The sequence below is a fragment of the Rhinolophus hipposideros genome (assembly GCF_964194185.1).
Source record: "Rhinolophus hipposideros genome assembly, chromosome: 10".
Lineage (NCBI taxonomy): Eukaryota > Metazoa > Chordata > Mammalia > Chiroptera > Rhinolophidae > Rhinolophus > Rhinolophus hipposideros.
This window is the reverse complement of record NC_138056.1, coordinates 64,717,790-64,861,968: the sequence shown is the minus strand read 5'-3', so window position 1 is coordinate 64,861,968 and position 144,179 is coordinate 64,717,790. Positions and strand designations below refer to the sequence as shown.

The window sequence follows — 144,179 nt, the reverse complement described above, 5'->3', positions numbered from 1 at the left end:
TACATCAGTCTCTTTTTTTTTGGAATTCCAGTGTCTAGCACAGGGCTTGGCACATAGTAGGTGTACGATTAGGAACAGTCTGTGAATCACTCATTCCGTTCCATTCAGCAGGTAGCCATCTATTTTGGGGTCAACAGGCAAAAGATGACGCAAATGCATGTACATTAGAAAAAGAATGGATGTCAGAGTTAGAGGCCCATGAATGTAGCCAAGAAGCCCGCACAACATGGAGGCCCTGGCAGACACAGCTGGTTTCCAGGGGTAGTTCCTTTCCCCTGGACTCTGCCACTCTTCTGTAACAGGAACAATTTCCTACCTAGCAGGAGTGTTGTGAAATCACACCTCAGCAGTACCTGGCAAGTTCTGGCATGCAGCTGGCACTCAGAAACATCCATTGGCCCCAGTTCCCTTGACCACATTTAATTTTCAAATGTTTCCAATCAAATAATGAGGGTCACATTAATAGTGCCAATTTGTATGAAGTATATTATCCTTCTAACTATCTGTTCTGCTGGATGCGTGTGTGGCAGGGGAGCTGGCATATTATTGCCAGCAGAAGCTTCTGCTATTATTTGCCTTTAATTAGCCTTCTACACAATCACCAGGTGGGAATCATCATACCTACTGTTTATTGAGAATTGACTATGTTTGAGGTCCAATGCAAACCATTTTATATATGTTATCTCATTTAATCTTCACAATAAACCTAACTACCATAAGCCAAATCTGGCCCTGGGTCTGTTTTTGTATAGCCCTCAAGCTAAGAATAATTTGTACATTTTAAAAGGTTTGTAAAAAATAAAAAAGAATATGCAAGAAAGACTGTGCTACAAAGCTGAAAGTATTTCCTACCTGGTCCTTTACAGAAAAAGTTTGTCCATCCCTGGTGTATTACATAGGTATTATTATGATGCCCACTTTATAGATGAGAAAACTAAGTTTTCAAAAGGTAATTACCCAAAGCCACATAGATAGTAGCAAGTGGCAAGTCTTGGCTCCAGGCCTAACTCCATACCCATGGTTTTAAAACCAGCTTTATTGTTTTGAATTATATTTAAAAGGATTCTTTCCCTTTAATTTAGACACAAATTTGGTCTACCCATAGCTTGTTCCTAAAGGTTCTGTGACATGCCTTCTCTGTTGTCTACATTCCTGTATATGCTCAATCTCACCTCCCCTTATGTTTAAAAAGGATGGGGGAGGGCAGGCAAACTCTCTATCAGGTTCCTCTCTCACACTCCCCACAGAGTTTTCAAAGCAGCAGAGGGTTAAGGGCTGTAAGGAGAGTTACAATCCACAGGAGAGCCTGCTGAGAAGGAAACAGTTCTTTGTCTTCAGGGAGTCTGGTTTCCAGCTGTGGGGGAAGGGAGAGAACTAGTGCTTTGCTTCCAAAGCAAAGCATGGCCAGAGGTTTCCGCATAAGCACACATCTGAGCAGCGTCATTATTGCTCTGTCTGGGTTTTGGGGGAAAAGACACCTGAAAACCACCCTGCTTCAAGCTCTAGCAGTTCACCAGCTGAGAAGAGCAGCTGCTCCCTTTTCATCTGTTCCATATTCAGCAGGGGGATTAGCTTAAGGTTCTGACCCCGAGAGAATAGTGCCTACAGTAAACGCTCTGTTATCCTGTCCAGCTGGGGAGTGAGGTGTCCTGCTTTGTCAAATATGCTGGTTCATGGATGGTTAGTTGCCATCTATACCATCAGCGGGTGACTGGTATTCAAAGACCCAGAATGCATAAAATACACTTTGCGCTACAACTATCCAGAACATAATTTCATCTTTCTTAGATGTTTCAGCAAGCATGGTGCCTCAGGAACACTGTCATAGAAGGAAGAATGTGAAGGAAATGAAATTCACATGTATTGAGTTCTATGCTGCTAACGGTGAGCTGGATGCCACAAATAAATATGCCATTTAATGCTGATCATTGTCCAATGTCTATGAGAATCTCCACTTTACAGAAGAAACAACTGAGGCTCAAGATGGGTTCATTCATTGACTATGTCTTGAATGCCTTCTATTACCCTCAGCATGGGGCCTACCTGTCCCTGCCCTATTCTTGTAGGCGAGTGTCAATGAAAGAACTATAAGTAATTAATCAATTATGATGGGGATAAGAGCCATGAAGGGCAAGTGAGGCTGTCATGAGAACATATTACAGAGAGAGCTGACTCAGTCCGTGGGTCCAAAACGACTTGCCGGAGGAAGCAAAATTGAAGCTGAGACCTGAATGGTTGCCTAAGAGAGGAGCATGCGAGCTTTCCCAGCACCATGGAGCCCCCAGTGGAAAGAAGCATGGCTCTTCCAAGAAATGCAAACACCCAGGGGTGTCTAGAGCAGAGAGCAGAGACTGAGAATGAGCAGAAGGGGAAGTTGGTTACATTAGTACAGCCTAGCCACCGGGGCCAGTCTCACAGACCAAGCAAGGACGTTGGACTTCATTCCAGGAAATCACAGAGGCATGCAAACGAAGGAGAGAGATGGCAGTGCTGTAGAAGATCAAACTCTTAGAAGTAGTAAGCAAGAGTTCAAGTGCAGGTTCACCTCTAAAGTTCATGCTTTTCCCACTATCCACAGCACTTAAAAAAAAAAAGTTGTTTTAAAGACTTCAAGTATGATCAAGTGATAGTATCTTCCAGCTGAGAGAAAGGAAGTCTGACGAAGGAAAGCCCTGGATTAGGAGTCAGAAGACATGGGTTCTGCTTCTGCCTCTGCCCATTCCTAGTCATGCAGCTGGACCAAGTCTTCTAAACCCACAAGCCTCAGTTTCTTCACCTCTAAGAGAGAGGGTGAGACTGGGTGCTCAATGGGTCACCCCGTGTAAAACACTTACAGCCATGCATAACCCATGGTAAATGTTCAGTAAGTCTTAGCTGTGGTTTTCATCAGCCTCTTTGAGCTCTAATATTTTACGACTCTTGAATAAATTCTGTGACAATGAATGCACTTTCTCAGAGCTCTCCCTGCCCAGGCACAATAACCAATCTTGGGTATTTCTAGAGAAAGTTTGTAAAATTATCCTTTTGACATAATCCTAGAATTCTCCAATAACACGTAGGAACTCTTGTCTTCCTGGGTTTTTACAGCTCACTTAAATGTTCGTATAATTGACTCTCCCCCTCACAGGATTTACCCACATAAGCCACAGGCAGAAATTTAATTACAGTTCTGAAGGGACTTACTGTTATAATACTGGCAGAGCTTTCATAGGTTAAGTGATAATTAAAGTTTAAATTCCACTGGGGTCAAGCAACTTTTAAATGGGTCCTGCCCCTCTCCCATCCCATATTGCAACAAAGGTAATTTGGCTTTTGAAATACAGGATGGTCCTAAGCAAGAAATTATTGTGTGCACCGTATATAAAGTTGTACCTGCTTTTATTCGGTTCCTTGATGTCGTGATAATAAATTTTCACATGCATGTTTTGTCCCAATAGCAAATTTATGACAGTTGGGAGGAGCCAGGTTGGAGGCTATTCTTCATTATTATAGAAAATATTGAGTCCTGGGCTACTTCCCTTACAACTGCCCCTGCTCCATCACTCAGCAAGATTTTGGTCCTCTGCTTTCTTTACCAGCTGGTGTGTGCTTTCTCTGTGAAACTCATTTTAATACTAGCTTATGTAAGGCATGATTAGGAACGCAAATCTGCCACAAGTAAACAATGCCATTCATTCAAAAGCCAAGATTCGATGACTTTTGAATTATTTGTTGTTAGACTTTTTTTTTAACATCCTCATTGCACTCCATTCCAATAATTGAATGCTGTCTGTATATTAAGTATGCAGCTGTAATTGGCCTGCTAATATACTCTCCCAGGCAAGCTCTGTTGTTTTGCAAGAACAAGAAATAGGATAGCTCAGTTCCCCTTTGCAAACTTAGTAGAGGAGGAGGAGGTTCTTTCTAGATTCCTCCTGCGACAGATGCAAGGGGAGAACTCACTCTACACTGGAATTGAGTGACACAGCAAGGTTATTTTTTACACTGGGTACTGTTTCTTCTTTTCCTCAATAATCTTTTCTTCAGCTTTGTCTTCGTGCTTAACCATCTGCCCTATCCTTCAATAGATTCATTTTGTCTTGAGACCAGGTTGCTTTACCCTTTGTCAGCATTGCAATGCTAAAACAAAAATAACCACCCACCCCTGAATTGTCAACTTTTTGTCATTGGAAGAGTGCATAACCTACACAACAGTAATCCTGTCAAGTGCTCTTTTATATAACTGAATGTGTGTTTGTGTGGGTGTGTGTAAATGTGTATGTTAGCAAAACCTAAAATCAAAAATGAGTTTGTGGCATATGACAGTCAGAGAGTCACAACATGACCAGGCATTGTTTCAGACCCACTCCTCATTGTATAACGGTATCATGGTAGGAAGGTTAACAAAATCCTGCGTGATTTAGCGCCTCTCTTTCCGGCCTCCCCTCACACCACTCCCCACTGCGTTCTCCATGCTCCCGCCGTACTAGTAGCATAAGTGCCTTGAAATTCATGCTCCTTGCCTCTTTCGACTTCTACATGTGTTTTCCCTCTTCCTGGCATTTTCTTCTTCCCCATCACTGAACTATTTATTCCTTATCCTTCAGGTCTCAAGTTTGTTGTCACTTCCTGTTAAATTTGGCTGTGGATCTGGATCAACATACAGTTGCCTAGATTTTCAACAACAGCAAACATGTTTTTAAAACTATTTCTTCCCGAATCTGTATATTAGGCACTAGGGGAAGAGGGAGAAGAGGAAGAGAGCTTTAAGGGATCATCCAAACACTCCAATGTCCCCATCTATGGCACTTCCAAACAAACTGATCCCTAAGACTCTGGACTACTAATATTCTTGTATTGTGAAATATCTAATTTGCTGACTCTATGCCATTTTATACAGGACTCTAATAATTTTAAATTCTAAATTCCTTACGGACAAAGTCTATCTTATTTTTAAACTACCTACAAAGCCTAATACTTGAGTGAATGCATAAGAAATACCCAACAAATACCATTAATTAATTACCTGTTGACATGCCCTTGGAGTGACTTCCATGAATCTTTTTGCAACATGGTTCTATGCCCAGGAGATTGTCAGCTGCATAAGGACAAGGATCCTGTGTATCCTATTCAGCATTTTCCCAAGTCCTTACACAATGTCTGACACACCACAGGCACTTAAAAATATTTATGGAGTAAATAGATGAATGAATGATGACACAAAGGCGTATGAACACAGTCTTGCCCTAAAGGAACTTCTAGACAATGGAAAGAGAATTGTACTTACATTCTTCTCTCCCCACCTCAACTCTTGTCTCCATCAAACATTATTTACATTCCCTTGCTCATTTGTGCTAAGAGTTCTCTTGAATTGGAGACTTTCTTCTTAAGTAGACCTTGTAAGGAAAAATAATAATCCTAGCAGAAACACATACACAGGCACCTTCTTCTAAATAGCTGTAAAAAACAACAAGAATGGTGATTGAGATGACTGGTCTACTCCATAAGGCTTCACAAAGCTAAGGTCAAAGACGATCCTCTCAGTTTACAACCTCCTTTTCATTACATACAGTCAATGACAATCATTACAAATCATCAGAGCAAATACAATTCAATATAAGTCCACAAGTACTCATTCTGTGTTGACTATTTGAGATAAAAAATAAAAAGATAGATAAGACTAAAGTTGAGTGAGAGGGAATGTAAACACCTACCATACAATGTGGTAATTCCTATGTTACAGGGATAGACAGAGTGCTCAGGAAATAATGAAGATGGAGCGATTAAGTCTTAAGCATAGAGAAATTTTTTTATTGAGTCTTTCAAGAAGGTAGGATTTTGCAGGTAGAAGAAGTGAGATGAGCATTCCAAGTAGAGAAAGCAATATGATAGCATCAAGCATGCATTAAGACAGCTTGACTGAGATAGAGGTTCCCAACAGTTTCATTACCAAAGAGCACAATTCACCCCATGTGAAATTGGTTGTAGCTTTAGCATCCACTGATTGAGAAAGCACATCACACAAAATCTACCATGCATTAAATAAAGCTCTTGAACAGTGTTTTATTAATCTCTACAACATCTGGATACAGTCCAAAAATACTAGCACATGATATCAAATTTCAAGTTCACATTTACCTTCCCTTTCTCCAAATGTCCCATTGAAACTAAAACAGATGATTGTTGTCTAAGGAAAACATGTGATCTTCCTAGAAACTGCCCCAGGTGAGGGTATCAGAGCTTGAGAGAGAAGATTAGGGCTTTAGGTAGTTCTTGAATCCCACACAGACATGCAATAATGTGTCTGGGGTGGAGGTAGGGGGGCAACATGAGAAGGAATGGCACCTCGGCCCAGGAGTGAAATGCTGTCTGCCCAAGTTCTCTATCACCAAAATAAAGCCATCCTCCTTTGCAAGTACAGGGGTCCCCAAGCTGCCTTCTGGAGGAAATCCTACTTACAAAGAGCTTACAGGCAGCTTTTTATCCAGGGATCTCTACAGCTACAGAAAAAATTATATCCAACACCTAACCCTCACTCACCAATATAAACCGGGAATTATCATCAGACAGTGGAAAAAAACCAACTGACCACAGAGGATAATCCAAGGAACAGAAAAGAGCTTTAAAAACCTTTTTAAAATTAGAATCCTCAGAGCTTCAAGATTTTGTGTCAATTAAACAAGAACAGGATGCTACATAAAAAGGGATAGTCAGCACAAAACAGGAAATAGTTCTTAGGAATTAAAAATGACAAGAAATTCAATAAGTGTACTGAATAATATCCTAAATACAGTAGATGACCAAATTAGATACTTAGAAAATGAAGTCAAGGAAAGCTCCCAAAATTTATATCAAAAAAGTAAACATATACAAAACATGAGAGAAAAAGTAGGAGACAATGAGAAAGGCGAGTATGAGTGGGCAGTAGTATAGTGTTCATTTCCTGATCTTTCATAACAAAAGGTCAACAATTCTCTCCAGCTGGTAATAACAAGAAATAGAAGCTTAAGTCTCTTACTTAATAAGGTCGTATGGTTACCAGAAGAATTAAATACCCAGACTCCAAGACGTGAAACTGGGTTGACGAAACTGCCTCTGGAATGAGAGGGTTCCTTTTATGGACTCCTGTTTTCTTTTTTGGGGAAAAAATTACTATATAGGGATAAGATTTCTTTTAATATTTTTCATAAAGTTATCCTTAAAATGTATGACCCATTGGCAGAACTGAGATACCATTCCCATTTCCTCCAAATCTATTCTCTACCTTTGTAATAAAAGGAAGCCCCAGAAAGAAAAGCATTTTCCATTTATTTATTAATTCAATCATTCATCAAACATGATGTGAATGCCTGCTATGTGTCAGGGACTGTTCCAGTGCTCCACATAAAGCAGTTAACAAACAACACTCTTGCTCTCACAGAGCTTACGTTCTTCTCTTGGCAGAATAATGCCAGGGTTATTACTTTACAATTAATAGGCTCAGTGTTATTCTCAACCAAGAATACATTCTTGGTTGAGAATTCACCATATTATCTTCAGAAGAGAAAAAAATTAAGTATTTCACAAGGATGAGGTGTGTTTTCTGTTAGATAAGTTTAGGTGGAACCCACTGTCCGTTCAACTCCACCCCAAGAAGAGATTTTCCCAAGGGAGAGTGAGGTGGGCCACCAGATGTGAAAGATTTAAAGAGGGGAGATTCAGGAAATGGACAAGATAAAGAAGACCAAGGCATAGAATAAGGGAGCTACCCTGCGGACTAGAAAGAGAGGCACCTTTGTGTTGTGCATGGGAACAAGTTAGCGAAAAAGTCCCAACTCCCAGTCATCAGACTCTGTGCTATTTGAGGATGCTTAATTGAACCCTTGAATAAAAGAAATGTTTGCTCTCCCTCAGATTTCACTGAGGATTTGTTCTGGGGAAGATTGACATGGGGATACTTAAAAGCAAGCATGTTCCCAGACCAGAGGCCACTTGGTAGGTTAACAGAAAGAACAATAGCCCAAGCTTGAGACTTGAGAGCATGTCAGTGACAGGACAACTTTCTGATCTTTCCCTCAGTGGGTCTCCCAGGACTGACCACCCTGAGCTCCCCCCAACCCCGAAACATGACAATGGAAGAAAGGGCACTTCCTACATGACCTAATAGTTATGCCTGCTACCATCAAGTGGGGGAGACAGTAGAGGGAATGATCATAAAATAAACTAGATTAGATCTAGACAAAATTAAGAAATTCCATTTTCTCTACAGATCCAAGGGGAAGTGTGAGTTAAGTTTTGCAAACCTACAACATATGTTTAAGTCACATTACTTATTCAAGCTACAGATTTCTTGATGAACATATGGTTTTTCTGATCTTTTGAAATAATTCCATAGGACACAAGTTGGAAACATCAGGGCCAGCGCGAAGGGTGCTTGTTTGGAGGAAGTGAGAAATGAGGCCAGAGAGGCAAATTCGGAACACTACTTCTTGTGCCATACCAAAAATTCAGGGGACAGCCAAGAAGTATACAAAGGAATGAAATGTGCATAAAAGAAAGGAGTAAAAGAAGAGAAGGTTTCTAAGGAAGAGAAGGGAGTGATATAATCAGATCTGGGTTTTGGAAAGATGATTCTGGCAGTATCTGAATAGTGAATTTGAAGAGAGACATTCGCAGACAGGGAGCTCAGTTAGGAAGCTACTGTAATTATTCAAGCAAGAGATGTTCTAAACTAGGCAGTGACAGTGGGGAAAAGTTATCTTTTGTGCACTACTTCACGTCTCTCTGACCTTCCCATTAGTCCAACCACTGCTGTGGTCACCATTTCTGCACACTTCGTCTAGCTCTGGGCAGGTATGAACTGAGAGTGTATTCCCCCAGCCACAGGTCATGTACTCCATGCTTCTCAACCAGAGTTTTCTCTGATGTTGCAGCATGGAATGCCCCAAGAACCCACGCTGCAGGCTTACGTGCACAACCCAAAAGCATGAGGGTGTTGACACCCACAGGGCCCTGCTTCAATGATGGTGGATGGAGTCTTCTATGTGCACAGTTCTGAGATGCATTTCATAAGGCTCCTCAAAAGATCCTGCAAGATCAAGGACTCGCAGCAGTGGTCAACTCAGTAACACAACCTGGATTTGGCTCCCGCTCCTTCCCTTTTCACTCCGCCACTCCTCTTGCTACTCCTTGCACCATCAGAGGCCTTGTCCCCCGTGCAGTATTGTATTGGGGTGGGGGCAGGGGCTGCGGCAGTGTGTGATTTGGTCAGTTAGTGAGTCATGTTGCAATGAAACTCTATTTCACATTATAAAGTCACAGTGACAAAACTGTGAGTATGGACACATGATCTTTCAACAAATATTTATGGAACAACACTTCCTTCCAATACCTAACTAGACTCATTGGAATAAAATCCTAGGCATTCTTGGTTATGTGGAGAACCTGTTTCTTTACGACTCATACCCCAGAGCTTGAAGTAAGACAATGAAAATAGAGGCCAGTGTCCTCTGTCTGTAAGCCGGCATGCTTTTACAAACGGCAACAAACCTCCACCACCCCTCCCTCCCAGCCTCCCTGCCACAAACCCACACCTTGTTCTGGTTACAGAAATCCAGTTCCTTTTTTATAATCTACAAACTACATACCCAAAGAAATGACTGTTAAGAATCATACTTAAAAAAAAAAGTGTTTGGTCTTTGTAGCAAACTCTTATTTTTCATTTACTTCTAAGTCAGACACGACCTCTGCAATGTGCCCCTTTTCGTTGATGTCAGCAGGAACTGACCTCTTGTGGAACTGTCGCAAATCCCTACTGTCAGTGTTCATCTTTGACTACGTGTATCTCTACAAGCAGAGAGGGAATGAGGGCGTTTATCACTTTTTAAAATTCCATGTTCTGTGTTCAAGGTCAGTTTCCCAAAGATCCGCTTGGGGAGTGGGAGTGGGGGTGTTAGGGCAACCTGCCAAATGGAGCTGGGGAGAAAGCAGCCAGATGAGATGCCATTTTTTCACATGAGAACAGTGGCAAAGAGATTTGTTTATGCCTTGTCATGACTAGACAGCCCAAATACCATTAAGCCTGCATCAGCAACTGGGCCTGGGTTTTGTCATTGTCAGTCCCTCTGGTATTCAGAAGAGATGCTGGCTCAGGAGGGCCAGCAGAATTTCATTGCTAAATGCATCTGAAACCCCTTAAGCCCTTTGTTGGAGCCATTGCAAAATCACAGTGGGCATAAGCCTTTCTTTTCTTCAGTGGTTGCATCGGTCACTAAGACAAGCACTACTGACTCCTTCTTCAGACTGACTTTGGCACCCGTGGTCCAAAGGTTAAGCATGGGCCTGGTTGGTGGAATTGCATTTCATCTGAGAGCCCACATGAGTGCAGGCTAAGCATAGTGCCCGCTGGGGAGTGGGAAGCAATTGCTGGCTGCTCTCTCCTCAGGGCAGGGCAGCGGCGTATGGTGTTCTGCCTGTGACACAAATGGTTAATTTCCACCAGCTTTTCTGTAGTGTCAGCAACTCTGGGATTAGAAGGGACAGGTTCTTTACAATTCCTTCCAGTATCTCTCCAACTTGCTTTCCAAGTCTCTGCTTTTGTTCTGCTGATTCTCTTTCAGCGGCTTGGTTTTGCTGAGGAGGTAAATCCTGGGCTTGGGACTGAGCGGGACTTAGTTGCTTTCATTCTGCTGTCTTTACCCAGGATCTCCGGAACCGTTATTTCAAATCTTGAGATACTCTTAAGTGTTTCTTCCCTATATGCAAATGAAAACTCTCTTTCTCTTTCTCTTTCTCTCATAACATTTATTAATTATTGTGGCTTTGGAACTATGTTGGTCCATACGGAATAATGATCAGGTGGAGCAAAGACAAAATATTTGCTATATTTGGTGGTGGTGGTGGTAGAGAACTGTGTGTGTGAGTGTGTGTATGTGTGTGTGTGTGTGTGTGTGTGTGTGTGTGTCTGAAAGAGAGAGAGAGAGAGAGAGAGAGAGAAATAATAAGAAGAAACTTCTACAATTATAGAACTTTCTACGCACTGGACACACTGCTGAGTACTGTACATCCATTCTTTCATTTAGTTCTCTCTAAACCTCACAGATTCAAGGGTTATTATTATCCCCATTTGACAGATGAGAAAATTGAGGCCTAACTTGCTTAGGACATGATTCTAAATCCAAGCCAGATTTTTCTGACACAAGAACTATGTAATCATGAGGTTATCACACATGTCGGTAGCACACTCCCACCTAATTTTCTCAGAATTCTGTTTTATAAGAAGATAATTATATCTTGCTTTTTCATGATAAAAAATCCTGAGAGCCACAATAATGAGAATAGCTATAATCATTGGTACTTTATGTATCAATGATTACAATGATTACAATAATATTTCACTTAATGTTCACACAAACTTGCATGTATGTAAGTAATAATATATATCATCCCCACTTTACCAATGACAGAACAGAAAGGGAGAATTTTTAAGTAAGTGACTTGCTCCAGGTCACACAACCAGTAAACGGTAAATTGGATGTCAAACCCAAATCAGTTGATTCCAAAGTCCTAAAACTTCCCAGAGTCTGTTCCCTTTTTCTTGTTGTTTTCTTAGGCAAAGAGCCCAAGAAGAGCATAGTTGTTTGATGATTTTCCAATTTATCAGTGTGTGAGTACTCATTACCTCATTTCTAATATGTGTGTGTGTGTGTGTGTGTGTGTGTGTGTGTGTGTATGTGTATATATATGTATTGGATGACAAATTCAATCATCCAACACACAGTACAAGTAAATTTGGAAACATAAATGCTTCAGAAAATGAGAAACAAGCATTTATTGAACTTCTATACTACTATATACCAGGCATGAGTTTGGGCTCTAGGAAAAGTAATATTCAAAGGAACCCAACGGTATCACAGAGAGAGAGAGAGAGAGACTCTTAGACAAACATATCCAGTAGAATACAGTGAGTAGAGTGAGGGGCTATAGAACACACTTCCAGAGGAGGGGCGTTTAATGCAATCAAGGCTCTGAGAGACCCTGGTACTGTACACTCATTGCTTTCAGAGGCTCAAGTTTATATAGTTAACACAATTTTAAAGAGTAACTGTGTTGTCAGCAGTTCATGAAACTGAGAAACAAAGCAACTGTAGTGAAAAAATAAGTGAACTATAACTTCCTACTCAGAAAGTTACCCTGACACCCCACTGCCTCCTGAAAAGCGGAGTTCCTCAGCCAGCTCTCACTCTGAGTCCCCAGCCCTGCCTGCCCTATCAGGATTCCTTCCAAGGACACCTGGCCTAGAGCGCACTGAGCAGGCAACCACCTTGTGGCTCCTCGCTCCCCATCCCAGGTGACCTGACTAGGATGGACAATTCCCTAAAGTCATCCATTAAGAGTCTCTCCCTCAAACTTTGTACCGGGAAACCTGAAGATGATTGTCTTTGCTCATCACCAGATTTGAGAGACGCATGGCTGGGCCATGAGAAAAATAAATAAAGGAAACCAGTGAGGGAAAGAGAAGGGTGAAGCAGACAAATAACGAGAAGTAGAGGCAAGACCTAACTGCCCCTGGAAGATGCCAGGACAGCCCTTGGAACTTCCTGATTTCTCACAACATGTTTCAGTGGGGCCCAGCTTCTTGAATTATGAGCAATGTCCCTATTTTATTTTAATATTTTTTAATGTGTTTCAGCTGGAGTGGGTTTCTGTTTCTTTCTAACAAAAGACCTTTAACAAGAATACCTTCAAATCCTTCTCTGATCAAGTCATAAATGTATCTTTTTAATCAACTATTTTGCCTTGGGGATCAGACCCCACCAGAGCTACTCACCATCCCACAAATGCATTTAGCTTTTTGCTGCCTTTATAGTTTAGCTTATCTGTTCTCTCTGCTTGGAACGCCCATTACCTCCATGTCCAAGGGTCCACATCCCACCAGCCTTTGAGCCCCAGCTGGAATCTTCCTCCATATAACTTCTTGAAACTTCCTACTTATAAGTAATCTCACACTCCTTCACAGGATCTTGTATGTAGGTTTCCTGCCTCTGGTGCTTTCTTCCTCATGATAGAGCTGTTAGTATACCCCGCTTATCTTTCCTAGTAGATTGTAAGCTCCTGGAGGCAGAAACTTTTGTATTGTTCTTTGCAAATTTCATCAGTGCTCAGCACACAGTAGACACTCAATGCCATTTATAGAATTGGTGAATAAATGAATGAATTCAAATTACCAGGAGGCATAATTAACTGAAAAGTATCAATAATTCAATGTTAGAGGGGAAAAAAGATAAATAGAGAACTTAAATTATATTAAACATATAGTCAAAATACAAACTACAGGATGTCCGAGACCAGTACAAATTCAAATTTTGATCTTAATCTCTATGGTTTCTTCCACTTAAAAATATCCATGCCTATGGGCTGCTATGCTATTTACATCTGCAGTACTCCAGGAAGAGAACTGGGTTAGGAATTGAGCCTTGTGATGCTGTACATTGTTGGTCACCAAAAGACAATCTTGTTAAGAAATATTGGAGGGGCCGGCCCGGTGGCTCAGGCGGTTAGAGCTCCATGCTCCTAACTCCAAAGGCTGCCGGTTTGATTCCCACATGGGCCAGTGGGCTCTCATCCACAAGGTTGCCAGTTCAACTCCTCAAGTCCCACAAGGGATGGTGGGCTGCGCCCCCTGCAACTAGAAAATGGCAACTGGACCTGGAGCTGAGCTGTGCCCTCCGCAACTAAGACTGAAAGGACAGCAACTTGAAGCTGAACGGCACCCTCCACAACTAAGATTGAAAGGACAACAACTTGATTTGGAAAAAAGGCCTGGAAGTACAGACTGTTCCCCAATAAAGTCCTGTTTCTCCTTCCCCAATAAAATCTTAACAAAAGAAAAAACAAAAAACAAATATTGGAACCAAAGAATTAAATTTTACCTGACCAAAAAGAAAAAAAAATCTTGTTATCCATGCACTATAATATTTGCCAGCATATAACATATTGTGTTTCCCCAAAAATAAGACCTAGCCAGGCAATCAGTTCTAATGCATCTTTTGGAGCAAAAATTAATATAATACCTGGTTTTATTTTACTATAATATAAACCCAGGTCTATAATATAATAATATATAATATTATATAATGTAATATAATATAATATAATATAATATAATGTATAAAGCTGGGTCTTATATTAATTTTTTGCTCCAAAAGACACATTAGAGTTGATTGTCTGCCTAGGTCTTATTTTTGGGGAAATACAGTACATAATTATTTTTTATATCTATTTGCTTATTATCTCTCTCCCAGTAGAACACAAGTGTCATGAGGCAATGATCTTCATTTCACTCACTGATGTTTCCTGTGTGCCTGTAGTAGTGCTTGGCAGAAAGATGGCACATAGTAAAAAAGTCCTGAATGGATGATTGAATTATGAATGAGTAGGAAATATAAAAACAGATAAAATGTAGCCTCTGCCCTCAATAAGCATGCAATTATCTTTAGTATAGAAGACACTTCTGGTGCCTTTCCCAGATCCTCTTCACCAACCAGTGCCCCTCATTCCCCAGCTGTTTTAAGTGGTTGCTAACAGCTGACAGCTGCCCCCTTCTCCTGAGAATTGGCCTTAGTGAAGGGAACATCTCTCTCAGAAAGGCCTGAGAGGTTGCACACTAACTCCAGAGGTGGCCTGTAGCCACTGACTGATAAAGAGATCCAAAAAGTATCTCCCCTTGCCTCAGTGTGGGAAAGTTCTGTGCTGTCATTCTCCATCTAGAGTTACCCATGGTATAAGCTAAAGCTAGCCTTAGCTGAATACAAATCTTATCTGGCTCCTCCTTATTCTGCTTCCCTCACTTACTCCCTTATAGGCCTTACCTGGGAGCACTCCCTCAATAAATCACTGCCATAAAAATCCTTGTCTCAGGCTCTGCATCTCGAGATCTAATGGGATTATTTATTATGTGCCATGCACTACTTTTGAGACTTTATATCCATTTGGAAATTTAATTTAATTTAATCTTAGCTTCACAACCAATTTTCAAGACAGTGATTTTCATATGTAAATAATTCAGCATGATATATGAATGCTTAATATATTCTATGTGGTTAAGGTAGCATTTGAACGCTGATCTACCTACCCCCAGAATCTCTGTGCCTCATATTATACTACATTAGTGCAGGAGTTTATTGATATATTCAGAAACATTTTTAAAGGCAAAAAGAGAAATAAAGGAGATTTTTATGGCTGATCTTAGTTAATCAGAATACGCAATTAATCACAACTGCTCAATCCCTAAAATTCAATGTAATCAAGTAGTCTTTCCTTCCCAAACTGGCTTTCCCTTCACATTCTGATGAGAGTCTAACTTAGGAGTTCACATATGAAGGAGTCGTTCAGTACTTTTCAATGCATCAGACCTTTAAGTAAATTCTCTGTACCATGGGAAAGCAGATATCTGTTGACCTATTCTGTTGATTAATGAAGACATCCAGGCGGTTGAGTGATATCCCCCAAGGCCAAATAACATATCTTCATCAGAGCCAAGCATTTAAAATTCCTTACCCATGCCTCAGACTTTCAAATTTTTATCTTGCACAAATCCACCATTTGTGCTTTCACCATTACTGAGAGAGATGAGTCCCTGATAGAAACCTGTTTTGATTTTTGTCTGCACGAATGGAGCAGAAATATGTGTACGTCAAGAGTGATCATCTTTCCAGAGCAGAGCTTGCAGCCTCATCGACCAAATTAAAAAGGAATTTGGGTGGATAATATGTGGAATTAAAATCTTTAAAGTATTTAAAATTAAGAGAAATGGACAATGTGGACATTTCTAATTGAGATACTTGTACTGCTTTTCTTCCAGAACCCATCTCTTTTCAAGGGATATTTTTATTTTTATAGAGGAGATTTTGAAGTTTTAAACATTTGAAAAAAAATGTTTGCTGGTCTGAGAAATGATAGATAATAGTAGGTGTGTTATAAGCTGACTATGGGTCAGAATGATAAAACACAAACATAATACCCATAGAATGGGAAATTAGATTGAAATTGTGGCTCGTAGATGCTTCTCGTGTTTTCAATAAAATTAATAAAAAGAAATATAAGTTAGATGATGGATTTATGTATTCTTTCCATCATTGATATTTCCTTTATTTCTATCAAAATAATCTAGACTTTCAGACCCCCCATTTAGATTTGACTTGTACTTGACAACAATAGACTTTGGTATCAAAGAAGAAAATACTTAAAGGAGATTTCAAATAGGTCCGTAGTATAAAAAAGGAGAACTGCAATGTGTTACAAACAGTGAGTACAAAAACAAAATTTGTAACTGTGTTCTACTGTGGGTATGACATTTTTTCTTATTTTGAATAACTCCATTCTATAAAGCTGAATCTCCCAAAACAAAGATTCTCAAACACATATTTTCATTGTAATAATGAACATTTGGATATCAACAATTCAAATAATGATTATAATCTGAACCTAAAGACAGTGTATTAGAGTGGAAAGGCTGGTGCCTTGGGTGTGGGAGGGTCTAGATTCCAGCCCACTGCAAACTAACTTTGTAATATTGAGCATTTTACTAATTCTTTCTTGGTTTCTGTTTCCTCAATTACATATTGAGAGTATTAAACTAGACAATCCTTAGGGTTTCTTCCAGTTTTATCTTTCTGTGAATTCACATGTATGAAATTAAGTACTTTGAGTTTAAGTACTTTGGAGAAAGATCTCAGAACCTCTATAATAACTTTTCCAAATCAAGTGAATTATATTTCTCAGAGCATTTCTCTTTAGGCTATGGTGATGTGAGAAAATATAGCTTTCTCCCCCAGAAACAAATGTCATGTTGAGACCTGCTCATGTGAAATATTGTGGTATTGTTATTGAAAGCATGTTGAGGCCAGATTCGTGAATAAGGAAAATATGATGGACATGATCAAAGGAAATTATATAAGAGCAAAGATCGGAGTAGTGACTCTGAAGAAGTAGTCAAGACTAACAAAGCTGGACAGACAACATAAATCTAGGTAAGTCGAGTCCAAACAAATCAGCCCATCAGAAAGGGTAGAACAAGTGCTGTAGGTCAGAGCAAACACAGTCTGGGGTCAGAGAAGGGATATTAATAGTACTGAAAAATAGAAAACATTGAGGAGAGATCAGATTTTAAGGCATAGCTTATTTCCTCTCTATGCAGTGTCCATAGGTGCTCACTGTAGTCAGAATAACGTGAGAAGTAATCCTGATGAAGCCAGATACTGACAAAGATTTGGGAGGATTGCTTTCCATCAAAGAACATCAGAAGTTTCCGATAATTTAGAGATACCAGTGGCAGGAGAAGAGATGAGATAAGAAAAGAAAATCTTTCTTAGACACTTATTTTGTTCTGGCCCTGTATGGAAGGAAAACAAGCCACTCCCTACTTCGCTGTCACTCTCATACCAAGCAGAACCAGTAGAACTAGCACCGGGAACATGATCTGGGCAATGAAGGCAGGGCCACAATCCCTACCCCTGTCAAGGCCTCCACACAATAGCATAAACTTCACCTCTTTCACAGCAGCCCCTCTTGAGCTGTCTATGAGAGAACAGTGTAGAAGGACTCTCTCTTATCCATCTCCATCTGGCTCTGTGTGAAAATGCTCTGACCCATTCCTCATTAAAAAAAGAAAAAAAGAAAAGATTTACCAGAACGGTTGTAGTAGAAATACATGGCAACACAGAAGATGCTGTGGACAAAATAGAAGTTCCTTTTCCAAAAAAGAATTCTTCTGCTGTACCAGCTGATCAGTTGGAGAGGGATATTCTGATTTATATTTTAAATAAAGCTTCGAGTTGCCTTCTAAAGAGTGTACCTCAGGGGGTGAGGATGGAAGCAGAGAAATTAGGATATTTTTTAGGAATCCAAGAGAGAGATGGGAGTGATTTAGAATTCTAATGTTCACCTGTATCTGTTTTCCTCACCTTCCATGCACACAGAAAAATTATACCTCCTTATCCCCTTTGTAGCTGGGTGATGTCCTGTGACTAGTTCTGGCCAATGGATTGGACTGGAGCACTTGATTGCAGGTTGAGACCTTCCGGTTATCCCCTGCCACTGTGGCTGGTAATATTCCAGATTGTACAGCCTTTTCAATGAGGGGATGGGAGTGAGGAAGAACTGGAGTAGATCTCTCTGCTGATATTAACAAACATATAGCCCAAGTGAGAAATAGGCATTTGTTGTTTAAACCACAGAGATTTGGGGATTATTTGTTACCACAAAATAACTAGCATATCCTAACCAATAAAGATAGTGATAACAGGAAATGGTGAAAAGTAATCAGATTTGGGATATAGTTTACAGGTGTGACTGATAGGACGTTCGGACAGATTGGAGATAAGTGGCACAAGAAAGAGGAATCAAGGGTGACCACAGCACTACCACGAGCCCGTAGCTGGCATTGCTCATCAATTATCACATTTGTCCCCACTAAGCTCCACATACCCTCACAATCCTTGTTAACACAATGTTGTAGAAAAGTACTAGAGTAAGCAGGAGAAATGAATGACGACTTGCAACCTCTGGCATTGTATGGTCTCTTGTATCTTCTACTTCTAACAGGCTTTAAATCTAAGAAGAACATGGAGACAGATGGTTAGAATTTTTTATCATTCGGTTGAGATGGAGCAAACACGACCAAATTCATTTCAACCTCCCCAAAAAGCAAAACTGTGGGCATTTCAAAATTATCACTATCTACAGAGAGAGTGAAGAAATAACTGAAGCATTAGAAGAAAACTACTTCAATAAATATTTTATGATAACCAGAAATCAGAAAGAAAGAACTACCTATTCTTGCATAATAGCCATTGGTAGATTTAGGTGTTCAAAATATTTTACCATAAAGCTACTATTTGATTGGACCAGATTTAAAGGGTATTTCAAAAGCCCTTTGTTGAAAAATCTTGTTTTCAAACAGGACTGTGGTTCTAACAGCAATTGTGTGACTTTGGACAAGTCACTCTAATCTCTCTAAGTTTTAACTTAGTCATTTATAAATCGAGAGTAATCATAAGGTTTGAGAATTAAATTAGATAATGTGTATAAAACTCTGTAAACTATGCAGTGCTAGTCTGATACGCAAAATTATCAATATTTTTAAAGACTGAACCACAGGGATTTCTCTTTCCCTTATTTTTAAGCCCACATTTAATCCTGATGAGGCTACAGAAGAGGAAATTTGATATCGAAAACTAGGACTCAATGAGCTTTTAATAAAAACTAATGACTTATAGAATAGACATCTTATCTAAGTTATTGAATAGCCTAAAGGGAAGGAAGTCAAGATGTGGTCAAATTTGTTTAGAATCTAATTACAGAAATGTTTTAAAACTGTACACACCCATTATTGGATTTAATCACATTCCTAAACTGTTGCCAGGACTAGCTTATTTTACTTTTCATGGCAACCGTGTAATAGAGCTACGGTATGTCTGTCTGTCTGATCTTATGATTAAATGCTATTGTGTACTTGCATTACATTGAAAGGTCACTCAAAAATTCTTTTTGGCTGGCTCTCCTTCTCCCTTCCTCTTTGCATCTATCTCCAGGTCTATACAGCAAAAAGCAATTAAAAAGCAGAACAGTAAACCTGGGAAAGCTAACGAATAGGGTACATCAGAATCTGGATCTGCCTAGAGTAGACTATTTCATTCAAAATTACCCATTTGTGGTATGAAAATTATCATGAATTCACATGATAGTTTCTGGTTCTCCACACTGAAAACAGTTTTAAGAAATATTTATTGAGCACTATTAGTGGTCCAGACACTTGTTTTAGACACTAGGATTTAAACTTGCCTGCCCTTAAGGTGCTTGGGTTCTAATGGGGAAGACAGACACACAAACCATATTGACACAATGTGGTAAATGTTTAGAGAGAGCTACAGGTCACGTGCAACTTTCAGTATCACCTTGGCTTCCTCACAAGGTGAGGAAATTCCTGAGCTGAATTTTAAAGCCATGTAAGAGTTAGCCAGGTTAATAAAGCAGGGTGGGGCATTTCAGACACTGGCAACAGCCCAATCAAATAAAAATGTAGGAACTACAGATTTGGAGGCAATGGTGAGCTCAGCTTTGGGTATATTGTGGGAGAATGAAGTAAACCTAGCAGGCATATTTATGTTAAGAAAGAAAATCCTCAGAGTTATGGACTGGGCATATAGATTTGGGAGTCATCAACTGATGGGGAAGAAAGGAAGACAGGAAAATATACAAAGGGAAAAGATCAGAAGGTGAATTGGACCCTGAGGAACACTCAGGCTTAAGGGCAGGAAAATGAGAAATAATTCTTTTTTTTTTTTTTTTTTAAGATTTTATTGGGGAAAGGGAACAAGACTTTATTGAGGAACAGTGTGTACTTCCAGGACTTTTTCCAAGTCAAGCTGTTGTTCTTTCAATCTTAGTTGTGGAGGGCGCAGCTGAGCTCCAGGTCCAGTTGCCGTTGTCAGCTGAAGGGGACAGAGCCCACCATCCCTTGCGGGAGTCGACTGGCAACCTTGTGGTTGAGAGCCCACTGGCCCATGTGGGAATTGAACTGGCAGCCTTCGGTGGTAGGAGCACAGAGCTCCAACCGCCTGAGCCACCGGGCCGGCCCGAGAAAGAATTCTTGAAGGGGCAGCAGAGAAGTGATCAGAATGGCAGAAAAAGAACCAGGGAAAAAATTTAGAATGTTGAAAGTTTCAAGCAGATGGTCAACAATGATAAATATTCAACTAATATCAACCTAAAACAATATGCATTTCATTAGCGACACGAAGAGCATTGGCTTAAAAAGACGTTTCAATGGTGTGAGTGTTGGAGGAGTAAGGAAGAAGAGCTAGAGTGTAGATTGTGCTTCTTGACTAAGAAGAAGGAAATCTAGGTCAAGGGAGGATACTTTTTAGTAGAAGAAATTAGAGGGCATTATAAGCTAAGGGAAAGAATCGCTAGAACGCAACAAAATGAGTATGTAAAGAAGATACAAGTGGAAGGAGTGGGGATGTTGTGGAAATGTGAAGGGCTGGGGGATTGGTCTTGAATCGAATGATGTTCTTAATATTTTTGATCACGACCTACTATAAGATACACATCTCACTCAAATCCCAGTACACACACAAAGATATTCACATAATCATAGATGTCAAACAGTTTATGAAACAATATTTGCCCTTATTATATATTATATACCCTGACATTTTCTTTCGTTTTTTGTTTTGTTTTTTAGTTCTTTTCTGTTCCATTTTATTTCATTTTTAAAAATGCTGGTCACAACCCACTGCATTGATCTCATGCCCTACTAACTGATTAGGACCTAAAGTTGAAAACAAACAAACAAGCAAACAAACAAAAAACAACACTGGAATGAGAGAAAGACTGTTCAGTCTCTCAAACTTCAAACTTCAATCTTTAAATCTTCCAAAATCAAAAGAAAATTAAGTTGGGTAGAGATGAGGCTGAATATATGGTGATACAGAGGAAATTAAGGCATTTCAGGCCTTCTGGCCTGACATATCTTCAAGTTAAAGTTGAAGTTATCTGTTGAGTAGAATGGAATCAGAGTAGAGGGTACAATGAAAATGGTAAAGATTTGGAAAAGTCACTGAGGAGAATGAAAGGGGAGGAAAAATCTGTCCAGCAGCACTGGGGGCCCATTTAAGCCAAAAACCAAGCATTTATTGTAGCATCAGCTTGAATGATTCTGTAGATCAGATTCTCAGTTCAACGAGGCTTGTCATTCTTATTTTCTATTCTTCACCAGAGAGTCTAGTAAATTCTCAATAAATAGTTACTAAATAGTTACTAAACGAATACTGAAGCAAAAATACTCTAGATGAGTTAATTCACTGTCTGAGTCAAAACTATCACATGGATCGCTCCAATTTTTGTCTCTCTTGTGCAGAAAAGATACAGGGCACTTTTCTTAGATTCTCCTCCCTACCACCACCCCTATTAAAGCTTTCTTTGGATGCTTTTGTGCTCAGAGAGTTGTTCAATTGTCAAGTTGACGGCCCTGAACGTGACCCTTGGCACCCTGTAGGTGCAAGTTGTTTATTGATTGGCATCTAGTTTGCAATATATTGTGGAAATATGCTATATAACCAGCCTTTGTGTTTATGCTATTTGTCCAACAGAATGACACTATGTGATAAAACTGTGAGTGTTTGAAATAATCTGGCTCATTCATTCATTCAACGAATATTTATTGAGCACATGCCAGACACTATTCTAGGCATGGGGACAGAGTATGAATGAGAACAACATGGTCCCTACAGTCAAGGAGCTACCATTCTCTTTTTGGGAGGAATGGAGATGACTTTGTGTCATTTTTTGGTGGGGTGGCAGGGAGCTGGGATGGACAGTAAGCATGATAAGAGAGAGAGCAGCTTAAGGTTAGATAGAACATGGAACATGGTGATGGCATGTTCCAGAAACTGAGATAAAGCCAGTGTGGCTACAGACTGGGGATGGAGAAGACAGGGCAAAGATTGGGCCTTGTGGGCAAGTTAAAGATTTTCTCTCTGTCCTGAGAGCAAAGGGAAACCATTGTAGACAAGAGAAAGATGAGCAGAGTGCCATTCCTGCATGTATCTCGGATTCTGAATACTTACCCAATTGTTTGTCCTAGTGAAGCATCTCTCAGCTGGCAAATTAATTCAAAGATCTAGTTTCTGTTTCACTTTCTGTTTCCCTTACCTCAAATGCAAGTATTGCTGAGCAGGGCCTGGATTTTGAGCCACTTCCCTTATACCCTCACATTTCACTTTAATGTCGGAGGCTGTTTCTGCTTCTAGCCACTCCAACTTTCAGGCCAACTGTCAACAGTTTTTTGAGGAAATTTACGTTACTAAGAGCCCAGGGTTTGCAGAGCAGACACCAATGAGCACTCGGGAAGTGCTCATTTTCTTTGTCAGGGTGGAGGGTTTAGCCTCCTCTCCACTCTGCATTACTGACAATTCCAAAGGGAAATCTTGGAACTGCTAACTCCCTTTTTCCTTCTCAGTTTCCCTCTGGATTTCCTGTTGCCTGGGAGCCTCAGAAAGGAGTTGTTCCCTTCCCTTTCCTCATCTCCAGTGGTGACTGCAGATCTGGGCTGGTCTGCAGCACTGACTCCGGAAATGGTACCAGGCCGAGTGTGGCAAAAGAAACACAAGCTCCTACGTCCTGCCCAGGGCTTATGTCTGGTAACTGTAAATCCCCAGGCTTCATGATTAATTAGAATGACAACAGAACCCTAGTCAAGGTGGGTGCCCAGGATTCAAGCACAGCTGCACCTCAGAGATGCCTGGCAGCCTTGCTGCTATGACCATGGACATGGAACTGATACACTATTTGGATTTTATTTAAAGTTTCTGTTCCTTGCCAGGGAGACCATGAAGCCAATCTGAAGCCACCATCTCCACCTGACTATGGGGGGAAAGAAGGTATTTTCACCTTAGGAGAAAATGCCAGAGATGTTAGTTTTGTAATTATCTCTACTCCATTTGCTGACCTTTGACTTCTGTCCTTTATGCCTTCTAAGACCTTCCCTCCCAATCCACTAAATTTTAGGAAGTTTTGCATTTTGCCTCAGTTTTTTGTACCATGAAATAAAATTTTCTATGATTGTAATGAAATGCAATTAACTTAACAGACCTGGCTTTGAGTTCAAGCTTTCTGTTTTACTAATTTAGCACTCTAACCTCACAGAACCTAATTTTCTCAATTATACAATAGTAGGGATAATAGAAGCCACTTCACTGGCTAAATAAACTAAATAAGATAATGTGGTGTCTGGCACACAGAATGTACTCAATAAAGGTTAACTGTTATTATTGTTCTCCATTAATCCAGGCAGAAGGGAACCTTTTGGGGGTTGATCTTTCATAGAAATCTCAGACATTTGAAGAAGATCCAGTTTGTCCACTGCAGCTCAATTCTGTGTATTCGTTGTGGCACAGACTTGAGACAGGATTTCTATCACCTCCAACCACCAAAGTTAGGAGATACAGATGGGACCGTATGCCCCTTGTTAGACACAGCGCTGTGCCATGCAGATGTTCTTCAGGATTGTGTGCTCTTCCAAACAAATAAATTCATGTAATGGAAGCACCAATATTCTTTATTTAGAGTCAAAATGCAGAAACGAGCTAGTTCCAAGCCAATAAACCCAGGGTTCCAAAGCTCTAATTTCCTAGAATTTAGTAAAATGCTCCCAGATACTGCTGGTGGGTGAGATTGGCAACCACACACTAATCAATTTCATGCTTCATTCCTTGTCTGTAGCTAATTCCACAGCTGAGTCCTATCTCCTTCCTGTGGCTAAGCATTCTTCTCACTGGGCCTTCTGGGTACTCATTTCATGGCCCTCCATTGCTGTAACTCATAGCTTGTTTACTGGACCTTGGATGGGCTTCGGGATTCTGTGCGGAGTGTTCTAGAAACACAGTCCTTATCCTTAAGTTCCCTTCAAGTCCTCTATTTGTTGGTATAATTGTACTGCTCCTTGTCCCCAAACATAACTGATTCTTTCCTGCCTCTAAAATTTGCTCATACTCTTTCACTTCCAGGAATACCATCCCCATTCCCTACTCTCCCTCCCTATTCCCACATTCTCTACTTGTCAATATTCTTTCTATGGATTTAAGCTCAATTTAAATACTACTCCTCCTTGAAGCTTTTCTCTTCTCCTCCCATACCCTTGTTTCTCCTCTGAATTCTCAACTTAGAGTCTTTATCATATTCAGAGGATTACGTGGAGTATCATTTTCTATGTATACATTTCTCTCCCCTAACTCAGTATAATATGCTAGGGAGAAAAGTCTATGTTGTTCATCATTGTATCTCTCACAGCACTTACAAAACAGTAGACACTAAAGGTTGAGTGATAAGTCAAGTGAATTTATTCACCCAACAAACATTTATTGACTGCCCTGTATGGACCAGGCCGTGTTCTAGGTGTAGGGCCTACAGAGGTGATTAGATAAAGTCCCTGTCCTTGGGGAGCTCACATTCTATGTGAATAACTTATGAATAAATGAATAAATTATTTATTTTTCTAAATCATACTGAAAATCATTGTAGATGAGATGATTAGAGTGGCCAAAAGAAAGAAAATAATTTTAGATGAGATGTACAGTGTGACCTTGTAGGTTTAAAAAAAATTTTTTTAAAGAGTTTGATTCCTGGCTCCACTAAAGACCTATGTTATGTGTGGCATCATACAAGTAAATAAACTGCTTTGTAGATGCTGTAAAATGGGGATACCATTATTTGGCTTAACTGTTGAAAAGAAAAAATAGGACAACAAGGTAGAGCACCCAACATATTGTTGGTGCATGGTATGAGGTCTCACAATTAAGTACGCAAATTTGTGGCAGTGATGTTGCTAACCTTTTTTTGATATCAGAGAGATTATTTATTATGAATTTGTACCAACTGGACAAACAGTTAACCAAGTTTACTATTTGGAAGTGCTGAAAAGGCTGCATGAAAAAGTTAGATGACCTGAACTTTTCACCAACAATTCATGTCTCTTGCATCAGGACAATGCACCAGCTCACAGGGCACTGTCTGTGAGGGAGTTTTTAGCCAGTAAACAAATCACTGTATTGGGACACCCTCCCTACTCACCTGATCTGGCCCTCAATGACTTCTTTCTTTACCCAAAGATAAAAGAAATATTGAACTGAAGACACTTTGATGACATTCAGGACATCAAGGGTAATATGATGACAGCTCTGATGGCCATTCCAGAAAAAGAGTTCCAAAATTGCTTTGAAGGATGGACTAGGTGCTGGTGTCGGTGCATAGCTTCCCAAGGGGAGTACTTCAAAGGTGACCGTAGTAATATTCAGCAATGAGGTATGTAGCACTCTTTCTAGGAGGAGTTCGCGAACTTAATTGTCTGACCTCGTAAAGCCTCACTAATGTTTCTTTCCTAAAAAACAACAGCAATAACAACAAAAAAACACTTGGTTAGGTTACACTTTTTGTAAAACATAAATCAAAGGAATTAGATTAGGTCTGGGGTGCACTCTTATTGTCCTTGCTTGAAAATTCTTGTCATTTGGAGGTAGGGGTTCTTTATAATTGTAAAAAGCCATTGAGGGGCCAGTGGTGAGTACTAGGTTATTCTACTTCCTGGGAAGTTTGCCTGTGGTACATTATCTCTTGCACTGGCCAGGTAATTGTGCTGCTTGAACTATCTGTAGGATTCACAGGAAGACTGTAAGTCAATTGGGCCTTTAGCTCTAAAAGCTTCATAATGGAGGGAGTTTCAAATAACCAGAAGTCCCAGTTATCCCACATAGGTGAATGTTACTCTCATTTCCCAGAGGTTTTCAGTCCCGTGATCTGATCTACTATCTCCAGATATCTTGGAGTCTGAATAAAGGGGAATAAAGTGAGCAAGATCTCAAGAAAACCCTCAAGAATGTTTGAAACATGAGAATGTAATGTTAGTTCATTTGATTTTTTTCCCATCCATTTCCATAGGTTTTCCCATCAACAGTAGCTTCAAAAGCTATAGGGAAAGTTGCAGGCACAGTTGCCAGGATTCTTAACAAATGTTACTTCCTCTTCTCACTCTTTCTCACTCTCTTCCTAGAAGAGAGTCTCATATCACACCCACAGTATTTGGGCAAAACCTAACAGCTGATCAAAGAAAGAGAAATGAGAGTACAATGCAGTAGCTTTAGCAGCTGCCAAACTATGTGGCCTTGAGCAATGATTTTCACTTTAGTCATTAAGTGACAACCACTTGTAAGGCAATTATCTCTTTCTATCCTCTTATCAGTTCTTCGAGATAGGTATTGTTATCCTCATGGTTACAAATAATAACAGGTTGGAAAGTTCCCCAAGATCACACAGCTTGTGAGTACTAAAGTCTAATTAAAACCTGAGATCTCTTTGACTGCAGATTATGGTTCTTCTCTCGATATCTCCAGATCTTCAGCTCTAAAAAAACAGCTGTAAATATCTACGGGATTTATTATTTAATTGTTTCAAGAAATTGTGATTCTATTTGGCAAGTTCTACTATGCTAGGTATAGTTAGTGGGATGCTATCAGGAAGAATAAAATGAAATTTAAGATTTTTGTTGACACACACAATAGTCATAATACAAGACAGAAGGAGAAAGGGTCACCAAGGAGCTCTAGCAAAAGGGCTCTGCGACTTTAGAAGAGAGAAGATCTGTGGAGCAGATCTGTGGAGCAGTTCGAGAGACTTCCTGGGGGAGAAAGAACATAATCTAGACTTCAAATAGCCACTCGGTGTTCAAAGCAGGCGACCCTTTTATTTCCCAAGGGCCAAAACTCCCAAGCCTTTTCTGCTTGTCCATTTAGGTGAGAGAAGCCCTCTGTGAGTTGAGAGCTTGATATTATTGTGGACAATTCAAAGGCAAGAGAACGCCAAGTGCCATAACAAAGAACATTTCAGTGTTTGCTTTAAAAGGCCATGAGATTTAAGGTTCAGTTCATCTTTCAATTTATCATCTTTGTCATTTCTTCTATAAATCACGCACACATGAAGATCCAAATAATACAGAAAGCTTACTGTCAAGCTTCTTTTAGTTCGTGGAGGCCAGGAAGACGGCTTGGATTTCAAACCTTTGACACTCAACAGAGCTCTACTTGGTTAGAAATCATACTATGGCAACAACAAACACAAGTACCACTCACCATGTGCCAGGCATGGCTCTCAGTGCTTTACACATATTATTCTCACTTAATACATACAATTATCCTATGAGACAGATATTATTAATAGTCACATTTTACAAACAAAGAAACTAAGACTCCAAGAAGTTAAACAATTTGCCAAAGGTGTCCCCCACTAGTAAGTGTCTGAGCCCAGTTGTAAACTAACAAATCCTGGTTCCAGATAATATGCTCATCACCACTATTCAATGTGGCCTCCTTCTATGCTTTACCTGGTTTAAAAACAATTAAAAAAGAAAAAGTAGCATGATTCTAATATTGATTTAGCTGGTTTAAATCAATATTGATTTAGCTGGCTTAAACTAAATTGATTTACCTGGTTTAAAAACAATTTTTTAAAAAAAAGTAGCATGATTCTAATACTTGGGGAAAGCCAAAAGTGTTTTTTGTTTGTTTGACTATAAACTTTTGGTTCAATACATAGTCATAGTTTATTGTTCTAAATTTCGTAGGCTCAGATTTGAAAACTTATTCTTAAAATAGTTGTATTGCTATTTTTCTAACTATAATTGTAAATGAAGGTCATTGTAGAAAACAATTAAAATACAGAATGAAAAAGGAAACAAGTCACTTAGGAGAAAACCACTATTTACATTTTGAAGTATTTCCTTATCAATATTTTTCTATGTATATCTATGTGTTTGCCTTCTAGATATGAATATTGGAGATCATGTGATACCTTGTTTAGTATGTTGATCTCTGTCCATGTTGTGCTTTATTAAAAATTCTTCTAAATTTTTCACCAAATGAATATTCTATAATTTATTTATGTTGTTTTTATTTTCCTTATTAAAATAAAGTTTTCAACAAACATTTTTGGACATTTTTGTAGATATTACTTTCTTAGGCTTTGCTAGGATTATCAGATTTAATTAATTAAGTAATTTAATGATTGATTGATTGATTGATTGATTGTACAAATGTTTACCAAATATCTATGATGTGCCAGCTACAGTTGAGGGGCTGACGATGCTGTGGTTTCACTGAGTCAAAAGGAAGGAATATAGTTAAGCATCTTGACACATTTGGCCAACTGCTTCACTTGAAAGGTTGTTCCACTCATTCATCCTACATGAGCTGTTTGAGACTTAGCATTTCAGTAAGTCTTATGTAGATTAAGAATCATGGTTTCCAATTTGAAAGGTGAAAATTTATATTTCATTGTTTCCTTTGCATTTCTTCGATATCTATCTAGTGATGGATACCTTTTTGTATATTTATAATTCATAAATGTTTAATTTTTAAACTCTTGTTCAGGCCTAGTCTAATTGAAGAAATTTCTCATTTCCTATTTCTTCATAGCTTGAGAAAACACAAAAATACTCCCTGAACACCTTAATGTTGCCTTTTAGTACCCATAAAAATCAAGGTCAGGCTTTTAATACACTCAGCTCTCAGAAATCTGGGTTATTGGAGAACATCAAAATGGGCCCATTGTATGAAATGAGGGCTTAGAATGACCAGGGCAGGGACATTAAACAAAATTGAGCAAAAGGTGTAAAATTTGTTGGTCTCCTGACTCAGGGAACTTAAACACGCTGTATCACAGTTGGAGTTTTACAAAATATTTTTTTAATCCCAGGTTTACCTCTAGGGTTTATTATTGGTTAATGTAACTTCATGTAAATGGATGTCATTACTCAATGTCACATGTTCATCTCATTGATTCCTAGATGCATAAAGTACTTTGAAAAGCATTTTTGCAGCCTATTCTCAGAAATGACATCCCTTCACTTTTGCTGTATTCTATTAGAAATGAGTCACAGTTCTCACTCAGGTGATCACACAAAGGCAGAAAGGCGGAGATTATTGGGATCTTCTCAGAGGCTGCTAATCATGCTATCTTTTCCCATATTTTCTTCATAGCACTTAGCATTAGCTACTCTTATTTTCCTATGTTTTCATTGTCTATCTCCCTTCTCTAGAACATAAGCTCCATGAGAGCAGGGACTTTATCTGTCTTATTTGCCACATTACCCCCAGAGTGTCATCTGTAACTGGCATATAGTTGGTTTTAAATCATTAAACCAACTATAGTTAATTCATTTATTTATTAGTCTGGTAGACTAAAATGGACTGGGAAAGCAGTATGTTTCATAGCCAAGAGCAAAGTCTGTTTAAGTCAAACGGATCTGAGTAAAATTCCTGTCTTTGCCACTAACTAGCTATGTGACCTTGGGCACATCACCTCATTGTCCACATCTGGATAAGGGGGATAATAATATCTACTTTGCAGAATTATTAGAATTCACTTTAATCATATACATATGATTGCACTGGGAGCCATTTACTATAAAGACCAGCTTGGAGAGGAATGTATGTGTGACCTCCCAGGAGGCTTCACTTCCTCTCCACCTATAGGGCTTTCTTTGGCCAAACTTAGCCATGGAGAAGGAGAAAAAGGGCAGACCAAAGAAGAGACTCACATTGTGTGGAGCTCATTTCTAGATATCTCCCAGCTCCTGACCACTGCCCTCAGGCCTAGCTGCTGACCCTTATGATGAGTATGTGCTGACGCCTTTGAACTTTTCCACTCTGTCTCCCTAGTAACCTAGGGGGAGGCTCTGCCCTACAGAGTTCCCCAGTGCTATCTGGAGTCTGACAGCTAGCTGTGCCTTGCCCCAAATAAAGGTAGGACTCGACAGGAAGCCAACCCTTGGCACACATTCTGACCAACTAAACTAAACTAAACTGCTATGGGCACAACCTGTTGAAACAAGAAAAGTCAGTCAAATCAGAGTTAAACTTTTCCACTTATTTCAGACAATTCAGTTTCACACTAAATGAACAAAAATGCACAGAAACACTTAAAATAATACTAATATGCCCATTATTTATCTGTCCACATACCCCACTAGCATTTATTTAGTACTTATGGGCAAAGCACCGTGCACGGAGCTAGAGGATACATGGATGGGAGAATTGATAAAATAAAATTGTAACAGTGGAATAGAAGCTGTGAGTGAACACCTAATTCAAGTATTCATCTGGGGGGGGGGGGAACCTTTGAAATAGCTTTTGAAGAATAAAAGACTCCTTTCTTCAATTCATACTAATCAAACTCTTACTCTATGTTAAGGAAAGTGCTAGGTGGTGGAGAAAAAAGTGAATAAGACACAGTTCCTGTCTTCAAATTGCTCATGGTCTTGTGGAGAATAAAAGAGTAGGCGGGAAGTCTCTGGGGAGTAGACTAGAGTAGGATTTTAGAAAAGGGAAGTAAGTCCATGGCTTGTTTAGGAGACAGTATTTTTAGTGTGGCTAGAATATATAAAATGTGGGGGTGAGGGGAAGTTGGAGGGGATTGGTGGGAGACAAACCTGAAGGAAGAGGTTTGGTCTGGACATGAAGAGCCTCATGCCAACTTAACAAGTTTTGACAATATTCTCTAGGCAATGTCAGGCTGCAGAAGGGCTGTATAGGGGAATGTTATCAGATCTGTGTCTACAGAAATTCCTCAGGCATTTGTGTTATATGTAGGTTGGAGGGGGAAAGACTTTTGCAATATTCCAGACAAGAAATAACTGGGCCCTGGACCTTATCAGCAAGTGCAGATGGAGAGATCGGGAAGGATTCAATAACTAGATCAGAGGGAGAAAGCTATAAAATACTGGGAGATAACTGCATTTACTCAAAGGGTTTTAAGAGTCTTTTTGAGTCACCTACTCCAGCTCTATTACACAGATAAGAAAAAGTTCTCCCAGAGAGGTCAAGTAATCTGCCCAAGATCACACAGCTGCCAGCTTTACCTAGTCTGGAGTGACATTAGTAATTTTGGTTGTTGCTATACATATTAGTTTCTTAGGGCTGCAAAGTATCACAATTGTGATGGCTTTAAACAACATAAATTTATTGTCTCACAATTCTGGAGGCTAAAGTCTGAAATCAAGGTGTCAGCAGGGCCATGCTCTCTCTGAAATCTTCAGGAGAATCCTTTCTTGCCTCCTCCTAGCTCCTTGCTGGCAATCTTAATGTTCCTTGGCTTATGGATGCATTACTCCAATTCTCTGTCTTCACATGGCATGTCTGTCTTCACACTGTCATCCTCTTATAAGGACATCAGTTATATTTGAAAAGGGACCCACATTACTCCAGTATAATCTCATTTTAACTTAATTAATTACAGTTGCAATGAACCTATTCCCAAATAAGGTCACATTCTGAGGTACAGGGGGTTAAGATTTCAACATATCTATCATCTATCTACCTATCTATCTATTTTTATTTATTTATAATGGTTGGGGGCAGGGGAAGGGAACCAGACACAATTCCACCCTTAACACCATGTCAAGTTGTTCTGACACAAAATGGCACTCTTGAAACAAATTGTCTTCCCCTTGTCCAAATACTGGTAAAGATCTGTTAGGATCTATATACAGAGGTCCTATTCAAAAATAGGTAGGTCTTGACTCTTTGTTAAAGCTGCAGTTACAAGTTTACCCATTTCTAACATCTCCTCTTGGACTTGAAGTGATTGAAATAATGGAGCTACTGTCGGGAGATCTCAACTTTCTGTTTCATTGTTTCCCTACTCAGACTCTCCATCCTGCTGTCCTAATGTGGCGTGATCTTTCACAAATCCCTGAGCTTGCCCACAGCTATCAGTTTATCTCTCTGTTAAGTGGAAAGTAAGTGGCTTGTCAATCCCTTCTTTGTGGCGCAGTGAGCTTTGAGTGAACACAGACTCTAAGACATTTCATCTTACACTACAAATGCATTTCTCAGGAGAAAGGAAATAACAGAATGTTACCATTTCTGTAATCTTCTTGACTGCAGACTAATGAGAAACCAGACTCTAAAATAGCTGATTGGGTCTCACCCAGGAAGTGCACCCCCAACCCGGACTTCCTCCAGTCCTCTCCTCTGAGCATCACAGCTGCTCTGACCTCTAACCTGCCCTGGGGCTTTCACATCTTCACAGACTTCTGCCACAGTCTGCACAAAGCTTTCTAAACCCCTTTGGGTACCAGGAGCACGCCACTTGAGGGGTGTTCAGATGACCGAAGGGAATGGTGATAACAGGATGGGTCAGATACATCACAGTTACATATCTTTCTTGTAAAAGCTGCTTTATAGAAGTAAAAGAAGGCCCACTGCATTTATCTCAAAGCTCCCAGAAAAGTGAAACTCAGATCACACTGAAGCCATCTTCATTTGGAGTTTGGGGTCATTCAAACAGAGCCTGAATTGAAATTTAATTTTGCCCTAACAGTGAGGATTTGCTGAGCAAATTAATGCTGAAGTGTAAACAAGGCTTCCTATGCCTACAAGCCTGAAAAGGACAATCTGCTTTCAAGGCTGGGATGCAATCCTTTTACATGCTAATTACAAACCCTTTGGTATTTGTGAAAACAGGTCCCTCTGGGATTTCTATTTGCCAACAAATTGTTTATCCCCAGTTTAAAAGGGTGGAGGGTCTATGAATTATTGAGTAGCTACAGGGTGTTTTGCCTGTGATGGGTGGGAGATTATTTATCTTCACAGCCATCATTGGAGCTACCTTGGCCCCACTCAGCACCTGTGGAACTGAGATTTGGCCTGAGGTGCAAAACTGGTAAATCGTGAAGCTGGAACTCAAACCCAGTTGAGTTTAAACTCCAGAACCTGTGCACACTCCTCTAGCACATTATCAACCTTTGAATGTATTAAGTCTGCTGTTCTCTAAAGTATATTACCAAATTCAGTCTTCTCAATTTTTCAAAATGACCTGTCCCTATATAAACCACCTAGCTTTTGTAAACTCTGTTTTCATTTCAGTAATGAGGAAAATGAGGCACTTGGCCAAGAAGCAAGCTGCTGAAGGAGAGAGAGGTTGCGGCAGGCATGAGCTAATAAATCGTAATCTATGGTGCTCCCTGACACCAGCCAACAACTTTGAAAGACGTCAGGATGGAAAATCACTTTCTTTCTGTTATATATATATATTTTTTGGGGGGGTGGGGTAGGGGGAGAGATTTGTTTTCACCACTCACAGGAGAGACTGCCTTTGGCCTTAGTGCAGAAATTGTCCTGTCATGGTCAGGCTGGATAGGTAAGGAACCTGCCTGGAAAGTGTAATAGACCGGGATGCTGGGTGGGTAGGTTTAACCCTTTGCACCTTTTCCCAATGCTGTTGTCACTATCTACTAATTAGGTCAGAAAAACTGACAATACGTCAAGGCAGAACTGCAGGTTCTCAGAAGTATTACAAAGCTCTACCCTCCCCCATTTTGACTTCATAACCTTCCCACTTAAACTTATTTTTAAAGCATACACAAAACACATTTTAGTGGAATTAGAGAATTGGAGCTTTTGACCCAGAAATGAAACAGCTGTTGGCGTCCAGACTGTTCATCTTTTAGAGAGAAGATGGGAAACATCAGAAGCAAGTTCAAATTCTATAAGGTACAGTATTGAACTTTATATACAGCTCATGTGCCAAGAGCTGCCCAGTCGCACATAATTCACGAAACAAAACAGGTTTCAAACAATTATAAGGCACAATATATAAATCAAAGCTTTAAAATATTTACTAATGCTAAATTCTTCATTGCAAAATAACACTTGCAGAAAATCACCAGATATGGCTCTTATTACCCACAGGACTGGCTGTTTGGATGCAAATAATCTTAACCGCTTGCATGCCCATTCGTACTGAAAGCCCAGCCATTCAGTCTCAGCTTTAAGAGCAGAGGAAGTGCAAATAGCTCGGGCACTTCAGAGCTAAGCTTGCTTTGCTAGGAGACCGTTGAGCAAAATCCCAGCACGCTCTGATTCATTCTGCCTGCTGATTGGTTGTTCTCCTGGTCGCTGACGTCATCCTGTTGCTGGGTGGAAAACTTCTGCACAGCCCTCGGTACTGACTTCAGATTCTTGTGAAGGGGACATTGTGCTCAACAGCGAAATCAGATTATAGCTCAAATGGAATGAAAAGGTCTCCTTTTTGTGTGATAGTTTCAGTCATCTTAAATCTCTTAAATTATAGAGTGCCTCCCCCCAACCCAGTAGTCTAGCCAAGGCATTGGTATGGTACGCTCTCCTCGCAGCCACCCAACCCCCAACAGCCTCTAGAATACCGTTTTCCTTTGAGTGTAGATTGGAAGATGTTTTCTACATCTTCCGGGTGAGGCTGGCTTTCTGCTTAGTTTATGTTTGCCTTTATCAACAGAATCAAAATGTGTCCTTATTTGCTATAGTGAATTGTGAATTTTCGCAATAAATGCTTTTCCAGCTCTCATTTATTCTCCCAGTATTGTGAAAAGCATAGATAAATGGAGGAAACGATGGCAAAACCCAACTCATCTATTGACCTTTACAGTTTGCAAAGCACTTTTTTATGTACATTGTCCTACTTATCCCTCATAACAATTCTATGAACTAAGTATATCACTTCCCCTGTTTTATAGATAAGGAAACAAGCCCCCAAATATTAACTCTTTGCCAGCCAGGTAGTTCATAGGTGATAAGGCTGGTACTCAAACCCAGGCTTTTTGACCCTTGTTTCTGAACTCTTCCCACTCAGACACAGCGTTTCTCAGCCCTGGGAGGTTAATTGGCTTGGAAAGTGCCAGTCCAAAATAAACAGCTAAACCTGTACCAGGACCCAGCAATCTTCAGTCTCCATACAGCACCTTTTCTAATAAATTTCTTGCTAGCTCTCAAGACACCATTCTTCAGGTTTTCTTTAGAAATGATCTTAGATACACTTTTTTTCTCCCAGAAACCTCTAGGCTTTCACAAGCTTTTATTCATTAAGTGCATCCTTGAGGGAAAAAAATAGAAGCCTAATAATTCAAATGCACATTTGCAAACATTACATAAGGCTTCTATAAGGGGTAAGATTCTTTAGTCGCAGGCTTATTTTAAGGTTTAGTGGAATGACTTTGACAAAGCAGAAACAGCAGACTTAGCACCCAGCTCAGTAACTTAGAATCAAAGACTTTTCTGTGGTGGAAAGTGGGGCTTCATCTCACCTCTGAGGAGACACTGGATTTCTCTTGTTGATCTCCCGCTGGTGTGATTAACGCCCTTTGTTTGACTTTCATCTTGCTTGGCACAGTTTTTTCTTTCATCTCATTCATTGCTCTCTTCAACTTCTAATACACATTTGAAATATTTCAGCTTCCCTAAGTTATTTTTACGCTAGTGAAGCAAAAACCCATGGAGTTACTTCAAGGAGCTCACCATATCTGGTTTGCTCAAGCAAAAACAATACTCCCTCACCCATCCTTATTTTTCAATGAGACAGACAATCCTTCAACAAAGGCTTAGGAGACTGAAATGGTGGAGGAGGGAATGAGGGCCACAGACGACTCAGACGTGAAAATGCAGGTTTTCATTTTCTAACTTGATCTTTGTGACTGCATTCCCCCAAACACATAGCACTGTGACTTATGTCTCACAGTCTACATAGCTGATTTCATGTATTTTCATGCTTCTATCATTTTCCAAGAAGTTGCTTTTTCTCCCTTTGGGGACATTGAGGGGTTGTGTGTCCCCCTTAGTCTTTGTGTCTTATGCTTCGTGTGTATGACTATGTACACACAGGTCACTCTCGATTTCAGCAATTTCTCTCTGAAACTGCCTTCATTTCACACTGCACAGCTGTTCATGTTTTCACTGCTTGTGGAGTTACAAACTTACCGATTCTGTCTTTCTGTGTTATTTTAAGGTAACAAATAATTTTTCATATTGAAAAATAAAATCTTGGTCTCATAGACTCTCCAGTGTGAACCTAGGCAGTTCCCACATCCAACTCCCCCTCTCTCTGTTCAGTGGACTCACCACACCTTGGCTCCTACTGTCCCGTCGCCTGGAATGTTTGTCTTTAAAAAGGCACAGAGTTAGCACTCAGTAAATGTTCAAGGAAAAATAGAAATCCTATGGACACATAGCTAGTTGATGGCAGTTAAAAGTAAAATTAGATCCCAACCTCATTTAATTGTTAAACAGGTATTTTATTGATGAATAAACACATTGGTGCAGGTTGAGAAATTTGTACAATATCCATCCAATTCCAAAGCTTCAAACATGGTAGTTCTCTCCTGGGATTACGATCACGCCCCACCCCCCCTTCTCCCACCCCACTCCTCTGCCTTTAGCTCTTCACTGGGAGACTCATTTTGCCCAGAAAGTGACAAGTATGCATCATAGTCTGAGCTAGATAATCTTGAAGGATACTTCCAGCATGGCATTCTAGGTCTTTAGGCCCTTTGCAAAATTGTGTGTGCTGGGTTAAGAGTTCAGGCTCTGGAATCAGGCTTCATTCAAATCCTCAACACACCAGCAGACTGGGAAAAGAGACAGAAATTGATATAAAGGTGTGGATAATTTAACCTCCCCCAACTATATCTTTTTTTTTAAAATAAATCAAGGCTAGTCATATATGCACTTCTTATAGATGAAGAATTAAATAAGATAATGCCTGTGAAATCCCTATCACAGATGTGGGATGTGTTGTAGAAAATTCCCAATAAGTGTTACCTAGTATTTTTGCCAAACTGATAGAAATTCAGATGCAATAAAGAAAAAAAAAAAACAAGGCAGTGGGAATTAATGAAAGCAAATTTCAAAAATGAGTGGTACCCATAGGAAAAGTGAAACATTCAGAGGTAGTATGAAAAACTACAAATATGTCTAGATGATTAACATCCAAAAGGAAGAATTTTGGCGGTTGTTAGTAATGAGCTTTGCCACCGTAAACTGTGGCATTTATTGCATGTGGTATACCTATTAACTAGAGTTCTATTGACAAAATCCAGCCCTTTTGACACATCCTGTCAATGAAACTAGGGATCCGTGATGTATAGAAAGATGTACAGATATCTTTTCTCCTGATTTCACTGCATCGTTTGCAGAATCGCGAGGATAAACCAAAGGGACTGAAAACTTCATAGAATATCAGAAACTGTTCCAGAGAGCAAAGCATATGATACAGTGCAGCCGACCCTGGGGGGTGAACATGAGCCCTGGTTACAAACTCAGGTAGAGCTAAACTGGCCGCAGACCCCAGAAACGCCTGAAGGGCTAAACTTATATTTCAGTCCTTGAAATATATCAAATAGCCTGGCTGTTTTGTACAATTTCTGCAAGTCCATTAAAAAAAATACGCAAGCTAGGATGCTGAACAAATGTCCACCATACGCAATACACCGTGCTTGGTATTGGGAATACCAAGTAAGACGAGTAAAATGGTGGCCCTGTACCGATGGTCAGATACATAACAAAATTAAAATACAAGATCACAAGTACTGTGACACGGGTATTCACAAGTGCTGTGGGTTCCCATTAATAGTGTACTTACCTCTAGCTACACGATAGGGAGGTATTTCCCAGGAAAAAAATACTATATGGTGCCAAACGTGTATTGATTAATCAATCAATAATCACCCAGAAGGAAATCTCTACTACTGCCAGATTACTACTGCCCAGAAGGGAAGGATTAATGGAAGTTCTTGGTTTGTCTATAAGCTTCTGTAATGAAGCAAAATGTCATTATTAAACTGTAATATCCTTCAGGGCAGGGATAACATCTTAAATATTTCAATATTCCTCCTTTGCCTAGCATGAAGCCTAAGACAGAGTACGAGTTCAACAAAACTTTCTTAAATGGAGTCAAAACTAAGAAAAGTCCAGAGTGATAAACTCCACTAATGAACGGGCTGTGGTCAGAACCACCAGGGAAGGCTGCCAGCTCTCCTCTTATATACAACCTTTCTGATACTACTCTGGGCTTTCTCCTGTCATTTTCTTCTTAAGATAAAAACCAGAATTGTCCTCACGATTTAGAAGGCTGACCTGACGCCCCACCTGACCTCCAGCCCCTCTTGATGGGGTTCTTTTGATCGCACTCAGTTCCAGCTCTTTCTTTCAGTTCCTTCAAGACCCTGGTTCCCTTTCAGCTGGGAACAAGTCGTGGTCGCTGTGCATGGATGACACACACACACACACACACACACACACACACACACACATTTGCCACCTGCTTCTCTCCTGGGTAACTCAGCATGTTGTTATAACTTACTCAGGGAACCCTCCCCTCAAACCACAGCCCAGTTCAGGTCCCTCTATTGCATATCCCCTTTCTAGCACTTAATACAATGACCCTTCAATGTTAGGCAGGAAATCATTGTTTTAAATCTGCCTCTCCTGCTAGAGTGTGAACTCCACGAGGGTAGGGACCTCAACTGTCCTGTGTCTTCACCACTGAACCCCAAGTGCCCGGGCCAGTGTTCCTCTAACTTGAATGTGCCTGTGAATGACCTGAGGGGTCTTGTTAACCTGCAGATTCTGATTCACTAGATCTGGGGTAGTGCCTGAGATCCTGCATTTTTCCAGGTGATGCTGCTGCTACTGGTTCTCTGACCCCCTTTGAGTAGTCAGATCCTGCAGCACAGCCCATCCATGTGTCCTCACTGCCTTGAAACCATCCCCTTCTTTCCAGCCTCACAGCTATCGCCTTAACGGAATCTCTGTGTACCTCTCACCCAGATGCCCTGTCTCCCAGCTCGTCTTCCTGCCCCAGCTTCCCAGAGGTCCAGTCCTTGGGCCACATACCTTTAAGGTGATTTTCTACAGTGTAAACCTAATGATGTTGTCTCCCTTCTTTAAAGACTTTAGAGACTCCCTGTTACCTTGTAGGAAGAAAATCCAAGCTTTTCAGAATGGCATTCAGGCTCTACCAGGCCTGCTTTTCTGGTCCTGCCTCTTCTGTACCTTCGTCTCACGTCCTACACGTCAGCCTTATCAAAGGCTTTGTAGTTCCTTGAGCTCACTAAGCTATTTCGTTCCCCACTACTTTTGCTCAGGCTGCTGACTCTCCCTGGAATATCCTCTACCAGCTCCATCTGCCTGTCAGAAGGCCACACTCTTATCCTGATTCACTTCCCTGTGTGGGAAGCATTTCTAGGATTCCCCTCTCCCAGGAGAACTGCTCACTCCCTCATTTGGCTTCCAGTATAGCTCCCTGTGCTGGACTAACTTATTTACAAGGCAGCTTCCTCCTTCTGGGCACTGAGTCCTCTGAGCACAAAACTGTGTCTCATTCATCCCTGTTACTTTCCTACCTGGCATGTGGTTGGCACTTAAGGAAAGTACAACACTAATGAATGGATGTTATAGTGCTCTGCTCCAGATGCCATATTTTAAGGGGGCTGCTTTGATACAGTGGAGACGTTCTAAAGAAGGAACACCAGCATGAGTCCAGAATACCCATGCTATGTGAAACTGTTCAAAAAATGGTCTAAACATGAAGCCTGGAGAAAAGATGTGCCTGCACACAGTAGGTACTCAATAAATATTTATTGAATGAATGAATAAATAAGTTCTATTAGCTCTCTTCATATGGAGCTGTCAGGTAGAAGAGAGATTACACGCATTCTGAGTTATCTGTAGCTACAGAAGGGCCAACATTATATGTGGGGCAGAGATCTCAGTTCAGTAAAATAATGAATGTCCTAACAAGACCAAGATGTACCACCAGACTTCACTTCCTCTAGGGGCCATCTAAATGATCTCTTTCTCTTACAAATACAAAAAATAAATAACACAACATAGTCTCTGGACCAGTTGGAGTTATTTCTGTGGCAAATGACAGAAAAAAAATTAAGTTGTGGGTGACTTATTATTTCCTCTAATGGTGTGATCAGGACCCTCTTTCTTTCACTTTCCCTTTTTCTCCCCAACCCTCACCTTCCCTTATTGGCACTTCCACAGCCTGAGTTCACTTCGTCTCGCTTCATTCCAAAGCACAAAAACAGGACGTCCTCCTTCCCTAGTGCTCCTCTGACAGGGAGTGTGGCTGAAGAAAGCCCCCTGGCCCCAGGAAGGCAGTTCTCTGCTGGAACAGAGAATCAAATACCAACAATGCACCTACTGCACGTGGCAGAGGAGGACAAGGACGGGATTAAGACTGAAGGAGAGGACAATTTCCAGACTAAAACTGGCTAAGAGTTCCCAAAGGAGAAATAAGAGCTGGAGGACAAAAATAGTCACTATGGCCTGAACCCTTGTTCTTATTTTCCATTCAATATTACATTTGCATATAATATAAATTCAATTGAAACTCCTGAGCAATTCAACCCACATTTTACTAACCTGATAAGAATTCACTCTTCCTATAACATGGACCAGAAGACTTTCCTGTATGGGCTTTCTTTATTAATTTCTTAAATACATATATATATATATATATATATATATATATATATATATATATATATATATATATATAGTATAGAGGATGGAACAGTGAGAAAAACTGTCCTCATGAAGCCTATCATCTCATGGAGATGGTAACCAAGTCAAAAAAACAAAACAAAACAAAACAAAAACAGTCACAAAGCAGGTGACAAGTACTGTAAGAAAATCACCTATCTTCACATTATTGTATCAAGACATAAAAAGATTCAGTGAAAGTTTAATGGAGCGCCTTCATGACTCTCAGTTTTCTTTGTTCACTTGACCAGCTGCCTCTCTGAGTTATGATACAGATTGGCAGAAAGATTATTTTTGCTGAAGTAATCTGCATGTTTCTTTGGCATACCAGAAGTAAAAAAGGTATCTACTTGCCTGAGCACTCAGTTTCAAGCCTAGCAAAGACTCATGGATCGCAGACACTGAAAGCAGCACTTCAGAGCACAGAAAACAACAGATTAATTCAGGTGAAATGAGTGGCTTCTATCAGGGGCCAGGTCTATAAACAATAACAAACGAGAAAGTGAAGAGACTGGCAGTGCCTTGATTCCCACACCATTTAATCCCTTTTGTCACCCATACTTCCGACTTTAGTCCTCAGTTTCACTTATTTTTCTCAGGTTCATGTTTTGAACTTCTGTCACAATCCCACAAAGCATATGATCTCTCAGATGCCATCTTTGCTGGGGACATTCTGTCCTCCATCTGCAGGGACATGGCATATTACTCACCCTTCCGAATCTGCAGTAGGTGAGAAGGTTTGGATGACACTCATCTCAGGCAGAGAACAACAATGCTTTATGTTACTTGTCTCTCCAGCCTTGATCATATATTTCAGGTTATTTAGGTCCTGAATGATGGCAGTGGTAGCTGAATTACAAAGCTTACCAGAATTCTGATCTCTCCTTTTCACCTGATTTTAAAAATTTTCCCTGTTGCTTATTAAAAGCTCAGTTGCTATTGTTCACAGCACATTGCATTTATGCTGAGTTAAGGAACGTGTAGAAAACTGGTCTGGATTATTTTATTATCTCTTTTGCAAGAAGCACAGATGTGCTGCACTCAGGTGATCTAAGAGGCAATGAGTTCCATTGTAATTGCTGGCCCACATTGTGGACCCAGCTGGGCTGACATTTTAATTTCTGTCTCTTTTGTGGTTTCTATTATCGAAGGGGCCAAGGTATAAACGTCTCTGGAATCACAATTTGTGGAAGGTTAGTAAAATTTTGGAACAGGGCCAGGACCATTCAGTGCTTGGGATGGATTTCTTGGAGTCTCTCCAAACGTATGGGTTGTCCATTTGTGCCATGTGGCCAAACTCGAGTCTAGAATAGACAGTTAAAACAAAATTCTGCTTACTGCAGTCTAGTTGTACAAAGGGATAAAACCGAGGTGAGTGGTCTGCCCTTTAGAAGGCTGGTTCCATAGAGGAATGCTGCTTGGGTGTGGTAAGGCTTGAGGATACTTAGGAAGCGGTTACTATATAAATATAAAAGATGATTTAATGGGAAAATGATTGCTGAGACTGAAATGGCTCTGGCTTTGGGCAAATGTTCTGTCTCCTGAAAATGAAGGTAGTTCTATACGATGAATGAAAGTTTGGCAATCCTGTTCATCCTAGGTTGGTATTGCAGCTCCACCACTTATCAGCTGTAAGAATCTGAAGAAGTTAACTTACTTTCCAGAAAAGCAGCAGCATTGTGAAGTTAGGGTTAAATGAGGTAATACATATAAAATGTTTAGCATAATGCCTGACACTAGAAAGTATTCTGTCAAGCCTTATAAGAAGACAATCACAAACGTTATCATCCAGTGGCTTATAAGGTTTTGGAGGTCTCAGACTCCCTTGGGAATTTGATGAAAGCTATGAGTCCTTGTTCCTCAGGGGAAAAATGCACATATGCAAAATTTTGCAAGCAGTTTTTTTCTTTTAATAGGTTTACTTTTTTAAAAAAATTTTTATTGGGGAATATTGGGGATATGTGTTTCTCCAGGGCCTATCAGCTCTAAGTCATTGTCTTTCAATCTAGTTGTGGAGGGCGCAGCTCAGCTCCAAGTCTAGTCACCGTTTTCTCAGTTGCAGGGGGCACAGCCCACCATCCCATGTGGGAATTGAACTGGCAACCTTGTTGTTGAGAGCTCACGCTTGCAATAATCAACAGAGCCATGCAGCAGCCGCCCCTCTGTCAGCTCAGTGGCAGCTGGTTGTCTTCCATCTAGTTGTGGAGGGTGCAGCTCACTGGCCCATGTGGGAATTGAACTGGCAACCCTAGTGTTAAGAGCTCACGCTCTAACCAACTGAGCCATCCGGCAGCTCCTGCACATAGTTTAAAGAAATTGAAAGATACAAGGCTGTACAGCCATAGACTAGAGCTTAATATCCTCTGTTCTAGGGCTAGACTCATTCCCAAAAGAAAGAATAAAGTCTTCCGTTTTATTAATTTTTTTTTACAGTTTTCGATCATTTATAATCAGTCTTATAACTTTTTAGATTTGGGAGGATTTTTTTTTTTAATCTAGTCTGAATCTCCCTCCCTCCCCTATCCCCGATCTCCTTTTCAGGAATAACATATAAAGAGCCTAAGAAAACACTTGGTGTTTCAGATAAACAGGAGACTATCAATTTAACATTTCTGTAATTAAAAAATAAATTTTCTCTTTATCAACCACCCTTCATGTTTGTGATAGTCCTTAAAATTTATTATATTTCTACTTTAATTAATCCTGTTCTTAAGATACACTTAAGGCCTCAGAAGCTCATGTTCACTCAAAGCCCCATGATGACTAGAGGAATCATCTTTTCTGTGTATTTTAATTAGCATAGCATATCAAAATCTACTCTACTGTACCTGTTTGATATTGTGCTATTTAATGGAGAAGAGCCCTGTCGAAATACTGTACTAGAGTAATAACTTCCTCAGGTCGGGATTGAAATTAATAGACTTATTGAGCACCTACAATAGGACAGGCTCCAGTCTAGGCACTAAACGAACAGATTCCAGAGATGTGCGCCCTGACAAAGCTTAGAATCAAACACTGAAAATGACCTTATTTTGGAAGACAATGACTAGGGTGGAGATTCTATTCATGGACAGGGGCCAGAGGTAACCTGCAAGTTTTCCACCAAGTGAATGCCTCTGTTACCATTTCTCAAGGACACTTGCCTTCATTTGCTTAAACAATAGCTGACTGGCATGGGCAGCACTAAACACAAAATAGCCAAAGTGCGTCTGGGCAAAATCCCCCCCATACCTTCCCCCTGACAGGAGCAAGAACTACACCAAGTACGTGGCAAACAGGCCATGTTATAGGTAAATCACCTCTGGGCTTTACCCTGCAAAAATATTAAACACTCCTACTTTGCTTCCAGGATATTTTGGGTGACTTTTGAGGATAATATGAACAGAAGAGCAAGGCACTAGCGGTTAGCTGTTTGCTATAGTTAGAAGGTAGCCGAGAGTAGGGCTGATAATGAGGAAAAGAAGATTAATAAAAGGGATGGGAACCTGGAACATGGAAAATTGGAAGTAGGTCAGATAAGTGACAGAGCCAAAGACAAGAGACAATAAAAGGCTTTGAAATCATGTAATCTGGTTGAATCTGCTTCTGGAGCCCCAGAAGCAGTGGAGGCACCAAGTCAGTGTAGCTAACATATCATTGGAATCCATGGGCTTTGAGAAATTCACATGCTCTGGTTCTGGAATAGGGATAGAATGATGTTGCTGAAGCCCTGAAGGCAAAGGGCAAAGAGAACAGAGGTGAGGTGGTGCTGAGCTGGCTCAGGAGGTGGCAGGGTGGGGTTACAGCCGCTATTCACCCTCAGTTGTTGTCCTATCTAGGGGAGCAGACTGCTGGCCTTTATTCGGAAGCTACTTTGAGCTGCATTGGGCTACAGAAACTGTGGCATCAACATATCCAAGCATCTACCTTACCTTCTTTGTTTTGTTTTGTTTGTCTACCTAGAAAAATCTTACCCCTTCTTGATGCCCTTCACATCTAGAACCTTATCCTTGTTTGGCTAAATATACTCTTTGTTTTTTGAAAAGGGCTCCCCCTTCTTGGTGTTCTCAGGAGGATCTAATTAAGACTTTGCTTTAGCCCCTTCTGCCTGAGATGTCACTGCACAATGGGCTAAGAACGATAGTGAAAAAGCAAAAATTATGTTCATGACATCTGAGGAAGGTGAAATCAACCTAAATGAGTTGTGTCATGTGCTCAGGATTATCATTTACTTATGACCTGTCGATGCAGTGATCTTTTTCATGCACCCTCATACTTTACAAGCCACAATATTTTTTAGAAGATGAATTGCTTCTCTTCTCTCCCAGTGAATGCTTTGATAGACAACAGTATAAATATCCTGTAGCCTAGTTCCTTGGTTTTGTAAACAACCAGGAAATAAATAAGGCATTTTGCCTGTGACCAGGGCAGATTCACAAATAACCTCCTATAAACACAGAGCAATTGGAATAGGCCAAGATGACAGAACCTGTGGCTTGCTCCATGCTTCATATATCCTGCCCATTACACCACCCAAAGGACCCTCTCAACCCACACCTATACTTTAAAAAAACCAGACCTATTTATAATGTGGTTAGGTTCTTGCCTGTGTCATACAGAATACAGTAAGTACCTCAGTTTTCGAACGTCTCCGTTGACGAACATTTCAGTTTATGAACGCCGTAAATTTTATGGATCTATGGTATCATTTGATAGCAAAAGTCATGCTAAATGTGCAGTTTTAGGGGTTGATTTTAAAGGTCTGGAATGGATTCATCCATTTTGCATTACTTTCTATGGGGAAACCACTCCTCAGTATTTGAATGTTTCAGAACTCGAATGGTCTTCCAGAACAACTTGAGATACCACTGTACTTCAGGTATATTATCTTTCATGATTTTGTTAGTATCAAAAAAGGCAGTCACCTTTAGCAGAGTAAAATTGGGAATCATCAGCTATTGGCTAGGAGGCAAAGCTCTGGAACAATTCCAAAGCTCTCTCAGAATTCCTGCTTTCAAATGGGAATGCTATTTCTTTTTCATTAACTGGAAAACTGTAATTCTTCAGTTAAAAGCTTAAAAAATGATCATGACATGCTATCTCTAACATAGAAAAAATAATTTGTTGAGAGCAGGACACATAAGCGTATATATCTGTGTGTGTGCGCGCGCATGCGTGGGCAAACACCTACATACAAGAGCAAGGTCAAGTTCTAGAGAAGATTGTCGGTTTTCATCTTGAGAGAGGTTAGAAGGAGGGATACACTGTTGTCATTTAATTTCTCCAACCACTTAGGTTCTTCATTATTCAATAGTATGTTTGACAGAGAGTTCTCTCTCTTGGGATGTGATTGAATAGATTAATAGAAGACAAAACTGCTTTGCAAAGACAAGTGCAAAAAAGATGCTTGATGGTAAACCTTTCACTTTGCATGTTATCAAGTACTTGCGGCCTTTTAAAATCAAACAAACAGCGGTAAATGGTATCAGGGAACCCAAAACATTATAACTGAAGTAAATTTTGATTGCTATTTACAAAGGTATATCACTGTTGTGTGAAAACTTTTAGAAATAATAGCCAACATTTACTGAGTTCTCATAATAGGAGAGACACTGTTGTAAGCACTTTACATCTAACTTTTTCATTTAATCCTCAAAAAACCCTATGAAATAAGTACTAAAAAATGAAATTTAAAGACTTTTTGAACACTGACTAGATTATACAATATTGAGATAGAAAAAAAGTTTTCCATTTCACCCTTACCTAGCTCTTAGGTAACACATTTCAGGTCACAACTAATATTACAACTTGTATAATATGTTTCCATTTGCTTCTATCCTTTACCATTCCAGTTCCCCATAGACATGTGAATTCTCTAGATGCTCATGTCTTCTCAGAGAAATAGAAAATGCAAGTGACAGAACTTGTATATACAGAAATAATAGTAGAATTATCTCATCAACAGCAAGTCCAACACAACCACAACCGTTATAGTATTGCCCAGGAAGAAGCACCATTTCCTTTTGTTCCCCAACCACTAAGTTTTCAAAAGCATGGCAAAGATGATCTTCATTGGTAAGGTGAAAGACCCCCTTTATTTTCCAAGTTCTTAGCAAATCCTAAGAACCATTTTATCTATGAGAGAGAGAGAGAGAGAGAGAGAGAGAGAGAGAGAGAGAGAGAGAGAGAGGCTACTTTAATAAGGGAAGAAATAACAGTGGCTCCTGCAGAGATGTGAGGCACAGGAATGGAACCCAAGAAAAGTCCAGATCTATTATGGTTAGCTGAGATGAGCTCCTCTAAGGCTAGTGATTGGTGCTTCAGAAACAGATCAGCTGTTCAGTCACATTCCACATCTGGCAAATTTGAGTCACATTAAAACATTTATACATGTTAATATATCTAAAACAAAATGTCCTCCTAGTAGATCCCTGGTCCTCTTTATACTCCATAATCACCACCACAGTGATCTTTAACTTGCAAACTGACACAGAATCACCCTTGTTGCCTTTATCTTTTGCTTGACTACTGAGTTCTTGGAAACTTTTGAGGAAGTTTAATTGTTTTATTTGTTTGTCTTTTTAAAAAAATATATTTTGGGTTCAAAAACTCTAGAAAATCATTAAACTGGGCCAGCAGGTATTAAGTTGGAGTGAAGGATAAAAAGTAGAAAGGGAGAGAGTTTTTGTCTCTCAGAGTTTTTCTCACAGGCAGTTGCTAGCATAGACACATTAGAATCACTCTGACACTAAACGTGGAGAGGAAGAAGCAGTTTGGGTAATAGATTACTGATCTCCATTCTCTAACTAGGAACACAAAAAAAATTCTAAAAAGTTTGAGCCTTTTGCAAGGGCAGAATTTCCTAATGAAACTTAGGCTTTACAATCTTTTTATGTACAAAAACTAAAATGGGGGTTTCTAGCTCAGTGAGTTCTAGTTCTTTCTTTTAGAATGTCTGTCTTTCATATCCATTTATTAATGAGAACTAAGAGTAATACTTCACATTTGTAAGTGCTTGCTATGGAAATGAAGATTGTGTCAGTCTGTCTCTTTTGCTTGAAAGACACAGAAGCACATTCAAGTTACTTCACAAAATTAGCAGAGAGAAGATTAAATGGAGGGGCAGGGAATTGTTACAAGAATATACAGCAGGGTCAGGAACTGGAAAAACACCAGGATTGAAGGCAGCTCTAAATACTACTGTCGTAGTGTCTTTGATTTCTTTCTGTGCATTGCCCCCAACTCCTTTCCCAACCAGCTTCCCCAACCTTTACTCTCTCTCTATCTGTTCTGTTCCATCATAGTTTTAGCTTGCATATGGTTCATGGCGTCCTCTCACAATCTGACTTTGCTGCCAACTGGCTTAGTGTCTTAGTTTCCCACTGCCAAGTTTCCAGGAAAGGCATCTGATTGGCCTACATTATCATTTTAAGTTAGTCCATACAGATGGCAGGCCAGGTCCCAGAATGGCTATCTTAGAAGTCAAGTGTCTACCCCTTGGTCCACTCATCTGAGACAAGGGGCAAACACATAGTATAGAGTCTGACTATTTAGAATGAGGCCACAAGTAGAAAGATTTCTTTAGAGGAGAATATGGATAGAACAGATTGAAATAAATACCTCTAATTTGCTGGCAGATTATGTGGAAATGGGTTTATTCATCTTCTTTCTTAAAGGAGAGTGCATCTCAGCCAATCACAATAGATCTGGACAATCCTGATACAGCATGTGAGATTAGCAACAGCACCTCTTTTCCTCTCCACTTTTCCTCAGTTTTATCAAGTTTATCTCCATTGCATCCATCACTTGATCTTTATGACTAACCAAGTGCCTAGGAATCTTCAGATTCATATATCAAAACAACAAGAATTTCAACTTAGAAGACCACCAAAAGTATTTTTGCCATCCCAGGATCACTCAATTGTTGTATTTTAGAGTAACATGCCAGTGAGCAATAAAATATTAGAATAGGGAATAATGGATACTTCTTCGCTTACTCCCATAGCATATATTTCAATGAAAATCAAATTAATAGAGGTGCCCAAACTGTATTAGGTGCATGTTTGGGAGGTCTAAGTCAGTGGACCTCAGTTTGGTAAACCTAATACAGAGAATGAGTTCAAACAATATTTGCAATAATGATTGATGATATAACACCAAGTCAAGATTGCAGAACATTATAAGCACTGGCATCAAGCAAATCTGGGTTCAAAACACAGCTCTGTTTTGAAATAACTGTAAGACTTTGACCAAACTTTTTAATAAATTATTTGTAAAATGGACATAATAATAAGCACTTAATAGGGTTTTGTAAATATTAGGCAAGATAATGTATGTAGATTATTGCAAACTGACTGGTACATAGCAAGCACTCAGTAAATGGTAGTATTATAGTTGCTTCTATTACTATATTATGATTATAATATCATTACCATGGGTGTTATGGAGAATATAGATTAGAGATATGAGGGTTATCTCCAAATACTTCACAGTCTTAAGAGAGATAATATAGATGTATGTACATATCAGAAATAGTACATACATGTATCTTGCACATACACAAGTGGAACTCAGCAGAATGGTGAACCAAGTGAGAAATGTTAAGGGTGAAATGATGTTAAGTGATATTCTTTAATCAGGAAATATTCTTTAAAAATTCTGGTGGATAGTACCTCTTAGAAAAGAAAGGACGGACTGCTCCCAGCACAATAGTGTCTATTGTAATATAAAACGCCAGGATTCCTAACAGTTTCTTAACTGGAGCATGAACTATATTAAAAGGGAGAATTGAAACATTGAGAGTTGCAAATGGAAAGGACCTACTGGACGGAATACATGGAAGTCACTGGTCAGAAACTAGGGGACAGCCTATTCTTGGGTTTACATTTCACTTCCTTAGAGAAGCCCAGACTAGATTAGATTTCCCTGCTGTACTTTCCCTGCTGTGTTGACCCTATGAGAATGCTCACTATATACTGGCATTACTTGTTTAAAGTTCATCTTATGTGCTAGGTTACAAGTTCTGTAAGACCCTGACTTTTCAATCCATCACTTTATCTCAATCCCTGGCACTGCAGTAGGTACTCCATAAAGACATGCTGAGTAGAAGGAATGTGTGAATGCAACAATGAATTAAGTATTGAACATGAGATTAGGAGGTGATTTCATCACATACTGTTCCGTATTGTTTTCTAACATTTACAGGCATTATTCCTATCTTCCTGTTGACTTGTAAATTGCATTGAGACAAAGCAAACATTCTGCATATGTCTTCATCACGACTACTAAAAGGCATCTGGGTACAGGCATAAATGCTCAAAAGATCCTTCTGAGTTCTTTGCAAATAATCCTTTTTGCCCTCTATTCCCCATTTTCTATTTATCTCCTATACCAGTGCAGAGATTATACCTCAGCTCACTATTAGATTATAAACCTGTCTTTCATTATTTTTATCAACAGGACTTACTACTTGGTAAGGATCCAATAAATAAATGAATAAATAAAGGAATATCTGGACAGCATATATTTCAAAGCATACTCTTCCAAACTTGCAGCCTTCTAGAATCTCACAAATTGCTGTTGTGATTCCAAACTTACAGTTCACATAGGAATGCATTATCTCAAGCCAATATTTTATCTTTGAAATTGCTGTATTTGTTGTTACCATTCATAGAAATGCTGAAAGTTTCTTCTTGCTAACCAGGTACATTTGCCTTTTGCATGAAAATATTTTTACAACTTTAAAATAATCTGGGAACTTTTGTTGGTAAAAATAGTAGGTTCACTTGATTTCTAGTTAAGAAACTCCAATACATCCTATCATTTCATCCAACAAGCTCTTTTAAGCACCTCTTAGGTTCCAAGTACTTGAAATACTCAGATAATAAAGACTCATCCCTGAAGATCCTCAACATCTACATGTACCATAGTCACATTCAGGGGTTTGAAAGTAGAGACTGTAAGGGCTCCTGCAATCTCACTTCAGTCCTACATGTTGATTCCCTGAAAATCCCTCCCAATAGAATACTATTGCATCTCATTTCGGAGTCTACACATTATAATCACTGTGTACTCCCATTAACTAGATCCTACTCCCAAACTCCCTTTCTCCCATGGGGATTTGTTAAATTTTATTTATCCATTTTCCTTTTTAACACCAAGAGAGCCAACATATTTCACAATGATCTTTCTTTAACATATGTAAAATATTTCTCTGTCTCAGTTTCCTAATCTCCAAAAGGAGGATATTGGAATTTGAGATAGTGAACTTTGAATATCAAGGAGACAAACAGACTAACAGGAAAAATGATTCCCGAGGGAAGAAAGGAAACCCAACACAAACTCCAGGGATTTTTGAGAAAAAGGGGCTTTTTCTTTCTCCCTGCCTACTTGAAAAAATTTTCCTACTTCTCTTACATCCTGCTTACACTAAATTCTCATGGAAATACTAAGATAAAACAAATTCACAAAATTTTAGAGCTTGAAAAGATCTTTGCAATTCTTTAGTTAGACATGGGTTAACCACAAATACAATGAAGTTTAAACTTTAGGGTCCATCACTAAAGAGAGAGGCCTAAGCAATGTGTTCACGTGGTCAGATTTTTAATTACATTTCGAAAGTAAGATAGGGGTATTTCAACTATTATTGATAAAGACCACAGTCTCTTTGCCCTCCAACTCACCTCCTCCAAATTCTTCCCTCATGCTGGAAAAATTGGGGAAGCCATGGTTATTTTGGTTGATCTGGCTAAGGGGAAGTTGAGGTGGAGATACTTTTAGCTTGGGTTTGTAAGCTATATAGATATACACCTGTATGTGAATCAGCCATTTCAGTGTGTGGTTTTTATTGAGTTGTCCCAATTTAAGGATGGGTTTTAGGAATGTTTCTGCTGCCCAACGGGCCAATTCACCAGCATCATGTGACAAAGATGTAGGGTTAGATGCTCTTTCATGATACATATGTGTCCTGGGGCACTCAGCACTGCAAAGTATACTACCGGAAAGATAGAATAATCTTTTTGTTCTCTCCATAGAAGATAATATGGCAAAAATCATTGTCATATGAAGAGGAAATCAGAATATACAACCCGAAAATTGTAGGGGAAAAAGTAATATAAGATCGTCTCAGATAATTAATAAACATTGATTTGGATTTTGTGATATTTATGATATTTTCTGCTTTTTAAAATTTATTGTGATTTTGTTGCTGAATTTAAATAAGTATTCACTGTCATAATTAACTTTGCATCTCTAGTTTTATAATCGTTTCTTAAAGAAGTTTCCAATATTATATAAGCTTTAGACCCCTAAAACCTGGATCTGGTCCTAACCCTTAACTTAATCACCTCTCCATATTTAACAGATGAGGAAACTGAGGCCCAATATCACATAATTCACAGCAGTACTGAACTAAACCCTAGGTCTCCTGACTCTCTGTCCATTGCTAATTCTACTACCACTCATTATCTTACTTTTGAGAAGAACCTCAAAAATGTAAGCTCTCCACTGAAAAAAAGGAAGCAAATAAAAAGAAATCTCCTGACCACAGTACATAATAATAATAGCAAACCTTATATAGCATTTTTTATATGCTCGGCATTGTTATAAAGTGCTTTACATATAACTACCATCACCTTCGAAGTACTCCCCTTGAGAGGCTACCGCCTAGTGCACTGATGCCAGTGCCTAGTCCACCCTTCAAAGCAATTTTGGAACTCTTTTTCTGGAATGGACATCAAAGCTGTTGTTATATTACCCTTTATGTCCTGAATGTCATCAAAATGTCTTCCTTTCAATATTTCCTTTATCTTCAGGTAAAGAAAGAAGTCATTGGGGGCCAGATCAGGTGAGCAGGGAGGGTGTTCCAATATAGTTATTTGTTTACTGGCTAAAAACTTCCTCACAGACAGTGCCATATGAGCTGGTGCATTGTCGTGATGCAAAAGCCATGAATTGTTGGTGAAAAGGTCATTTTCATCTAACCTTTTCAAGCAGCCTTTTCAGCACTTCCAAATAGTAAATTTGGTTAACTGTCCAGTTGGTACAAATTTGTAATGAATAATCCTTCTGATATAAAAAAAATTTGCAACATCATGGCAACAAGTTTGCAAACTTAATTGTTAGACCTGTAAAGAGCTACTATAAACAGCCTCAGTTTTCAGATGATGAAAATTGATACACAGAAAAGTTAAGTAAGTAGACCAAGGTCACACAGCATGTGGAGAGCATAACATCCTTTGTATTGTGGCAGCTAGCAGCAAACATTTTTTTGAGGACTTAGAATGTTCTAGTCACTTTGGTGAGAACTATAGTATATTATCTTATTCAATATTTACAATCACCCTTTAAGATAAGTAGCATCATTACTCCATTTTACAGATGAGGAAATTGAAGTGCAGAAAAATTAACTTGCCCAAGGTCATTTATCTAGTAAGTCATCACTCAAATCAATATCTGACTCCAGAGCCAGGGCTCTTAGTCTCCACATGATAATACCAATCAAGGAAAACACCCTTAATGTCCTTCCATGAATGCCACATTCCCTGTGGTACCTTTCTCCTAAAGACACAATTAGAATGAAGATATGGATGGAGTTAGAATAAGGAGTGAGGTTAGCAGCATAAATAACATAATAGTCCCTTCTTACACAACTGTCATATATATATATATACACATATATAGATATATAGATATATAGATATATACACACACACACACACATATATTCCTATTGTGTACATATACACAAACACAAACAAATATATATGTGTCAGGGTACCTCGCTACACATCATGATATTCCTTACATCTGACCCCTGTCCTCAACTTTTGCTATAGCCTAGAGATGGCAAGTTTATTTTTAATTCACATTCTATGATCAAGTTAAGTGACAATCAGCAGATCAGTAATTTAGATAATGGAGAAAATTTATAGAATTGGTAAATTCCCACAAATGTCAAGAAGATAATGTAAATAAAGTGGCAAAATGGAACCCCCAGAGAGAGAGAGACCTTGGTAAACTAGAAAGTACTTGTCCAAACCCGAATAGCAGGTACTGGGCTCCAATAGATGGTTGCCATGTGACAGAATGAACCCAATGTGACCAGATCTTACAAGTTTTCAAGAGAAACTAGAAATCTAGATTTTTGCTGTACAATCTCCTAAACTGTAAATATTTTAAATTCAATTTTTTAAAGTGCTTTGCTGGCTAACATTGTACAGGTCAAATAAACAACAAACCCCATGTCTGTAGTAATCTCATTCATAGTCTGCTTTATATGGGGTTAAATGAAGGGAGCTTTGAAATGGGAAGTTAGAAGAAAAGACTGACAGAAATTTGGATCTTGGAAATTTGTTCTTTGAAAAATAATCTTTGGTAAGAATAATTTTCTTGGTGGAAGTGGGTGATTGAGGGGGTGAGATGGGAATGGGCGTTCGAGCAGTGGCCTTTTTGTATCAGATGCTCTTACGTAACTTGTCCTTTGGAGTAGTATTGGTCTTGGGCCCTAGGAAAAAAATAGCAGGAATCTAATTAACAGCTCACAGGGAGCAATCAATTTACAATTGTGTGCAGCACAAATTCCTTTGTTCTGAAAACAAATTACAGTATTTGCAAATTTGTAAATAATGTAGCACTTTCCCTGTAGTCCAAATGCTCTGGGTGCCCTGGAAGACATAAAAAGAAGACCGAGGGAGTAAAATGTTAGAAAATGACTTAACAAATGGAATTTTAAAAATATCTTTAGTAATTGATTGTTTTCAATTGAATCCTTATTTAGGAACTATGAAGGAGCCCAGTTCTTAGGTTAGAAGAAAGCAGATATCTAGAGAAATAAACAATTTTGAGTCCAAAAGTCACAGCATGTTATTAACAGGTTAACTTAGAAAGTGCTGAACACAAAAACTTGCCTCCCACCCTCACTACATCCTGGGTTTGTGGCAAGAACTTGTATTTTACAAAGAAAGATAGCAAGCCACAGCCATAATAATTGTTATGTTCAACATCAGAGAAGGAACTGATGACAGAAAAGAAAATAAATCTAATCTCTCCATTCCACAACAATAGTTTTTCTATTTACTTTCTTTTTTTTTTTGAATCATTCCATTCACAAATATTGGGGCCCTTTTAGAAGCTCCTGTAGCTATTATTAGAGATTCAAAAGAGGGGCCCTAGAAGAATGTATGGTGTAGTTAGGAAAATAAGAGCAAAAACATTATTTTCTCCAAGATTTTTAAAGAACACTTCTCTGTGGGTTGAGCTAGGAGTTGAGAATATAAAGCGAATGTAACTCTATCTCTGCCCTCAAGAGGTTCAGTCTAATGAGAAAACTAGAATTTAAACCAATCATTTCAAAACTGAGCTTGCTAATAAAGAAGTGGCATGAGATAGGCACCGTGGACAGTTTGACAAGTGCCTGACCCTACCAGGAGATCCTTGAACAGAAGAAAATCACCAGGCAGAAGGCATTAGGAATAGAGGTAAGTGGACTACTGATGGGTCTTCTGTAGGAGAATGACTGATCAGATTTATGCTTTCAAATGCTCCCCTGTGCTCTAATTCACAGTGAGATGAGTGCAAATTGGCTAAACCTTTCCACAAAATATTTTAGCAAATTACCTCAAGAGCCTTAAAACAGACTCAGGTCCTTTTAGCTAGAAATACCATATCTAGGAATCAGAGATGCTGCCAGAAACTTATGTATGAGAAAACTTACCAAAGCATCATTTATAAAGATGAAAAACTGGAAAACAATCTACATGTGCAATAATGGATTAATGGTTAAACAAGTTATCGTATGCCCAATGTGATTTTATGCATGTCTATGTGATTTAATGGACTACTTGTAAAAACAAAACAAACAAAACATTTAAAAAGCACATTTCAAGATGAGCAAAACTGATTTCTAAAAATGATGTAAAATGTTTAATAAAATATTATGCTAACTTTGTAATAAAAAAATTAAAAAGTAGTTCTCAACATTGGTTGTAATTTATATCCATATTTATACCCATATCCTACATTTGTAAAGTTCTTTTTTGTTTTCGACATACCAGACAACAAAAGGGGTGAAGTTTGTCCTTGCTCTGTGTGAAATACAAAGAATTGGTTTTTTGTTTCCATCTCCCTTAACAATGTGAGGAATAACGTAAAGAAATAAAATGGAGTCACTAAAGCCAAGCTGTTAAATTACTGACATCAACTAGGTTGAGGTCTGAGGAAACAATTCTATTCTTGTTTAAGTAGCCTGGGAACGTAAACTTTTGAATTTTCCAGTCCGGGGTCAATGCCTGGATGTATATCAAATCTCCAGATAATCCTCTGATTACCAATGGAATGACTAAGGAAAGAATGTTTATGTATTCAGACTATCTGACATCCAGTATCCAGACCATTGGTCATCTAGAGAATTACCATCTTGCAGCAATCCAGAGGCTAGGATTGCAGGACTAATTCTCCTTAAAAATGTACATTTTACTATAAGAACCCTCAGCTTTTCTTTCTTCTTCAGAAAACTCTGATTATTGCCTAGTTGTGTTTCCAGTTTGCAAACCCTAAGATCCTTGAATAAATTTTTATCCTTTATTTCTAGCAAAGCTTCCAGACTCTTTTTGAGTTTGTTAGATAGATATGGTGTCAGCATCATGAGATCTGAAGAATGCTCCACTTCAATTTCAGTGCTGCCTTTGGATTGGTACAAGGTAACTGCTTGAGCCCTTTCTGCTCTGTTGTCTCCCCAATGGCTCCAGGATTTCAGTGGTGAGTTCTCTGGATTCCAAACGTCCATCCTAGAGTTGAGGTTTGGAGCTTTTATTCTTGGGTCCTCTGATACTAGTTTTCATAATGGGGTACCCTACTTCTAATACTGTTATGGAGGGATGACCCCATTCTGGATTGCCCCCTGGATTTATGGTCCACCCTTTGCTAAGTATTTGTCTAGAAGAACTTCTGATATGCAGGACAATTTGGAATTACAATGGTCACTCTGGGGATCTTTTGAAATTCCAAAATGTGCACAATTAGGGAATTTTAGAAATGTTAAACAAGCTGAATGAGAAGCATTTTTCAACTGGCATTTAGAGGCCTCAAAGAAATTCAAAAATAATGATTCAAAAATATCCTTAACATTTCTTTTGTCTAATTGTCTGGTCATGACAGCTTTCAGGGGAAATTTATCTTTAGCATGGGATCTTCACCCTTTAAAAGTTCCTTCCTTGGGAACTATGGCTAGTTATATATACAAACATTTTGGCCTCTTCTCTTGTGTCTTTTTAATTAAATGGACCAACTTAGCCAAAATAATTGAAAACTGCAATGGCCATTCAGGAAAACCTTTATTTTGAGTCCACCTCCAGGGCCCTCCCTTAAAAAGAAAATTCCAAACCTCTTGGGAACAATAGAATGCATTCTTTCATTGACACGAAGAGCTTCTAAAAGACAAATTTACTTTAAAAAACAATTCTATAAGGACCCTTTAAAAAACTTTGGTCATCCAAGCAGGTGCTTTAAAATTTCTTAGTGTTTCTCCCTCCTGAAAACCTGAAAAGATATTTCAAAGAATTTAATAACTATAATCAGAAATTTAGCAAAATTGGAAGATAAAATTCAAAGCCGAATAGGAATCATTTTAAAAGCCTCCTCCCTTAAGCTAAAATAAAGCTATGTACCCAGAGAGAAAGAAGCACATTAGGAAGATGTAGTTGAGTAGATAAATACAACAACTACATGGTTGTTAAGTTACAACCCAATTCTTTGGGTGAATTGAGAACAACTGGTGTTTGCAAAACCAGAAATGAACTCTAGAAACAGTGCAAAGCTCATCTACCTTCACCATCCTCAATTCCTCAGACTGAAGGGAAAAAACAAAAAGGAAACAAAGGTTTTTCACAGCACAAACTACTACTCTGGCTCCAAGACTCCTCGCCAAGGACAAATACAAATCTTAATTGTCTTCTTCAAAATATTAATAAGAAAAATCTTTAACCATCTGAATGAATTAACTTACCTGATATAAATTAGTAGGATTTCGCCTTATAGTGCCTGTCTCATGGTTGAAATTTTAAAAACAAAATTATAAGGTACCGGTTTGCAGCTGTCTGTATGTTCATGTGTGTTCGTGTATTATTTTCTACTTTCAGATAGTCTTGCTAATTTGTAAAACAGCTCTGTTAAATTGGTTTAAAGGAATTAAGTGCTTATATAAAAATTCTCAAAGATATAACAGAAACTAACCCACATGCTTTTCAGGATCAAGTGATCTAAGAAAATATTTGATATTAAAGCTGGTTTGAGTTTGGTTTGGTTTGATTAAATAAGCATGTCTTGGGGTTATCAGAATTAAGTATAATACTTTTATTTTACCTGGGATTAGGAAAAAAAATCATGTTATCTCTGTTACAAAATTTGTCAGCAGAAAAAATAGCTTGGGATAATAATTAGTCTATTACTATTATTGCCTGTTATCTCATGGAGTTTTCATGAATAATCTAAACATAACTATGAATAACAAATAAACTAAATAGATGTTAAGAATGATTAAAAAAAATTTTAGGTAAAACTTTTTAGCAATCATTATGTGGTATATGTACTTAAAAAGAGTTTCCCAAAACCTTTTGGTAACTTAAAACTTTAGCGTTTTGGCAAGTTAAATAAGTCAAATTCATTAAATATCAAGATCATTTCCAAATAAGCTAAAATACTGAAACTTTGTTATGTTAAATAAGTCTATCTACTTTTGACGTACTACAGAGAAGCAAAAAGATAGATTTGGATCTGTTCATGAAAATATTTTGTGTTTTGTTGAGGAAGCATGTTTCTAAAAATTAAGAAATATATTTGCCAGTAAAAAAAAAATAAAACCTTTGTTTCTAGAAGCTATGAAATGTATTGATAAATTTGCCATTCTAAAGAATTGCCAATCTAAAGTAAGCTAATTGCTTACTTTTCAGTTGTCATTAGAAATTAAGCTTCCTAAGGGTTGCGACTTATTTAATATATTTAATTAATTAATAATTAATTAATTAATTAATTAATTAATATAGAGGAAAATAATGTGTTTTCAGTAAAAGAAGGTATAAAGTATACAATGTATTTCTGAGGAAATTAAAAGAAAATGGTTTGTTCTAAAATAAATTGATTATTGAGGCAGACGGGTGGCTCAGTTGATTAGAGCGCGAGCTCTGGGCAGCGGGGCTGCAGGTTTCTGAATAAGAAGAGACAATCTCAGAAGGACAAGAAAAGTTGTAGAAAATTTTTGAAATGTTGGGAAAGAAATTTAATGTGTGATTAAGTTGGATAAGATTGAATGAATTTGTTAGAAGTGTTTTTAAAAATAAGCTTTAATATCAATAGTATACTAAGACAATAGTCTTTCATCTGCTAAAAGGATAGTTTTCTTAAATTACTGGTCTGCTCCTAATAAGATATTGTGAAAAGTTTTCTGCTGAGAAAGCAAAGATTCTGTGTTTTATCAAATTTTTTTTTCTGTGTTTTATGTTATTTTAGTCAGTTCTTTGATTATTTAAGAAAATTGAATCTTCTCCATGGTAAGAGCTAATATTATTTGTCTTTGAAACCTTTCAGTGTTACTTTGGTCAAGTAGATAATTAAGCATTATTTCATAATAATCTATTTAGTCACGTATTCAAACATTAAGCCTTCTTTATGTTTTGTCTATATAGTGTATGATATAAGTGTTCCAGAAATTGTGTGAAATTCCTGGAAGTCTGGTATATCCTAACATTAGATGTTGTCTATCATTAAAAGTGAGGCTCACACTAAAAAAAACCCAACCTGAGTAACAAGGATATATCCTAGCTGACTTTCATGCAAAGGCAGCAGCAAAAAAATCTATAAAGATTGTGGTACATGTGGATTAAGTCCATTCTGTTTCTGCAAAAATGACCCCTCAGTGCCAGTCTTTTGCAATCTTGATGCCCTTGTAACATGGCAACAGTCTGCTTCTAAATCAGAGAAACTATAATGGGGGAAAATGGCTGCAAATTAAATAAATAGTCAGAGCTGTGGGAAACCCAAGACAACTGGTTTTTCACAGCTCTCTGGCGTACCCCATTTGTGGTATTTGCTTTCCTTCATCGACCATAGTTGCATTTAAGTTGGACTTCATTCAACTTGATGACTCAGTATGGGTCATCAATATATTCTTGTTGTTGTATGTATGTTTCTCAGATAGTTTGAAGCCTTCCTCTGCTGCAAGGCTGATGCCCTCAATAGCAAAGAAACTGTTAAAAAATGTGTTTCTCCCTTGGGGTATACCTTTCACAATTTCTAGTGTTTGTGGTATCCAGTTCACTAAACAAGTTATACAAGCCTTGATGGAAAACCTTGCAGAAACGTCTTGGAATTATCTCTGACCCTATCACCCTCAATCATCAGGCAAATTCAAGAGAAGTAATGGAAAAATTGGATTCACAAAACTATTAACAAAAAAAAAGTCAAGATCAAGAAAAATTAACATGCTACTGAATGAACTCATACAAATGATTATAATTTTTATGACTTTTTGTTTGAAATATTACTGGTTCTTTAATCTTCTGTTTTCCACATACAAGGAAATCTTCTCTCTTCAGGTAAATTGCACCTTTGTGAGCAGAATTGAAATATTTATTTTTTCTCCTTATTTAATATTTCCAGAATCCAGAAATCTGTGAGTATTATTATTTTTATGACAATATTTTTATTTTCATAAATTCAATAAGAATCTGTTCTTGTAATAAGACATAATTGGAAACTGGTTGTATTACCAAGCTTTGACTGGAATGTCATATTTGAAAAAAGACACACATAGACTCAGATATGAGCTTTAAGGAACTAAAATTGTCCTAGGGAAGCCAATATGATACTTGAAAATATCAGCCTGGTACCTTGCTTACAGGTTCCCTGCATCCTTACCAGGTGAGCACCTATCACTTCCTGGCAGGTGCAGGAACCTCAAGATATTTTGGGGACCTCAAGAAGAGAGGAACTCACCCAAATCTATAGGTATTACAGGGTAAGTGTGATGGCAAATTCTTGCCTTGGCTTTTCTGGCCTCAAGAGTCCTTTTAAAATTCAATCTGAAGATCCCTTATGAAAAATTCCAGCAAAGCAAATTTAATAGAGCCATAGATTAAGTACTATCTTTGCTGCTCCTATGTAAATAACAGGCTATGTTTATTGAAACTAGACCTACTTTGCAAACAAATTAGTCTTCATTTGGCTATCTTTGGTAAAAATGAGGGTAATTTTAGAGAGAAAAATTATGATTCAGTAATATACACCTTTGTGGATATTAGAGTCTAGTGCTGTCCATTATCTCTTTAGGTTTTGCTCCTACCTATGAACTAGACTGGATCCTGAATTATTCTAGTTTCCCCCAATATCTGGCTGATGCTCCAAACTAATGTTTCCAATCTTTCTCTTACTCATCTGACTTGTAACCATTGAGAACTGAATCTGCCCTTTTCCCAAAGCTATGCAAGCTAAACTGGGACAACTTGATATAAATTTCAGAGAAACCACAACAGCTCATATATGGACAATATTTGTGACTGTTGCAGAAGAATCACCAGGGATTGTAAACCAGGAGACTCTGTCAGATTCTCTCCATTTGCCTACTTCACTCTATTTGAAGATGCTTCAAGCCAGACATCTAGAAATCTTCTCAACTGGCTACCTTCAGAACACAGAAACTGGAATTATAGTCTGATTCGATCATTAAACATTGTGTGGTTTTGTTGTTATTGTTGTTGTTGTTGTTCCCATAGAGATGCCTCTTATTAAATACCTGATTGCTTGCACCACAGGCCTAACTTTGGAACCCACCTAAATCATCAACTCTTGAGATGAGAGACAACCATTTAATTGAACTGACCTATTCTCAAGACAGAGACTGGTTTCTAAAACTGATATAAGAGAATAATGTTTTAATTGGTCTTTTCCTAATGTTTCCGCCTAAAATTGTCACAAAAATTGAACTGACTAAAAATTCATATATAATAAGCCTGTCTCTAATCCACTTCCCCTCTCTAGGGTACGTGATGGACATAAGGAAGGCATTACCACTTTGGCATCAAGGGACTTTAAAATGTTTTGTTTGATCTATGATATTTTCTGAGAGAAAAATCCTGATCAAAAAGGGAAAATGAGGAATAGAGTGAAGAAATAAAATGGAGTCGCTGTAGTAAATTGGTAAATTAGTAAAATCAAGTAGATTGAGGTATGAAGAAATACTTCTATTCTAACTAGCCTGGGAATTTAAACTTTTTTGAACTTTCCAGCCCTGCATCAATGCCTGGATATACATCAAACCTCCAGGTAATCCTCTAATTACCTTCAGCAGGTCTAAGGAAAAAAATGTTCATTTATCCAGATCACGTGACATCCAGTATCTAGAACACTGATCATCCAGAACACTGGTCATCTAGAGCACTGCCATCTTGCACCAATGCAGAGGCTAAGATTGCAGGATTGACTCTTCTCAGGAATGTAAGGAGGTTATAAGAACCCTCAGCTTTTCTTTCTTCTTTGGAAAACTGGTTGTATTTCTAGTTTGCAAACCCTAAGACCTTTGAATAAATCTTTATTATTTATTTCTAGCAAAGCCTCTAGGCTCATTTTGAGTTTGTTCAAGAAGTGTGATCTATGATTTGCAAGTCACTCTCTGAGACCCATTCTCTTGCTGATATCCAGGCTGGCCAGGTGAGGAATGGAAGAGAACGGAAGGGTCCAGACTCTAAAATTACCATGAGAGCAAAGAAAAAGTATGATAGAAGTGAGGTTGTAAGAGCCCAAAGAAAGAGTAGTTGCTGTGTATTGAGAATGAGTTACTGGATTGAAAACATAAGGGGCGGATCATAAAAACATATGTAACTGTTCAATATAAGAAATGTCTCAATGCAATACATGGTTAACTGCCAAATAAATGACATTATAGACAACATTACAAAACTTGGAGGAGCTTGGTGGAGAGAGCCATCATTAGATTCCATACATGTATTTGACCATGTATCAATGAAAATATTCCTCTAGAATCTCCCTTGAGCAATCTTTGTTAGAGGGTATAATTGTGTAGGGTAGATTCTCTTGGCGATTCTTTGTGGGAAATTTAGTTATTGAAAACTTTTAGGGCCTTTCTTAGGGCCTCATTGCTAAAGGATTTTAGCTATTAAGTAAAAGGAAAGATTATAAAAAGAACATAATAGAAAATAATTTGAGGTTAAAATGCTATTTGAGAAAATCCAATCTCTGCACAAAAATTTACTTCATTGCTCAATTTCTTCTTTCCTTTAAAATGAAGTCACATAAAATCTGCTTTACAACGCAGAACCAGCAAGGAATATAGCCCAAGAAATTTACCATATGAAATGGCGACGTATGTGTTTCAGTTCTAGGAAAACTGTGTCTTGCTAACTTTCTTCCTGAATTTCTTGGTTCCTTACATTGAAAAGCGTGTGGGAATCTCTCCCTGTGCTGAACTTTCTTTTTGCTTTCACAGTTTTGCAGTTTCTCCTAACTGAATGGTCAGCCCCTTCCCCACACCATTGCTAGTATTCGAGGCTATATATGCCCACACAGCATTAAGCGACCTTTAGCTATCACTGGTTCAGTCGATCCCCACATTTACCCAACCACATAACTTAGACCCTTTGGGGGTTTTCCAGTCTATTTTAATCTATTTAAACCCGACACTGGCAGATTTCCATTTCCTTTGTTCCTTGTGTAGACTTGGTTTATGCCTTTTGGTCTCTAACAAGGACAGAGAAGAGGCCGCGGTTGAAAAATGAGATTGGCAGTTTTAACCAAACAATGTGGTCAAATAGCTTTGATATGCTAAACTTGCTAGCTCCTCCCGGTGTACCTTTCTGACTTTGCATCACACCACCACACCGAATCCCAAAGGAAACCAGGGTAGTTTTTCACATTAAAAAGAAAAGAAAAGGAAGATAGGCAAAGCAGTGCAACCGTTCTGTTAAATCATCTCCACGGATTCATTCTGCGAAATGCAGGCCTTCATAAAGCTTCGTACACCAGACACCTTTCACAAACGAGGAGCCGAGAATACGGATCGCGTTCCAAAGAGCGAAAACAGGTGATGTCATAGCGCACCGCCCGGCGTGGTCACCGCCAAGGCCGGGCGGGGAGCGGGGGCTCCAGTAAGCACGGAGCTCTGCGTCCCTGGGTGCAGCCAGTTCTCTCCGGGGCCCCGAGGACAGCGGCGAAGACCCGGCCCCAATCAGGTCCTCGCTCGGCGCCTGCCTTTGTTCTCACTGGGGAGCAGGTTCAGCGGCGTCCGGCGCCGCCACCTGCGCTCTCCCCGCACGCGCGGGGCTGGGCCCTTCGGGAGACCTGGCTCCCCCTCTGGCCTGGTCCCCCTCACACCGGGCCAGCCAGAGCTTTTCCCAATCATAGCTGCCTTCTCTTCTCAGAGCGTGAACCAAAAATCCTGACTCACCGTTTTTTAGCTTTGGAAGAGGCCGGTCCAGCCCAACAGTTTTAAAAGGCAGTTGTGTTCTCTACACCTTCCCCCTAAGCACGGCTGTGTGTTCCGCGTGTGCGTGACGAGCTGCCTCAGAAAGGATTTGGGGGTGAGAAAGCAAACCTGTCTCTTGGGTCCCTCAGTGCTGGACAAATAAAGGAACTTTCCTTACTGAGAGGACTGCGAAAACGGGCTTCGCGTGGACAGCAAACCGCGACACCAGGGATCTGATGTCTTTTCCCCACTAACTCCATTAGTGGTGCAAATGTACCCCAAGCATGTATCCCCTACTCTCCGCCCAAGCCTTAGGTAACCGGTCTTTTGCAAAAAGAGTTTCACGATGAAGGATGCAAAGTTCTTAAAGACGTCCTGGATGCAAAGTGTTACGTGACTGCGGTCTTCTTTACAGCTAAGAATTGGGCTGAGAAAACCTGACCACTGCCGCGAGGGTCAGAACGTTTCAGCTCCTCGCCCCACCCCCTGCCACCTCCCCAACCTTTCCCAAGAAATCAGGAAATATTCAGCTCAGTCTTAGAACCACTAGCGAGCTCTAGCTCCCAGCTATTTATCGCACTCCCTTCACCAGTTCTGCAGGGACCTAGAGAAGGGGGCGTGGCTTGCCTTAGCGGAGGGGCTGGGCTTCCAGGGACGATTTGTATATGACACGACCGCTTCCTTCTATTGGCGGAGCAGCACAAACTGTACTCCCTCCCACCCTACTAACTAACTAACCCGCCATCTCCCTTCAGTTCCGAGCCTCGGAGATAAACTTAACTTGCCCGGAGATTCAAGGCGTTCTCGGCCTCTCTGATTGGCCGACGCAGCTCCCAGCCGAGCTCTAGTTACTCATTGGCGGCGAGCTAGCGACCCGGGGGCGTGGCCCGAGCTGTCCGATTGGCGGGAGGGGGCGGTCCCGGAGCGTGAAGGTGGTGAAGGTGGTGGCGAGGCGGGGGCGGGGCCGCACTGAGGCGCTGCGGCGGCGGCGGCGGCGGAGGCAGCGGTGGCGGCTGCTCGTCCTAGCCTGGCGGGGGCGGGGGTCTGGAGAATGGGGGCGGGTGGAACAACGGGCCGGTGAGGAGCAGCCGCCACCGTCTCCGCCGTCGCTTCGGCAGCCGCCGCGGTGGTCGCCTCGGACAGCGTCGCTTGCTCTCGGACCGTCGCCTCCTATCCTGACATCCCGCGGGGAGGAGGCTGAAGCGCAGCCGGCGGCGCAGGGACGGTCCGGCTCCGCAGCGGCGCGGGCGGCCGCAGTGACAGCCCGGCCCCGGCCCGCCGCCCGCCCTCGGTGCCCGCAGCCACGATGAATCGGGGCGGCAGCAGCCCGTCGGCCGCCGCCAACTACCTGCTCTGTACCAACTGCCGGAAAGTGTTGCGGAAGGTACGGGCTCGGCCTGGGGTCCGGCCGGCGAGGGGCGCTTCCTGCGGGCCGGCGCGCAGGCTGCCCGGCCCCGGGGCGCCTTCTCGGGGCGAGGCTCGGAGGGACCCCGGGGCACCTTCCCTGCGCCGAGGCCGAAAAAGGGGGCGTGGGTTGAGGGGGGAAGGTTTAGACTGCCGCTGCTTTTTATCTCTGCCGGGACCGACGCCAGTCCCGAGGGATCGGAGATTTCGGGGGGTCGGGGAGGATGGGGCTCGTGTCTTGTTTGGGGCTCATCTTCTTACGTTGACACCCCGGCCTGGCCCGCGGGCTGAGGGCGCGAGGGACCTGTTCGATCCTTCTCCCAGCGCTGCTGATGGAGGTCGATGCGGAATCAGGACGGCCAGGTCTGGTCTGGAGGAGCCGGGCTCCTTGGCTGTGGCTGACTCTTGCGGGTGTTGTTTTTGTTTCCTCGTTTGTTTCTTCCTTCTGCCTTCCTTGCGCTCTCCCCTAATGCCCCCTTTATACATTCTTTTGATAGTCCTCTTGTGTCTATAACTCAGCCCTGAAAGGAGCTGGTAAAACAGCTTGAACTTTATGCCCATGGGAAATGCTGTTCGACCTTACGGTTCCTCGGGCGGGGGTTGGGGGAGGAGACCGAGATGGAAGTGAGCGATCCCTCCCTAGCAACCCCCTCTCGCCCCGGTGTAGGGCCAGAAAAATCAGACGCACAATCAGCTTATTGCTTCCTAGAGTGGCTGATAAAAGTTTACTCCAGTATTGTTTAGCTCGCTTGGCTTAATCGCTCCGTTAAAGGAGGGGGAGGGGTGAGATGTCGCTTTAGACCGAGGAAAGCTTTTAATCAGACTTGTACAGCGGCCACTGGATGATATTTTAATCGTTTATTCTTATCCAAACTCTTATTTTTACATTTCGTTAAGTGGAAACATTCGTTGAGGTGTTGCTGTGTGTCCAATACAAATGAATTAAAATTGCTGAGCTGTGCAAATGCATAGGGACTAAGGTGAATACGGCACCGTTTTTCGTCAGTTTCCCTAAATACAGTTGAGTTGGGGTCGTTCTTTATATACGTATTTAAAAAAGAAAGAAAGCATGTAAGTAAGCAAGCTCAAATATTTGCGCTCTTTGTCCTAAAACTGTTTTTCTTCCTCTGTGGGTCAGGCCAAGTGCCAATCAAAGTTGTTTTTCAAGCCTCTTTTCCCTGCAGTAGGGCTGCTGCTTTTTTTTTTTTTTTCTGTTTTACTTGAGAGCATGAAGAAAGCAAAGGGATTGCAGATTTGAAGTTAATCGAACAATTAAATATGCCTTAAATTGTGTTTATTGCGTATGTTTTTCTTGAAACAGATTTTTATTAAATGTGCATGTTGAGTATGTGCAGTTATTTTTTTCCCCATAAACTCTGGGATCAAATTACAGTTGATACTTGTTCAGCTCATTGTAGGGCAGCTTGTGAGAAATGCAATGGATCAGAAGTGCAGATCAGCTTAGTTGAATGTTAACGCTTTCACTTCAGGGCCAGATGTCATCTGAACTAAGCTTTTTAAAAAATGGTTATTATTATTTCCTAACTTTAAAAGTTTCAAGTTATGTCTTTATCATGAAAAAAGTGTTGTTTGAGACACGTTTGATTAAACTCAAGCCTGGTTAAAATAACAGCTAGTTGGTTTTTTTGTTTTTTTGTTTTAACTGAATGGGGAGGGGGAGAGCTATATTGATTTTCATTTTTTTAAAGGCTCTGGCAATTTGGTAGGCTAATAAAATGTTTGGAGGTGATATTAGGCTTCAAAATCTATTTTATTATTTTTTTGAGAGAACCATGGCTATGGATTCATCACACTTTGCTAGCATTCTTTATATCTTTCCCTTAGCTTTTAAGAAATTATTTCTATTTATCTAGAGAGAGCATCCTCCTCATCTCTAGCCATTATTAAAAGAGAGAGCTATATAGAAAATGGGTATTCACTATTTTCATATTTTATAATTGCTATGCACACCTCTGCCAATGTTACAATTTTTAGTAACTCCAAGGGGTATTTAATATTGATTCATGCAGTAGCATGCAATGACTTTAGATGGAAATAGGACTGTTTGAGCCAGTTATGACATGACTTGGCAATATTTCTAGCTTTTTTAAAGGTACTATTCTTAAGTGCTCTTAAAAGATATCAAGTGTTTAGTGTTTTAAATTTTCAGCATTTAAAAACAGACTGTAAGAGTTTATTTCTAATAAAGAGATGGTTTTCTTTTTAACTGAACATTATACTCTAAGTAAAATTCATCAACAACTCTCAAAGTGTGATTTTCTGAATTTATCTTGTGTTTTCCACTTTGCAAAGTGTTCAGTAATAACCAAGTGAGTCACAGAATTTTGAATTTTTGTTCAGTGTAGTTCATAATGGAAGAATGAAATTCATGCTCACCCAGTGTGACTCTTTGCTGTTATAATCCTCATTAATGACAGGGGAAGAGTCACCTTTATATGTGGCATGATGCCTTTTTCTGTAAGTGGCTTAATTTGTTGCAGTGTGTTCAATTTGGGGCATCTTCAAAAGGAACTGGATTCACCTTCACATGAAATAATTTGGTTTAACCCAGTATCTGAAAACTGAATTGTATATTGTATGAGAATCACATTTATTCTTAGAAGTTCCTTTACAATTTTGATTTAGTGTCCTCCCAAATAAAGAGTATAATATGAAATAAAATAATAAAATATTGGAATAAAATAAATATATATAAATATATGGAATAAAATAAATGTAAATAAATATATGGAATAAAAAATAAATATAAATAAATATATGGAATAAAATATTCAAAATATTTTATTGAACATACCTAATATGAATATACCTAAAATAATGAATATACCTAATTTGGTAATCATAAGTCAGTAAAAGGAATGGAAAGGTAAGCCATAGAGGGTAACAAACAAACTGTCCTCAAGTCTAAAACTCCTACTAAGCCTAACTTGATCTCTTATCAATGAAATAATTCAATAAAGTTTTAAATAAAAGAGAAAATGCTTCTATTTACTTTGGAAAAGTTAATGAATTTTGAAGTGTAATACATTTTACATGAATAAATTCCAGGGACAACTAGATAAATTTTAAAGTGGCGTGCCATACTGCATTAAAAAAGGTAGGTAACAGTCCACTCATTTTCTAATAAATAAAAGGTGTCATATTACAATGTACCTTGAGTATTAAGCAGTTAGTGCTACTGAAGTGACTAAAGCTCTGCACTATAAGTTAAAGTATTTAACATTTAAAATTCTTCATGTGTTTGGTTAGTTCCAGTGATAGATGTTTGTTGGTTATTGCAGTTTTCCACTTTGCTTATATAATCACTTATTTTGACAACTTTTTGATGGTGTTATAAATGAAGAGTCTGAGAAAATAAAATGGGAAATATTAGATTGAACCATATGAATCTCATTTTTTATCGTCAAAATTGTCAGTAACAATTTTATATGGTTCAACCAATTGCATGGAATTGCTTTGACTATGGATTAGTGGCTATTCTGCCTTGGTAATCAGGTTTCTCATGTACATAATTTTGATTGTTAAAAGTTTTTTACTTCATTTTTATCTTAAATGAGTTAAGCAGATATTAAGCAGTGAATTTATAAGAGCAAATCATTATGCAATGATTTTCAAACTGCTTTTTATGGAGCCCTAAATGCTTTCGGGTTCAAAAATGCTTGAGTTGGATTAAATTTTTAAGTACATTTAAAATTATAGCGACCCAAAAATATGTTTTACCAAATTTTAACATTATTTAAAAATTATTTTTTGTTGCAAGATAATTCTTGTGCAGGCCGTGAATTAAAAAATACATATATATATATGTATATATATATATATATACACACACACACATATATATTTGAACTTTTTTGTTAATATGACATTGATGAGAAAGATTGTCATTGATTATGAGGGCACTGGCTTTTTAAAAAAAGTTCTAACTATAGATATCTACTAATGCTAAATTTTTACTTGTGAGAACACCAACTCAATATTAGTAAATTATTTTATCACTAAAACTTATAAAAATCATTGTTTTGTATACTCATATATTTCATAGTTAAGGTTCAATATAAGATTTTATTTGTAAAAGGGATTCTGCTCCTTCTCCCACCTCCCAACCATCAAATAATTAAATTGGTAAAATATAACTGGTAATGTGATACTGGAAGCCACAGGATTTCCTCATAGTAAGGTCTTTGACAGGTCCTTTAATTTGGGGCAGGTTAGTTAACTTCCTTGAAGCCTAGTTTTCTCTATAAAATTTAGATAATTCCTACTTGCCTTACAGGTTACTGCATAGCTTGAGAAAGGTAATGTGTGTTAAAATACTTTGTAAACCATAAAGTATAGCTATAAATATAAGAAAGAACAAGACAAGCCTATTTATTTTCCCCTTTCCCAGTATACCTTAGTTCTTTATGTGTTGTGGCAATGTATTTCAATACATACTGAGTAATTTCATTAGTCTTCACTTTTCTGTCCTGTTTATTGCCTGTAAGTGCAAGGTAAGGATATTATGCTTTTAGTTACAATGATCAACTTTTTTTGTTTGCATATTTATATTTGTATCATACTCCACCCTCCCCCAAATAGTAATCCAATGTATAGCTTTTGGTGTTTCAAATAATAAAATAAAATTGCCTTTTGGACTCTTCAGCAGGTGAGGGAAATTGACACTTAATTCGAAAAGACTAAGAATTAAAGATGATTCTGTTTCATAGAAGTTGGGGCAAATCTAGGATAAAGCAAAGACTTTTTAATTATTTTAATTTAGGAGAAGAGATATAGAAGTTAAAGTCTCTCAGCCTTTTCTCCCCATCTCTTCATCCCTTTCTTTTTTCCCTTTTGAAGTGATTGGGTTATAACATATATGTCTAGACCATCACAATTTTTAATGTTTTCACATTATCTCAGTTGATTCTTACAAACTCTAAAAATTTAAGTGGCATGGCCTCTCTCATACAACTAGTGTGATGTCCATTTAATTCTTAATACTGCCTCTAGAATAAACTAAACTGTATTCTGATTGTCCCCTGCATTATTTGAGGTTACCAGGGATTATCCTCACTCCCAACTTCAGCATCTGTGGAATGCCTGTAGATACTTAAAACTCTCCAGGTACTCTTGGTTGGAAGTATGAATTTTAGCCACTCTTTGACATATTATTGCAGATCAACTGAAGGGAAAGGAGAGGAGTTAGCTGCCTATTTTTATGTAACAGTCTTTTGATTAATTCCTTAATAAGATAAAGCAGCAATTATTAAATATGATCTTTAGACCCTGGGGGTGTTCAGGACCCGATCGGAAGTCCAGGGGGTCAAAACTATTTTTGTAATCACACTAAGACTTTATTGCCTTTTCACTGTGCAAAAGCACTGGAGGTAGAACTGTGCTGGCTCCTTACTATAAATCAAGGAGTGACACCAAACAGTAAACACTGTCTTCTTCACTGTCATATACTCATAGTGGGGGAAAAATGCCAGTATTTAAGAGAGTCCTTAAAGAAGCAGTAAAAATTTAAATTTTGTTAAATCTTAACCTTTGAGTTTCCATCTTTTCAATATCCTGTGTGACAAAATGAGAAGTGCATAAAAGCACTTCTGCATAGCAAACTGGTTGTCTCTAGGGAAAGAACTTGTGCAGTTATTTTAGTTGCAAGCTAAACTAGCCACTTTTTAAATGTAACGCCATTTTAATTTAAAAGAACACCTGTCAGACAAACTTTGGTTATTCACATGTGGATATCTGATAAAAAATTTTTTAAAAATGAGTACTGTGATCCTAAAAATTCAAGGAAAAAGCTGGCAATATTTATTGCCAGTAAAATTTAAACTTTCAAGGAAATAATGGAATTTTGGAAAATGTGTATCTGCCATCATTAACTTGAAAGCTTCCCAATTCTTCAAGGTTCTCCTCTTAAGTGATATCAATGAATGTGATTTTTTTTTTATGTTATATAACAAAAATGTGTCAGCATTGGGAATATCTGCATAATTCAATGAACCAATATCTTCAAAATGACCAGTGCATAAAGACATTGCTACTGAGGACCTTTCTTTCCTTTTCACCTAAGACCCAACCAGTTAGAACACAATGGACATAATCTTTGCCATCTGACCATTATTTTTATCACTGACAATGTTGTCTGTTTTCCTTGAATTTTCAGGATCGCTTTATTCAGTTTTGAGAAAATGCTTATCAGAATCGTACAAGGGTAAAAGACCCATTCAAAGTGTAAGATAGACAAATGGATTTTAATATAGAGGATAGAAAGTTAAGTTTACTGATAGAGTTTCAGGTTCCACATTGTACTTCACCTTTAAAAAGCTCTGCTTGTCAATTTTTGGTGTGATATCAAAGAAGAATACTCACAATTATCTTTTTCGTTTTCCAGCTACGTATCTGTGTAAGGCCGTATTTTCCTTACATACTTCAATCAAAGCAAGAGATTGAATGCAGAAGCAGATATGAAATTCAGTTGTCTTATATTAAACATTAAAGAGATTTGCAAAAACATAAATGTTATTCTCACTGTTTTTGTTCTGGAAAATTAAATTATTTTAATGAAAACATGACTTACGTTAACATGTAATAGACTTAATTGAAATGAATTAATAAACATTTAGAATGTTCTCAATTTTAATTTCTAATACAGTAAATGTTGGAAGTTATAACCTACACATAAACAAAAGCTCTTTGGGTCTTCAGTAATTTTTAAGAGTGAAGGTTTTTCAAGACAAAAATATTTGAGAACTGTTGAGCCAAATTTCCTTGCAGTAGTGTGTGGTACATATAAAGGTAATTCTCAGGAGTGTCTGTGGGGAAAATTAAATGTTAATATGACTGACAGAAAAATGTGGCTAAGACTAACCCAGTCACCTCTATTCTGTGGGGGGATCATGTAGAAACTGCCTACCACCTTTTCAATGACATCCTGGAAGCTTCTCTGCTACCATAGTAAGATTTAGGTTAACTAGAAATGATCTTCATCTAATTTTTGTGAGCATATCTTTACCTGATAGAAACGAGGGAGGGAAAAATACAAATCTCTTTGGCTCTAAAGGAATATTCTCCTTAGTACTATGTAATGGCTAAAGAATGGTCAGATCCAAAGATTATGTCCATTGTGCTCTAATTGATTGGTTCTTGGCTGAAAAGGAAAGAAAGGCCTTGAGTAGCAAGGTTAGCCTTTTTCTTCTTCCTGAAAGCTGAGAAGTGTGGGAGAAGCAACAGAAGAAGAAGGGACAGGAAAGAATCAGAAAAAAGAGAAGTATCAATGTAGACTACTGATAAGAATCATTGTTACAATAAAGAAAAACCACCTCTGTAGGCAGGAGATAGAGGACAGCCCTGAATGTGGGAGTCCCTAAATATTGCAATCCTCAAAGGTATAGGGCATTTTCCACTTTGTGTGTGTGTGTGTGTGTTGCAGGGTGAGGGGTTACACTGTACACTGCCATGGCAGCCAGCAATTCAGTGTGGTTTTGAAGACAGAGGCATAAGGATCTATTTACTCTATCTGATTAGATCTGGTGAGACCTGCAAATGACTACCAACCAGTATGTAAACTGTCCCTTAGACATCACTGATGGGAATGGGGATGGTGGGAGGAGTTGGAATTCACTATATACAGTAAATACATTGCCAAGCTAAAACATTTAGTCACGTGTCTCATAAGTCACCTTAAACCTACAAGTAGATGTGGTATAAACTATTTAAAAATATGTACATATCCTATATCATCTAAACAGTTAACATGTAGAATTCCTATTTGTCTATCAAAAATTTTCTTCAAAACTGTGACATCTTCAAAAAAACCTTTCCTAATCTTCAAACTCTTTGCCTTCTCCCTCTATTCCCAGGACTGCCATGCTATCCAAGTATACTGCATTCATTGCACTTAGTATAATACATTGAATTAGAATTAATAATTTATATCTTTTCCCTACCACGTTGCCTCTTATTTGGAATCTGGTTAATGGAAATTTAGTTTTAGCAAAATGGGATTTTGATTTAAAGATGTATTTCACTTATAAAGGTTGGCAGTGTCCTTATATTGGATACAATATAATCTAATAAAATAAAAACTTCTCATTTTCTAAAATATGTCTATTTGTTTGCTATATCTGTTCTTTACAGCCATGTTTTGTTTTCCTTACCTATAAGGAACACTTTCAGAAGTTCAATAGCAAGGATTATTTTCTTTGTGACCATGGGAATGTTTCAATTAAATATTGTACGACTTTTTGGAGAGAGTTCTGTTGGGAGGAAGTATGTTAGCCAACTAAGAGGGTCAGGACACTGGCCTTAGCTGTTGGTCCTTCTCAGAATTGTAAAATGGCCATTGCTTTGATATGGACACATGCTCCACCTCCTGGAATCAGCTAGTGTTCTATAAGGGATGGCTGTTTCAGAGTAGTTTAAAGGCATATTTTCAAACCTGCAAGATTCTCTCTAGGCCATCTCCTAAGGTTCATTTCCCCTTAGAATTCTGGCTAAGCCATTCCTTCTTCCAACACCCCGCAACTCTTTTTCTTTGGAAGTCTCCCAAGCCAGCTGTGATATCCTTGGCCAGCAGGCACTCCCTTGGTAACTGTGAACCAGAGAATTGATCGTAGGCCTGGACTACCGCTTAGCTAGCTAGCCTTTACTTTTTTTAGATCCACCCACAAATGAGTCATTCATTGGTCTATGGGCCAGGATATTGACTACCTCCTGAGGGACACATGAATATTACAGGATATTCAATGATGTATCGAAATGCCTTGCATTTTGCGGCTCAAATCTAATAAGGAATGACAGGCATTTAGCCTTGTGTTTCATAAAGAATGTATTGAACATATCATATATGAATAAGGATAACCAAGTATAAAAATGGCTGATTTAGGGCCATATTATTTATTGCACCAAAGATTTCTCAAGTGTAAAAATATATATTTGAATAACTTATTTGCCCTACTAATTAATAGCTACTTGTAATGGAAGTGTACATTCTCAGTTTTAGATACATATTTTATTTTTACATCTTTATTGCAAAGATGGAACTAGTCAGTTGAAGAAATGAAATCTCTTTCCAAATATGCATATATGTCAAATTTACCTCATGGGTAACTAAAGATTTTTGTGAAAGATTATTATAATTATCTGAGACTATAACTCTTAGTTTTGAAATTCATTTTATAATATCAACAATGGTAGCTTCTATTTAATACTGCCTATGTGCCACACATAGACTTTGCTAAGTATTTAAGCTCTACCTCTATATCACATTTAATTGTCATGATGAACCTATGAAGAATCATTACATTTTACGGATGAAGAAACTAGGGCTCAGGGAGCTTTAGTTACTTGCTTAGGTCATAGTACTAATAAGTGGCAGACTCAGGATTTGAAATCAGGTTTAACTTCAAAGCCTGGCTCATCTTATGGGTATAAACATTGTGTTACCTTACATCCTACATATTTTTCTTTATGGAAAAGACTACCAAATGTAAAATGAATGAAACTTAATAGGACCTGATTATTTGAGAGATTAATAGGAGTGGCTTCAAATTCAGATATTTTACACTATATTTATATTAGAAATGCAAAATTTTTTACTTGTAATACTAAATCAATTGAAAACAAATTGAAGTTCTCATTGAACAGTTTTGACCTATTGAGCTAGCTTAACTAGCTCTTTTATCTGTGTAAATCTGTTGCTAATTATATGGCCATTCTTTTCTAATCCCAGAATATATTTTTCCTAATTTCTCAGCAAATTTTGACTTCATCCTTTTGCCAACCATCATGAACATTCTTTTGATTTTTTTTTTTCAATCATTTAAAAACATGAAACCCATTCTTAGCTCCCAGGCTGTACAAAAAACGGCAGTGGGCTGGATTTGGCCAGCAGTCTGTAGTAAGCCAGCCTCCTGGTGTAGCAGAAAATACAATGAATTTGGCATCAGAGGCTTTGGTTAGATGATTTTTCTGAATTCTGATTTGCTCATTATTAAAATACAGATAGTAATAGTACCTATTAAAAAACATTTCTATGTCATTCTAACTCATCGGTGTACAAAATTAATCAGAGCTGATTGTAATAAACTGCTATTTAGAAGGACCTGGATGGATACCATATAATTTGGGTGGATCCAAAGTAAAACTTTAAAATTTAATCTGAATATACTTGAAAGCACATTTGTCCGGTCATTTAGCACTATAAACAGAATGCTTTTTACTTCTTGAAATTGTCACACCTTGTTTGATTTCAGTAGGAGTGCCATTACGTATTACGGAACCTTAGATTTTAATTAAAGTTACACTTGGACAGTTTTCCAAAACATAATTTATATGAATAGTTTGGATTGGTATATCATCGTGCAAAATTAATCACTCAAGAATTTGAATGTATTTTGTGCTTGTCAGAGTCTCCATTGTTGCAATTTCAGAGCTCTGTCTTTGATGTCTCTAGTGAAGAGAATATATGGTAGTTCCGTAGATATTCTTTGTCCCTACAGATAGGCAGTGCAACAGGCATAGTCGTTTTTCTTTAGTAAATAATTTTCAAGTATTGAACTCATTGTCTTAATGGCCTAATTCCCTAACTACCTTCCTCAACCAGTATTAACATAGTGTCACTCAAGAAATGTGTCATATAATAAGTGAAATAAACACATACTGCAGAGCTGTCCCAGGTAGAACATACCCAAATGCAGATACATGAATGCTGGTGCTGGGGCGTGTGCATGAGGGGTGGGTAATTCAGTGGAAACAAACACTTCCTTTGCTGAGTAGAAGTGGTGGCTGTCGATAATTGGAAAAGGAAAAATTATTCAAAATACATTTTATGGAGATGAGCTTTGAAAATTTCACAGTGAGCATTTAATCAGTGGATATAATAATGGCACCATATATCCGGGTTGCACATTAGTATATCATCCACATATGATGATGTTTCCCATGGTTGAGGTCTAATGATACCCAGAGCAATGACACAACCAGTGCAACCTGCAAGATTCAACCCTTTTCAGTCAGCCAGATTTTTCATTGAAATGCAGATGGACAACTGTGCATTTTAATGTGTGCTTCAAATTAGATCTGGTAGGGAGTTCTTTGGACCAACTTTTGTTATGATTGCCTATTGTGATTGTATATGGGAGAATTAAACATACGTAACATAGGTATCGATATGGACAATCGTTCTTATCTTGTTCTCTTTTATAAAGTAATTACTAATCTGATGCACTCGGTTTTAAAAAACAAATTCCCACGACATATAAGCAGCCATGAATGGAAAATATTTTACTTTTCATTGATGTTAAACTTGTAAATGTAAGTACACGACATCTGTGTATTTTTTTTGCATCCTTTACTATGGTATTTATTAAGGCTATTGAAGAGAACATATAAGTCATAATGGCAAATATAAAGAATTGATAATGAGTATCTTTATGATAACTCCATTTAACTTGAGATATTTACAGAAACAATTGGATTTTTAAAAATACTGAGTAGAAATTAACTTACGATCCTGCCATCAATGTGCTACAGAGTGTTGCCTCTCTTATTTTAGAGTGTCACTAAAATTTGAACCTATGTGGCAGTGTGTGTTTATTAATTTTAGTTTTTAGTAAAACACTATATTACCATTCATGAGAGGTATTCTGATGTCATAAAAATGAAGTAATTTGTCCTCTAGAACTCCTAACTCATTAGTCACTTTTTCAGAGACAGGTAAGCATTTCATGACCATAAAAGAGAAGAGGAGTGCATTGTTATTATAAAAGGCCATTTCCTTTTATTCTATCTTTATAATCATTTTAATGCATTTTAGTGTTTATGGATAATTACCTATTTGACAGGACGGTAGAGCACTTGAACACTAAAATATAATGTGCTATCAGTTGTAAATCAATTCAAGATAAAGGATTTCTAAAATGAAAATACAAGTCAGTTGGAAAGCTAGATTAGAGTCACAGAAACTTGATACATATCATTTTTAGAACATATGTAATGTATAATTGCTTTACAGGTATTTCTAAGAAAAATTTACATTCAAATACTAAGTTCCTCTTCACGGTATTATAATACATACTTGCTTTTCAATGCCAGTTGAATTCACAGGGGACACAAGCCATTTACTGCTGGTCAGGGGTTTATTTTCCTGAATGTTACTGTAACTCACAGTTGCCATCCAACCACTGGATAGCAATTTTTAGGAGTTAACTTGGTCTTGATTGAATTAATATCCTTTCCAAATTGCTATGATTGATTCCCCCAGAGACTGAAGCTATTGTGTTATTTAAAATGGTTCATGTTGGAAAAGACTGAAGTAATTTATTAACAGGGAATAACAATTCTATAGGCTAATAAGTTTGTTTAACGTGTAGGACAATGATTCTTGAAGTGAGGTCCTGGAACCAGCAGCATCAGCGTCACCTGGGAGTTTGTTAGAAATACAAATTTGGGGGCCCCACCCCAGACCTGCTGAAATCAGAAATTCTGGAGGTGGGGCCCATCTGTCTGTATTTGAACCAACCCTCCAGATGACCCTGATATACTGTAAGAATTGAAAACCACTGATCTCGGATTATTAACCAAATGCTTCCACAAATCAGAATTGTGTATGTCCATTTGATTTTCAGTATGCACTATGAATTGTTTGAGAAATGGTAAAAAGAGGAAATTGTTTCAAATTAAATCAATACTAAATCCCTACTCTTACAGATATTAATGACAGTACCAGCTGTAGGTCAGGAAGATTCAAAATTCCTTTTGTCTGTCTTTAAAATATAGTTACAGATTTGAGATCCTCAGGTGCAATATGCTCTAACCTTAACAAAAATATGTCTTATTTTATTGTTCTTAAATTCTGAACTTTAGCTTAAGGAGAAAAAGAGAGTTGGGTTTTGGAAGCTTGTTGATGACTGAAATCAAGTGAAAATATCTCTTGGATTTACTTGTTTACATAAAAATAAGTGTTTTGGCACTAACACTGGTAGATTCTGATGGGTCTCTCCATCTTAGGTTATTTTTATTTCAAGGAAGATTGATGTTTTAGGCTTTTATGGAGAAAAAAATTTATCTTGGGCTTTTTGTTTATTTCTATTTTTCCATGTTTTTAAAGATTTATTTTTCAGTTGTAGTTGACATATATTATTAGTTTCAGATGTACAACATAGTGATTAGACATTTATGTATCTTAAGAAGTAATCAGAGTAAGTCTAGTACCCATCTCACACTAAACATAGTTATTACAATATTATTGACTGTCCCTTCTGCTGTTCTTTACATCCCTGTGACTATTTATATAACTGGAATTTGTACTTCCTAAGGACATTTTTCCCCCTTAGACAGGAGAAATATTTGTCCTAAAGACAGATTTAGGATTGATAACATTGGTTTTTAAAATTGTTTGAAGTCTCTTAGACAAGATTAAATATGTAAATTATGGATATTATTTTTCACCTGTAAACTGGTAGCTTACTCTTCAGTTACAAATGGGGTCTGAAAGGCACATTAGGAAGCCTAAAAATTAAAACAAACATAAGGAATGTATATTATACATGGGCCTTAGATAAATCAGAAGTATAAAAGATTGCTCTTTGAAAAGGAGAGGTTTCAGTTAGTTGCAGTTCAGTTGCTAGGATAGTGAATACAAGTAATTTTATTTTGATATTTGGTTGCATCTAATTTTGAGGTAATGGGAGTTTCCCTTATATTATCTCTTGTTTAATGCTAAAATTTAACCTCGGTTGATCTTAACTCAGGAAACATAATGGACTGTATTAAATTATTGCCCCCCACTCCCACCCCACTCCCCAAATCCCTTATGTGTCAGCTGCCCCAGAAGCTTATGTAGTTTCTTAATTCTAAACCATGGAGAGTGATGTTTTTCTATTGACCACTTTTCTATCCCTCTTCTGTGAGGAAAGGACTAATATAGTACCTTAAATAGAACTGTCTCCATGGCAATGGGCAGTCAGCTTTTGACTCTGACACTCATAAAAAAGGAAATTTAAAAAAGCATTTTCATGGTTTAAAATAGCAGTATGGCAAATGTAAGGTATGAGAATATTTCCTGTCAGTTATTGCATGACTGATTAAGCTAGCATAATAAAGTTGTTTTTTTTTACATAACACTTTTTATCTGAGTATTTCAAAAGGCTATATACAATTCCTTCCCTTAATTAATGAGTGTTAGTTATTATCTTCAGACTAATAGAAAACTTGAGAAGTTCAAGTTTAGGATTGGGGTCCATGCCTGAGAAAAAAAGGTTGCCTAGGTCTGGTTGTAATTTTATTCTCATAAAGATTAAAAATCCTGACAAAATGGTGGGTCATTCTTGAATATATTTAAAGAGAATTATCTCTGGAACACTGGAAGCAATGACAAGATTAAAAATAAAAGCTTAACAATTCATGCCATTTTTTTCTAACTGGTTTCTACAATTTGGGGTCGACGGATCACTTAAAAGATTCTGCTGGCAACCTGCCTCCCTTGCTCCCTCTTTCATCCACACCCACATAAGAGGCAAAGCCCTTTGCTTCTTACTCCTGGGCCACCAAGCCTTCTGTAAAGGTCAGTGCCGGTGCTGTATATTGGGAGCTAAAAAATAAGAACATATTATTATCCTTTGTAATCTTCTTTTGTCCTTTTCTATATTTATTTCCTCCTTGATTAAGCCTTATCTCAGTATAGGGTTAATTTCCAGTTGAATCAGCTCTCAGCTTTAAAGTATCATCAGTAAATGCTTCATACTCTGAGGTTACTGTTAACAATGGAATTGGTGAAACAAACAATGATGTGACATAAATCCATTGGATTACTGGATAACGCTTAGGGTGTAGATCTATGTATGGAAGGGAATAGATGTCCGTTATAGGTTTGAGTGGAAAAGGCTTTTCTTCCTAAAGGATAGGAAGTTTTTCATTTTAATTTTTAAAAAGGTAAAAAGATACATGCAAAAGGATGGGCTCCAAAATTAAAAGCATTAATTTCCAAATGGTGGGATTACTGGAAATTATTTTACCATCTACTTCTCTTCATTGTCTTTTGTTTGTTTTAACAATAAAAATGTTTTTTGAAAACTTAAGAGCTATTACTATTGAGAAATAAGAAAATGAAGCAAATAATTTAAGCGAAGGATAGTGCAGAGAACAAATCCAAATGAAATGGTAAATTAAATGAGATGGTAAATTAAAGACACATTGAGATAAAAACAAAAGCTCATAGATTTAATAGCTATCTATAGAAGCTGTAGGTCAACTGTCAAGAGAGTAATAACATCTGTGTAGGTGGCTAATGAAGACTCGGATATGTAGACATAGATATATACAGTCTGGAAACAAATGAAGATATCATGGCTGTCTCTGTAACATATTCCTCTATGTTATTATAGCAATCATTCCAGGATTTCTTTTTAGGAACCTGATGGACTTACTAATACTTAAGTCAGAAAATTACCTTTCTCTCTTTAATTTTGAATTCAAAAGATAGCTACAATTGTATTGCTCTACTTTTATACTGTCTGGTAGTTAAGACTTGTATAAATTTCAGGAATTTGTCAAATATGTAATTTAGGCATTGTATATTAATCTAGAGATGTTATCGATTAGGACCTAAAGATCGAAAAAGATAGTTATATTACGAAATAATTTAATTTTACAGTTAGTTAATATTTACATTCTAGGGTTTTCGAAGACCAGAAAGGTATACAAAATATGACCTAGATTTTAGAGACCTGACTGTGTGGTTGGAAAGATATTTTCTAATTAATTATGAAGGGAGGTAAAAATGGCTTTTTGTAGATACTTATTATTTGTCTTTAACAATTGTGAAGACATGAATAAAATTTCAATCATCTAAAATAAGCTACTACATGGAAAAGAAGGGCATTTAAATATTATATACTTGTTTTTATGTTTAAGGCAGCATGGTGTAATCTTGACTTTCTGCATTTTTAATGATTTTTTTCAATCTAAATTTTAATTGTTGAAAATGATCATGTACTCATTATACAGTAGCTATAACAAATTGTTTTGTAAATGAGTGTTTCTCATTTAAGTGGCTTTACTTTCCAATTTTAGTTTTTCTTTTAAATTGTCTGGGTCATGAAACATTTTTCTCAGTCTATTAAGATCTTGCTTCCAGGCATATCCCCTGTTTGACTCAAACAAATTTTCATAAAAATTCAATAAATAAATAAAATTGTTCGGGTCATTTGTTGAGCAAAATATTAAATTAAAGGGACTACTGTGAGCCAACTAATAGTTTTCTAAATGCAGTCTATGCTGTAAATCTTTTCTTTAACTTGTTAAATAATGTTTAAACAGTTCGCACTGTACTTTATGAAGTCAGTGTTACATAATTCTAATAATACGTAGCAAATACTTATGTAGTAGGTAACATGCCACTGTTTTAAGAGCTTTACAGGTATTAACTCCTATAATATTCTCAGTACCTTTTTTAATTGCCTCCTATTCACCCCATTGGTGAGGGAGGGATTCCCAACTTTGGGTCATGGGGATGGATGGCCAAACACGTAACACCCAACACTGTTGAGATCAACAATGTTGAGATCAACATGTACTCACAGCCCAGGAGAAGAAAACACTGCATGCCACGCAGGGCTCTATGGAGGTCGCACTCAGGAGAGAACAAATGGAGGATGTGGAAGGGATGCCTTGTAGTATCAAGAGGGTGAGGTACCTGTGGTTCCTGTGAGAAGCTGTGATTGGCTTGTTTGAATAATGCCATGGGCTAGTAGGAAACTGAAACCTGCTACTCAGGAATAAACAGGAATTATACTCGTCTTTTTGATAAGAAGGGGTGGTTTGGCCAGGAGGCCTTATCCACGTGAGTAGAGTGGGGAAGTGAACTTGCAGTTAAGTCATCTGAGATCCTCCCAATTTTATCAGCTCTCATGGCAGCACATGATATTGAGCCTTAATTTTAGGCTTTATGCCATGCTACGTGTGGGGCTGGTACTATTATTATCCCCATTTCGCAGATGAAGATAAAAGGTACACAAGGTAACTTGCTTAAAACTATGACCACCGCCCCCCAAACTATTTTCTTACACGTTTGCTTTCCCTCAAGCTAGACAGAAAGTCAATGTCTTACTACCATTTCTGTCTCATTAATAGAAATAAACTATCTTAGTGTTTTTATTACTAATTGTCAAGGGGTTTTCATCCAAGTGCCCTCATGATTTTATTTCATTTCCTTTTATAAGTCTATAAACTCTAAGATAGGTAAATACATTTGCATTTCTTGACTGAGAGTTGCAAGACGTAGTCCATTATCAAGAGAGGTGGTAGATTTCGTTTTTCTCTTCTAAGAGCCTTTAAAAGCTGAATTAATATTAAGATCATTTGGATTTTATTCTGTCTAGCATGAAGGGAATGGTCTACTGGGCTTCCTTTTTAAAGTTTCTATGAGTAACTTAGCTATATTTCTTATAAATGTATAAAATACCTTTGGTTAATAAAAATTTTGCTTGCTTTATTACAGCTTTGGAATTTGCAAACTTGATCTGTCATTATGGTTTTAAAAACATGCTTCATATTCTAGGAAGTAATTGACAATTATCTGAGATATGCTATTTTTTCATTCTAATATTAGAACATCTCATTTTTCTTGATAAAATAGGATATCTTTTCCTTTTCAAATAATGCAAATCTAATTATAAACTGCTTAATTAACTTTGTTTTTGTTTTTGCCCTGTTTTCAGTATGGGCAAATCTTAAATATAAGGAAGATAAGAATGTATGTATAGAGTATTACTTATCATAAATTATATGACAATTAAAAACAGATTTTCCAGTGGAGAGGGCAATTTCTTTTTCTTATCTCTGGGAGACCGCCTGGGAGTAAATATAAAAATCTGATGGAGAAAATATTTTACAGTAAATATGGATTATTTTATTACCAGGAATAACACTTATTTTTCAAAAAACATGGTGAAATGAAAAGGATGCAGTGTAGACTGAAAAAAAATCAAGTCTATTATCCCACAATATGGTAAATATGTGAAGAAAAAAACACTGAAAGGAAATATACCAATAATAATTGGGGGTGGGGGAAAGCAGATTTTCCACATTTTTTTCTCATTCCATCACTTTGCAAGTGAGCTTTCTCAAATTAACTTTTTAAAATAAGAACAACTTAACCTCTGTGTATTAAAGTGTTGAGTCTGGTATTTTGGGATAATTTCTTTAGTCTTCCTTTTGTCTTAAAAGAGTTATGCTTAAGTGATATAATGTTAGAATGCAACATGCTGTCAGTTCTGTTATTAACACATGCAAATTTGTTTCAGTTTATGTATTGGAATAATTTGAGCATAATTGTGAATTTTACATTTTCTTATGCATAATTTCATCCACGAGAAATACTAGGTGAATTCAGAAAACTGAACCCAGCTGATTTGAGCTGCCTAGGAATACCTAAACACACACATGTCCCCCAAACATCTACCCTTTACCACAGTTCACCAGTGTGTTATGAGCGCCATCCTTCCACATCTGGTGTTACAACTTTCCATCCAATTTCAGATCATCCTCCTTCCACTGCTTCATAACTCACAAGCTGCAGCCCTTTCAACACCCACTTCCACAAGCAACCTTCAGGTCTTTTGCAAGGTAATGTGCTATTTATTGTAATATATATGTATTTTTTAACCATTTAACGTGTAAAACTGTGGTATTGTTTTTTATTAGGTTCCTTTTTTTAAATGTAAAACTGATGCAGTTTTTAAAGTGTTGTATGTAACCTTAGCCTCATTTTCCCCATAAGCCCTGTGGTTTTATTGCATGATTTTGCATAGTACAATAATTTTTTGTTTTTTTAGGGGCACGTATATTGTGTTATAGCAGAATGGCTGTGATTGAAAAGGTTATCTTTTTTAAATTAACAGTGGATTTTAGTTAATTCATTGTAATAGTGTGATTAGTTTAGTAAATGGACTAATTATAGATGTGGTACAGAAATTCAGTGTTCTTTATTTTTTAATAATTAAATTATTACAGATCACAGATGTCTTTGATATGTGTCACCTGTGAGAACACTATAGAACTGTCATAAACCTATCATCTAAATTCATAATTAAAAGCATTTATTATCATGAAGTTTTAAAAATATATATTCGGGGGGAAATTATGGGGAAAAGGAAATTACAAAAATGTAAGAAAAGTATGATCTTCAGTAAATTTGTATTTATGCATATACATATATATGCTTAGAAAAAATATATTGGAAGGATAGAAACCACCGTGTTACCAATGGGGTTTTCTGTACGATAAAATTATAAAGAATTTTTGTTTGCTTATTTGTACTTTATTTTTCACCTTTAGTATGTTACTTTTATAATAGGATAGAAAAAGAGAAACTATAGAGAGAGAATGGGGAGGATCTAGTACTACCAATAATTTAATTCATTTTTTAATGAAGATCTTTGGAAAACATAATCCAGAATAGAGGGTAATTCATAAATCTTGCCAGAAATTCTACCTAAAATTTGAAGATAGGGCTACTTTTCATTTTGTGTGTACTATATTCTTGACACAGTACTAGGTTTTTTCTTCATATCTTATTTAATCCTCATATTTTATGAAGTTGAGATATCATCCCCACTTTATGAAAGAATAAATTGAGGCTTAAAGAAATTAAGTATTTACCTGCTGCTTAGATGCTACACTATTACCCTTTTAATGCATTACTTTTTTCTCTGGGAATATATTTATTTTTGAAACACTTTTATGTTTCATTTGTATTAAGAAAAATACTATTATCTTGTTCTCCAAATTAGAAAAAATACACATTTTCTGGGGGGAAAAAGTTGTCAGCTTTTGTGGAGAAGGACCCCATTGCCTTATAACATTGTAGAATATGACCATTCAAGACTTACGAATCTATATGCCATGTTTTGCTTCTATTAGAATAAATGTTACTTCCGTCCTTACCAGTGAAATTCAATTGGGACCTCTGTCCCATATAGCATCCTTATTTGACACTTTCATGTTTCCTCTAAGGAAACAAATATTAGCATTAACTAAATACAAAAGAAATTGGCTATCTGAAATGCAGAAGCCTGTTGTTACATCAAAGTATTTAAAAATATTTGCCAACAATTCTGCTGATGAAATAATCACGTCAATTCAAACTTACTAAAAATAATTTTATTCACATTATGGGTAACAGTGACAACTTTGGTTAAGTTCACTTCTGCTCTGGATCGCAATGTAAAATCACCATTAAATTAGTCTTTAAGTCCTCTAAAAACTACCACTGGGCTAGTTTTATTGGTTTGGAAATGTACCTTGTCATGGGAACTTAATCCTTGGGTCTTGTTACCACTCATATAATTTTGCTGAAAGAACTCAGACTTGTTCCCACTGTAATACACTCATCTTAGAAAAAAAGATAGTTTGGGGTGCAACTAGGGAAACTAAAATTCTTTGCTTTAGAAAGTAAAATTAGGCTTTGAAGAGCTAATGATAAAAACTCATGGGGAGGACCTACAGCTTCCGCATTTGCCATTGGGATGCTTCCTTTGGGAACCCAGCTGCCATACGTAGAGGAAGCAAACGCAGCCCGCTTGGAGAAGCCAGGCGCCCCAGCCAACAGCCAGCACCAAGTGCCAGCATTTGAGTGACACATCCTGACCTAGCAGCCAACCCCTATACTCTGATGGTTATGTCTATGTTCCGCATACTGATGATCACTTGGCTCTTCTTTACGAAGCGGAAAATGTGCTTTTTGGAGATTGCATTCTAGTGAAGAAACAGCTGTGTTTGAAGACTTGTTAAGATTATATGGAACCCCCTAAAAATAAGTTACGGAAATTAAAACTCACTAATATATATAGGCCTAGTACTCCTTAATGCTGATGCTAATATTCAGTAATACATTTTTAATAGAAACATCTGAGAACAAGCCCATACACTATTTTGTGAGGACTTTGAAATCATAGACTATAAAGATTTTTAATCTTGTAAAGATTATTTACAAGACTACTCTCATCATTTACGTAAAATAGTTTATCATAATCCCTTGATGTATTTGGGGCAAAAAAGAAAAAGCTAGAGAAAGAAGAAAAACATTAAGCAACATAGATTCTGACAAGAAATGTGTGGGTTTTTAAAAAATTTTTTTTAGAATATGGTATGTTTTCTTAACTGGATCATTTATAGAGAACACAGTGTAACACATTGAAAAGAATTTTAGATATATTCAAAATCTGTTTTTTTATCAGTTTATTAGTAGACTAAAATGGTTATTTAAAAAATAATATTTTTTTAAACCAGTAAAAATAATGAGAAGGTAATTCTAAAGCATTTTGGTCATTTTGCTTCTGAAAACTTTCCACCAGCATTTAGAAACAGCGTTTCACATCAACCAGAGAATGTTAATGCAAAAAGGCCCTTAGAGATCATCTTCTCATTTTTCAAATGAGAAAATTGATACCCTGATCAAGGTCTCTCAGTGTTTGAGAAGGGAAAAGAATTCAGGTTTTTAGTACCCTTTCCATTATATCACCGTGCCTGTAGCCTTCAGTTACATTCCTTCTGTTTATTGTCATTTGAGTATCTATGTCTAGTTTCACCATTTAGTTTGTAAGCTCTGTTATGTAACTTTTATACTTTCTATATCCTATATCCTACAGGAGTTGTTTAATAATAAAGAATTCAGATATGAATGTGTATTTCTAACTTAGAATGCCTAGTGTAAAGCTCTGGTTCCCATTTTAATGCTTAAAATTTAGTAATGCTTAGATCATATGATCTTGTTTATTCTGAGTTAACTAGAAAACTATGGATTTAGTATATTAACATTGAAGCTGAAAGTACAGGCTATCCTTAGTTAAAATAAGTCAGTTAAAATAGAATAATAAAGAATAGATATGTGTATGAATAGCATCTGTATGCAAGCTAATCTGGAAAATGGGAGGAGCTATCAGGAAAATGACAAACTAAAGAAAGTCTTTGTTAATTATTGGAAGATCATTACTGTCACAGATCGTAACTGTAATGTAATTATAGCTCTTTCTTTCCATCCAAAACTGTGCTCTGAGAATTTTGTTGCGAAAACAAATTAATTCAAAACCTTTAATGTTGTAAAATAGTTGTATTCAGTTTTAATTGTGTGTATGTATGTGTGTGTGTAATTTTAGGACTAGCACGAGTCCAGGACGCCAAGAAACGATTTTTAAGGTGGTTATTGTCCAAAAGTACTTAATATCAGTAAATGTGTAATAAGCTCAGTAACATATAGAAATACTATGGGATCAGTTAACATTTATTGAGCACCTGCTTTGAATTGTCAGATGAAACACTTCTTTTATAATCAAATTAGTGAAAGATAAAGACTTATAAAGATACGACCAAGTGTCATATAAGTAAGTGAGAACCCAGAAGAAGAGACAATTCACTGTGGGTTTGAATGACCCAAGATAGAGAATATAGGAACTGAGTTTGGCCTTAGGGACTGAGTTAGCAACATAATAAATATGAAGTGGCATTTCACATGGAGGTTCAAGGGCAAAGGAACAAAGGCACAGAAACATGCAAAGGAGTGTTTGGGAGTCAGCAGATCAGTGTAGCTGAGCTAAAGTAAGTGTTCATGTCAGGAACACTTGGGAAACAAACACTGGAAAGCTAGGTAAGGGCCAGAATGTTGAAAACCCCTCCTTCTTGTTTCTACTGTCCTTCCCCCGCCCCACAGCTGGAGATAACATGATAAACTAAAATGGGGTAGTGGTGGTGGAAATGGAAATATTAAAGTCACTGAAAGAAATGTGAACAAGTGGTGAGGGGACCTACTATGAAGTTGTTATTAAATGTTAGAGTGTTATGCATAATTGGAAGTTTGGGTCTTTAAATGCAGATGAAAATGATGAAACACTTGACTCTTGCTAGCACTTTTATCTCCCTGAAACCTTATATACCTATATTCTATATACCTGCCTTATAAACTTACATCCCTGGAATCAACCTAAATCCAAGCTGCCTCGTTCTCTTGCTTTCTTTCATATCAGTTGGTGTCACCATTATTTATCTATCCAGTCACGCAATTGAGAATTCTGTGAGGCATTGTAGTCTTCTTTCACTGCCTTATCGTTATATCCAGTCAGTCACCAATTCTGTTTATTCTATCTCCAAAACTACTCTCAACACAATTCCTGTTCTTAGCCATACTGTTTAGCTAACCCAAACCTTCTTTTTCCTATAAATTGTAGAAGCCTTTGAACAGGTCTTATTTCTTCCAGCCTCCACCCCATTCATTTTCTAACTGATGTTAGAAATACTTTCTTAAAAGACAGATATAATCCTTTTAATATTTTCTATTTTTTTTTATATGAAGCCCAAGCCCTTTAGTATGGCATTCGTGATATGACTCTTGCTTATGTCTCTAGTCTTATTCCCAGAAAGAGGTTCAGGGAATAATTAAAAATGTTAAGCTATACAAAAGTAGAAAGAATAGTTTAATGAACTTCCAAAACCAACCACCAAATTCAATATTGGCAAGATTGTGCTACTCTTACTTCGTCAATGCTGTGTTGTTGTTTTTGCTGAAGTAATTTCAATTAAATCTCAAACTCATTTCCTTTTACCCCAGCATACATTAGTAGAAATTTCTATACAAATGTTTTTTGTATATCTACAATGCCAGTGTCACACTGGCATTGTAAAATTAGCAATATTTAGCAATAGCAAAATTAGCAATAATTGCTTGATACCATCGAATATCCCACCTTACTCAATTTCTTGCCACTTGTTTAATGTTTTATAGAGTTGATATTTTCTGATTTGGGTCTACCTTTACATTTGGTAGCTATGTCTTTTAAGTCCCTCCTTATTATTATTTTTTTTTTGGTTTGTTGTTGTTTTTCATGCCTGTACCTGGTTGGGTCAGTTGTCCTATAGAAATATTTCATAATTTGGACATTTTTCTGTGCTTCCTCATGTTGTTATTTAACTTGTTCCGTTAACTCTCTATTTACTGTTAATTTGAAGTTTGGGTTTATGGCTTGATTAGATTTAGGTTCAAGTTATTGTTGGTACATAGACATTTTCTTCATCCTTTTTTAATGGCTATATTGTTGGGTTAGGTTAGGTTCCTAGACGTGGGATTGCTAGGTCAAAGGGTAAATGTACATGTAATTTTCTAGACAATGTCAAATTCCTATCCGTGAGGGTTGTTTAATTTTGCATGTCTACAATTTTTTAGAGTGTTTGTTTCCTATAGTACTGTCAATAAATATGTTGCCTAACTTGGATTTTTGCCCATCTTATGTATAAAATATAATACTCGCTTTTTTATGAGTAATTTCTTCTGTTAATTGCTCATTCTTTTTTCATTTTTCAGTTTGGTTGTTGTTTTCCTCTTGATTTTCAGGTGTTCTTTATATAATTGGGGTACTAGCCATTGTCTGTGTTAAATTGCACAGAAAATGCAATTTGCTATTTTGCACAGATTTTGCTTATGGTGTATTTGTGTCATACAGAAGTTTTTGTTTGTTTTGTTTTTAATGTGTGTGTGTGTGTGTGTGTGTGTGTTTGAATTACCAATTTTTTATTGTTTCTGGTTTTTGTGTTTTAATTAAGTTTGGTTTACGAGTCTATTTGTTGTGAGTGAAAACAATTCTTAATTATAGAAATATTATGTTTTACTATATGATAGGGCTAGCGCCCTTTCTTCTTTTCTTTTACTGGGTTTTCTTGGTGATTCATGCTTGCTTATTGATTGATAGTTTATTTTATAAATAAGGAAATAAATACTTCCATAGAAGTTCTATGACCATAGAGTAATGAGAAAAGTAAAAAATAATTGTTCTTACGGGTTTCTTAATACTTTGTATTAATATGAAGGTTAAATGTAGCAAGATTTTTACAGACTGCAACCATTTATAAGGATACATAATTGAAAGGAAGAGAGACAAGAGTGTATTGGAAACATTTATTTCAATCAGTGGTTCCCAAAGTGTGCTCTCTGGACCTCTGACATCTTAGCACAAATCAAAGCAGTCGCATCACATTGTGATAGTAATCAGTTTCTCTCACCATCCTGTATAGTAAAAAATGTCACTTTCACTCAGGAATATCCTTGAAACAGTAAACATTATATATTTTATTAAATCTTGACCATTTAATACATGTCTTTTTAATAGTTTCTGTTTCAAAATGGAGACTATGCACAAACTCTTTGGCATGCCAAAGTATTGATGGTTGTCTAAAGGAAAAGCCACCATGTGACTAAGTTGTGAACCAAACTAGTCACTTTTTATTGATGACCATTGTCACATGTAAGAATAACTGACTAAGAATTGTGGTTATTCAAACTTGGGTATTTGGCAGACACTTTCACAAAAATGAACAAAAGTAAGCCTGTCACTTAAAGGAAAACAGCTGACAGGATTCATTGTTAATGATAAAATTTGAGCTTTTAGGAGAAAAGAATCTTGGAAACCTGGAATTCTCCACCGTGAGCTTGACCACTTCTCAGTACTTAACATATTTTTCTGATGTAATGGGTGGTGGCATTAATACATTTTATTTTTAATATTATGTTAAATGTGTCAATATTTCAAAAACCTGCAAAGTTCAGTGAGCCAATATTTTCAAAATGACCGATGGTTAGTTAACATTACAAAATCATGCATGGGTGAATGATCTATTCAAAGTACAAGATAAGCCATTGGATTTTTATGTAACAGAGTAAGAAATTTACTGATATGGCTTCAGATTCCACATCGTAACAAACTTTAAAAGCTACCACTTCTCAAGTTTCAGTGTACTATCAAAGAATGTCTAAAATTATCTGAAAAATTTAAAGTACTCTTCCTTTTTCCAACTTCATATCTTTGTGAGTCCAGATTTTCTTCATGTTGTCCAATGGCCACAATATATACTAATAGATTGAATGCAGAAATAGATAAAAGACTCTAGATCTCCTTTATTAAGGCTGATATTTGAACAAATGTAAAACAATGCTACTTTTCTCAGTAAACTTTTTGTTGTCTTGGAAATTACAGTTTCCAAAAAATTTAGTTGTGTAAACAAGTAATGTTTTTATTACTTTTATTTTTATTTTTAAATGAATAAATAAATATTAAATGTTTTTCTTTGATTTACTTTCTGATATGGTAATTATTGATAGATAGCACTCACATAAGAGACTTTGAGGGTCAACAATTTTTAACAATATGAAGAGGTCCTAAGTACAGCATGGGGAATATAGTCAATAATATTGTAATAACTATGTATGGTGCCAGGTGGGTACTAGATTTATCTAACAGATGGGTAACTAAACTTATCAGGGTGATCACTTTGAAGTTATATGAAAATCTAACCACTATGTTGTACACCTGAAACTAATCTAATACTGAATGTCAACTCTAAAATTTAAAATTGTTTTTAAAAAATAAAAAATAAAGAACCCCTAATACCTAGAAGTTTGTGAACCATCTGTTTAAATGACTGTAACAATTCATGGTTTGAATTCTGATTACAACAGATTTTAAGTTTACCTGTGTACATTAAAGCACAGTTTTGTAGTCCTCTGTTTATAGACTTGGGGGTTGACCAAATAAAGCAGAGATGAAGTTAATGAAAATTCATTATACAGATCAGATCTATTTTCTATTCTAGGCAAAAATTAAAACACAACTGTTCTTTTCAAAACTAGAAACAAAAACTTATGTTTTTCATTTAAATTTCATTAAAACTGAAGTTTAATATAATTCAGTGGAAAATCAAAAAAAATACTTTAATTTGCTCAGTTGTTGTGTTCCCGGGAGGCTGTATAAAAGGTATTTTCTCAATTTAGATAAGATCATGAGTTCCTGTAATTTCTGACTACTCAGTGTGTAAAGAAGTATTGTTTCTCAGATGGCTAATATGCTTATGTCTTTAAACCTCTAGAAGTCAAGTCTATTTCATGTTTTTTCCCCTAATTCCCCTGAGCTGAGCAAATGACCTGTATTTTGTTAATCATTGTGTTTTGAAAGACCTGAAACTATCCTGTCACTCTTTGTTCCATTAGAATAACCTCAAGGCCTTCTGATGTTATTAAAATCTAGGGGGTAGATGCTGAGCATAGAGATTTCATTTAAAACTACTTTTCCTTCATGTCCCAAGAGAACTACACTCACAGCATGTTTTTTTTTGTTTCTCCAAAAGATTAGTAGCTATCAACCATATACTGAACTTTAGAATGTTGTGTAACTGGATTTGTCTTCATGGGAATCTTACTTTCTAAAACTCCCAATTTTAATTTATTTTATCTAATTGGGACAACATTTTAACAGGTAAAGCTTTCTAAAATTCACGGTGAGTTTTTATTGTTACATAACATAGAAGAACTTTAAAAATTGTTTGTATAGAAGTAAAGCCCTTCTTAATACTTCTGTGGGACCTGGGCAGAGCTCTTGTAATTAGTGGTAGGAAAGTATATTGTCTGTATGTTAATAGGGAAGCCCTGTGGTAGGTAGTTATTACGGACTTGCATTATCTCAGGTACAAAGACTTATGCATAGCTCTCTCCTTATTTTCTTGGGCGTTAGCCCCAAAATTTAATAGCATAGTCAACAAGTATATTTTGTAGTCGTGTGTCTCTAAAGATTTCTACTCTGACAGCTTATGTAGGAGGCTTTGTTGCTCCAGATTAGTATCACAGCGTGCAATATTATTTCTGATTTCTAAGAAAATAGTACAATTATAGGACATTGCAGGTATTACTTGTTTTAACAGCACAAGAAAATAAACACATGGGAAAAGTGAGTATTTGCCAAAAAGGGAACCCAGAGGGCACAGGGAAGGTAAGTGGATTGATATCCAGGATTATGTTTAGTAGTTTAATTTATTGGTGTTTTGTAATAAGAATACAGAGAACTACCTCAAGGCAACGGGATCCTCTTGCCTTTTTGAAGGAAAGGGTTGGAAAAAGCTGTACCGGACTCCTGTCTCCTTAATACAATTTACCAAATATATGAGTATCTATTATTTTCATGTTGCTGTGCTATAATGCCACAGCTGTTGAGTTAGAAATTGTTCCTGCTCTTTAAGGAGCTTGTTTATGGTCCAAAAGAAGTGAGAAGATAATGGTACTTGTTGATAGCTGTGTGAGAGAGAAGCAAAATACAGAGGGTGCCTAAAAATGTATACACATTTTAAGAAAGGAAAAAATTGTATTAAAATTGTAATACTCAATATATACCGATAACAAAAGATGAATACAAGTCATGTGTGTACACTTTATTGGTACCCCTGGTATAATGGTGAATCTTAAGAAGAATAGGTTTAAATTTGTAGAAGAGTTTGGGAGTTGGTGGAAGTGGATGGAGACCAAAGGAGTTGGTATTTGAGCTGGGTCTTAAAAAAAGGATGGGTAGAATTTCAATAGACATAAAAAGAGAAGGCAGAGCCTCAGGAAATGCCGGTTCAAATATATCTAAATTCCATAGAACATAGAAAAGGTCTGCCATATTAGAACTATCCATTTTTAATTACAGTGAATCTAACTTGATTGACTTAGGCTTCTCTGACATTACCTGGAAAGTGGAAAATGAGGTGTGTTCTTTGCTGCTTGTCTCCAGATGGCAATGGACATAAATATGACTTTAGATTTACTCCAGTTTACAGGATTAGCTAGTAGTATGGTTATTGTGTCCTTTAGAGACTATCCTAGTGCCATGTTTGTTTTTAATATTGTCACCTTTGTAGGTTTGCGTCACTCTGTGGTTATACAGGGTACTAGTGGTCCTTTTGTTTTTAGAAGTTTGCTAAGCCATAGTCAGAGTATAAATATAAAAACTTGCTTGTACTTTGAACTGGTTCACCATGTTCTAATGCGCGAAAGGGATTTTGTTACTAACCAAGGGGAAGTTCATTTAGAAACTCAGCTATACTGCAGTGCAGATTTAACTCTTTAGCTACTCTTTACAATATGGATATATATTTTTAATTCTTTTAGTGCTGGAATGAGATCCGTTCATCTTTGCATACTTGACTGCATCTACAACAACTACTACTGATTTCTATGAGTAATAGTAGTGCTCATGGTACCATTTCTAGAGTACTCAGTAGGTGAGTTTGTCTATTTTTAGGCCCACAATTGGTGAAACAAAATTTGCCTAGTGGTTCCTACCAAATGGCACAGGAAGCTTTTTTGTTTTTTTAATGAGAGTTGCTTAATCATGACATCTTTATTTCTTGGAACTCATTTTTTGAAAAGTGAAATTGAAAAAAAAAATCAAAACTGTTATTCAAATGACCATTATGTACTTTCGAAAGTGGGCCGGAAGTTTACCTGGCACCATACACCATACTAAAATTGAAACACTCAAAGATGAACAAAGCAGGGTCCTGGCCCACCTGGAGCTAACAGCCCAGTAGGGAAAGAGGAGGTAAAGAAATCACTAAAATGCAATTGAAAAATGCAGTGCTTTTAGTGGAAGTGTTTTGAGACTTCAAATTACAAATTTTAATCAGGATGTGTTCTTGAAGAAGGCTGAAATTCACACTGTTAGTAAGGATCTTTGCAGTGTTCCTCAGGTGACGTTACCCAAAGTTGTTGGAGCTGTGGCAGGAAGGACTTGATATCCCTGGTTTTAACAGCTTAGTGGAAAGGAGTCTACTTCTGAAGTCTCAGGCCCTTAGCATGAGGCGGGATTCCCCACTGAGGAAGGGGAATGTTGAGTGCTCTGGGATGTCAGTAAGTTTCTGCCACACCCTATCTTGCCTGGCTGGGCTCCTGATTTCAGGGGTTCCTTGCACCACCCTAGCTAGCTCCCAGTAATAGGAGATGTTGGTGTGATTTGAAAGATTCTCACCTTTGGTTGCTATTGCCATTTTCTGCTTCCAGATCTTTTCTCACTAAATGACCTTAGATCTCAGTTATTATATTACCACGAAGGTCAATGCACATTTTAACCTAGTGTAGGAGAAGTCACAATTTTGTTAAATAGTCTTTTAGGCTATTTTGGGATGTGAGAACGTAACATATATTCCAGGTAATCACAGACATTTAAATGTGAGTTTACTGTAAAATTACCAATCTGTTACAATTAATCTGATTTACAACCTATTCTTTTCTCATTTAGGGATAGAGAGTTTTTATCTCCACGTTCCTCTCCATTTGCCCTTTCCCTCTAAAATATGTAATGTCATGAAATTCTGTAAACCCAGACATTTTTCCAGAAATTGTGTGCCAAGGAATAAGGAGAAGGCATCAGTATTATTGCATAGATAGAGCCACCTGTGTATCTCTGCCCTCTTTGCAGTGGTTTCTGCCCAAATGGAATATCTATAAGGAATAGAAGGAGAGTCAACAACTGAAATTTACTATTTGTATTGATAATTGCAGTTGGCTTAATTATAGTTGTGCTTCAAAACTTTGGGGCATGTGTTTCATATTTAAGGTATTTTGTCATTGTAGTGTGTTAAAAATGTTAAAGCTATTAAACCATCTTCTAAGGATATCTTTAAAAATGGTGGGATTAGTATGCTCAGTGGAGTCAAATTTCTTTTTTGCTAGATTTTTTTAAGTATGTTGAACAAATTTTTTTTATAACCTTCTTAAGTGTCTATCTAAAATTAATTACACATATTACTCTCAATATTCTTCTTTCCTATAGAGATAAAGTCATAAGCACCTTTTGTATTTTAATGCGTAGAAAGTATGTTTTTTGCTTGTCCCTTTTTAATGAGATAAACTGAAGAGATAAGAGAAAAAATAAATAACTTATTTAAAGGTATTTAGTAGCTTAAAAGGCAGCAATTATTTTTCTTAGGCATTCAGCTTTTGGGGGGCAAGTAATTTGCTGATTACATTTAATCACTTAAATAATTTTAAGAATACCTAACTTCCAAGTATCTTAATTTTCTATTGGGATTAATTTATATAAAGTGATCTAGTGAGTTGCTTAGCTGTTAAGTGTGAACATAAGCAATTTTCTAAATATGATTCATCTTTATCCTTTCAGTGTTTTGTTTTCCAGCAGTTAATTCCTTAATAGGCATAATCTCAACCAATGTAGTTCAAGCATAACTTATTTCAGCTATAACATATCTGAGGAAAGGAACTTTCCTTATGGTAGCATTTTTGAGATCATAACTTTTGCAAAATAATCTCTTAGAACACATAGAACTGACACATAGAAAGTACAAGTTCCTATTTTATAACTAATTTTTTTCTTGGTTGAAATTATGGGATTTTATGGAAAACAATGTAAGCAAATTCTTTGACTGTTATCTAAAATATTTAAAATCAATTAAATTTACTACTGTTTAAAGTTTTGTAAATGTTTTATACTCCTTGTTTTTTTTCTACTCCTTGTTATTTTTTCACACTGAAGTCAACCTTTTAGAAAATGTCTCTTTAGTTAGTGATTTGTCATCAAATTAAGACTGAAGGATGGTATCTTCTCTAGCTTGCCATTATAGTAAATTTGTTGGTTTCCCAGTTTTAACGTCCACATTAATTTTTATTTCTATGAAGTTACCTTAATACATGTTTATTTTGTATATGTTCACTCCTAAACTTTTAACCATTTTGTATCTTTGTGTCATCCCAGTAGCTGGAATCTGGACCAATCAATGCTATGGAGTAAAGCTGCTCCATAGAACTTTTGGGGATGATAGAAAAATCCTAGATTTGCATTGTCTAGCATGATACTCACTCGCCACATGTAGCTGTTATACACTTGAAATGTGACTAGTACAATTGGGGCACTAAATTTTTAAATTTAATGTTAAATAGCCACATGTGTCTAGTGGCTACCTTAATGGACTGTGTAGCTAAAAAACCTCAAGGGTTTGTTTGTTGGTTTTGGATTTTCATAGAAACAAAACAAGGCTTATGATTTAAAAGCCATTGTACAGGATTCACTAGTATGATCAAAGTCATTTGTTCCCCAGAATAAGGTATCAGCTTTATACCTAAAGAGAGGAAACTGGCAATATTATTCTTCAAAGTCGGTGCAGCTGCAGGTTATTTTCACTTACAGACCAACCCTTGCATTCTTGGGTTAGAGTAACATCTGTTGAGAAAATACAGCTATTCTAGTTTGAGGTGTTTTGTTTTGTTTTACATTAGGGAAATTGGCAGAAGAAAAATGAAAATAAGACCTTATTTTGTGTTACGCTTTGCAATTTAAAATTTTTAATGTTTTGTCTACTCAAAGGCTTCCAACAAGAGGGAAAGCCAAGACTTAGAATTGACATTATTCTCGGTTGTGAGGGGAAAATATTTCTCAGCCTGAGAGAAACTCTTATGGTTGAGAAGAGGCTTTTGAAAGGATGACTTAAAGATTTAGTTGGGAAAAGGCAATGATATGATTTGGCAACTGTTTGAATGCAGACTCCTAGGACAGAGTCAAAAATAACTGAATCAGAACTAGGGGTACTGGTGTATAGTGTGTGGTGATTTTATTATTTATAGAGGAAAGTGAGGAGGAACCACAGGTTTGGGTCTAGAAGATTTGTTTTAAACCTGTTGATTTGAAGGTGCTAACAGTACAAAGAGATGATGTCATAGTTAGTTCAAAATGCCCCAAAGACAGACTGAAGGGCTGAGAAGAGCTAGCTCCTGGCTGGATGTAAAAGATTCGGGAGTTAATTGCAGGCTTGCTCATGTTCATATCACATGGCCTTTTTTCTCCTTGACCCACTTCACTCTCTTCCCCCAATACAGTAACTGTCATACAATTCAGTAGAATTTTGTTTGTGTAAAGATGTAAGCCATGGAAGAAACACTTGAGAGAATGAATACTGATGAAGGAAATGCAGGGAGCATCTAGGAAAAGTATAAAAAGTGGTCAAAGAGTGGATTTGGTGATTTAGTGTTTCAGAACCCTAGCAAGGGGAGAGCTGCAGGTCTGAATTGTGCAAGGAGGTGAAGAAGGCTGGTGATTACACAGGGAGTGTCTCAGCTGGGATCTGAAGAGTATCTGACAGAAAAAGCAGAAAGTAGTGGTTGCCAGGGGCTGGGGCGCGAGGGAAATGGGGAGTTGTTGTTAAATGGGTGTAAAGTTGCAGTTTTGCAGGATGAAAAAGTCCTAAACCGCTGTTGTGCAACATTGTGCTTACAGTTAACAATACTGTACTACACACTAAATTGTTGAAAGAGTAGATCTTATGTGTTTTTACCATAATTTTTTCAAAGGGGGGAAGTTAGAAAAAAAAAGTCCCTGGTATTTTTCTGGAGACTGTAATGTGAGGAGACACTGAGACAAGGATTCTCGGAACTGGCTGACTTTTTTTCTTTTTCTTTTTTTAAATTGCTCCTATCTAGATTCACTTTTAATTTGGTTGAGAGGATTTCTGCAATTACATTAAAATGCTTGGTTATGAGATTGAGTAGGTGTGACCATGAAAGCAATAATTTGCAGAGCAGTCATTTAACATTCAAAAAAGCATCAAAGGGGTGGCCAGTTAGCTCAGTTGGGTAGAGCGTGGTGCTGGTAACACCGACGTTGCCGGTTCAATCCCCACATGGGCCACTGTGAGCTGCGCCTTCCTTAAAAAAAAAAAAAAAAAAGGCAGCATCAAAATGCCTGAAGATGTGATTTTCAAAAAAGAGTCTAGAGTAGCACTACCTGGGAGAACCTTCTGCGATGGCAGATGGAAATGTCTGCACTGTCCTGTTCAGTAGCCATGGCCACATGTGTCTGTGACTTGACATGTGACTAGTGTGACCGAGGAACTGCATTTTTAACTTTATTTAATTTTAATGCATTTAAATTTAGTCACATGTGGCTGATGGCTACCATACAAGGCAACACAGGTTTAGAGACTTCAAAAAGTTTGATTGGGTATGAATGGAAGTAGGAACTCAATTCTGAGCAATTTGGATTTGAAATAAAAGCTGAGGAAAGGTGTCACAAGGTATTATAGGACACCAGAACTCCAGCTGATGGTTGTAAAGTGAATCTTTGGATGTGAGGTGATCCTGTTTCTTTTGTATTCGATCTTAGCCACCAACTGAAAAAACATACAGAGATAGAAAAGAGGTAGAGAAAGAAAAAAAAAAACTCCCAGTAAAGTGAGTTTACAGTAGAATTTATGAGTTACGTGGATCAATTTTAAAATTTCGTTTTTCACCTTCATATAAATAAGCAAAGCAGTCCACTGGGACAATGGCAGAGGCCTCACGAGGAAAGGTGTTCCTTATACAGAAGCAGGAACTGGGCTGATCATTTCAGCAGTGATGCCATTTTAAACACAACTGATGAAGGATACATGCTGGTAAAACTTAAAAGTGACTTTAGTTTTTTCTTCTCTGCAGGGTCTGAACAGCTCTCTTAGATCAGTCCACATCATCTCTCCTATGGGATTTTTTTGTGCAGTTGTTTTGTTTTTTTGTTTTGTTTCGTTTTTGTCTCAGGCCCAGGGGCTACATCACCCCAGAATTGTGTTATTGAAAACACAGATCTGATCTGCAGATCCTCGTAGGAAATTTTACCTCAAATAAGTATATAATTAAAATTTTCAAGCACATTTTTGGATGCTGTTTTTCTCTTTTGAAGTTAATGGGTTAACTGGACATTTTCTCAGCTGATGAAAATAAAATTGGTAAAACATTTTTGTTAGCATATTGGCAACAAGAACTTTAAAGATACTTAAAACTTAAACCCCAGTACATTCTTATCTGGCAATCTTCCTAAAGAAACTAGCCTAAATACCACAAATATACCCCCAAATCTCTTTGTACAAAAGTACTCAGCATCATGTATAATAGGGAAAACTGTACATAGCTTTAATGTTCAACAATAGGGAAATTATGAAGTAAACTAATTGCTACAACAATGTCTTCCCACTTTGTGTATGGAACTACTATGAAATATTTCATATGCTACATATAATTAATTGCATGCAATTCTGCCAATTTAATCCTTCATTGTGTCCCCATTGTACCTAAAACAACTGCTCAATGAATGTTTGCTGAATAAATGAACAAACGAATGTTGACACAAATGAAGTTGAGTTTCAGTTGCTTATCAATTGGTTAAAGCTAAGAGATGTTATATTTTTTTAAGCACATGTAGTTCCATTTGTAATGAAAATGTATTTCAGATTTAAACATCTATTCTGGAAAATATTTTTGTAAGCAAAATAACAATTTCAAACATTTAAAAGTAAATTCAGTTGATAAATGTATCAAATAGTGATTTTTTTTAATAAACAAATCGTATTAGTAATAAATACTTCTATCTCCAAAGTCCCTTTGTACACTTTTAGTTTATTTTTCCCTCCCTACATTTTCTCTGAATTTTATGTAATTCTTATAAATATAATTAAAAGCCTCCACTTGTCTCCCTATTGACCTTTTTCTCCTCAAGCCTATGATTTGTCTTCACAATCAGGCTCTCTAACTGCTTTGTTCATTTGAAATGATCAGTCTTAACATGCTAGTGCATTAGGCTATGTTATATAGAGAGTATTTGAAATTTTACTTTCTATAATCTACAGAGGTCAGCAAAGGGAAAAACATCTGTTTTTTTCTTTTAAATAATTTTTTTCTGGGTAAATCTAAATTATGGTTGATGTAGGCAAGAAATACAAAATTAGATATTCTAAACTACCTCTTTTTACATGGAGTCCTCTATTGTACTTGAACAGTAAATCGAGATATATTTGTCATCACTTTATAAATATAACTAGATGCTTAGTTCTTTCTGAAACTTTATCAGTTTAAAATTGTCATTATTCAATATATTTATTTTGATAGGACCCTGAAAATTGTTGCTGGTTGTGTGCCAAGCTCATGAGGGCAGGAACCATATCTATTTTGTTCACCCTGTATCCTTAGTGTCTACCAGAGTATCTGATTAAGCTCTCAAAAAATCGTTGAATGCCTGACTGTCTACTTTGGCCAATTTGTTTCGTGACTGCTTCCTAATAAAGTAAAGGATTTAAAGTAACTATTTTGTGTTTGGTAGGCTCTTTCATTTTAAGGAACAAAAAAGACTCAGACTACTTTATGGAGAGAGAAGGAAAAGGAGGGAGGAAGGAAAGAAGAGAGAGCCCATGAATAGGCTCTACTTTTTCTAGTGAATCCATAGAAACTAGTGGTTTTCCCCTTAGAAGCAGGCCTCTGTCCATGCCTACTCTGGTGCTTCTTTATTGCTTTCTCTTTGCCTCTGCTTCTAAGTGCTATTTTGTTTCTCTTCTCTCTGTCAGGTTGTATTCCTTTCATATACTCTAGTACTCTAGAGTTACTTGTCTAGTTACTCTAGTATTCTAGAGTTACTTGTAGTACTCTAGTCTCTTACTGATGCAGCTAATTACCCTCAATTCTATTTGGGCAGAACTTTTTCATCAGGGTACCCATGAGCTAGAGATCAGCTTCTGTATTTATTGGTCTAATCAGCTGTGGTCAGGAGACAAGGTCATGTGAAATAAATATTGCCATCCTCAGATAAGGAACCATGTGAGCTACTTCCTCAGTTTAGAAGCTTCCTGAGGAGGTCTTGGTGGCACCTAAAGCTTAATATACTCTTTTCCAGTAGATGTCTGTTCCCATGTTCTTTCATTTCCCACTCAGTCTTTATAATATTTATAAACCATGGCATGGCCCCTATTTTTATGTTATGGTTTTGGAGGGCTTCTTTTTTCAGAACTTTAGAACATTACTTTTATTGTAGAACATTAAGTGGCCATTTCTCCTATCTTCTTCTCCTGGCTAAGAAGGACTGCAAAGCCTGAGAGCCTCCCTCTGACTATTCCTGCTCCTCCAGGCTACAGGGAAGGGACTTACTCCAATTGGAATTTCTGTGGTTTATAGATATTCACACTTAAATGGGACCATCGAAATATTTTTCAATTTAGAGAAATTAAAAAAAGATCAAAAACTTAAAAAGAAAAATTGAACAGACATACCACTGGCAATTTGCCAGTTGTTAATAGTCAGTAGAATACTAAGTGGGACAATAAGCATGGTTGAGTTCTCCCATTTCTTAGATTAAATTAATTATATTTTTCTTATTTTAAGCTTCAAAACTTTATATTAAATCTGATTATTCCTATTCTATTCAGAAAAACTGGTCCAGTCATTGCTTTGGGAGTTGCATGTAATCCTCTTTAAATTTAACCTTCCTTTCAGCTTTCAAATTGAGGCCTAACAGTGTACTAGTATACTAGTAGATATGATTGTATTATGAAGGTTGATGGTTTTAAGTCATGTCGACAATGGGCTGAAAAAACTCTATGGTGCTTTAGAATATGACAGGGAAATGACATTTGGGGAGCCTACTGGGCACCCAGCTGGTAGGAGCCTGCCCTGTTATCTTATTTGCACAGCGGCCCTATGGGTTTCTTTTGATCTGAGACCTAACACTTACCCTGATTTTATATAATTCTATTTATTTCAGTACCTTAGCAATAAATTTGTACCAATTTAACTTTTCTTAGAAAGCCATCATTAATACTTAAAACTTTTCTGTTAAAAACAGGATAAGAGAATCAGAGTATCTCAACCCTTGACAAGAGGACCAAGTGCCTTTATTCCAGAGAAGGAAGTAAGTTTATCTGTCTTAAAATACATAAAGTGTGATAAAAAACTAATTGTACCAAAGAGTATCTCCATTTTTAATATGGAAGTAAACATGTGTTTTGCTCTTGTTTCTTATTTATATGTCAGAAAACCACCAAGATATATTCTTTTCAATTTCACTCAAAAGTTTCTGCTTCTTATTTTAGAGTTAGGTAGCACTGCAAGATTAGAAACATAAATTTTAGCATATTTGATTTCAAATATAACTTCTGAGCAAAGCTACTAACAGTAATAAAATTTAATATTAACCTGAAGGTTTTATGTTTTAAAATGGCCACTGTTTCACAGTGATTATAAATTACGTAAATGTTAAGATATTTTGAAATGAAAAAGTAAGTTTCCCAACTAAACCTGTTAAGTTTCCCAATTAAAGCTGTTCCTAAATAAAACATGATATTACATCACGAGTAGTTATTTTTTTCATTTGGTTCTAAGTCTTGGTGGCACAGAATGTTACAGAATCTCCTATACAATCTGTACCTTTGGTGAGTGTGGGGAGTCAAACTGTAAATGCAAGAAAGAAAGTTTGTAAAACGAAAACGACACAAAGGAGATTATAATCAGTACAAGGTTTATCCTGTTATGTAGATGTACATCTCTATGAAGGTCACAGCAACAACATGCAGCACCTTCTAGATTCCTAGATGCCTCTCAGATATACTTGGGGTAAGAAAAGCTTAGGAACCACTCATGGAGGAGTTTTTTCTCTGCTTCCAGGTGTTAGAATTCATATTGCATAGGGTTATATATACTGATGCACTATTGCAAAGATGTCATTTCTCTTAAAGCACCAACATTATTCCCATATAGTTCTGAAATTAGTCCACAAATGGTATTTATAGAGCATCTGTTACGTGCTGGGCATTGTCTTAAAGGAAGTGATGAGTAGAATTTGAATAATACATGTTAGGTCATTGCCAGACTCAGCCGTTCCTTCATTTTCATTTCACTTTTTAAGTAACCTTACCATTTAAATGAAAATATTAAATGAAAATTAACAGTAATGTTTTGGAGCTCGGTGACTATAGCTAATCTAGGCGGTGGTCATGCGTTAGAGAAACTGCGGTGTGTGTGCCGATTTCCCTCACATGGTGGAGAAACTGCTCTTAGCAGAGTGATTGCCTTGTATGTGTAAAGACTTCCTGAAACAGTCGTGTTCCCAGCATATATTTGAGGATAATCTGGTTTGCAGAAGATACCGCTGTTTTCAGGATAGACTCACTATATGAATCTATTAATGTTTGTCAGTCATCAGTTAAACAGAAGAGACTTCTAGGGAAAATACAACAGATATTTTATACTAATTATACGTAATTTATCTGGATCCTATTATGTTTTCAACAATCATCTTGGTCCCCATAGTTGACAAAATGGGGGAAATGGGCAAATGAAAGTATATTTGGCTTTATAATGAGCTGAACTGCAATTGCTTCGTTTTTACACCATTGTAATTAACACTCCCTCACAATTTTCCCTTTTCAGACATTATATTTTCTTCAGAATTACATTTTCCTCAGGCAATAGTGCCTTTTATATAAATTGTAGTTATTTTTCAGAAGAGACTGTAAAGCCAGCCCTGAAGAGTTAACAGAGTTTGCTTAATAACTGTGTGAATGCTTCCAAAGAAAGTCCTTTAGTCTGGACTTTAGGAGACCTGGATTCTAGATCAGGCTCTGCTATTAACTAGGTGCATGGGCTTGGATTTAAACTCGAATCTGTTTCTTATCTAAAATAAGGAATACATTCTTTTTAAGTCTAGAACTTGAATTCTAAAATATCAGTAAATAATGAACCAATCCTAGAAATATGCTTCTCATGTGTATTAATTCCCACAGAGCTGGGTCCTTCTACAAGGTGCTAATAAGCTCTTAACACCTTCTGAGCCAACTCTTGGTGTGATGCCCAAGCTGTCATTGTGTATAAAGCTATATATAAATAACCTATTTTTGAGTTAGCTCTTTTGATTCCCTAAGATGGAGGATCTCCGTTTTAATAACTTATCTTGTTTTTAGTAATTAACATGATAGGCTCAAAACAAGAATGACAGTATTCTGGTGTCCTTATTAATTTTTCAATTAACACTTTCCTACAAATGATCATATTTTCCTTTGTCCCTAAAGCTTCAGAAGGCCTTTTTAAATGTTGAATAACAAGAACAAGCAAAGGATCAGATTGAAAATATTTGTCTAAATATAATGCGATTGAGTATCTTCATAGGCTATTGAGAGAAAATTGTAAATGTATGTAATCAAATGCCACTGCTTTTGCCTCACCACAAATTGGTGTGACTATAGCCATGCAAGTGAGCCTTGAAATTTTTTGCCTTATGTTCCTGGCAAAGCAGATGGAAGCTTCTTTTCTCCAATTTCATGGCTGTGTGTGTAATGTTTGATAATTTGACATTTGTTGTTTAATAAATTGTGGTACCAGAGCCAAAAATGAGTGGTGCTTTCTTTCTTCTGAGCAAGTGCATAATTTCAGTGTCTGTTAATATCAAAAGAACAGTCGTTTGCTCCAACAGTGGCATGATTTATGAAAACCAAGGATGTGTTTACTTCTCAATAATTATTTTGTTTTGGGTTTCTTGGTTGTAAGGTTGTTCAAGCCAACACAGTGGATGAACGTACTAACTTTCTTGTGGAAGAATACTCGACATCCGGGCGCCTGGACAACATCACCCAGGTCATGAGTCTGCACGCTCAGTACCTGGAGTCTTTCCTGCGGAGCCAGTTCTACATGCTGCGCATGGACGGCCCCCTTCCTCTACCGCACAGGCACTACATCGCAATCATGGTGCGCTCTTCCCCTGCTTACGGGCTGCCCGGCACACCCCTCACGTATTCCTTCTCCCTTGTAATATTCTGTGTGTAGGTGTGGAGAGCTAATTGTAATTTTATGAAACTAAGAATTGGAAGTCTGTGGCCTTTCGGATACCAAGTTCCTTGGGGACATTTTGAGTGCTTAAACTACTCAATGTACTGAAAGTTTCTCCTTTAATTTTCACTAAAATCATTTTCCACATTTAATTCCTTGTGATTAAAGATGCTTGTAGGAATCAAAATAATATCCCACAAGTTTTGTTTTTGTACTTGGTATCTTGTTTTTATCAATATGAAACGGTGGTTTGTGACATTTTATTTAGTCATTTTATTACATGAAAATATCGCTATTTTGGCTAAGAAGAAAGTGTCAGTTTGTACCACTGGAGGCTGGATAAGAGATGAAGTCTTAAATGAATTATAATGCTCTTTAGTATAGTATTTGGTACTGGTTAACCATAATGTTCTGGGGCAGAGAGAATTATAAATTGGGATGCTAGGCAGCAGGCGTGAGAAAGGTAGAAAGAAGCAGTGCTTCTTGGCTATAGCCAAATTACCGTGTTTCTCAGAAAATAAGACCGGGTCTTATGTTAATCTTTGCTCCAAAAGTCTCATTAGGGCTTTTGTTCAGAGGATGTCATCCTGAAAAATCATGCTAGGGCTTATTTTCCGGTTAGGTCTTATTTTCAGGGGAACGGTATTCTGGAGAAAAAGAGGAATGAGAACATGATTCAAGTGCCGTATGTTTGGAGATTTAGAGCAGCTGGGCTGGCAGCACTAGGGGAGCCAGCCAGGAGTTAGCAGATTCGTCATTACCAAGTTTAATTTGATTATCTTGTTTATGCTCTCACTGAAGTTTTAAACAACAACAAAAAAAAGGACAGCGTACTATGTTTTACTGAATGACGCACTTTACTAAGACTATAATTTTAGCTTAAGTTTTTAAGGACAGTAAAGGTAAAAGCAGACCTAGAGTGTCATAAACTAAGAAGGCCACAAGACAGAGAGAATAGAAAGAATACAACAACACTATTTTACTGAGAAGGAGCCCTGAGGAAAGGAGTGGTGAAAAGCCTGCTTTGCATGATTTCCCAACTTGTCATTATAAAGGCTCATTTTGACTGCATAGGAAGGAAGGGGTCAGTGATCTTCTGTGTCTTCTCAATAGGGTGATGTGCACAGATAACACTGATATCACAGTTATCTCAAAGGCAATAAGAGAATTACCCAAATGAGCATGCATTCCGAGTTACTGGAATACAAGTTAATGAGATTTTATTAAGTTTTAAATAGAATACAGTTCATATGATTTACCGTAATGAAGCAGACATGTACTTCCTTAACAAAACAAGAACGTGCCTTCTGTGTTGACCAGTCCAATATCAGCCTTCTAGATGAGGCAGGAATTAGCTTGATTTATTTGATTATACAACTGTCAGCTTCATGTTTTGATTCAAGAATCTATAGCAGCATTGCGATGGAAGTTTTAGAAGGAGGAGGATTCTGTAAGAAAAGAAGATTGGCTATAAAAATTAGGAATTCCACCTAGGTTTTTGTGTAGAAATAGTAGCGTAAGACTCTACCACGATGGTTTTATCAGCTAACTCTTTGTGTTTTAGGCTGCCGCTCGACATCAGTGTTCTTACTTAATAAATATGCATGTGGATGAATTTCTAAAGACAGGAGGTATTGCTGAGTGGTTGAATGGTTTGGAATATGTACCACAAAGACTGAAAAATCTTAATGAGATAAATAAGCTACTAGCACACCGACCTTGGCTGATCACGAAAGAGCACATTCAGGTACTGAGTGTTTATCCGAAATAAAAAAGATGTTTACTAATGATTCTAATTAAGAGTTCATTTTTTCATTAAGTATTTTGCTTAAGACTTAATTTTAAATATTTGCATGTTAGGAACTTGAAAAATAATGGTGTATTAATATGTGTAGAAAAGATAACTTTAGAAAGTCAGTGGGTTTAATTTAAGTTTAAATGGATACTTCTCTTTAAATAATCAGTAATTAGCTTCTAGAAGTGCTTTAATGAGTGGCTATAAGAAAAGTTGATTTCAATTTTAAAGCAGTAGGTAGAACAAAGAAAATATACTAGCTTGATAAGGGTACCTGGGTTCCAGTCTCTACTGTTACTCACCAGTGTGTGACCTTCACTGAATTAACTTATGTGGACCCAGTAGTTCCTCCTTCTATAAAATAAGAGGCCTAGATTCAATGAGCTCTAAACTCTTTTCTAGTGCTAACATTTCATAATTTTAAGATTTTCACAAAATGATTTTGCAGATAAAAAGTAATTTGCCAGCTGGTGTGTGAACGCTTAACTGCCTCTAGAAGCTAGGGCTCAGATGAGAGAGAGAGTTGTGATTGACTAGAGCACTTGCATTTCAAAAGGAGCTTCCATCAAAGGCCTACAGGGTGAGGTCGTGATCTAATATCCTTAACACGGTGCTTGGTACTTGGTAACTATTTAACAAATAGCAGCAGTCATCTAAATGATCAGTAGAAGCCTTAGGTATTTAAAATCCCCGCTTCTAATGCATTGAAGTGTCCTTTTTAAAAAATCCTCTTTGCAGCTATTTTTTTGTTAGTTATTTGCCCAGTTTAGCCAAACTTAGCTTTTGTCAATCTGTATACTCTCAAATTTTGATGATCTATTTGGGAATCAGAAGCACAGTGTTGCCCTGAGGTTTATGTTCTAATTCATCATAGTTAGATACAGGGATTACTCATTATTTTTATGTCCCATGTTAATTACTTTGCGTCAGAACATCGGTAGCTCTAAAAAGATAGACCCTGCCTTTGGACATGCTCGGAGTCTAGGGAAGAGCAATCTAGGGAGGTAATGACAATAGTCATAGCACAAGAGGGTATAAATGTATGAGTAAAGAGAATGGGATCAGGAGCTTTCACAGAAGAGGTAACATTTGAGCCAGGTCTTGAAGACTAAGTAGGAGGAGTTTTCAGGTAGAGGAGGGCATTCCAGACAGGAGAGTATGAAATATTATGATACGTTGGAAAAGTAGTTAATAGCTTCAGGTTACTCCCTTGGAGAAATGGTTATATAAGGTGGAGGATAGGAAATGGAATGTGTATTAAAGAATTTGTGTTTTATCCTCAGAAAGTTATGGTGTCCAGAGTTATATGATGGTACTTCATGGGTGCACAAGACAGTCCTTCAAAATGTTAGAAAATATGCATGTGTGTGTTTGTTGTATGTGTATTCTTATACTCCTTTATATTTTTTGTGTATTTCAGAATAGTATTACAGTACATGTATATAACTAGTCTATATAAAGCGTACTTTATAAGTATATATTAATTTATAAATAAATGTACATAAAAGGACATAATAGTCAGGGCGTGGGCCCCCAATTGTTACTGTCAGAAACACATATGCACAAAAGAGCTTAGAGATCACTGCGATAAAGAATCAAGAATCATTAAAGGTTTTGAGCTGAGTTAATAATGTTTACTGATACAGAAGATACATTACAAATGGTACAGACTGGAAGCAGGGAGGCCCACCATAAAACAGTTGCAGTAACTTTTTCGTGAGAGGTGATTTTTTTTTTTAAGCCTTGGGGAGATGAAGAGGAGGGATCCGACTGCATATATTATTCTACATGAGAACAAGCAGGACTTGGTGACTGGCAGAATGTGAGGATGGAGAAAGAGAGTGGGACAGGAGAATGACTCTGGGCAGAAGGCAATGCCATGAGCAGGATTCATACACAGCCCCGAGGACAGAAGACTCTGGCATCCATGTAGTGATGTCCAGTTACTGAAGGAAACACAAGTCTGTAGCTCAAGATAAAGGAAGAATAAAAATAAAAGTATTGGGTAGTTATTTATAGATAAGCAGAGGTCAAGTTGAAGGAATGTGATCCATCCGGGGAGATATTGTACAAGGAAAGATCATGCATAGGACAGAGCAAGCCAGCATTGTGGAGGCTAGCAGAAAAAGAAGGGGGGCTGTGAGCGAGATGAATAAGGATCCATCTCAGGTAGAAATTGCACCAAGAAAAAAAAAGGTGGAATTGCTGAAGTCAAGGGAGATTAATTTCAAGAAGAAAGTGAGGACAATGTAAATTCTGCAGAGATCAAATGGGATAAAGGCTAAAAAGAAATAGGTTTGGCCATTTGGAGGTCATATGTGACCTTAGTGAAAGTAGCTTCAGGAGTTTGTTTGAAAAAGAAATGATAATAATAAATAAATAAAAGTAGAAGTGAATATGAGGTGAGAAATTTGAGATGATGAGTATTGGCTATCCTTTCAGGTTTAATGATAATCCTGCAAAGACTGGCAAAAGCATTGTAAATTTTACCAAGCTCTTTGGGTGGTATTATCAAAAGTCATAAAAATATTAATACCCTTTATCTCTAAAAATCTTTAATATGTGAAAGATTTTTAAAACAGTTTTAAGTTTTATTACTAGAAACGGACGTATGAAACTTGGTAGATGTTCCGTACTTTCTAAAATTGCCTTATAGCATTCTATGATTTTCATTTTCACTCTGACTTGCTTTCTTATTCCAGAAACTTGTCAAAACTGGAGAAAATAATTGGTCTCTGCCCGAACTGGTACACGCTGTGGTCCTGCTGGCACATTATCATGCTTTGGCAAGCTTTGTCTTTGGTAGTGGCATCAACCCAGAGAGAGATCCAGAAATCTCCAATGGATTCAGGCTAATATCAGTTAACAATTTCTGCGTGTGTGACCTTGCTAATGACAACAACATAGAAAATGCGTCTCTTACAGGCAACAGCTTTGGGGTCAGTTTTCTTAACTGTTTCCTGTTTTGCCTTTAAACTTCCTTAACATTAAAAATACCTAGAGAGAGTTTATTCTCTGATTAAATATTATATACTTGAACTTTTTTTGCATTATTTTTGTTACTATAAAAATTTAACCTGCACATGAAGTTCTGAAATGTCTTAAAGAAGCATTTAAGGCAGAAAGATGTGATTACAAATCATAAATAAAATGATAAAATATTGCATAAAATATTGATGCATTCTAGCGATCATAGGCTTTTCCTGTTACATCCTTTGGACAGCAGAGCCCAGAATGATATATTTGTGTCTGTAAGACGCTGGAACAACCAATAGAAAATATATCTTATGACAGCAAAAAGTAGGAAATTTGAAGCTGCCTCATTTTTGTAAATAAACCAGTATATAATTTAATATATACCAAATGCTAGCATTCTAGATTAAATATACCTATACTTACAAACTTTCTATATTTATATCTGAAGTGGAAACATCACACTTCTGAAAACATCATACGACTTTCTTTGGAGTTAGTAAAAAACCCACTTAGGAACTTAATAACGGTGCCCATGCTACTATATGTACATAATAAGGTGACATTGGGGGATAGAGACTTTTATTCAAATGATTTTTAATATTAACACCAACATTATATTGTCTGGCTCCAGATTGTAGGTTCTCTAAGTGAGCTAGAGGCCTTAATGGAAAGAATGAAAAGGCTTCAAGAAGAAAGGGAAGATGAAGAGGCATCTCAGGAAGAAATGACCACTCGTTTTGAGAAGGAGACAAAAGAAAGTCTGTTCGTGGTCTCTGGAGATACTTTTCATTCATTTCCTCATTCAGGTGCCTTTTTTTTTTTTTTTTTTTTTTTTTGCTGTCTTTCCCTTTTAGTTGTTCTTGGTACCCTGACAGTCCACCTTCAGTATTTTCCTCGTAGATATATAAAACCTGATTCATTCTGCTACCGTGTTCCCTTTATTTATTTCTCCTTCTCTGCCTTGTAGTTGGTATACCTGATGCTATTGATTCCTCTGTTATGTTGGTGCGTCTTTGACTGTGTTTCAGATCCAGTTGAGAGGAACTTGCAGCTTTGTAGCCCATGCTATATCCTGGATAAAATGCTATTCAAAGCAGACCAGTTGCTTATAAAGTTAAATAGGAATATTTAATTTATTCTACTTTTGTGGGGTTTTTTGATGATAAGTGAAATCCTGGTTCAATAGGTAAATTTTTTAAAAAATATCTTTGCCTTTTCTGTGGGTGGGGAGTATGTAGGAGGATTGTTCTCACACTGCTGCTTTTCTTTTCCAGATTAGTTCTAAAATTACATTGCACTTACATTTGCATTTCTTGGGAGAAATCTTTGGAACTTTATAAAAATGTATTATTTAGGTCATTTTCTTAGCTTGAATTTGGAGGAATTTATTCTGTATTAAAAGCTAGGCTTCTTTGCTCTAGTCTTAATTAAAAACACATTTTTTAAATTTTCTAAGAGACTTTAAAACAGGAGATAAACTTTTCAATTATGACTAAAAAAGCCATTGAACACAACATAGTAAATGTTATTAACATAGCATAGACTCAATAGAGAGTTTAAACCCTTCAAAGTCATCAATCTACATAATATTTGTTTTTAAAATAGAGTTCCATTAGTTTAAAAGAGGGCTTCAAAATGACTAATCTTAATACAGATCAGTCTCATAAATTCTGAGGGTAATTGATTTGACCATAACTTGTTTATTACCTTTAAACATAGCATTGCTATTGACCAATAGCTCTTGGAAATTTTACCAGGAAAAACAAGAACCCCTTTTGTCATTTCCCCTGGTGATCTTTTTTTATGAAATATTTTATCTACCAAATTGAGTATAGTAAGTAACAGTTTCTCAGAGCTTCTAACCAACAGGAAATCCCAAATAAGGAAACTCAGTGTTTCAGTTATTGGTTTAATAGTCATTCTACAAATATTTATTGAGTGTCCCAGATAGTCTCAGCATTGTGATAGGTACTCAGATTTTCAGGCTTAGACGTGGTTCTTGCCCCCTGGGAGCTGTCATTGCTAATGGAAGAGAAATAAATGATTACAATATATAGCAGGAGGTGAAAGGTATATGAATGAGCCTAGAAGAGGACCCAGAACCCAGTCTTGGTGGGTGAAGAGTGTAGACAGAAAGGGTCCTAGAAGATGACTTCCTCTAGCCATTTGGCTCTAAGCTAAGTCTTAGAATCTTAAGTGCAAAGGAGTCAGGCAGTGGCTGGGGGACAGGGGAGTTGGTGGTAAACAGCATCCAAGCCTGAGCCAAGGCACGAACGATGGTATGAAATAGGATGCTTGCTGCAGAAACAAGTTGGTCTGTGTTGTTAGGACATTAATCATGAAGTAGGGAATGTGACAAGGTAGCTGGTTAGGTTTACAGAGGCCTCCTCATCATGTTTTTTTTTAACCTTAAGGAACATGCAATCTGCCATAGTTTGAACATTTTGAGCTAAGATGTCTGTAAAACACCCAGTCTGGAGATGTCCAACACAATGCTTCTCAAACTTTCCTGTGCATGTGAGTCACTGGGGAATCTGGTTGTAATCCAGATTCTGATTCAGCCAGTCTGGGCTACGACCCCAGAGGCCCCATTTCTAATGCTCCTCCAAGTGATATTAATGCTGCTTAGTCTGCAGACCACATTTAGAGTATCAAGGGTTTAGCAGAGAGTCCGAAGATCAAGAGAGGGCTTTACACACAAGATAAAGTTTTGAAAATTATCAGCATATAATTAGGAGTTAAAATCAAAAGAGTTGATTAGAAAAACATCCAGGGAGAACAAATAGGACAAAGAAAACTAATGAGCCTGGAGTGAACCTTCTAGGTAAACCAATATTTTAAAATGTAGACACATGTATTAAATTCAGTAATATTTATTTGCTTTTAGACATTTCTTTTTAGGAGCCTGTCTAAGATCACTAGAACTTGAAGGATATAAACGTTTTATTTCTTTTAGATTATTTTTTAATAATGGAAACATATTTTGGATCCCAGGCTCTACCTTCTTGGACCCTTGAGCAGGGACTGCTGTCTTCTAAAGTGAATTTTGACGAGCAAGTCTTAGACCCTAGCCAAAAATTATGTTGTAATTTTCATAGGAGAGGCTATATCATTTATAAATCATTCAAGGAAATAAATCATTTCATTACTTACTCTTAAACATTCTCAGTACTAAATTTACTGGTCACACAAAGATAACATAGAAAAGGGACTCTGTATAGTGGCTAATTGAGTCATTTTTATAGACTTCACCATGTTTTAAAATGGAAATAGAAACTAATTTTTTCCTATAAAACAATGTATTGGTTGGACCAGTGTGATAAAGCATTCCAGATAACATGTAGAGATTCTAGAAATAGTTTTTCAAGCCTTTGAAGAAAATAAATATTTAAAATGTTTTATGGGAGTATTTTTCTGTAGCTTAGTGTAATGGTTAATTAGCTTTTATTTTTGTTTTTCAAGGTAAAAAGGTGTTCTATTACTGTAACATAACTTTTTCTGTATTATGTTAATAGCTACCTCTTAGGGGCAGAAGAATGCAGATAATGTGCAAAATACTATTTCCTTTGAGTCCAGACTTTAAAATATTTGTTTAGGTAGAATTAAAATGAGAGTTTTAGATTTGTTGATCAGAGTACTAATTTCAACTTTCTTAAAACTAACTTCTTAAGATAAATTTGGGGGGGGAAATTTGTGGTGTGAGAGACTTTCATACATTTCTTTCTGTGGACAAAATTGTCTAGAGAACAGGTCTTAATTGACTCCTAATTTAAAAATAAATAAATGGATACTATTTGTAGGATAAATTTTTTCTTATTTGCTTAGTTACTCTTTATTATTTATTTAAAAATGTTTAAAAGTCCTGTGACAACTTGAAAATGTATATGAACAAAACAAAAACTAATATCAAAGTCAAAGGAACTGGCTATATAATAGTCAACTCCAGTATGGATATTTGGCAAATGAAACCACCTGGTTGTACAGTGGGGGGGAAAGACCACTTCAAGAGAGAAACCGTTTTACAGAGTTCAGTTATCACTCACTGTTCTTGGTTTAATTTTACTTTGCAACCCACAAAACCCATAGCTTTCATAGCAGCCTCCGCGATTGCTGCTACATTTCACATGTTTTGCTTCATTTCTCTTGATTAATATGTGATGGGCTGGATTAAGGAAAATATAACCTCGTTGGTAAATGTTAAGAGATAATACATTGAAAAATGCCATTTGTAAAGCATTTCTGTTGACCTGAATAGAGTGCTGGTGCACAAGGAGACAACACAGCAGCTGTGGGATAGCCTGAGATTGAAAGTTACTTCAAAGCTTCAAAACAATTTCAGTAGTTTAATGTTTACAAGTTTTCCACATCACCTTAAACTAATCCACATTGCATTTCTTACTGACGCTTAGTATTGACTATAGTATTAGTAACATACAGTTAGTTTACTTATTTCTTAAGTAGCTATTTCTTTTTGTGTTAATGAAACAAAGAAAAACTAGATAGTAGGTACATATCACAGTACCTTGTATATATAGTAAGTACTCGATAATGCCAGTCTCAAGACTGTCCAGCTAAGAATTATAGTTTTTTTAAATATGCCATAAAATTGTTTTATTACTTATTATTTATTAAATAGTGAATGTATAAATATGAATTAAAATACTAAGAAAATACTGTTCTTTGCATGGAAGGAGCTAGTCTTTTTATTTTGAAAAATCTATGTTCATTTTCAAGAGTAGAAGGTAGTAAATAAAGGTTGTTCCTTCCCTTTTAATGGTTGCAATCAGAAAAAAAAGTAATTAAAAGGATTAACCTTTAAAAAGTGAGTTAGAAGAGAATTATCTTTACATCAGATTTGCATGCATTGGGCATTCACAATTTTTCAGTGGTGAATTTTTAATATTATCAAGTATGCAGAAGACAGCTGCTTTAAGATATTGTCTTCCTATATTCCTGAATGCCACTTTGATAATACTCCAATCATAGTCTCATTAGCACATTATTTACTCCATTTGTTGTATAACTTTTTATTTTCATGTACAGAGACAAGTGCATATATCTTAGGTGTAAAAGTCAATGAATTTTCACAAATGGAACCTTCCTGTTGAACTAACACTCAAGTCCACTAAGAATGCCAGTGGCACCCAAAAGTCCACTTTTCCTCCCTGTTGTGTTTCTTTCCAGTCCTTCTCCTTAATGCTTCTTAGTAAGCTAAAAATGAATTAATTTTCACTGTGAGTATGTCCAGATGAAACACCATCTAATTTTAACAAAACCTATCTTAATAGTAAACTCAACTATAGTGGTCTTTACCTTCATCTCTTCTCTTTCCCCACATCTAATTTCATCCCCCAGAAAGATCAAAAGTTGAAGCTTTATACTCAAAGGCCTGTGCTATCTTCCTTTTCTCAATAAGTAAAACTAGTGTACTATCTTTGCTACTCCTATTTAGATATTTCAATTTAGTCAATGTTTTGTCCGAGAAACTACAGTTAAATGTTAAGATTGCCAGTATTTGGTGATAAAATTGTTTTCAAAACTTCAACAGTCAATGTTTTATCTGAATTTTAGCCCTATAGTCAATATTGTCACTTTGGAAATTCGTGGAAAAGCTAAAAAGTGGAGGAAAATGGATTTGTTTCATTGTTCTAACTGTGTAGCTGCCTTAACACTAGATTGTTTGTTATTGTCCTTAGATTTTGAGGATGACATGATTATAACATCTGATGTCTCCCGGTACATTGAAGACCCTGGTTTTGGGTATGAAGACTTTGCCAGACGAGGAGAAGAACATTTGCCAACATTCCGAGCTCAGGTATGAGATGTCTTTATTTCAGAGAAACTAGAGAATAAATACTGTCATTTTAATTGTGAAATGTTGTAATGTGCATAAATTGACTTCTAAAGAAATTAATAGGTCATTTTGATAATATCTGTAAATCCTTTTATTTAATCGAGTTTTTTGGCCTCGTCTAATTGGATGTCCCAGTAGGTGAACTAGTGTTTCAACATTTTCCCCGCTAAGAAGGCAAAAGGAAACAGCTTTATTCAGTTACTTGCATTATTACATAGTAGTTGTATAATAATGTTCATACCATTTTTTTGGAGAGGAGCAGGGAGGAAATCAAGTGATATGTGGCATTTATAATAAAAAGGCTTTTTGTCATAAGATCACAAACCAGTAGTTGCGGGCCTACGGGCTGCCCCTTCCCCTTCCTAGAAAAAAATAGCCATACTAGTAATGATGTGGCTTCTAAAGAGAGTGTAATTTTTAATTAAGACAGACCCCCTTTGTACCTGTTTCAGACGAACTGCTGTCCATGTCCCTGAGCAGGTTTGGTCACATAGGAATAGTCCAAGATCTTCTGGGGTCCTGCCAGATTAGGGTATCATACGTATAGTACTTGACCACAGGAAGTAGCCAGTGTATCACCAACATGCCAAATCCTGGTCTCCACTGAGGAAACAACATGACATTCCAATCTACAAACTGGGGTGAAAGCTTCATAGTAAAGCTACAAACTTAGAATTAAATGTGAAATGTCTTCACTTACTTGCATAAGTAGTTAGATTGAATAAAAACCTGGAGTTTATTTAAATAAGGAATGCCCATTTTGTAAGGGGATACATTTTATTCTTTTAGGACTACACCTGGGAAAATCATGGGTTCTCCCTGGTGAACAGACTTTATTCTGACATTGGACATCTTCTGGATGAAAAGTTTCGCATGGTCTACAATCTCACCTATAACACTATGGCCACCCACGAAGATGTTGACACAACCATGCTGCGCAGAGCTTTATTTAACTACGTTCACTGTATGTTTGGAATCAGGTATGTTCAGTGTGGAGACGGTTTCATTTATAAATGAAAATTCTGACAAGAGTCGTACTTCTATCCTGTTGAGCATCCAGTTCTGGGGAGAAAATGTTACATGTGGATTTCTGATTTTAAAAAATTAATTCCATTTTATAGAAAAGCATCTTATTATAGTTAACTGTTGTGAATCTTAACATGCATATATAAATACAGTAGTAACAATTTACTAATGAGGGTAAAAATATCAGTAATCCTTGGGGATAGGATAAAATTAGACTCAGTTTGAGAAGCCTTCCTAGAAGAGTTAGGCAATTAAAAACCATGTATTGTGTGTCCCTTTCGATCACTGTAATAAATGCTGGCTTATTTAATTTGTCATTTATCTATTTCTTTATTTTTGAGGGAATGGTAATTAGGGTATAAATAAAACTAGGATACATTCCACCCTCATAAAGCTTACATAAGGTCACAGAACACTGAAACAAAAATATCAGTCAATATAAATCAAGAGCCTCTAAATTCAAAAAGTATGCATTGAGGGGACAGTGAGTAAATGAGTGAATGAAACTGAATGGTCTAATCAGGAAAACTTTTTCTGGAGAATGTGCCTTTTCGAGCTGGTTTTTGAAAGATTTTATGGAGACAGACTTGCAGAAAGAGAAAATTCCCAGTTATGAATACATTCAATTTGACACTATATTATATCCTCTCTGATATAATTTCAGAAAGTCTTTGTGGAATGGAATTAGAATTCAATTTGTTAAGCAAAGCAGTGTTCTATAATTTTAGCTAAGAAAAACACAAATTTCCTGAAAAAATCAGCTATTAATGGAACATTCTACCTAGAAGACACAATTACGACAGTAAACAATAACTGTGCTTTTTACCCATTTACCATCCTAGACAATAAGTTAGCGCAGAATCATCACATTTTCAAACACAGACATGATACCTACCTGTTTAAGAAAAATAAACACCAATATTATTTAATGTAATTGCAATAAATAATTATAGTCAAGACAAATAACAGATGTGATTATATTTGTCTGGGGGATTCTACTAAATACAACTTATAAAAATCCTTCAGGTATTGTTTTTTAACTAAGTTTGGGTTAAAAATTAACTGCAAATATAGAAGAGAAATCCCACTAGCTCCCACCTCTGCACTTATCCTATCTGCATCTGTGCCCATTTACTCTGCTGGCTCTTCTCTCTCGTTATGGATAAGCCGTCTGTGCTTCTGTGTGCAATGGGCACACAGAAGCCCATCTAAAGATCCCCATTCGAGCAATCTCCCTCTGTCTCCTACGGAATCACCTTTACTCTATTGGATCTTTCCCATCAGTATATAACGAGATCTTTCCCGTGACATTATTTCTCTCATCTTTAAAAAAAGATCCTTTCTTCCCCCTGCTTTTCTCTCTGTCTATTGCCTCATTGCTCTGCTCCCATGCACAGCAAGTCTCTTGCAAAAAAGTTTGTATATTTAACTGTCACCATTTTCTCATCTCCCATTCTCTCGTGAACCCACTTTAGTGGCAGGCTTTTACTCCACCCACGCCAACAAAACTGCTCTTACTGAGGTTGCCAGTGACCTCTGGCTGGATACTTCCCGGGGTCAGTTCCCAGGGATCATCTCATGTGAGTCAGTAGCACCAGACACAGTGGATTACTGCTTCTTCCCTGAAACACTTGTCTCCTGCCTTAGGCTTTATTCTTGCTCCTTCTCCTTCTGCTTCTCCTGATATTTGCTCAAATGTCAAGTTCTCACGAAGCCTTTCTGTTCATCCTATCTGAAAATCACAGCTCCCTTCCTCCCAGCCCCAGTTTCATTTTATCTCCATAGCAGTTTTCACCGTCTGACATATTATATGGTTATCTTTTTAATTTTTCTTTTTGCTTCAATAGAATTCAAATTCCATGAGACCAGGGATTTTTGTCTATTTTATTCATTAATGTGTCACTGTGCCTAGGAGAGTACATGGAAACTACATGGCACATATAGGCATTCAGTAAATGTTTGTTAGATGAACTAATTTATGAGCTTTTGGTATTTAATTACTGGACAATAAACGTCTTTTTAGAAATCAGAAACTGTCATTCTGTCCTTGTGAAGCTGTTGTCATATTGCTCACAGGTATGATGACTATGATTATGGAGAAGTTAATCAATTACTTGAACGAAGCCTGAAGGTTTACATTAAGACAGTGACCTGCTATCCTGAGAGAACTACCAAGCGCATGTACGATAGTTACTGGCATCAGTTCAAACACTCAGAAAAGGTACGTTTCATGACTAAACATTATACCATAGATATAAGAAGTAATGATTATGAAAAATTATACATGAAACTATGAATAAATTAATGCCATTACAGGATCTAAATATGGATATTTTAAAAATACCTGTGGGAAACTAAACTGTCTATCATTCTAACAATTAATGAAAATCAAACCTACTGGGATATTGTGTTAGGTATAATTGTATCTTGGCCCAGAAGGCATTTCCATTTAGAAATTCTTAACTGCAGCCATTAGAGTTAACCTATTAGAACAACAGGTCTTCATTCCAATTTGGTAATTTAGTATTTTGACAATATAATGCAGGACCTTTGCACCAAACATATTATTCTATAAGAAGATTTCTTTGGATACAGAGGAATCTTCATTTCCAAATGAAAGTAGGAAAATCCTTTTAGGGTCCTAATATTCACTAAATAACTGTATGACCTTGACAGAGAAGATTGTGGCCTCAATACGTGATAGATTTTTTTTTTTAAGTCTTAGAGCCAATCACACATCAAATAAATACCCATTTTACCTCCATCACCTCTCATTGATGGATCTTTATGACCTATTTATACGATTGCAGTCGATTTTCTTCTTTTACTAAGTTACATATAGAAATTCTCTTTACTCATCAAGAGACTGTATCCGACAATATATCCGACCTATAGAAAATTATCAAAATAATTTAAATATAACATCACAATATATTTCTTTGTAATAAATTTTGAAAATACATGGGTTATTCATTTTAACATATGAGCTGAGAAGTACCCCCCCCCCGAAAATTAGGCGCTTGTTTGCAGTTATATCTAAAAGACTCCAAGTAAGTATGCATATCTACTGGTTACCAGATACTAATTACAAACTGCTGTATGCTTCAGATTTTCACTTTAGTATCTTTCAAGTAAACAGTAAGAAATGTTTCCAAAAGCTTTCCAAGGAATAAGGATAGGCTATAAGAAATGTAGGGATGATTTTATAACCATAGAAAATTTTACAACTGGAAGAAAGTACTTGTATAATTTGTAGGAAAGTTGTTCTTTATAAAAATTAGTTTTATTTCATAACCCAAGAGATTGATTGGCTTTACATAGCATATATTTTCACCAAATCGTTGGAATGGTTAAGACATTAGGGGTCATTCTTAGTGCTTACAAGAACCGTTTTTTATAAGCATAGTTTTCTTCGGAATGTTACATCACCTGCATGCATCAATAGGCCCAAGCGTTAGAATATGCACATACAAGCAAAGCCTTTATGAATGTTTGCTACATGAAAAAATCTTCAAGTTTTTTCAGTTATTTATGATGGTCTAATTAAATTGAAAACATTTTCATTTCTAGGTTCACGTAAATTTACTTTTAATGGAAGCACGGATGCAAGCTGAACTTCTTTATGCTCTTCGTGCCATAACTCGATATTTGACCTGAAGCATCTCCCAGGGAAAATGTCACATATGTGTAAAGACCTTTTCATATAAGATATACATCTGAAGCTGTTTGTGATGTAGCATCAAAAATTATTCAATTCTCTAGTGTCAAAGTTTAGCCGTTCTTTTGGGCGGCTGTCATGTGCAATGATGTGTTTTCTTTTTCTTGATGCTTAACATTACTAACAACTGCAAGAATAATACTGAGGAGCACTACTTTGCATTGTTCTAGTTGGGTTTTGGAAACTGATCATACATCATGAACCTGGTTTGTTAATGCTTAACGTCAGCGCTTTTGGGTTTGTGTGTGTTTTTTTCTCTTTCCCCTTCCCGCCCCCTTTTTTTGTTGTTAAATAAGGAAAAGCGCTTACAATCTACTCAAGCAATTTTTTTTTCAGATATTGGAATTCAGCAAAGAATGACTTCCTCTGGCCATTCTCCACTTTCCATGTTGTGTCCTAAATTTGGTAGAGGAAAAGCATGCGCTGTTGAACTAAGCTGCTCACAGGACACAAGCCTGTGTCCCTAGGAGATTATTTGTCAGGCACTGTTTGGATTTGTTTGTTTGTTTGTTTTTGTTTTTGTTTTTCTTACTGCTATTGGCGATAACGTGAAATGTGATACAGCCATTGTCCATAATTTAATGTGAAGTTAATCATGATGAATTCTATAGCATGCTACTGAAATGCCAAATTCAGCTCTTCTCTTTCTCTCCTGAAACAGAAGTTTCAGTTTTCCATATCAGATGTACATATTAAAAGTGGAATTATGCACAATCCTTTCTATCACTGACAGCCATCCTCAGTCATCTTAAATACTCAGTGCTCACAGTGCTGCTCACAGCTCATTTCGTCGGCACATAAACCTGTACCCACACAAGACTGACCAAAAAGTTTCTTTGCACATTTTTCTTTTCTCATAGTGTTTTCTATATGGCGGTAAACAGAGGAAGGTTAATATACCTATATTTTTTTTTCCCTGTTAGGCTTTTAGAACTTATTTTCCATGATTTTTCTTATAGTAGGTTAAACAGTTTATTATTCAAAGGTTAAAATTGTGTTTCTATGCATTAATGTGATTGGACAACAACAAAAGAAAGAGTGCAATATGTTAAAAACAAATGCTCAACTAAACTTTCCATTATGTCACTGCAGAAGTGTCCTTTAAAACAGCGCCATAAAGAAATTTGGTTCAGATTTCTTTATTGCACAAGGCTTTTTGCCTTACTGGGGTTGAACAGTGTTCCTTTCATAATGCCAAAGCATCCCCTTCCCCAGAAAAATCTCTTTGGACGACTGGTTAAAAAAAGATATCAAGTCTTAGGGGAGGAATATAAGCATCCAAAAAGTCACATTTTTGCATTGATTTATGTTGCTTGATTAGACTATCTTCTCAGAGCACAACATTATGTTTATAGCTTTAATTTGTATTTTGTTAATGAACCAGTGAAGTGCCTAAAGAGATGCTTACAACTATCCAGTAGGACACGACTGCACGGCTAAACACTTTTTGGTTAATTAACGGTGACTTGAATTGTACACCAACATGCTAATTTTTTAAAACAGATCCATTTTTTCATAGAAAATACTATAGTTAAATTTTTTTGTTAGAGTTCCCACAGAGATGTCAGTTTAGACTGACTGACTTGTTATACAGGACTTAACTGTTTTTTTCTCTCGTGAAAAAATTGTGGACTAGTTTTTTGTTAAATCATTTCCCCTTTGCATGTATCATCCTTTTCTGGTACATTAGATTTTTTTCTTTTAGATTGTGTTCCAGATAAGAAAATAGAAAGATGACTGTCAACTTATTAACATAAGGTAGTTCTGCATTTCTGGATTCCAGGATCTTGTTTGGAATCTTCCATGTGAGGAAAAAATTACTAATATTTTTTAGACAGGGTGGTTTATTTAAAGAGATTATTCAAAGAACTCGTGCCAGGTCTCTTCTGTTTTGTTCATTGATATATATGTTGATTTTATTCAATATCACATTATATAGATATGTATTAACTACAAAGAAAGTATTTAGGAGAATGGCAAAACCCAGATGACGACACAAAATATCCATTTAACTTCCCTAACTTTAGAATTTTCAAGTTAAGGATATCTTTTATGCTTGACTTTTTTTTTTTTTTACTAGAATTCTTTCAGTTAGTAGACCTAATTTTTGTGCAGGTGACCTGTATTACAGGATGAAAATAATTTTTATGTATTGAAAAGGAGGAGAAATTCTCACAGAACACCATATGAGCTTTAGACCAAAAGGGGAAACAAGGTTTAAGTAACTGAAATGGCCACTTAGTTTTTGTTTTTTTGCCCCAGAAATATATGTAGTTGGAGTTTGGGTTATGGACATATTAGTGCCTTTACTAGACCTCTTTCCTAGCAAAGTTTCTTTTCAACTCAGCATTGATCTATCTCATCAATAATCAGGAAAATAAGTTGACTTGGAACTATAGACAAAGACAAAACAATATATGTATGAACCTCAGTGAACCAGTCTAGAAAAATTGACTTGTGGAGGTGCCAAAGCACCTACTCAGATGCAGCATGCACAGCATTCCAGGTTGTGAATACCATTTTACAACGAGTTTGCTGTGAACTTTATCTAATGCAAACTTGAAATTCTGATGCGGTTTTCCAGGGTGGTATTTTTTCAGAGTATTGAATTTACTATGTAGTAATTTATAGTATAGCTTTTTATATTAAAATGTGATATTTTTAAAAGAGCTATCTGGTTCAATTGGTGAAATGATGTGATTATGCGATATGCTAACCGACACCTTGGGCTCACATTGTGCCAAACTTAGATGTGCAAGTGTACGTAGAAAAAAAGCACATGTGAATGTGAATTCTCTAACTTCGTTGCTTCTTATGTTAAAATTAGTCTAGTCATCCACTGATGTGTATGCCTGATCTACGTCTATTTACTTTTGAATTTCAAGTTTTCCATCTTCAGTTGTGATCCCTAATTTCTCAGATCACCTTAAGAAATATCAAAATACTCTCCCATCTGAAAGTAAATCTGTTCTTTAACCCGATCCCTTGACTATGGGAGGGGCCAGGCAGCTGCCTCATTGGAGCCTGCAGATTAGGCTTCCTCAGATGGATTCTTGATAATTAGAGGAAAACAGGCTTTTGAGACGGGACTACTTACGACCTTCTTCACCTTTTTGAGCTAAGTATATTGTCTCAGTCTCAGGAAGAATCTTTGTCTCATTTGGGGCACTTCTTGAAATAAAAGATGGTGAATGTGGGATCTGGGGCATGACCTTGGCCTTTAATTATGACTCGAAACCCAAATAATGGCCGAGCATCACAGGGCTGTTTTAGAACATAGAACTCCATGTGAGCTTAATATCAAAATCATATTTGAACCAGAACCCCTATTTTAATTGTGTTATAAAGTCTCCTAAAGATTTTAAATGCTTTTAAAAAACAATTAACGTTATTGCAGAGCATCTTTTTCCTTTTCCACCTTACAGAGTTTTCATAGATTTTTATGCTGCAGCAAAATGAAATTACCAGCAAACAATTAAAGATCTGTACTTAAAAATAGTTCACCACTTTAGTGCAGAGTGCACGCATGTATGATGGTAAGATTCTTTTCAACTCTAAGGACAATTCATCAGGGAAATAAAATAAATTTCAGTGCATGTTATAAAAATGATTTGCACTGTGCTAGTCAAATGAGGTTTTTTGTTTTGTTTCATATTGTATTTTAAGGACAATTTTAATTCATTTGTCTGGAAAGCAAGACCTTAAACTCTTATCTAATAGGACTTTTTCTTTTATGCAAATAGACGGTCTTGCATGGAGTAAAATTATGCAACAATAATGTTATATAAATAGTACATGAAATTTTATTAGTAGTATAATTTAACAGCATACTGAAAGATGTGGCTCTTCTGTTCAGATTGAGTTTTAAGTTACCTAATTTGTATAATCAGAACCTATTCTAGGTGGCCGTCATCATAAACTGTGTTTCCCTATAATATTCCTCTGGAGACTGAGAATCAAAGTAGTCTTTCCTCAAAGCTGTACTGTAACATGAATGTATTTGTCTCAGTTAACAGAATTTAAATGCCCTCTGTATGCGGAGCTTACTTCCATGCTAATTTGGCTTAGTTAGCAGTGTCTGCTCAGGTGAGACCGCGAACAAAAATAGCTGGGGTGACATGGGTCTGAGAGGTAGAGGTGTATGTCAAGGCAGCGCCCGGTGAGGAAGGAAAAGGTTTGCAAAGACCACATGGAACATAATTCCGAGAGTGTGGCTGTCCTCAGCAATGTCCACCTAACATGAAGGAATATTTTCCATGTGGGAGCTCCTGTCTGCATTCAGTCCACCCTCCCCACTTGCTTTCTCTTCCTCCAAGTGCCTCGACCTCTCCGCTCGCTCTCTTCCCATCTCTTAGCCCATCTTGCCCTTAATGCCTTTTCACAATCCAAACCAAACATCACCAGCCACCTGCCGATAGTCACCAGCATTTACTTTTCTGAGTAACTGTTTCTCCATTCATTAAGAAGATGACTTTGTCCCAGCTCCCTCTCAATGCCTCTACCACCCAGCGATGTTTTGGCCAACCTTTGCCCGAGACACCCTACCAGATATTATGCAGCACCGATGTGATCCTGTCCATCCTAGACTGTTTGACCCTTTCCCAGCTGCCAAAATATCTTGCTCTCCTCTACCTCATCCCCAAAGAGCCTATAAATTCAGAGTATCCAACCTTTTCATGGATTCACTCTCTGTTGTTCAGTAATACTACTTCCATGTTTTAAATCATAGAAGATTTTTGCCTTCTATCAAAGTAGGAATATTTATATTTATACATGATACAGAAATGGAACTATTTCTACCATTGCAGAATTTAGCATTTAGCAGGATTTTACAGTGATTGAATTGCAATCCTAACCTGGAACTGTATTAGGTAATAAATACTGGTATTAGTCTAAGTTATCTGAATGTAAAGTTTAAAGTCTCTAGCAGTCCAGATTGATCTGTAACCCTTCAGTGGAACAGGAAATTTCTGGCATACAAATGAGTAGTGTTTCAGACATTTGTTTTATCGGTGGTATTTGGACCTCGAAACACATTTCTAATAGAAGGCTATAGGACAAAGGAAGGGTGTTCAGGTGGTCCTTTTGGAACACAGAAGCCCATTTGATTATAGTATATTTAAAATACCACAAAATTGGCTACATAAGGGCTTGATCAAGGTTTCCTGGGTTAGACTAAGCTTCTCACCCCCATGCCTACCCTGTTCTCAGTGGGGGAAAATGTACTGTGGGATCAAAAGGGAATGCATTGACTTCGTCGTCTTTATTCCCCTGGCTGCACTTCAGGTAGATCCAGACAGTATCATTGGTGAACGGGAAAAGTACAGAGGAAAAAGCAACTGTCTTCCTCTACAGCAGTGTGTACTCGGTGTCATTCATACATAAAAACTCTTGTCAGGGTTTTAATATGGGCTGTGTTTATCTATAGATGGTCTGACCTGAAGACGAACCACCCTGTTTGAAAGTATTGATTATTATGATCCACTCCTATTCATGAACAGCCCAACCTGACAGCAGAGTCTAGTAAATGCCTTGAAGGGCCCAGGAATGAATAGATGCCTAGTTAAGAAATGAGACAATAATGGAGACTGAAGGAATGGTTTTTATGAAATCATATGTCATGAAGTGTTCATTCTAGCTTTAAATTAATCATGGCTGCACCACCATGAAAAAGGAGAAATATGGGGGGGGGAAGAATGAATAGCTGATTCTTTTCAATGCTTGTGGAAATCTTTGAAATAATGAAATACATACTATCAAATAGCCTTGAGACCAAACACTCAATTTTACAGCTCATAGGACAACAGTAAACTGTCTAAATATGATAAATGCAATTTTTGGTATGTAAATTTGCTAAAACAGTTTATTTTCTTGCACCCCTCAATTTAACCTCTTAGACATGAATGTATAATTTTGACAGAATATAAAAGGGAGAGAAGCTCTCTGGTCTTTAATGCTAAAATAATCTTCCTGAATCCTACTTAGCTAAGTAGTACGTGAATTCTGACACCAAACGAAATGAATTGTACATCTCTTTCTTAATCAGTCTTTACAAATTTTCAACTGACTCCCAAATCTGATAAAGAAGGATCAAAAGGTAGAATAAAGGAAACATATCAGGGTAACCAAGGAGTTTCCTTCGTAATGTTGAGACTATTTTCTCCTTTCTGAATTTCACTGGTTCTCTAAAATAAAAGGAAAGAGCTAAATGTTCAAGGAAAGTGACCTAAACTCTCAATCTAGTGCAGATATTTCCTTTGCATTCATGTATCTTCCCTGGAAAGAAAATACAACTTTTCTCTTCACATTTATTCTTTTCAACCTGAGATAAGATAAACACAGAAAGCAAACCACAAGCCTGTTTGGCATCTTCTCCGTGCTAATAGAATAGTCATATTCACATGCACAGTGTGAGCAAGGTAGAAACGAACCCTGTCAGGTTGACTTAGAACCTGACATTAGAACATGGCCTTGCCACTTGGATTAGCTCCTTCAAACCTGAAAATCACTTTCCTGGTCATGGAAGAACTGGATGTATCCTTTAGCTTATGAAATAGGATTTGAACTTGAAATCTCTTTTTAAAAAAAAAATCCTGATTTTGCAGGGCAGCTACATAATGAATGTATATATTAAGACTTTGTAGCTGAATTGCACATGAAATCAGATTGCCAACTTCTTGACTTTCAATTTTAGACTTCATTTTATCCTTAAGTTGTGAGCGATGTATGTAGCATGCTGTGAAATGTCTATTATAGTTCCTTAATTCGTCAGTATTAATACAGAATTATCTTTTGCGTTCCTTGGTACTTTTTATTCAATGTAATCAGAAGCTGTGATGTTTTGCCTTTGTAGTCCTGTGCTTTGTTACTGTAATTTTTTTTACGAAGCACGTGACTTTGGACTAATGCGAGGCGGATGACGTGATCTTTAAGACTGCTATATATATACATATATGTATCAGTCTCTTACTATATAAGGTTTTCAATTAGAATAAGCTTTTATCAAATAGATAATTGATGCAATTTAGAATTTACACAATTTTCATTGTCAAACAGCGGTCTTATATTTATAGTTTCAATTCTGAAAATAGTAAACTTGATAAACAGCCACTTTAAACTTGTTCTGGCAAACCAGACCCTGCTGTAGATGTAGTCTAAGGTAGTTAACCATATAAGCCTTTTCAACTAGTATGCCCTCTACACGAGTCAGCAGTTAAGGAGATTGTAGAACCCATGAAAGCTTTTTGTATGTATAACTAGGTTTTGTTTTTCTTATGTTGCTGATTTTACAATTCTGACTAAAGCTGACCTGAATGGATCAGTTTATGTGTAATATTCTAGTGTTCTAATGCCTCTTTTTTTTTTTTTTTGGAGATGGGTAATATTTGAACAGATGCAGGAGGAACTGTTAGTGAGTCAAGACAAACACATTTGAAATAAAGGAACTGTGTATTAACATGTTAACAATTCATAACTGCACTTTTTACGACATTTTGAAAATCTATTTATAGGTACAGAACAATGGGTTTTGTTAAAACTGTATCACATTTATACTTGCAGAAATTTATTTCATTGTTATTAGTAGGAATTTTATTGGTTCAATAAAAATGACGAAACTGAACCCCGATTATTTGCTTTTGTATATATACACATATATATACATATTTGTATTTACATTGGAATAGTATTCTTGCCCAGGTTTGTTTCTGCTTGATTACTGAGCCATGCATTCTAGAAGACATCAGAATTGTAAGAGTCTTTTTTCCCCCGTATTTCTTCCTGATCCATAGTGTTTTCATGACATTTCTTACAATCACTCAATATTGTATTAGTCAAATATCACAAAATGTAAGTTGGGCAAAGTGTATATTGTTATCTTTTAAAATACCAATTTTGATCTCAGCAAGAGGCAAATTAATTTCACTGTTATCTCTTGTTATCAAAATAGTAAAATAGAATGAGAAAAGAGGATTGAATGTGGGATTACAGCCTGTATTTGAAACCTATTTTTTTTTCCACATTTTACTAGCTTTGTGACCTTGGGAGTAATTCAGTCTCTATGAACCTTGATTTCCACACTACAATTTGAGGGGACTGAACTGATATCAACTTGAGGTGGTTGGTTGAAATTTGGTGAAGTGTAATAATGTATTTGAAATACACAGGACAGTGATGAGCTTGAATGGATTAATGAGAAAACTGGGGAGAATAGTGTAGCTAATTGAAATAAGGAGGTAGGAAGGAGCATTGACGGGAGGGGAGACCATCCGTGTACAATGTGAAGTGACCGTAAGACTCCCAAATACAAATGTAAAATAGGGTTTGGAAAGCTATAGAGGATGTATAAAGGCTTTCATGCTTGGTTTCCCCAGGAAAATCCTAACCTTTCATTTCTCTGAACTCGCTGATTACATAAAAATTGCTGTCAAGGGCAGAGCTCTCCTTTTGTGCCATTTCCAGCTGTAATGGGGGATCGGCCAAAACCAGTTGCTGACTAAAGTCTGTGGTTTTCAACATATTCAACCTTTGAGGGAGATGAAGAACAGGGCACATCAGACCAAATGCAGCCAATAGCCCAGCCCTTTCACAAATTGTCCCCCAATTTAAAATCCTGCTTTTTGACACTAGTTCCCTATGAATTTGTGAACAACTTTGAGTCATTTTTAAAAGTAAAATAAAGCTCCATGTCTATGTGTGTGCTTGGTTCTTTCACACACAGGATCTCGTGTAATTCTTCCAATAACTTTGTAAGGAACTGGTAGCATTTGACAGATGAGGAAATTGAGTCTTAGCTTTGTTTGCCTGAGTTGGCACCTACAATCGGCACAGTGAGGATTTGTACTGGGATCTTTCTGATACTATTTCTTATATTGAACTTCACTACCTTAATTCAGCCTAAGCTTCTTGCTTAATGACATACATGGCTGCGCTAGCCACACGACATTTTATTTTAAAAAAGCTAGTCCATGTTCCACAAACAGGAGGTTAGATAGCTTTCCTCTCTAGCTAACTTGCAACTTTTTAATTTTTAAAAAATTATTTTCCCCTCAGTTCTGAATGGGCCCTTTGATTTAAAAGATGGTCCCCAAGGGGAAGGTGCACAGACCAATATATAAAAATCAGTTCCTGTCAGTTTAAAGGCTAACTGGGGTTTCCCAAGAGAACAATAAACCTGATGCCAAAGAAGACTCAGGAAAGCTTGAAACTATTGCAATTTTTTATTTTTAGGCCCATTCTTCTACATGGTGAAAGTGAACCAATTCAAAGTCATAGCTTCCAGTCCACCTAACTTTCTGAGTTGAGAAGAAAATCGGTCTCAGAAAATGTCTCTTCTCCCATAAGCTCCCGTACTTGACATGTTTCAAAACATGGGTGAGCCCAAACCTTCCAATATTACTCTTTAAAAGGAATGTGAGGCAGGAATTCTTACTACGCCCTGTTGTACTGGCCGGCTCTCGGAAATAAAGGTAAACAAATCCCTGATCTTCGCAGTACTGTGAAATTCGGGAGAACCCCCTTGATTGCAGTTCTTTTCACCACCCATTGACGATGGCCTCTATTTACTGACGCAGTAATGCACGCCTTTTGTACATCACTTCTAACTCCCTCCTGTCCTGCTGCTTGTGGCCACCAGTTCCACACAGGCTGTGGCCAGGTTTTCACAGGTACAGTGGGAAAGCACCTCTTGGGGCCCTGGACGGCTTCCGTCTGGCTTCCTGCCCTGGGCTGCTCTCAGTGCTTGTGGCAGCATGCCAGAGGGCACTGCCTTTGTGCTAAGCATGCACAACAAGAAATGTCGGGAGTTAAAGGTTAACTGGAGCCAATGGATGAATGCTTCCTTCTTGCATTCCCCCAGCCCACAATTTGGGGACTCAGAGGGCCTGGTAGAATGGAGTACCCATCCAATTTTCCCTCCTCTCTTATTTTACTCTCCCTTCCCTCCCCTGGGTCTCAGGTCTCAAATCAACCTTGGTCTAGGGCTTTGCTTCCCCTGGACCCCAGGATAGGGGTTTGGAAAGCAAATCCTAGAATAAATTTGAATCTCAGCACCAGCAGTGCTAACTATCAGACCATGAACAAGTTACTTAATCTTGTGGTTCCTTCCTTTCCTTATCTGTAAAATGCAGACAACAAGTAATAAGAAAGAGGACATAGCCCTTCCCTTAAGGGGGATGTGTCAGTAAAAATAGGATAAGGTAGGTGATATCAGACAACATGGGAAAGAATAAGGTAATAGCTTGTAACCTGGGGTCATAAAAGTAGCTATCACTTATCAAGAACCTTCTAAATGTTAAGAACTTTAAATATGTTATTTTTTATTATAATCACCCTGCAAGTGGGTATTACCCCCCATTTTAGGGAGTTAAAAATATAGGCTTAGCAAAATTAAGCGACTTGTGTAAGGTCAAACAAGTATGGCTGAACGGTTCCCAGATTTGTCTGACTTGGATACTCGTTTGACTCCGCCAAATAAAGAGGAAAGCAGTGCACTTTGGTTTGCTGTTATCAGTGACAGTTTTCAGAACAGGTAATAAACAGGCATCTGTAAAATCTCTAAGATTTGGATTTGCAGACTGAGGAACAAGACATTTATGTAGAGAGGGCAGAGGAAGCAAAAACGCACTGTAATGTGTAGGACTTACATCAGAAGATGAATTTGGAAAGTAGTTTGGTCAGACTGCGCAGGGTCTGAACGCTTAGGCTAAAATACTTGTACTTATTCATTTGGAAAAGGAGATGAAAGCCATTTTCAGTGGGTTTTTGACCACTGGGATGGATGTGTCCCACAGACTGCAACTCCTTGACAACCAGAGCCTGACTAGAATTTCAGGGCCTCCGAGAAACAGGATCTGCAAGGTAACTGTGATGCCTTCTTTGGAAAAGTTTTCTGAATATCTTGAATACTTTCCTGAATACTTTTGCGCATTCCCCTTGATGTTGTACACCAGGCTATCACTGGTAAAGCATGAGATACTCGAAGCAAACCAGTGAGGAACAAGGCCTCACCTTCCCTAGAGTGCACACAGGCCCTTCTAAGACCCAGCACCCTGTGGAGCCTTCAGAACTTTGTGCTTTCTAACTACTCATTACCTAAACATACAAAGCTTAGGTAATGGATGTGGTAGATTGTTTGACTTAATGGCACCAATTAATGTCCTCCCTGAATCCACACCCTTTGGACTGGGACTTTACAACTTCTCTCCTCAAGAGGTAGAATCTGTCTCTCCACTTCCTTGAATATGGCTTCCTCCTGTGACTTGAGCTGACCACAGTGTGGCAGAAGTGGCATCATACGCGTCGCAGACCTAGGCTTTAAGAGACCTTGCCCACTTCCACTCTCTCGCTTAGAATCCTGGGGTAACTTGCTGGAGAACGAACCGCCTGGAGCAAGCTGAATTGCCCCAAGTATTCTGGCCAAGGCCTCAGACGTGGGGAAGTCCGCCTAAGATCAGTGATGTCAGGTAGCCCACCTGTGACTGACTGCTGGCTCACTGGGGGGGCCTCACCCAGCCCAGTTCAGATCAGCAGAATCACCCCGCCAACCCACAGACGCAGGAGCAAAACTCCACATTGACTGTGCACCATTGAGGTTTTTTGATTGTATGTTACACTGCATTATTGTGACATAATGTAAATGCTGCAGGGGGCTGGCACTTCATAGAGAATCTGGATTGGGAAATTCCTTCCTTATATCCGTCTATCAAGGACTATTGGGAATAGTCTCTGGGATTTTCACTTATATCTCTAAACTTGAGTCAGTGTAGTTGGTAACAGTCATCAGCCCTTTGCTCATCGCTGTCCTTACAATGTTCTTCTTTGTGGGGTGAAATAAATTCCTGTTAAGCTTGTTCGTAGGTTTTCATGCTCAATAGTTTGGAGCCTAAGCATGAGTGTACCCATAGACTGGTGAGACTAGGGCCAAAATACCCAAACTTTACAGTATATAGGAACCACCAAGGACCTTATTAAAAATCCAGATTTTGAGCAGCCGGTTAGCTCAGTTGGTTAGAGCGCCGTGCTCTTAACAACAAGGTTGCTGGTTCGATCCCCACATGGGCCACTGAGCTGCGCCCTCCACAACTAGATTGAAACAGCTACTGAGTTGGAGCTGATGGGTCCTGGAAAGACACACTTAAATAAATAAAAGTTTTTAAAAAAATCCAGATTTGTGGAACCGCCGCCAGAGATTCTGATTTAGTGAGGATGGGGCAGAGACCAGGAACCTGCATTTTTAAAAAGCGTCCCGGGTACTGGGGGCCACATGGTCAGACTCCATTGGAAAATGGTTGGGTTATAAGAAGAGCTTTCGAGTTCCAAATGTAATAAAACTACAATCCAGGGCCACACCACAGGGTGATACTTGAAGGACTATGACAAGAAAAAAAGCAAAGCAAACTATGGAGGACAAGTGGGTACAGAAAGTCATCATGGAATCATGAATGGGGGGTAGGGTATAATGAAAAGGAATATTTTTCTCCTGGCTTTTCAGTGAGTGTTCCTGCTGTACTTCTATTCCTACTTCAGGCAGCATTTAGGGCAAATGAGCAGTTCTCAACCATGCTGCACCTAGAATCCCCTGAGGACTTTCAAAATACTGGTATCTGAGAGTCTAACGGAATCATCTGAGGCATCCAAGACATTTGGTTTTGAAAAGCTCTCCTGGTGATTCCAATGTCCAGCACATTGGAATTAATAACATAATTAATAACAAAATTAATAACATCTCCCACTAGATAGATATCTGCCTAACAGTGGGAAGAACGGCAGCCCTGATTTACCACACTGGCCTGCAGGCAGGATGGAGAGAAGACAGCTGGATTAGGCAGATATGAAAAGGAATTCACGGCTGCTTTCAAAATCACACCATATGGCAGTCTTAGCAGTGCTGGAATATGGGAACATACACCCACTTCACATGACCCCCTCGGAAAAGAAGTCAAGTGCCCATGCTTGCTGTGAAGAGAACACTTTTGCACACTGAAGACATTTTAGATTCGTCTGTATCTACATTCAGTATAGGTTACATGGTATCTTCTGTAATTACTCTTCTTCTGTGACTTTATGGTAAGAATGCTTGTCTGGTATTTCTTGAATGCATGGATCCTGTGTGACATACAACATTCCCATGAAAATCTGACCTAGGGGAATTCTTTGAAAGCTAAATGGACTGTGTTAGATAGATTACAGTCTTAGCCGTGGCTCTCAAAACCTCTCCGTGTATCAAAATCTATAGGGAAGCTTTTTAAAAAATGGACATTCCTGGAAACCACCCAAATTCACTGAATCAGAATGGGAGGTCAGTGACTCATACAATTTCCCTTTTTACAAGCTCCCCACACAAATTTTTAGGTACTCAGCCCCACACCAGTCTCCTTTTGAGAACCACGTATCTTTTGGAAGCAGGTCCCCTTAGACAACATTATCCACATGGCCTTAAATCCGCCTTGACTGCCTGCGCCCTCTCTCTTTGTTCAGTGTATGACTGGGAAACCAAAGAAGGTTCCCATGTTATTAAAGCAGCAAATCAAATGGAGTCCAGAAGAAGCTACACCGAAGATGAATTCCCCACGGGGAATATGAACTCCCCATTATAAACCTCTGTTACAAACTACTCCTGAATTGGAAACTACACAAATGGACTTCTCAATCAAAGGGCAAACACACTTTATGCTCTTGATATGCATTTTTGAATTGCTGGTTGCGCCAGTTTACATCTCGCCAATGTGCGTGAGAAGTAACTTCCTTGTGGTCACAAGCGTTCCAGACAAACTGCATCTGCTTCATGATTTTGCCCAGGGCTGGCCTCGGTGAGATGAGAGAGAAATACTCTGGGCCTGGCCCAAGGACTCAGTGAGGGGCAAGGCTCAGACAGCCGTGGGACTTCTAAGCAAGAGGGAAGAACTCTTACCACTTGGTTGAAGCAAAGAGATTCCGTGTGGTTTTCAAGAGAAGTGTGGCTCCCCAGCCTGGAGGGCTATGGCAGCAGCGAGGTCTCTGGCTGCTTGACCCAGGCTGCGGGATGCTTCTTGCAGAGCCACGCCCTACAAAAGCAATCCCTCTGGGCTGAGACCAACACTGAAGTCCATGGAGAAGGCTCCCAGATGGGGTACAGGGACTGACTGAGAAGCTAGGAGGTCAACGGGGGCTTCAGAAGATGCTGCACTCTAATGTCAGGCAGTAGGCGTGGTGGTGACAGAGGCAGGTTAGCCCTTACGCCTTTTCCTTCAGCGTCTGGTGCTGTTACGGGCTTTCAAGCTGCTCAAGATCAGGACTGTGCCCGACTTTTCCAAAAGGAATACACCCTCTCTTGTCTCATCATGGTTGATGCTAATCAATTCCTTCCATGGAACACCTTCTGTAAGTAGAAGTCTTTCTCCTCAGTTCCGCCTGTGACCCCAAAAGGATTCAGATGGCAAAGTGCTCTCATCGCCCAAAGTGAAATGATGGCCCTTGTATTCTGGGCACACAATGGAGGTGATCCCAAACCTGTTTGTGAGCCTTATCTCAACCCCAATCCTGGCTATAAAAGAGGTGAGGCTGAAAAGGCAGGAAGAGAAGATTTCTTTAGAAAGAACTGTGCTCTCAGTCCCAGCTCCCTTCACAGAGACGACTGAGAAATTTATTCATGTCTTAAGGAGATTAGAGAACCCCAGAAACTGGTGTTCGGCTCCAATCTAGAAGAAAGCACACAGGCTAAGCTGTAGCTCAAGCTGCCCTCCCAGCTCTGGAGGAGGGACAGCAGCAGAAACAACTGCCCTTATGGTATGTACCATGGGAAGGACGTGCTCTGTGTGTAGGCCGAGAGAAGACCTGGAAGGTAACCAGGATGGCTCTATCTTGAAGGGACACTGTCTAAGGGTGGCCTGACAGCGTGAGGTGCCCCGGCACACAGGCCAGACTCAGGGGTGTCACACAGAGCATGCATCTTCTCATCTACTTCTCATCTACTGTGGGGTCTGGGCTGTGGCTTTTATTGTAAGAGCAACAGGAACTACATAGAGCAGAGTTTTCAATTGTGTGTGCAGAGGAGGGAGAAGTGATAGTGACATGATCACATTTGCATTTCAAGAACATTCTTCTGGCTGGAACACAAAGAACAGAGGGGACCAGCCTAGAATTGAGAAGGCTCATTAATAAGCCAGTCAGGTGAAAGGAGCAGGCAGCACGGATGATGATGGGGACTGCAGAGATGGTGAGAAGTAGATGGATTTGGAAGGTACATGAGAGGTAAAAGTGATTGGATGGCATGGAGGGCAAAGAACAGCGGTGTCAGGAAGACTCCTAGGCTCCTGGCTCGCCCACATGCCTGCCTATGGAGCCATTTATGCAGAGAACACTGGATAGGGGCCAAGTTCTGAAGAAGAGGCCATGTGTTTGCCTTAGTCACTGGGAATTTGGGGTGACTTTAAGACATACAAAGATGTCAAGTAGGCGAATTGAAGCTTTGTACGTCGGTGAGATGGCTGAGGAAAAAGAGTGAGGGATGAAGGTCACCTAAGAGCCAGCCTTATGGGACCCAGCATTTAAGGCCAGGAGGAGGAAGCAGCACCTGAGCCAGGGAAGGGGGTAGAGAAGGAACGGCCAGAAGCACAGACCAAAAAGCCACATGCCCCACCTGTTCTCAATGCTGGCTACACAACGGGGAATAAAATAGACGTGTTCCCTGCCTGCATGGGGTTTACGGCCAAGTGGAGGTGGGGGGGGGGGCATTAAGCAAGAAAGCCATAACACAGAACTACAAACTGGAATAAATGTAAAGGGAAAGAGAGAGAGTAAGAGTGACTTATGGGGCAGGGCAGAGTTCTCTGAGGAGGGATATTTCTGCAGGGCGGCTCATCCACATTGGATGCTAATGAGGGGCCCCTGTCCCAGGGTAAACGCCCCCGACCCACGAGCCGTGGTCTGTGGTGATTTCTTAAACCTCTGGCGCTGAAGACACCAGTGCACAGTGAACAGGGAAGTGTTTAAAGAAGGGGAACTCCCTGCTTCCTGCTGTCTGCTTCCCCATTGGAGAACTTCTTTCCTCCCCACCTACTTCTTAGCAGGTGCAAGGGGCCCACGGACTCAGTGCCTTCCACCAGTGAGTGTCTCCCAAACAAAGGGAGAAGACCTGCAAAATTGACCCAGGGCACAAAGGCCCAGCCAGCCGTGGAAGGGTGGAAGAGAACTTACCACAGGCCCTGGGCCCATCGGAAGATGTTTTGGCCCTTGTCCAAGCCCTGGAGATCCACAACCTGGCCTGCACTGACTTCTAAGAGAGCCAAACCCTTGCTCAAAGCAATAACGCAGAGGGTATCTGTCAGGTACAAAGCAATAACGCAGAGGGTTATCTGTCAGGATATCTGTCAGGTACTACTCACCCTGCCAAGCAGTCTGCAAAGAAATGCTAACTGGGGTTGCCATGGTGATCTTTGTGCTAAGGACACAAGGGGGCAGATGGCCATGTCTCTGGGGCCTGAGCTTGGGGATACAGCACAAGAGTTCCCTGCCCAGGCTACGTGAAATACACCCCAGGTTGAAGATGCATTTATTCACACAATATCTCTGTCTGACTGCTCTATTGGAATCCTTTAGTTTATGTCTTTCAAAGTAAATAGTACGGTATCATATTCACATATAATCCCATTTAACTAAGCAAATGGAAAGCCCTGTTTTAAGGCAGCAGCCTTAAACATTGTGAGAAAACACAAAGTCATGGGTGAAGAGCGTAGGCTCTAGAGTCAGACAGACTCAGGTTCAAATTCCAGCTCTGCCAGCTCCTGGTTCCACCCCCTACTGGTTCAGTGTTGCTGGGCAAATTGTGTAAGTTCCTTACGCCTTCCTTCTTCGTTTTATAGAATGGGGACCATAGAACCTACTTCCCAGGGACGTTGCGAGAATTCAATGAGATGATGCCAGCAAAGGACTTAACAATAACAATAAAAATAACAATGCCAGTATTTACTGAGCACGTATAGTACATCAGATACAGTCAAGGTGATTTACACGAGTGAATTGATGACCTATTACATAAAACTCGAGGCCTTGCGCAATGTAGCCTGACCCACCTTTCCAGACTCCTTTTGTGCTTTTACTCCCTCCCTGTGTCAGATCCAAGTCCCGGGCTGCAGCCACACTGGCCTTTGTTTCCCTTTAGAGCCATCACCTCTCTGACCACGCTCTCCCCTGCCTGGGTTCACTGGCACTACTTTTGTCTACCCAACTCCTACTCATCTTTCAGGGTGCAAATCAGATGTCACCTGCTCTTTGCAGCCTCTCCTGCCACATCTAGGCCGTCAGCTGCACCTCCTCTGTGCTCCCACACACTTCCTCCACACCTTCTGAATGAGATAATGAACAGAAGTGCCAAGCGCTGTGCTTAAGTACTTTTAACGATTTGAACTCATTAAGTCCTCACAAGAGCCCCATAATGTAGGTTTTATAATTAACCCTGGTTTATGATGTAAAACATAAGGCACAGAGAAGCTAAGTAACTTGCCCAATACCACACAGCCCATAAGCAAGCAGCAGAGCCATTGCACAAACCAGGCCTCCTGTGCTCCTAAGCACTGCACTGCTCTGCTTGTCCTGGGCACAGGGTGCCTAAGTCCACCGCCTCCATCGGGAAGGGAAAGCCAGGGATTCTGTTTCATTTCTGCATTCCCAGCTCCTAGTGCAGTACCTGGCACCCAGCACATGCAAACTCTCTTCCCCGACCCCAGACACTGAACTAGACTATTTAAGGAAAAACCACTAATCCAGTAAAATTCACCCCCACATTCTGGTCTCCTTTTCTTTCTGTTCTTGATTTCCAATTAAGAAATTCTGCTCTGAGTTCTGTCCAAGGAGCATGGTATAGCCTCTTGCAAGGAGTAGATGAATAATAAAGAGCTTCCTCAAGATTGTTCAATTTTTAAAAAATATTTTAAGCCTTTTTTTTTATTTTCAAGTATTTTTTAAAAAGTCATTTTAAGAAATGTTTGAATTTTTTTAAAACCATTTTCTCCCCATGGAGAAGTTTGGAGCCTAATGATAAAAAAAAGAGACATATTATCTGTCAGGACAACTTTTTTCCATCAAAAGGCAGGGACTCCATTAAAAAACAGTAATAATAAAATCCGAAAGGCAACGGGGCTTCCAGAACTTTCCTTTCCTGGCTTGCCAGCTCCTGGAGGCAGCATGGAGCTGGAGGAAGTCTTGAAGAAGGAGCTCCATTCAGGCACAGATGGCATAGAGCAATCCCAGAGCCTAGCCCAACTCAGCTGAACCCTTTGCTAGCCTCCCCAGAAGTTGCTGGGAGGCTCGAAATCATGAGAATATTTGAAAAATCTTTGGAGTTAGCAAAACTGAAAGGTTGACCGGCTGGCATTTGTCCTTTTCTTTTTTCTAGTATCTAATTCAGGTATTTCCAAGATTCTTGCCCTTTCCCTATCAGCAGCGGGTTACATCTGTGGCCAACTGGTCGTTGGCCCCGAGTCTTCTATGTTCTTTGGGCATTTTCCTCCCTTAGAAACAAAAGGTGGGGCTTTGCCAAGATTAAATGGTATTCCTTTCAAAGCCCTAAGTTTGGCTCAGTTCAACATGCACAAAAGGAGGCCTTTGAAGGTGCTACAGCTAATTTTCCAATAAAGCAAAACTTTTCTGAACTGAGTCAAAAAAGAACCAGTATCTTCCAAATTCAGGTCCTAATCAGCTCTGTGTAAAAAAAAAAAGGATTTTTAAGCCAGTTTAAATTGTGCTAAAGCCCTCGGATTTGAAAAATGCTTGAAACTGGAATTGGGAGGTAATGGGTATGGTGAGGAAATGCGGGGGTGGGGGAAGCCCTGGGGTATGGGTTTTGCTTCCAGTCGGCAGTTATTGAGTTCATGAGATTGTACATTTTGGGCCCCTTGGTAAGTATATATCGAGCATGTCTTTATACCAAAACTCAATATGGAATTTGGAGGTATATGACACACAGTTGGTACTCTTGAGGACTCACCATTTCACCAAGGAAGGGAGACTGACAATAAGCAAAGACCTACATATGAAGGACTTGGCACATGGTAGGGGCCTCTTAAAGTCACTTCCTGTCTTCCCCATGGACATAAGGAGAGGAAAATTATTTGACTGCTAGTAATATCCCTGGGCAGAGAGTAGTACTGTGACAATGGAAAGGGGAACATCCCTGGGGACCTGCGTGGCCAGCAGGAGTGGCATGGTGGAAGTGATGCTTGAGGTGGGCCCGGGGTGAGGTGAGCTGGGATGAGTGAGAATTACCTGGTGGAGGAGGAAGGGGGTGGGAGGGGAAGGCCTGAACCGGAGAATGGTGGGAGTGAAGGGCGGAACACTCAGTCGGGGCCTCCAATGCCAGGCCGGGGTTTGGCTTAGCCCCAGTTTCACATGCAAAGTCAGACTGACAGCCATGGATGTGAGTGTGTGTTGTTCGCTTTTTGCTTTGATAGGAAATTTAAATCTGATTTTGAATGTCTGGGGTGGGGGAACACGTGCTCTTCGATTTTCAATTGAGCTCCAGTCCCCATTCCTCCTATTGTTCACCCAATTTATACATTTATGTTCCCTGTCCAGTCCCTGTAGAAATTTGAGTTTGTGGCCCCAGCCCTGTGGGTAACAGGGAAATTGGACATTTTCACAATGATGGAAATGGTATTTCAGAACTATCACTCAAATATATATATGTAGGGTTGCCAGATAAAAGATAGAAGCCCAGTTAAATTTGAATTTCAGATAAACTAAAATTTTAATATGTTCCATACAATGCAAATTATTCATCATTTTTCTGAATTTTCAACTTAATTGAACATTCTGTTTTTGTTTTCTCCTCAATCTGGCAACTCTACTCATGTGGCATATATCAAATTAATTAGAGGAAAGACATGATGAGATCAAATGTGGAGGTCCTGCAGTAGTCCCAGAAAGAGCTGGAGAATGCGCTCCTATAATCGGGCAGATGGCTGGATTGGAGGTGAGAGACGTTCTGGAAGAATGGGCAGAACATGATACCTGGTTAGAGAAGTGGGGCAAAAGCAAGAAAGTAACCCAAGAGTTACAGAAACGCAATTCATGCTATAGCTCTACCACTTAATTACACAAGATACTCCCTGCCTCAGTTTCCCCATGTGTCATGAGGAGTAAAGACATCATGGAAATACTTTATAGGTGCTGCATCCAGTCTGGGGGCCCCACCAGGATGCTGCACCTTTCCTTGGCCTGTGGTGCCACCTGCAGGATCATTTGAGGGAGAGTTTGAGGACCCCGGATGACAGCAGAAAAAGAAGGCAACAGCAGTGGGAAATCTTTGGGCTTTACCAGATGTCAAGAGACTTCGTGAGATATAACCTCATCACCTCTCTGGAGCTCGACTGCAATATTTAATTAGCTGAGTGACTTTGGGCAAGTCATTTCTTTGAGCCTATATCCTCAACTCTAAAACAGTATTTGATATCCATAAAATTGCTTTCTCAGTGATTATTGATGGGTCATTCATTCAGTTGTGTATCCATGAAGCAAACACCATGTCGAATATAAAGACATGAAAAAAATAAGAAGCGTTCCCAGAGGAAATCACAATCTTACAGTGGCATCAGTCGATCGATAGAATACTGTCAGTTTGTTGTGACACTTGCTACAACAGAGGTACGAACATGTGCCATGTGAACTAAGTAGTGACTAACTCTGGTGCAAGCAGAGAAGGCTTCACAGCAGAAGTGACAGATGAGCTGGATTTGGAGAAACACATTATAGTTCCCCAGAATGTGGAAGAACACGCAGGAGTTGTTTACCTCATAGAGAAAAGGAGAAAGGACATTCCAGTTGCAGAGTTATCTTTGATTCCTCTCTTTCTATTACATCCCACAACTGAACGGGAATCTTTTTAATTCTCCTTTGAAAACCACATCCAAAATCTGACCACTTCTCTCCACCTTCAGCAGTACCCCCTGGCCTGACAGAGCACCCCCCTCACCTTGATGACTACGGGAGCCTCCATTTTGCTCAGTTATTCGCAACACAGCAACCAGTGTCATCCTGGGAACAGAAAAAGTCCCTCTGCTGCTCAAAAATCCACAAATGGTTTCCCATTTCTTTAACTTTAAGGCCAAAGTCTGTAAAATGTCTGACTATAAGCTTGGCAAGGGGTCATTTATTGGCACATAGTAGGCACTCTATAAATATGTACTGAATGGATAAAATGACAATACAAGGCTTTAGTTGTATAGAGGTAACTGCTATTAGCAAGATGTACTGCTGTAAGAGGAAACACACAGAGAAACAGAATTCCAGCTGGAGCTTAACAGCTCTAGAGCTTGTTCCACTAAGACAGTGGACAACGGAGTGCCTGGCACAGAGTAGGTGCTTCCACATGCTAAATGATCTGGAATCTGAGGTGACTTCAGAAAACCGGAAACCTTCCCTCACCCAGTCCTCTTGTGCTCTCTCTCTCTCTCTCTGTCTCTGTCTCTCTCTCTCTCTCTCTCTCTCTCTCTCTCTCTCTGTCTCTGTCTCTCTGTCTCTCTCTCTCTGTCTCTCTCTCTCTGTCTCTCTTTGTCTCTGTCTCTCTGTCTCTGTCTCTCTGTCTCTGTCTCTCTCTCTCTGTCTCTCTCTCTCCATGCTTCCATGCACACACCCACACACAGCCTGCCTTCCCTGGCCTGTTTTCCTTGGGTTGGAGACTTTGTGGCTCCTTAACATGTAAACAGTTTTCAAGAGGAAGAATAAAAAGCCACCTGAACATAGCTAGTTCAAACTGGCTCTGCTAGAAACAAGATGTACAGGGACCCTGTCCCCTGAGCCTTAAGGCAGGTGAGGGAGAGGCCATATCCACTGGAAGACGCCTCATGCCTGAGAGGAGGAGAAAAGAGAACAGCATTGGAAGGAAACGGCTGCAAACTGGGAAGACGCCAGCTCCACCTCACCGGTTCTGCTGTTAGACAGGCCCAGGGGACTCGAGAACTTGGAATAAGCTTGCCCTCTGCCGGTGAACCTACGAAATGCAAGGAGTGAAAGAGTGAACATGCCCGGTTAAATCGTCACCCGACTGCGCGTATTAACACTTAACACACGTCAGATGCGAGCATCACAAACAAAGGCGGCACGGGCCTAGGTGAGGTTGGCCCGGCGGGCTCACAGAAGCGTCTGGTCACGTTGGGGCGGGTCAGTGGCTTGTCTGAGCCTGACGCCCCCTCCCTTTGCTTCCTCTACCTCTGCTCCTCGGAGAACAGCGTCTTCCCGCAAGGCTCTCAGCCCGGGGACGGGGAAGACCCCGCGCGGGGAGGAAGGACGCCAGGGACCGCCAGCGACAAGGAGCCCTGGCTGTCCCGCGGGTCTCAGTCCACATCGGGCCCGGCCTCCCCGCGGCGGCGAGTGTCACCAAAGATGCAGGGAGAGGGTCACTGTCCCCGCAGGGCGCGCCGCCTGGAGGGCAACGCGATCACAGTGAAGAAAGATTTTTCTCAAACCCGGGTCCCGAGCCCTGCGAAGGGACGCCCAGGCGTCAGCAGACGACGCCCAAACAGAGGCCTCCGCCACCCAGCCACCGTCCCCCACGCGGGGAGTCTGCCCACCACCGCCCGCGTGGGACTTGGGAGCCTCAAAGGAGGGTTCCTTGCAGATGCGCACGACGTACAGATTTTTTTTCTGCAATCTTAACTGCGGGACCTTCAGCGTTCGGGACAGAGCCCCTCACTGGAGA

At 38.0% G+C, this 144,179-nt stretch overlaps 1 protein-coding gene across 3 annotated transcripts; it reads left to right on the top strand.

The window, feature by feature from the left end:
- The first annotated feature begins 63,896 nt into the window (after positions 1-63,896).
- Positions 63,897-122,224, top strand: SESN3 (sestrin 3). Of its 3 annotated transcripts, XM_081063833.1 has the most exons (11): positions 65,491-65,701; positions 84,271-84,357; positions 103,167-103,232; positions 105,863-106,060; positions 107,706-107,888; positions 110,639-110,875; positions 111,544-111,718; positions 116,609-116,727; positions 117,556-117,746; positions 119,869-120,013; positions 121,363-122,224. In XM_081063833.1, the coding sequence occupies exons 1-11, from the start codon at positions 65,624-65,626 to the stop codon at positions 121,447-121,449; spliced, it is 1,566 nt and encodes a 521-aa protein (XP_080919959.1). In that variant the 5' UTR covers positions 65,491-65,623; the 3' UTR covers positions 121,450-122,224. The 3 variants fall into 3 exon arrangements, with proteins under 3 accessions (XP_080919961.1, XP_080919959.1, XP_080919960.1); XM_081063835.1 differs by lacking the exons at positions 65,491-65,701; positions 84,271-84,357 and adding an exon at positions 63,897-63,936; XM_081063834.1 differs by lacking the exon at positions 84,271-84,357.
- The last annotated feature ends 21,955 nt before the right edge of the window (positions 122,225-144,179 follow it).

Bases quoted from the DNA above. Each gene is read 5' to 3' on its own strand.
- SESN3 (XM_081063833.1), top strand. From the start codon at position 65,624: ATGAATCGGGGCGGCAGCAGCCCGTCGGCCGCCGCCAACTACCTGCTC. The intron at 65,702-84,270 runs GTACGGGCTCGG...ATCCAATTTCAG, and splicing joins GCCGGAAAGTGTTGCGGAAG to ATCATCCTCCTTCCACTGCT. The intron at 111,719-116,608 runs GTGCCTTTTTTT...TATTGTCCTTAG, and splicing joins TCATTCATTTCCTCATTCAG to ATTTTGAGGATGACATGATT.